General features: G+C 37.8%; 3 protein-coding genes and 2 pseudogenes across 4 annotated transcripts; 2 read left to right on the forward strand and 3 right to left on the reverse strand.

Moving 5' to 3' along the window:
- Positions 1-16,352: 16,352 nt before the first annotated feature.
- Positions 16,353-40,428, reverse strand: SELENOT (selenoprotein T). Its single transcript, XM_025880496.2, has 6 exons — positions 40,188-40,428; positions 22,940-23,050; positions 22,254-22,380; positions 19,890-19,977; positions 17,613-17,766; positions 16,353-17,115 (listed from the first exon to the last, which is right to left on the reverse strand). Exons 1-5 carry the CDS (start codon positions 40,322-40,324, stop codon positions 17,642-17,644), a joined length of 588 nt encoding a protein of 195 aa, XP_025736281.1. The 5' UTR covers positions 40,325-40,428; the 3' UTR covers positions 16,353-17,115; positions 17,613-17,641.
- Positions 40,429-61,042: 20,614 nt separating this feature from the next.
- EIF2A (eukaryotic translation initiation factor 2A) lies at positions 61,043-96,592 on the reverse strand. Of its 2 annotated transcripts, XM_025880506.2 has the most exons (14): positions 96,453-96,592; positions 86,394-86,463; positions 82,713-82,787; positions 79,488-79,606; positions 78,545-78,644; positions 78,115-78,197; positions 76,532-76,605; positions 76,250-76,394; positions 75,954-76,070; positions 72,770-73,341; positions 69,324-69,437; positions 62,889-63,017; positions 62,044-62,109; positions 61,043-61,439 (listed from the first exon to the last, which is right to left on the reverse strand). In XM_025880506.2, exons 1-14 carry the CDS (start codon positions 96,502-96,504, stop codon positions 61,374-61,376), a joined length of 1,782 nt encoding a protein of 593 aa, XP_025736291.1. In that variant the 5' UTR covers positions 96,505-96,592; the 3' UTR covers positions 61,043-61,373. The 2 variants fall into 2 exon arrangements, with proteins under 2 accessions (XP_025736291.1, XP_025736300.1); XM_025880515.2 differs by lacking the exon at positions 82,713-82,787.
- LOC141371779 (glycine cleavage system H protein, mitochondrial-like) lies at positions 63,529-65,010 on the forward strand (annotated as a pseudogene).
- Positions 96,593-96,766: 174 nt separating the features above from the next.
- SERP1 (stress associated endoplasmic reticulum protein 1) lies at positions 96,767-99,123 on the forward strand. The gene is made up of 3 exons (XM_025880536.2): positions 96,767-97,247; positions 97,552-97,627; positions 98,839-99,123. The coding sequence occupies exons 1-3, from the start codon at positions 97,164-97,166 to the stop codon at positions 98,877-98,879; spliced, it is 201 nt and encodes a 66-aa protein (XP_025736321.1). The 5' UTR covers positions 96,767-97,163; the 3' UTR covers positions 98,880-99,123.
- A 21,588-nt stretch (positions 99,124-120,711) lies between these two features.
- Positions 120,712-120,870, reverse strand: LOC112834784 (U2 spliceosomal RNA; annotated as a pseudogene).
- Between the last annotated feature and the right edge of the window lie 3,394 nt (positions 120,871-124,264).

The following is a 124,264-nucleotide window of genomic DNA, read 5'->3' on the forward strand; positions in this document are numbered from 1 at the left end:
TCTGAGTCAAAATAACCCTCAAAAACATTCCCATTTTGAAGGGAAAAATCAAAAGGGAAGAGGAATACCTTCAGTATTATTCTATTTATGTAAAGTCTTAAAACATGCAAAGCAATCCCACATACCATTTAGGTAGACACACCCATGTAGGAAAATTATGAAGAAAGGCATGGGAGTGATAGATGTCAGGTTTCAGGCTAGTGCTTCCCACTGGAGGCTTACATGATGGGGAGAGGGATGCAGGGGCTTTGACTATCTCTCAAACAAGATGGTAAGTTCTTGGGCCTTCATTAATTATTCTTTATATGTATTTTTAATATCCAAAATTGGTCTTTTGTTCTCTTTTAAAAGGCTAGCCAGAAGCAAGCAAGCAAACATAGAAGGCACTTGAAGAATTTTTTAGGAGAAGCAACAATCTTTGAGTCAGCAGAAGCTTTAACTGGATTCTTGAAATTAGAGGAGGGAATCAGACCAGGTAACCAGAACTTAGAAATTTCTTCTTTCCTCAGCCAAAAAATAAGTGATGTTCCTTTAATACATGACATTCTTGTTTTTTAACTCTACCCTTACATAATTCACCAGAGACAGAGACCAGATTCAGAGCTTAACATGAACCATTTAGACATTCTTTACTCAGGTTCATTCAATTCACGGATTATCTGGAATGCTCACAGGTGATATTTTTCTATCTAAAAAGATGTGCTACATTTTCCTGTGTCCACACTGCCTGACCCCTTTCCCCAGTGCCAGAATTATGCAGGGATACTACACACTTCCATACACTTCCAAGCACTTGACAATCCATTCACTGCAGCATTCAACAGAGATGGGGAAAAAATCTCATTCCTAATTCCATAAAATCAAATGATGTTTTATGAACTCCTCTGTGGTCAAAAGGTAGATATGATGGTTTTTGACTAATTCTACAACAAAATAAGAGTGGGAGACAGGGTAAACTAATCCTCTGTCATACACCTCCATTGATTATAGTTTAAATCTCACATAATCCTGCAAATTTCCAACACCACCACAGACTGAAAGATGCTAAGTGACTTATTTAGGTCTCACAGCTGACCAGACAGTGGAACTAGAAAGTGAGCCCTGGTCTTCAGATCTGATCCAATGTTCTTCCTGTTCCTCACCTGGATGCTCTTTGCCCAGAGCCAGAGCCCTGAGAGCCATGGGCTGACGTGGAAATCATCAGTTAGACCCTCCAGGGGCGAGTCCCACTTCTCCAACTAGCTTTGTGCCCTTGGGCTGGTTACTGAACCTCTGTGAGCCTCAGTTCTCTCAGCTGTAAAATGAAAAAGATAAAATCAACGTCCCATAGCTATAGTGGCCATGAGAGAGAATAGGGTGCCCAGCCAGTGGCAAGCTGCGCTCAGCCTTTGGAACCACTGTGATTGCTACGGAGACCCGGCAAAGCCCGTGCGAGGACCGCAGCAGCCCATTCACACAGTCCTTCCCAAACCAGGAAAGGACCTCACCTCTCTTCTGAGGACCAACAGAATTAGAAATCCATCACAGAATAGTTTAAAAGTACTAATGGGAATGGAAAGCTGATTTCAGAAGAGAATGATTTCATTATTACTATTAAGTTACATTAATAAGTATTAAAAATAGTGAAAGTAACTTTGTGTCATACAAGCACATTGGCTTCTCTGTTACCCACAGATTAGATAGAAAGTGCTAGATTAAACATACACACACAATTCTGTAAGGGCGTATTTAAGTTTCTGCCGCACTTATTGTTTATCAGTCCTAAAACAGATGAAATTGTAGGGTATGGATCCATTTCTGCTTCATTGAACTAAAGGTTTAAACCTTTGAACTAGACAAGGTTTAAAATAAATTATATCCTAGTGAATGGCCACAGGCCCTCCAGAAGGAAAAAAGCGATCCATCCAGACCAGTGATGTCAAACTTTTCCCTTCTCGTGCCCTTAAAAAAATGTTTTTAATGCATGTTTTCCCTTGCATATCTTTCATTTGATGTCTATAAGGAAGGATTCATAATAAGTTTAAGAGGTTGTGAGGAACGTAATTTCTAATGTACTGTGAATCTTGACATTTTGAAATAAAACATTACTTTCTAAGATGAATTCAGTGGAATCTAAATGCCACCAACCTTAATGTAATATGACACCTTAATGTAATATGACACCCACCCTTATCCATTTAAACAATATACAAACTAGCTCTTCTTCAATATACCACCAGTTTGAAGATCACTATTCTTTCTACTTTGGTATATATTTTAAAAGTTCCACATAATATAAATAAACGAACAAACACCACACAACATACAAATATATATACATACATTTTATATTATATATATGTATATTTTTATACTTATACACATACACATATATACACGCACAAAATCAGATGGCCTGGGTTCTAAATTTAAATTGGTCTGGTATGTAGATGGGCCTCATTATTTTTTTTTAAAGCTTCCCAGCGGATTCTCCAGAGCAGCCAAGGTTGATGATGACTGGATTAGGGCTAACACCAGGGAGAAAAACCGTTTCCCTAAAAGCATCCTAATCAGCACAGACTCCTGCCGACACTGGGACCAGCACAGTAGGTAGGGGCAGCAGGGCCCTACTCCTTGTGCTCTTTCCCTTTGTGCTGGAAAGAAAAATCACCACCTCTACTCTGAAGAACTCTGGGACACAGTGGTTGTCCAGGAATTCAGGGGCAGCGAAGGGTTCTGTCTCATAAAGCATACTGCCTCATGCAGAGATCAAGCTGAGAACCTCAGACTCAAAGGAAATGTGCTTTTTTTGTTTAATCTGCTTCTCTAAAGAATCACTGCATCCGTTTCAAGTGTAGGGCTATTCCATCATCTGCTGTATTGCAGGGCTTCATCTGCCTCTATAAGCAATGTGTCTGGGGTTCTACCGGCTGCTTTAAAGATTTTTCTCTTTATTATTGGTTTCCAGAAGGTAGAAAAGCAATAGAAAAAAAAATCAATGACACCAAAATTTGGTTCTTTGAAAATATCAACAGAATTGACAAACCTTTAGCTAGACCAGTCAAAGGAAGAGAGAAGACTCAAATTACTTCAAAGAGGAATAAAAGAGGGAACATTTACCAAACTTATAGAAATAAAAAGGATTATAAGGGAAAACTAGGAGCAGCTGTATGCTAACACATCAGATAATTTAAATGAAATGGAAAAATTGCCAGGATACACAAAATACTGAAACTGACATAAAATGAAATGGAAAATGTGACTTGGTCTATAATAATAAGTAAAGAGATTAAATTAGTAATTTTTAAATTTCCACAAAGAAAAGCTCAGGCCCAAAGAAAAGACAGTGTCATTGGTGAATTTTGCCAAATAGTCAGAGAAGAATTAAGATGAGTTCTTCACAAGTTCCAGAAAACAGAAGAGGAATAGACACTTCCTAACCCATTCATTGTATGAGGCCAGTATTACCCTGATAGCAAATCAGACAAAAATTGCCCAAGAAACTAAAGATCTACATTGCTTGTGAAAAGAGATGTAAAAATTCTCAACAAACACTAGTAAACCAAATCCAGCAACATATGAAAAAGATTATACACTGTGACCAAGTGAAATTTATCCCAGAAATACAAGGCTGGTTTAACATCTGAAAATTAATGAATGTAACAGACAATAATACAGCGTAAAAGGGAGAAAATACGATCATTTCAATAAATGCAGAAAAAGCAGGGGACTTCCTCACCCTGACAGAGGACATCTCTGGAAACTTCACAGCTAGCATCAGGCTTAAAGGTGAAAGACTGGATGCTTTCCACCAAGATCAGAAAAGGCAAGGATGTCTGCTCTAGTTACTTCTAATTATCATTGTACTGGAGGTTCTGGTCAGGGCAAGAAAAAGAAATAAAAAGCATCCAGATCAAAAAAGAAAAAAGTAAAACTATCTCTATTTGCAGATGGAATGATCTTATATATAAAAAAGCCTAAGTAATCCACACATACACACAAATATTAGAACAAATACACAACTTCAGCCAAGTTACAGAACACAGGATTACTATACAAAAATAAATTGTATTTCTACACACTAGCAATGAACATTCTGAAATGAAATTAAGAAAACAGTTCCATTTATGATACATCAAAAAATAAAATACCTAGTTATAATTTTAACAAAAGAATCCAAGACTTATACACTGAAATTTACAAAATATTGTTTAAAGAAATTAAAACCTAAGTAAATGGAATAACACCCAGGTTCATGGATCAGAAGACTTAATATTGTTAGGATGGCAATACTCTCCAAACTGATCTACAGATTAACATAATTTCTACCCAAATCCTGGCTTTTGTGCAGAAATTGACAAGCTAATCCTAAAATTCATGTGGAAATGCAAGGGACCCAGAATACCCCAAACAATTTTGAAAAGGCAGAAGAAAGTTGAAGGACTCATACACCCCTAATTTAAAACTCACTACAGGGGTGCCTGGGTGGCTCAGTCGGTTAAGCATCCAACTCTTGATTTCAGCTCAGGTCATGATCTCAGGGTTGTGAGATCAAGCCCTGCATTGAGCCCTGCGTTGGACTCCACGTTCAGTGCAGAGTCTGCTAAGATTCTCTCTCTCTCTCACTCTCTCCCTCTGCCCCTCCCCTTGCTCTTTCTCTCTCAAAATAAAAAAATAAATCTTAAAAAAAAACCTACTACAAAACTACAGTGATCAAGATAGTGTCATCCTGGCATAAGGCTAGACATGCAGATCAATGGAACAGAATTGAGAATCCATATATAAACTCTTGCATTTATAATCAATTGATTTTTTACAAGGTGACAGCACAATTCAACAAGAAAACAATAGTCTTTTCAACAAATGGTCTGGGATAACTGGATATTCATATGCAAATAACAAAATTGGGCCCCCCCTTCATACAATATACAAAAATTAATGCAAAATGGATCAGAGACCTAACTTTAAGAACTAAGACTATAAAACATTAAAAGAAAACATAAGCATAAATCTCAATGACCTTGAATTAGGCAATGGTTTTCAGACATGACACCAAAAGAAAATACATCAGTTCATCAATATTAAAATTTTTTGTGCTTCAAAAGACACAATTAAGAAAGCAAAAAGACAACCTGCAGAATGGGAGAAAATATTTGTAAATCATATATCTAATAAAAATCTAGTATGCAGAATATATAAAGAACTCTTACAACTCATAAATAAGACAAATAACCCGATTAAAAATGGGCAAAAGATCTCAATAGACATTTCTCCAAGGAAGATATACAAATGGCCAATAACACATGAGAAGATCAACATCATCTGCTATCAAGAAAAAAATGCAAATAAAACCTCAGTGAAATATTACATCATAACCACAAGGATGGCTGTAATCAAATAGTGAGATAAGATTTCAAGTGTTGGCCAAGGATGTAGAGAAATTATAATACTCATACAATACTGGTGGAAATGTAAAACAGTACAGCCACTTTGGAAAGCCATTCTGTTCATTCCTAAAAGTACTAAACATAAAGTTACCAAATGACCTGGTAACTCCACTCCTAGGTATGTACCCAAGAGAACTGAAAACATATTTCCATACAAAAATTTTCACATAAATGTTTATAGCAGCATTATTCTTACCAGGCAAAAGAAACAACCCAAATGTCCATCAACTGATGCAATAGAAAGTGGTATATCCATACAAGGGAATATTATTCAGCAATAAAAAATACTGACCACATGCCACAACATGGATGAAACTTGAAAATATTATGCTAAGTGAAAGAAACTAGTCACGCAAGATCACAAATTATATGATGACTTCATTCATATGAATTGTCCAGAATTAGCATTCTGTAGAGACAGAACATAGATTAGGGTTGCCTAGGGCTGGAGGGTTCCAGAACAGGGGGAGGATGCCTAACAGGCATAGGCTTTTTCTTTGAGGTGATTAAAATACTCTAAAACTGACTGTGATTGCAGGGGTTTGTTTTAGGGAGGACAAAAATGATCTAAAATTAGGTTGTAGTGATAGTTGCACAAGCCTATAAATATCCTAAACCTCAAATTGTATAGTTTAAATGAGTGAATTGTATGGCATGTGAATTATATTTCAATCAAACTTTAAAATTTTTTGGAACATTTTTCACCATTATTTTTCAAATATTTTCTTCTCCCTGCCCCTTTGAGATTCTAATTACTCAAAAACTGTATCTCATCATATTGTCCCACAGGTCACTGATGCTCTGTTAATTTTTTCAGTCTTTGGTCTCTTCCTTTAGTTTAGTTTCTTTTGCCATGTCTTCAAGTTCACCAATCTTTTCATCAGGGTTTAATCTTCTTTTAAGCTCCTCCAGTGAATTATTCATACAAGATATTGCATTGTTTCACTGCTAGAAATTCCATTTGGTTTTTTTATACATCCAATTTCTCTCATCATTGTATTCATGTTTTTAAATATTTGAACATATGTAGAAAAATTATATTAAAATCTTTGCTAATTCCATCATTTTAGTCATTTCTGGGTGGTTTCTACTTATTGGTTTTTCAACTGGCTATGATTCACATTTTCCTACTTCTTTCCATGTGCGGTAATTTCTTATTAAATCAACATTGAAAACTCTATACTGGGGAGTGTTAAATTTTGTTCTTTCTTTTAGGGGTGTAAGAATGTCCTGTGAGGCCGTTAGTTTAATTTTGAATCATGCTGAGCCTTTCAAGGCTTGTTATTAAGCTCAAGGCTTGTTATTAAGCTCAGAGGTGTGAGTTGAGGGCAGTCTTTACTCTGGACTAGTTTAGCCCTATTGCCAAGGTGTGACCCTTCCAGAATCTCATTTGAATGCCCTATATGTATAACTCCATCCTGGCAGCTCAGAACATGAATGTTTCCCAGTCCTTTTGAGCTCTGGGAATTGTTCGGCCTACAACTCCCTGTTCTTTTTGCAGCCTCCTGGAGTTTCAGCAATACTAAGGAAACTCCTACAGAGACTTCTGGGGGTCTTTCTTCACATAGCTTCCACCTCTTTCTGCCCTAAAATTCTAGCCACCACCTTGAACTCCAATCTGCATCCTCAGCTTGGTAAAATTACTGTGTTCTGCTTGGGATCTCTGCACCTTGGACTGAAAAGTGCCCCTGTTATGGACTGAATTGTGTTCCCTTCAATATCTTGGAGCCCTAACCCTCAATGTGACTGTATTCAGAGACAGGGCCTTTAGTAAGGTAATTAAAGTAAATAAGCTCATAAGAATGGGGCCCTAATCCTATAGGACTGGTGTCCTTCTAAGAAGAGACACCAGGGTTCTCTTTCTCGCTCTCCATGTAGGCACAGAAGAATAGCGAGGACACAGTGAGAAGACAGTCATCCATAAGCTAGAAGGGAGGCCTTACCAGGAACCAACCCTGATCTCACCTTGACTTTGGCCTTCTAGTTTTCAGAACTGTGAGAACATAAATTTCTGTTGTTTAAGCCACCCACTCTATGGTATTTTGTTACAGCACTCTGAGCCAATACAGCCTCCAAGAGAAAGCCTGGACTATATGTGTTTCCTTGCTATTTTCCTCTTAGGGATCAAGGTCCTGCACTGCCTGCTGTCCAATTTCTGAAAACAGTCATTTTACATATTTCATCTACTTAAAGGCTAGTTCAGTCCCAGTTAATCCATCATGGCTAGAAGTATGAGTCTCTTTGTAACATGTTTTGTATCTTTTAACTAAATGATTTTCAGAAATTACTGAGAAGAGGAAAAGATGGAGAGTCACAACCCCACATTGAGGGACACTTGAGAAATCTTCAGTCACCACCCACTATTCTCCAGGAAAAAAACAAGTACGTTATGCCATCTTGACTGGGGTGGGAGTGAGGATCCTATATATATATATATATATATATATATATATATATATATAGGCAGCCCAGCATAGTCCTAGCAAGATTTCAGATTTCAGCACGGTAACCCTTCCAGTCCTATTCATACTTGTACTGACATGGAGTTCTCATTCAGTCCAAGAGGGTAATCAATTTACTTTCCATCATACAATTTTCCTTGGAATGAATAAGAAAAATTAATCCCACAAGTGAATGTCTAGGCTCAGTGTCCTTCCTGAAATCAGTACTCACAGGACATGTATTGTCCCTGGAGATTAAAGCCAAGATTATATCCTGTGCTGGGCCACAAAGGGCAAGGATGACTTCTCAGAAAAACAAGAAAGAACAATCACCCTAAACCACAGGCACTTTAATTACAGTGAATTTCATGCTCTCAGGGCAAGAAGGGAAGCTCCTTAGCCATGGAGCAGAAAATAGATACCAAGAGGAATGTAAATGATACCCAAGGGTTAAAAACTAGACCGTAAACACGAAACTTTAGATTTAAGGAGGAGAATTCTGAGGGAGTCTAGTTTCAGCATGACACTGAACCCTAAAGTAAAAGAAAACTCTGGAATACAAAGGGACTATGACCACAAAAGTTGACAGTGATTTTTTTAATTGAATAAATTATTGTATATATTTCCAAGGTCAAAGATGTCTAAAGGGATACTAAGAGAATGCCAGAATAATGTTTTTGTTAGAGCCTCTGGTTATTTCTTTTCCCTCTGCTGCCTCCCCTTTATTTCCACCCCCATATAGGCAGAATCACTTAAAACCCAGATATAATCGTAATGCTAATCTGCACAAAAACCTTCTGTGGCTATCATCCATAGAATGCAGCCCAGTTCCTCAGCTCTTAATGCCCTCAATCATCTTTCCCCAACCTCCCTTTCCAGTGTATTTCCCACCGTATCACCCATTCCTCCTCCCTTGCCCCTCCCCCATATGCTATGCCCCAGCCACATTCCCCTACAGGAATTAACCACAAAGATCCTGTGCCTCTGTGCTTTCTTATCTCTAAAATGCTGTTCCTTCTGTGCCTTCCCCCCTCACACCCATTTACTGAAAATTCTATCTTCAAGGTTTAAATCCACTGCCGCATCCCTCTCTGTTCTCGTAGCCCTCTTGTGAGGATTTAACATGTTTTGCTGTGTTTGGTATTTTTGTGTGGTTGGCTCTTCTGCTATAAGCTCCTCGCATGCAGAAATTGTGTTACACATTTTCACAACTTTTATCTTCCACGTTACCAAACACATAGGAACCCCTCCAAAAAAAGCTTTTAAGGAACCAAATGGAAATGTTATTCTGAAGGTGGAAAATTCCAAAAATAGGGTTGACTTACAAGTGTGGATTTGCTTGGCTCTCAGTGCAGATTCCAAAGCTAGTTTTCCCCCCTCAGTCAGCCTAAGGAAAGGCAGAAGCCCAGAGGATTAAAATACAGGTTATTTTATTTGTTGGAAAACATTTCTGCACTCCAGTGGTCCAGAATGTTATCACTTCTTATCATCCAACTCATTAATACAAAAGCTGGGGGGGTGGGAGGTGGAGAGGGGCTCTACACCAAAGTCAGTCTTTTCTTCCCCCTTAAGTTATATATTTCAAAGCTGCTGCTGATCACAGGTTCACTTTCCCACACGTTCCAAGGAAAGAGGAACTTCCTTAGAAAGCACTGTGAACCCTCTTCTTTCTGTTCTGTCCTCTAGGTGGCCCACTACCAACTTTAAGCCCTCAAAGTTCTCTGGCATCTTCCCCTATTCAAAAACAAAAAGGATTTAATCAGAGCCATTTCTCTTTGTTGGCTTGTTACATTTGACAGTCTTCCCCACGAAAATGTTTGTCCCCTTCAATTTAGCCTTTATTTCATTATTGGAATGAAAGACGTCCTCTGTTAAGGTAATTTTAAACATAAACACAGAAAAACTTCTCAAAGAGGCGAAGGAGCAGCTTTGAAAGCACACTAGGACTCTCTGATGGCAAATCCCTTTCAGGCTTGGCCAAAAGAGAAGGGCTGCCTTCTCCCACCCCAAGGGGCAGATCCGGCTAAGGCATCTCCCCACCTAGGTTCCAACTAGAGGCTGTGGTTGTGAGGCTCCATTCCAGGACCCCAAGAGGCCACTCTGCACAAGCATGTCTCTGAGCACGTGTCCCCTGACTGGTCTCTCTTTTTCTTCTCCTTTCCCAGCCCCTTCCAACTCTCCTAACCTTAACCCAGAGTTCTCAACACCAGCCCTATTGACATTTTAGACCAGATTATTCGTTGTGGTGAGTTGTCTCGGACATTGTAGTTATTTTGCAGCATCTCTGGCTCTACTCACAGCTGCCAGGAACAGCGCACCCCTGCCTCCCAGTCATGACAATCAGAAGTATCCCATCACCAGTGTCCCCTAGAGAGTAAAACTCCCACTTGAGAACCAATGCCTTAACAAAACCCATTCCTTCATCTACCCTTTCACTCACAGGTGGCATTTATTGGACTACCATTTCTGCCCTCAAGACTTTCAGAGGCTTATGTTCTCAGCATGTTTGTCACTACTTTACTCTTTTAGCTTTTCGGTATTTTAACTGTCTTTATGTAACATTTTATAACTCATAGTTGTGCTTCTCTATGATCTTTCCACATGCATCTTCTGGAAACAAATTGCCTGGAACATTTCCTTCAGCTACTATAGTAATTCTTAAGCATAGTCCTTCACTGCAGATTATACAGAAAGTTCATGTAAGTTTAAAGAAAGTGAGTCTATAATGTAGATCACTTGGTTTCCTAGGATGATGTGTACACACAAGCACACTCCCCCAATACCCCAAGAGAAATAAGATGCAATGGAACAGAAGTTACACACAGCCTCAGGAGAAACACAATTTTTTAAGAGTATGAATTTTGCTTGAAGCTTTAGAAAGTTATTAAGAATAAAACAAAATTTTTGTTAAAACCAGTATAAACAATTTGGAGTGAAATGAATTTTTTTTTTTTTTTGCATGGATCTTAAACTAAAGGAGGTCAACGAAGTTTTTTTGCAATGGGTCACATCGAGCCACGGTTTTAGGCAGACCTGTGCTTCAGGAGGAACACTGAGAAACCCTAGTTTGGGGGCATGAAGAATCTTCATTGCATTAAAAATCCAAGAACCTAAAGAGAACATATGATCCAAACTCCAGCTCAGAGGCAATGGTGAGCACAGCACCGCTGTGGTGTTCACCTGAAACTCATGGACACTGTGTGTCAACCACACTCACATCACTTCTTCATCTGCCTCTTCCCTGTGGCAGTGACACAGTCTGGTAGAAATCAGATGTGCATTAACCTGTCGACTCTTGCCAATGTCTGCATGGCTAACTAGCAAAATAAAGGAACATACTACATGGTAATCTGTATTATCATTAAAGTCTTTTTTTTCTTAGCAGGATATACATTACTTAGAAATTAAAAACTATAATGCTATTCTTTCCATAACTAAAAAAAAATTTTCTAGAGATGGAATCTAGAGATGAGACACTTTTTTTTAAAGCATTAAAATATATGTTTAAACAATTTTAAACTCATCTTACGGATGTTTTTAAACTCATCTTATGGATGAGGTAACTTCCCTGCCTAGGACAAGAAAATGGAAATCTCTCCATAGGCTTTGCAATTGTCACACAAGCAGTGAAGAGGATAAGTGGTCAGGAAAACCGCAATTCGTAAATCCGATTTTAGGGCTTTCTGGGGGGGGAAACAGGCTGAGTCCATCTGTAGCTTGCATTTGCTTGTGTTGGGTAAGAATTTGTCCTGTCAACTTGCCTTCTCTCCGGGTGTCTCCTGCACTCCCTTGCTTTTTTAGTTTGGTTGATTTGGAAAATTCCAGTCCACCTTAGCTAAAGTAAAAGTAAACAGTTGTACAGTGAAGCTGAGATTAAAATTTTAAGTCTGCTTTGTTACTGTCTCTTCTCTTCCTACCCCGAGTAATTTCTAACAAAGCCCTCTTTACTGTTACTCCTTCTTCCCCAAGCCGCACGGAGGATAGAGTTGTTTTTTTGTTGTAGCACTGCACAGACTATAGAAACATGGCAAGATACTTAACCTCTCCCGCCCTTTCCTTCAAGTATTGAAGTAGATCTCAAAATCTTTTACAACACCAAATTTCTATATATTATAGAATTTTACTGGGAGAATCACATTTATAGGTAACCTATTGTTTAAACATATATTTTAATGCTTAAAAAAAAGTGTCTCATCTCTAGATTCCATCTCTAGAAAATGTCATCAGCACACTTACCTGCAAGCATATGTGCTCCTAGCAACTCAAAAGTAACAATAAACAAAGGAGCAGTAATTGTTTTTTTCTTTAGTAAGAGTTGCTAGTACACAAAGTAAAGGAGCATAGCCAGTGGCCCGAGGGAATCTGGGAACCCGCTGCCCAGATTCTAATGCCTGTGTTAACCAGGCCAAGCGACCCAGTGCTGGCTCTATCCATTCCAGATTAATTCTCCAATAGCTAAGTACTTAATCTGAGCAGCTTATAACCACAAAGCCATAAACTTGTCTTAAAGAATTATAATCCTCAATAGGAAGGAGGTTGGGTGAGGGAGTAAAGTCACTAATTAGAGGAAAGGAAGGGTTAACAGAGCACAGTATTTGCAGAGTGGCTATCAAATGAGAAATAGGATTCAAAGATAGGAACGTGACCCAAGTTGCACCAGAACAGTTTTCTGAGATTTTATCCATGCTCATTCCTCCCCCATCCTCCCCAGCCCCATGCAGTCTTCTCCCACTTTGGTGAAGGCGCATGGAGAAGTGAGACCAACTCAGATGGAGAGTTCGGACAATCACATTTGAATCCCTGAGGACAACTCTACAATTTTTCAGTTACATTAACTAATAAGTCCTTTGCTTTGGTGGGGGGACTGAATTAAGTTCAGACTGGGTTTCCCTACTGATTTTATGGGTTCTATTATGGTTACTACAATGAAACTAAAAGTATGCATTTTCCCGACTCAGAATTATAAGCATTTAAAAAGATTTGTTTTGGGGCGCCTGCGTAACTCACTCAGTTAAGCGTCTGCCTTTGGCTCAGGTCATGATCCCAGGACCCAGGGATGGAGTCCCACAACCAGCCCCACAACAGGCTCTCTGCTCAGCAGACAGCCTACTTCTCCCTTTCCCTCTGCCTGTCGCTCCCCCTGCTTGTGCTCTGTCAAATAAATAAAAAATCTTAAAAGAAAATAAAAATAGATTTGTTTTACATAAAAATCAAGATTGGTTTTGACTATTAAATATAAGCATAATGTAGCCTCTGGAAAAATCTACAATTAAAATCAATTTGATATCCAAAGATTTAACATTTCCTTTTAAAACATCCATCTAAAAAGTTTCAAAATATAAACTCAACAAAGTTTAATAGGCCGCACTGATAAAACAGATTACTTGGGACAAATCCTCAATGTTTTCTAGAAACACAATCTCCCTCTCACTGTTTCTCTCCTCTTTGAGTTCCCACCTTACTGAATTCTTACTAAGTCATTCTTCTTTTTAAAGATTTTATTTATTTATTTGAGAGAGAGAGCAAACGCAGAAGCAGGGGCAGAGGCAGAGGGAGAGGGAGAAGCAGGCTCCCTGCTGAGCAGGGAGCCCAATGCGGGGCTCGATCCCAGGACCCTGGGATCATGACCTGAGCCGGAGGCAGACGCTTAACGACTGAGCCACCCAGGCGCCCCTCTTACTAAGTCATTCTATAAATGTGAAGCAAATAGACAAAATTTTCTTCTGTTCCATGAATTACATTTTCTTCCAGGATGAGTCATTAAGTCTTTTGCATTGTGCTGTAGGTATAGCGCTCCTCAGGACCACAGACTGACATGACAGCGTCGGCGTTACCTGGAAGCTTGTTTGAAATGCAAATTATTTGGTCCCATCTCAGACCAACTGAATCAGAATCTCTATGGATGGAATCCCGGATTTTGTCCCAGTGATTCCTAGGCACACGGAAGTTTTAAAACTAATGCTGCTGTATGTTTACATAGTTATGTTTCTTTTTATTTTGCTCAAGCTTAACATAGGCAGCAGAAGACATTCCATAAGCTCTGATAGCGTAGGTGACTTAACAGTTCCCACTCTGAGACCAGTTTATTTTCTTCTTCAAGATACAGTTCGGAGCTGAGTCTATATCTATTCGCTTTTCTGAAGCCTAGTGAAAAAGAGCCAAGGACTGTGAAGGGAAAGGCTCACCTGGATTATCAAAAAATATTTGAACTTTGTTTTCTCTTCTGAGATTAAGCTGTCTCTATTAGTCAAGAGGGAAGTTCCTCATACTATTTGGGAATGTCAGTATTACTTCCTCAGGAATTCTGGAGGTTGGGAGTAATGATGGACAATGACGTAAACTGCTGCTTTCTGCTCCAAGCCAGCACAGAATTACACCACAGGGTTGTTGTTAGTTCGGCAACATCGCAACACAAGTGGACCATAAGGCTTGAGAAGTAGTTTAAGGTCCAAGAGCTGTAAGACTTCAGTGCCAGACTGAGAGGGAGGGGTGAAGTGTTAGCACTGGTTGGGTTAAGAAGTCATTAGAAAGTGAACATACTATTTGATACCAACAGTTTTTACAAAACAAAATTTCCTAAATACAGTTATCATGTGAAATGTTCTAGCACAGATTTAATTCCACAAAAGAGGGGTTCCTTTTACATCAGCTTAATAGAAGTTTATTTTCACGATGCTATGGTAGTAAGCCCCTGAACTTTACAATCCCTCATGTTTCTCTCAAGAGATATTTTTAAAGCCTTAGTGTTGAATATCATCAAATCATGCTTAAAAATTCTACAGGCTGGTTTTAAAATCTGAATTAACTAAAATTATGACAATGATAAAATGCCAACCAATCAAGGTCCCAAACTAACAACATTCAAAATAAGAAAGAATTATTATTGGAATCCTGTTGTATTTTGACAATGGTAAAGGCTGACCAACTGTTGTCATTAATGTTGCCATAAAAAAAATGTATTTATATTCTGAAAGCATATTTGTCTTGCACATCTTGACACTGAGGTATAAAGCCATGTTTTGTCAACATTTTTTATTAATCTAACAAGTAATTTCTTCCACAACAGCAACTGTGGTAAAAAACCCCAATAACATTAGCCAATCTGCTATAATGTTCTATAGTCTTCTACTTAATATAGTACATAAACATTTATAAACTACACAGCCACACCAATTTGTAAGCAACTAATAAATTCTGAAATGTCAGAAATATAATAAAACTAATTCTAAATAGTTTCTAACTTTCCCCTTTTCCTTGTTTATATTCATGCTTCCCACTAATTTTTCACTAGACTCTATTAAATCCTAGATTTAAATAGGGTCAAAGGTAAAACAGTATTGAGATGCGTGTCAAAAGAACACACTGAGTTTTATCAGTGTCTAAGCCACTTTAAAGCTATTCTCCAAAAGACAAGTTATTCACCCAAGACAAACAGGAAAAAAGTTAGAATTTAATCTTAAGTTTTTCAGGGTTGACCTGTCACATACATGGGAACATCCAAAGGCTCGAGTTTGGAAGGTCTAAATGCCAAAACGTTAATTTGTCACTAGTGGAATGGCCATCCGCTGAAGAAGGGCCCTACACACACTCAGCACTGTGTTCAACGTACAGAAGACAGACATTTGGGCTGCTACAAATGAAGGTAATGAGGCTTTAAGCCTTTACTGTAAGGTAAAATATTACACCTGAATAATAACCTCTAAGTCACTTCCAGATTAATCTCTATTGACTCTTGCCACTGTATCTACTTAGGTTAATAGTTCTGCAGTTTTAACTAAAAGGAGAAGTCATTAAATCAATTTTCTGCAGTGAATTATCAGACTACCTTCCTGTTAGCTAGAAATTACAGTATGTTCCACCTTGAGGCTATAAAATGATGATGATTACCAGACATTAATTCAACAAATATTCAGTGATAAATGAAGTATATGGTTGTGCTAAGTGTTTGGTAGACCAAATGTTGAATTATCTCATAATTTTTCCTCAAATCCCTTTATTTCTAGCAACAAATCTAGACCTACCCCTTCTATTCCCATATGGAAGCTAAAATATGTTAAGACTGCTGATATATGACTATTTTCCTACATTATGATCCTATTTCTGCTAAATTACCTTTACAGTCCAGCAGTTTTAAGTTTTTTGCTTAAAAAAACTATTTTTAGAACTCTGAAAAGATATTAAATTCACTGAATAAAAAACTTTTTGATTTTGTTCCTTAAATATAATAAAATTCTGATATATGATGTTAAACAAGTTAAATTATTAGACAAGTAATCTCTATTCACCTAAAATTAATGGTGTAAAGAGGTTTAACTGAACTTTCAAGGGAACTAAGTTTCAATTACCCTAAAAATGGTAAATGACTTATTTGTGTGTGAAACTAAAGTATGTTCCTTATGAAATTATCTGTAAGTCAAAAACAAAAATTGAGGAAGACAACTTTTAAATATAATGTTAATAGGTACGCTGGGTAATAAATTCAAACTTTTTATTTGAATTTATCTGCTTAGTTTTTTATTGAGTTAAGTATAAAGGCCCAGTTAATCAACTCATTAGATTGGTCAAGGCAAGACACTTGAACTACATAACAATATTTAAAAAGCAGTTGGTCTTTTAGTAATTCTCTGGTAATCACACAAACACACACACACACACACACACACACACACACACGCAAGCACATACACACAAATTGGTAGAGTACTCTGGATATAGGATTTCCCCCCATAATCTCGTCTAATACACGGTTCACAATCTGCAGTATTTTGAAAACTGTGTAAACTGGACATGACCAAATTAAAGATGCCTGATAACCTCTTATAAAGTATTGGGGAACTTCAGCTGTATTCCCAAAAGATCAATTTTAAACTATGAAAAAGGAAAATTCATATAAAATCACAACAGATTTAACAGACATCTTCGAAAAGAAAGTCAAATTGTAACTCAATTTTCTACTTTTCCAAATATGACTAAGGAAAAAAGGTACAAGTGGTAATGTCTACATTTTTTAAAAACTGTTAACTGAGTGGATTTGGGGAAGAAAAAAAAGCTATACAGTATTATTGCACTCCACGAATGTGCAGAATTCCAAAATGTGCCAGCACTGAAAAACTGTCTTGCATTGAGGTTTTTCAAGAGGTACAACGAGCCTGCCAAGAAAGCATCTGGTCTGTACTAACAGCTTGCTGTCTTCAGTACAGGCCTTCATAATGTCAGTCACGCTGCTCTTGCAAAAAATCCCTTAATGTCTGAAAGAGAAAAAAGAATATTTTATTTCAAAATTCCCTCTTATAAAATCAACCCATTGATAAGAACTGAGAACATCTCTGCTATGCAAAAGTTAACTAACATTCAACTGTGTTCACACACGTCTGCTTACAAATTTTCTATCTCGAGCATGTTAAAAGAATCTGCATACTCTGAGGAACTAGTTATTTGCAGGTAAAGAGAAGACATGTATATAAACATTCTAGCATAATATATCAACTCTATTAGGAGTTCCAGTCAAAAAAGTGATGTTACATAAAGGCCCAGTTATCAACCCTTGAAGATAAAATTAGTAGCACAACCTTACCTTGTTTTGGCAGGTCCAAACGCTCTTGATCACTTAATAAATTTTAATAAAGAAAACATCCATCTATTAAATCTTAAATTGGGAACTCAAGTGGTAATATATGGAATATCTGGTATCTTTTGTGATGAGAATGATATCTATAAATGGTTACTGTATTCTTAAACTACTTACAAAAGAGTTTTCAGTGCTGATAGGTGGGGCTATGATCGATGATGTGGGATTGAATCCATATGCACATTGAGCTTCATTTCATTGTCAAGAATTTGAACAAGCTGTTGCATGGATGGGAGGTGACCAGATTCCAGCTTAGACCACACAGGCACATCTATAATAAAAATAAACAGTACCACCTCTTAAAATTAAACATGAGTCTAAAATTAAAGATGAGTTCCACAAATATTTACTGTCTATATATACAGCTGGGGGTACAGTAGTGAACCAGAGAATTACCCTTCTTGCTGGTATGGAGTTTACATTCCAGTAGGGGAGATACGAAAAGCACTACACAAATAGCTACAAATCACAATTGTGTGCTAAGAATTAAAACCAGAAGATGCTGAGGGACATAGGAGGCTAGAAAGGAGCTTTGTACTTATTAAGTGAGAGGTATCACTAAAATTGAAAAATACTGTCATTAAAAGTGAGAGGTGAAATACAGGAGAAGAGGAGTACAAGGGAAACTGGAGAGGCAAGCAGGGTCTTAGATCAGGGTCAGCAAACTATAAAGCACCAGACAGCAAGCATTTTCAGCTTGGGAAGACATACAGTCCATCACAGCTACTCAACTCTTAATTGTAGTCTGAAAGAAACAACAGGCAATACATAAATGAGTAGGCACGGTTGTGTTCCAATAAAATTTTATTTACAAAAAAAGGCAGGTGGACATAGGGGTCCACGTGGCCATGGTTTGCCAATCCTGAGGCTACATCAAGCAGGGCCTTTTGGGTGTTATTAAATGTTCTGGTCTTTATCGTGAAGACAAAGTAAAGCTACTTAATAAACTTGAGGCAGTGAAGCAACGAGATGAAAATGATGTGCATTAAAAAAAAAAAATCACTCTACTGTTTGGAGCTGGTATCAGATTTTGTAAGAAGCCAGGTAATAAATATTTTAGGCTTTATGGCTCAAGGGAAAATCAAAAATATCTCATAGGTAATTACATAACCAGAGAAATAAATTTCCACAAATTTTTCATTGATGAAACTCAAAACTTTAGGTATAAACACTAAAATTTGAGTTTTATGTAATTTCCATGTGCCATAAAATAGTCTTGATTTTTTTGTAACCATTAAAAAATTTAAAAAAATACTGTTAACTCATAGGCTATATCTGACAACCTCTAGTTTAGAGAATGTATTAGAGGGTAACAAAATAATCGTGATAAAGATAATCAGAAGTAGAACTCTGAGAAATGTAGAAGGTAGAATTAAGAATCAGACTTGGTAATCCATTAGATATGGAGACTAAGGGAGAAACTGAGGTTATCCTAGCTTTCTGACATGGGAAACTCTGGGTAGAATGATAATGGTGCCATTATAAATAAAGGAGCAATGCCAGGGAAGGAGCAAATTGGAGTACCCAAGAATTGCAGGAAGCAGAGATAATCAACAGTTTGGGAGGAGTTTAAGATTCCCGGGTATACCAATGTTTATAGCAGCAATGTCCACAATAGCCAAACTATGGACAGGGCCTAGATGTTCATCAACAGATGAATGGATAAAGAAGATGTGGTATATATTAAAAAAAAAAAAAAAAAAGGAAGATGTGGTGTGTGTATATATATATACGTGTGTGTGTGTGTGTGTGTATATATATACACACACACACACAATGTAATATTATGCAGTCATCAAAAAAATGAAATCTTGCCATTTGCAATGACATGGATGGAACTAGAGGGTATTATGCTAAGCAAAGTAAGTCAATCAGAGAAACACAATTATCATACAATCTCACTGATAGGAGGAATTTGAGAAACAAGACAGAGGACCATAAGGGAAGGGAGGGAAAAGTGAAACAAGATGAAACCAGAGAGGGAGACAAACCATAAGAGACTCTTAATCTTAGTAAACAAACTGAGGGTTGCTGGAGGGGAGGTGGTGGGAGGGATGAGGTGGCTGGGTGATGGACATTGGGGAGGGTATGTGCTGAGTGCTGTGAATTGTGTAAGACTGATGAATCACAGATCTGTACCCCTGAAACAAATAATACATTATGTGTTTAAAAAAAAAAAAAAAAAAAGATTCCCAGGTATAGCATCTAAAAGAGAGATCTAGAGCTCTCTAGAGTTATACATTCAGGGGTCATCATATGGACATAATTCTCAAGCTAGGGGAGTTGAGGACCATATAAAGTGATAGTTTTGCATATTATGAAAAACAGAAAAGCCCAATGGTCATTATAAATCATTTAAAATGTGTTACAGAATGCAAACTATTCAGAACCCACCATTCAAAGTTATCTCAAATGCACCTGTTGACATACACTGGTTCTCAATCATGTTGCTCAAGAAGAAAACCATCATACATGCATAGACCTAAAAGAAAATATAATTAAGTACAGCAGACAAAGTTATTTTAAAGGCAAAACATTACAACTGAAGACAGTAATCTTTTAAATACAGAGTCTCATTTTTATTTGGTAACGGCTGTTTTTAAATCTACTTTAAAAGTTTCTATCCAGGGGCAGGGATGCCTGGGTGGCTCAGTCAGTCAACCGTCCAAGTCTTGGTTTCGGCTCAGGTCATGATCTCAGGGTTCTGGGTTGTGGTATCGAGCCTCATGTTGGGCTCTGCGCTCAGCGCAGAACCTGTCTGAGATTCTTTCCCCTCCCTCTTCCTCCCACTCTGCTCCTCCCCCTGCTCTTTCACTCTCTCTCTAAAATAAATAAATAAAATCTTAAAAAAGTTTCTATACAGATTATTATTGCTATTCTGTATATTAAGATAACATACATGGAATAAGGAAAATGAAACATTAACTCATAGCTTTATACACACTGAAGAATATATATTCATAATATACAGAAATTCTAGAGATTTCATAATAGCCTTAATAAGTTAAACAAAAGAATACCAGCATAAGAAGGGTTTATTTCACTATTTTTATAATATAAGGTATGAATTCACAAGAGACTAGTGACGCAATAATCAGCAACTCCATGTATTCAATACAACCTGTCCATGTTCCAAACAAATCGTTTTAAGTCAAATAAGAAAAAAGTAGATTAGAAAGCGCTAGCATATTAAATTATATTCGTTCCCCTTTTGAAGGCAAATCTATACCCTTTCAAAAGAGGCTAAAAGTTCCTTGGTGGACAGAAGGTTTTAATTTAACAAAATCACCTGACTAAAAACAGGATGTAATGAGGATGTAAATTCACAGCAAGTTACTTCAAAAAAGTAAATAAAAATGCCCACAGCGAGTGAGAAAAAGCTCTCCTCCCATCCCACTTGAACTAGGTGGGCTTTGATTTCATAGAGGTTACCCTCGCATTTGGAAACAGTATGTCTATTTTCATGGGAACAATACACAAGGAAGTGTCAGGAAAGCTAGAGCTTTCAAGTACATTCCTCTTCCCCAGCCGATTAACAATGTTACATGTCTTCAGAAGTAAAATGCACTAAAGTTGGAATCAATAGAATTAATAAATATAACACAAAACATCATCAGTACTTAACTTTCAATTCTTAATTTTATGCATGTCAATCTTACTAATACTAGGTAGAGACACAGTTCAATAAGAGGAAGCACCTGAGGATGTTTACGTTAAGAAGCCTTGCCTGTTACTGGAAATAAATGGTTCCCTAAGAAAAAGAAGCGTAGATATGTAGGAGTCCACTAAAGGTAGTTTCAGCCTAGAACTAAAGAACAAGACCAGAGAGAGGACTCCAAAGCAGAATACTCCTTAGAAGGAAACCTAAGCAATCCCATCCAAGAGAGAAATATAATTAGTCCCATTCCTCACAGCCGAAAGATAAACCCTCTAGAAAAGATGATTTTAAGTAAAACAAATGAAAGAAATCTAAAAAGAATGTATGCCACAGCAAGACCCTACAAAGGAAAAAAGAAATAGCACAAGATTCATATCTATCTCTCTCTCTCTATATAAGGACAAATAAAAACACAAAATTTTAGTAAGAACAAATCCGTAATGGATTTATTCTTGGAAATGTCATTTTTAATGTGAATAAACCCATTAATACCCATAAAGTTAGTATAAAAGGCCTACATTATGTGTATATATTATGTTTTGTTGGACATGATTTGACCGAATCTATATAATCAATATCAGGTATTAAATTATTTTGTGCCCAGTTTCTACTAAAGTCACACCTGCCTATCTGTCAAATAGTAAAAAGATAAAACCCATTTTTTTTAATATTTTATTTATTTATTTAATTGACAGAGAGAGAGAGAGAGAGGGAACACAAGCAGGGGGAGTGGGAGAGGGAGAAGCAGGCTTCCCACCAAGCAGGGAGCCCGATGTGGGGGCTTGATCCCAGGACCCTGGAACCATGACCTGAGCCGAAGGCAGTCACTTAACCAACTGAGCCACCCAGGTGCCCCAAAACCCAATCATTCTTAATACATAATTATAAAAACTAAGGCCAAGAAAAAAAATCACAAACAAAAAACTAAGGCCAAGAAAGGTTAAGTGCCATGCCCAAAGATTAAAAAGTGATTAAAGCTGAAATAATACAAGTGAACAGGTGAATCAGCAACAAGTACTTAAAAAAACCAAACAATCCTTTAAAATATTTTCATTTACAACCTAAAAACCTACAACTATCAAAACTATTAGGTTACATACCTTATTTTCTTGACCCCACTGCCAGATGCTAGGAGCTTGCATGCCAAAGAAAGCAAAAGGATCCTTGCCAACAATTATTAAGCCTATTAATACTAGTTTGAAGACTGACAGGAAAGACGCTATGTGTCTATCGAAAGAAAAAAAAAATTCATCAGAAGCCACAATTTCTCACCTAATTCAAAACTTCATAACTCAAGTATATGTGTATAGACAATTTATAGACACCAAATCTAAAGGTTACTAATTACAAGTAGTGAAAAAGATAGTGACTAAAGCTTATTGTGGAGTTTTAAAACAAAAATGTTTAGTATCTTTTAAATCAATCAAAAATCAACTTGTAAAAATATACAGTATTAGCCGTTAAAAATATTATTTTAACAGTACAGACTTTGTATAAAAATTTGGGAGTTCTTGATCTATTTCCACAGTAAAAATTATATAAGAAAACACATCCTTAGAAGGTTACCATCTCTGAAATAATCCTCTTTTCCTTCTTACAGAAAAATTCTTCCATATTTGGATCAAATAAACTTGCTATTTATAAAACAGTGTTCTCTGTTTATTGTAACCAACTAAAAAATTGTAATAACCAAGAAAAGTTAATTGAACTAGTCCACAAAAGTTTACTCACAAAAGTGAAAAAATTCACTTTAAAAATTCCTTTTAAGTTACTGAAATTTACTTACCTATATATGGGTTGAGGGAGGTAATTTTCTCCTTCAATGCGGATGTCTGGGTACCGCTGGCTTATAACCCGCATGTACTCCTCAAACACCCGCCTATAACCTCAGGAAACACTGCAGAAAAATAAAAGTGCTTCTGTTAAGCGACTTAGAATATGCCTACACTTACTTTGCATTTAGACAAAGCCTAAAAATTGCCAAGATTAAAAAAGTGTTTCTCACAAACAGTGACAAAGTAGTAACAACTGATGCTCCCCACCATGTATATCCATCTATTAGAACATTAAACTTTATAGATTTGGGTTATTGTTGGGCAGCAGCAAATACCTATTCATATATGTCAGCATATTTTGAGTTCTCAAATCAAGTTGCTTTTTGTGGGGGTATCAATGAGAATAAATGCTGAAATGACAATTCTTATACATCTGAAATAGGCACTTTCAAAACTGGGCACAGAAAGCTTAAAAAATACCAAGGCATGAGACATGAAAACTTTGGTTCTTATTCCTACTCTGCCCGTAACTGGGCAAACATGCCTGCTCAATCGCAATAAAAGGAAATTAAAGAACTCTTAAATCCCTTCTGACTCTAAAATTTGCTTCTACTTTGCAAAGGAAAACAAAGATTGGGAAGGTAATTTTCAGCAGTATGACAGCAATCCATAACATTACTCCAGAAATTATGTCAACGGCATCAAATATCTCCATTAAAATTTCTGAACAACCAAACTGTGGATATATATTTCCCCAACAAGAAAGGGGGAAAAGGCCACCAGAGAGCATCTATAAGGGGAGGATACACTGAAAACTTTAAGACACTGATGAAAAAAATTGAAGACACAAATGAATGAAAAGATATCTTGTGCTCATGGATCAGAATTTATATTGTAAAAATGTCCACACTACCAAAAGCAATTTACAGATTCAATGCAATCCCTATCAAAATTCCAATGGCATTTTTCACAGAAATAGAACAAACAATCCTACAATTTGTATGGAACCACAAAAAAACCAGAATAGCCAAAGCAATCTTGAGAAGGAAGAACAAAGCTGGAGGCACCATGCTTCCTTATGTCAAAGCTATATTACAATGCTACACCAATCAAAATTGTATAGTAGCAGCACAAAACAGACACATAGATCAATGGGACAGAATCAAGAGCCCAGTAATAAACCCACAGAAATATGGCCAATTAATTTACAACAAAGGAGCCAAGACCGCAGAAAGGATAGTCTCTTTAACAAATGGTGTTGGGAAACTGTCAGCAACGTGAAAAGAATGAAAATGGACCAACTATCTCCCATCAGACACAAAAATCAACTCAAAATGGATTAAAGACTTAAACATAAGACCTGAAACCATAAGCATCCTAGAAGAAAACACAGTGGGTAAACACATTGACATTAGTCTTGGCAACGATTTTGTGGATTTGACCATAAAAGCAAAGGTATCAAAAGCAAAATAAACAAGTGGGACTATATCAAACTAAAAAGCTTCTGCAGGGCAAAGGAAGCCATCAACAGAATGAACAGGCAACCTACAGAACGGGAGAAAATATCTGCAAATCAGATATCTGATAAAGGGAGTTAATATCCAAAATGTATAAGGAACTCATACAACTCAATAGCCAAAAGTCAATAATCTGACTAAAAATGGGCAAAAAGACCTGAACAGACACTTTTCCAACGATGACATAAAGATGGCCAACAAATACATGAAAAGGTGCTCCATATCACTAATCAATAGGGAAATGCAAATCAAAATCAGAGAGAGATATATCCCCATACCTGTTAGGATGCCTATCATCCAAAGGAGAAGAGATAATAAGTGTTGGCAAGGATGTAGACAAAAGAGAATACTTGTGCACTGTTGGTGGGAATGTAAATGGTACAGCCACTATGAAAACATTTCGGAAGTTCCACAAAAAATTAAACATAGAACTATCATATGATCTCGCAATCCCATTTCTAGATACACCTGAAGGAAATGAAATCACTCTAAGAGGTATCTGCACCCCCATGTTCATTTTAGCATTACTTAAAATAGTCAAGACATGGAAACAACTTAAATGTCCATCGACAGATGAATGGATAAAGAAAATGTGGTATAGGGCGCCTGGGTGGCTCAGCTGGTTAAGCGACTGCCTTTGGCTCAGGTCATGATCCTGGAGTCCCCGGATCGAGTCCCACATCGGGCTCCCTGCTCAGCAGGGAGTCTGCTTCTCCCTCTGACCTCTTCCCTCTCGTTCTCTCTATCTCTCATTCTCTCTCTCAAATAAATGAATAAAATCTTAAAAAAAAAAAAGAAAATGTGGTATAAATACACACAGGAATATTATTCAGCAAAAAAAAAAATCCTACCATTTGCAACAATATGGATGAAACTTAAAGGCATTATGCTAAGTGAAATAAGTCAGACAGAGAAACACAAATTGTATAATTTCATTTTACATGGAATCTAAGAAAGCCAAGCTCAAAGACATGGAGAGCAGACTGGTGGTTGCCAGGGGCTGTGGAATAGGCAAAATGGGGAGATGGTGGAAGGATACAAACCTCCAGATGCAAAACAAATTTTAGGGATCTAATTTACAGCAAGGTGACTGTAGCTAACTATACTGTATTGTATACTTGAAAGTTGTTAAGAGAATAAATATTAAATGTTCTCACCCGATTAAAAAGGTAATTATATGAGGTGATGGATGTGTTAACTAACCTTACTGTGGTAATCATTTCACAATATACATGTAAATGAAATCATCACCTTAACTCTACATAATTTCTATTTGTCAATCATAATTCAATAATATTGAGAGAAAAAAGGAGGTGGTACCACCAAATCAACAGAAGAGCTTACAAATTCAGGTAAGATTGTTAAACACTTAACCACATTAAGTTCTAAGTTAAGGAACATATAAAGCAAGGAAAGTACAGAGGAAGCAGAATCAGTAACTAAGGTGCCAACTTTGTCAATCACACTGTCATCAAGGAAAAACAAACCAACCACCAGCATCAGGTTTATATCTGGCAGGGTATAACAGTCCAAATATTAGTAGATCTCAATTTAAGAAAACTCACTTGGGGGGGGGAGTAAGAGAGAGAGTGAGTCACCAGTTTTCTTTACAATTAATACCTCCTCTACATTTAGAATAAAAATTTCACAAGAGATTAAGTCCCTAAAAAGCATGAAATTTTTGCAAAAAGAGACAAATTTCTACAGCTAAATACTTAACTCACGAATCTCCACATACTTTGTTTAGTAAACATTCACCTTAGCTAATATTTTATTATTACTCTGTTAGTCACCAAATTATAGTATTTTGTCAATTGCTTTCTCTATAAGAAAATTTTTAATGTTGCTTTTGTTTTGAGGATATTACAAAAAATACCTATATGCCTAACTACCTTGAAACCAAGAAATGGCAACTGATTTCAATGCCCTCAAGTGTGCACCAGTGTTTACAATGGAGTTAATTATCTAAAATGATATTCTCTAACTTTTAATGAAACATTGTGAGAGCTAGAGACAGTTAATTGAGTTGAAATTTGTTTTTTTTTATAGATGGAGAAAATATGAAGCCCAAAGAGATGAAGTGACTTTCCATGGTTATACATCCATATATACTATTTATTTATTCACTCACTCAAATACTTATTGAATGTCTACTACATGTCAAGCACTATATTAGACACTGGGCATGTAGTAATGAGTGACACAGATGTGGTCCCTGCCTTAGTAAGGGGCTGAGAGACCAGAACATGGACTTTGTGATTTGAGATCCTAGCCCTTTCCACTAGACCCCAATAAAACAGTTAGATGGTGCAAGGGCTATTCTTCCCTTTGTCCAGGAAATAAGTTCCCTTTGGCCAAAATGCCACAAGCAAGTACCTATATAGTTGACTTTCTTGATGGCAGAGATCTCTGAAGTTTTTCCATTATGAAGACCTAGAGATTCTCCCTCTGGGAGAACTAAAAACCTGTGGGCCCCCATAAGTCCCTCATATTTGTTCTGGGAGTTCCGATCCTTTGCCAAGGGGAGCCCTAAGAGGCCCAGCTACAGAGGTATTTATGTGCAGGCAACACTTCTGGTCAGATTCCTCCTAGTCACCTACTTTTCTGGCCACTGTGCTCAGAAGCCTAGCTCTATCCTCCGTTCTCCCAGTCCCAAGTCTTCAGTATGGTCTCAGACCTTTGGATCAAACTCCAAATGGAATTAGTCCGTAATCTTGAAATCCATAAAGGACTTTAAAACTGTACCTTTTTTCAAATTTTCAGTTATAAAACGTTAAGTCATGAGGATAGAATGTACAGCATAGTGACTATAGTTAGTAATAGTGTATGGCATATTTGAAAGTAGCTAGGAGAGTGGATCTTAAACGTTCTTATCACAAGAAAAAAAAAATTGTGACTGGTGATTGCTGTTAACTGGACTTACGGTAGTAATCATTTTGTACTACATACAAATATTGAAATCTTTATGTTATACAACTGAAACTAATATGTCAATTATACCTCAACAAAAAAACAAAAACAAAACAAAACAACTGTACCTATTTTATTTCTGAAAGATGAAGTTTACAAAACTGACACAACATATTTTTAGACAAGTTTACTTACATATAAGTAAACTTTCCTCCTTATCATTGCCTCCAGAATTGTGAAGAAAACCTAAGGAACTTTTTTCCTAAATAACTGTTTTCGCAAAATCAATTTTCCTGTTTTGAAACAGCAATCTCTACTGCTTACAGATGTTTTCCAAAACAAAACATACCTGGGGTTTACTGAGGTGGACAAAATGCGAAATTCAAGGCACACATGATGAGGAGCCAGTCATTTCCAGTTCTACTACCACACCCAGCTCTTCCAACTTACTTCATTCTTTCTGGGTCCATGAGTAAAACTATGACTTCCAGTATACCCCAACACATAAATATGGAAACATGCTAAAAATATGCTGCAGCAGCTGCCTCTTCCTCCTGTAGTAGTACCAAAGGTCCTTAAGAAGTAGATTTAAACTCTGAAATCTTAACGTTAAGTCCTAATCACTTTGCAAATCCCTAGTAATATAGAAATATCTTACTATATGGAGTCAACTTTTGCAATTGCTCACTTTAAAATATATTTCACAGTACTTTTCTAAAAGAAAAAACCTGGATACAAATTAGATGATCTATGTGAAAGGAAATTTAAGAAATAAAGAAAATGCCTTGTCTGTGCTATTTCAAATAGATTCTGTGCTTTTTTGAGTCCATCATGTATTCAGTGTCCTGATTCACGATGCCAACCACTCTCCCTTTCCCCTTTCTATATTATGTCTGCCCCTAATTGTAGTCAAATACTTATATCAAACTTGAGCCCATCACAAACCCCAATCTCTCAGATCTTCTTACTAAAACAAAACAGTGCATGAAACAAATTGAGAAAGACACAAAGAAATGGAAAGACGTTCCATGCTCATGAATTGGAAGAATAAATATTGTGAAAATGTCTATGCTACCTAGAGCAATCTAAACATTTAATGCAATCCCTATCAAAATACCATCAACTTTTTTCAAAGAAATGGAACAAATAATCCTAAAATTGATATGGAACCAGAAAAGACCCCGAATCGCCAGGGGAATGTTGAAAAAGAAAATCAAAGCTGGTGGCATCACAATTCCAGACTTCAAGCTCTATTACAAAGCTGTAATCATCAAGACAGTATGGTACTGGCACAAAAACAGACACACAGATCAATGGAACAGAACAGAGAGCCCAGAAATGGACTCTCAACTCTATGGTCAACTAATCTTCAACAAAGCAGGAAAGAATATCCAATGGAAAAAAGACAGTCTCTTCTACAAATGCTGTTGGGAAAATTGGACAGCTACATGCAGAAGAATGAAACTAGACCATGTCCTTACACCATCTGCAAAAACAGACTCAAAATGGATGAAAGACCTAAATGTGAGACAGGGATCCATCAAAATCCTTCAGAACACAAGCAGCAACCTCTTTGACCTCAGCTGCAGCAACTTCTTGCTAGACACATCTCCAAAGGCAAGGGAAGCAAGGGCAAAAATGAACTATTGGGACTTCATCAAGGTAAAAAGCTTCTGCACAGCAAAGAAAACAGTCAACAAAACCAAAAGACAACCGACAGAATGGGAGAAGATATTTGCAAATGACATATCAGATAAAGGGCTAGTATCCAAAATCTATAAAGAACTTATTAAACTCAACACCCAAAGAACAAATAATCCAATCAAGAAATAGGCAGAAGACATGAACAGACATTTCTGCAAAGACATCCAAATGGCCAACAGACACATGAAAAAGTGCTCAACATCACTTGGCATCAGGGAAATACAAATCAAAACCATAATGAGATACCACCTCACACCAGTCAGAATGGCTAAAATTAACAAGTCAGGAAAGGACAGATGTTGGCAAGGATGAAGAGAAAGGGGAACCCTCCTACACTGTTGGTGGGAATGCAAGCTGGTGCAGCCACTCTGGAAAACAGTATGGAGGTTCCTCAAAAAGTTGAAAATAGAGTTACCCTATGACCCAGCAATTGCACTACTGGTTATTTACCCCAAAGATACAAATGTAGTAATCCAAAGGGGCACCTGAACCCCAATATTTATACAGCAATGTCCACAATAGCCAAACTATGGAAAGAGCCCAGATGTCCACCAACAAATGAATGGATAAAGAAGATGTGGTATTATATACACAATGGAATATTACGCAGCCATCAAAAAATTGAAATCTTGACATTTGCAACTATGTGGACAAACTAGAAAGTATTATGTTAAGCGAAATAAGTCAATCAGAGAAAGACAATTAATTATCATATGACCTCACTGATATGTGGAATTTAAGAAACAAGGCAGAGGATCACAGGGGAAGAGAGGAAAAAATGAAACAAGATGAAACCTGAGAGGGAGACAAACCGTAAGAGACTCTTAATTTTAGGAAACAAACTGAAGGTTGCTGGAGCAGAGGGGGGCCGGGGGATGGGGTGGCTGGGTGATGGGCACTGGGGAGGGTACATGCCATGGTGAGCGCTGTGTGTTGTGTAAGACTGATGAATCACAGACCTGTACCCCTGAAACAAATAATACATTATATGTTAATAATAATTAAAAAAAAGAGAAAGAAAACAGGGCAAAAATCTCAGGCATTTATGAAGGCCTGAGTTCCCTCTCTAAAAGGGAAGAAATGGGATTTTAAAACGTGGCTCTATCTCCACAAAGGTGAATGTTTAACATGTTTAATTTTTCAAAGGACTGAGAAGATAACTGAATCTTCAGAGAAACAGAAAGATAAAGTACCTTTTACTGAGAAAAAAGTACAGATGTGAACCAGGGAACAGTGAATGACGTCTTCTCCGACTTCCCAGTTTTCTATTTTAGCTCGTCTTAAGGCCCGGCTGCATCCCTGCCTTTGGGTTCTAAGACTATTCTTTCAACAATTTTAAAATGCATTTCCCAATGTATTGTTCAAACCAGTTCAAAAAGGTTTCTGCTACTTGCATCCCAAGAATTTCAACTAATATTTCTCCCACACTGTACCAAGAAAATCAGGAAGGTATTTGGTAAATACTGTGCTTTCTAATTGTCTACAGCATTGCTCAGTTCAACAGCTCACTGATCACTGAAAGCTGTGTTTTTAGATATAATCTTTACTTTTCCTTGTTCTGTTTAGTAGATGAAGTACAATAATAAACATTTGTCTGGTGCATCACCTGCTCTAAGTGCTTTAAGGAATGAAATCTGCAAGACGTTCTCTAAGTCACATAAGAAACAAGGTATTCAGGGAGTGAAAAATAGACTAAATTGATAAATGTTTTTAAAAATTGCAAACAGGAGTGCTCACACACTTTGAAGATCGAAATGTAGCCCAGAATTTGCTCAGTTTTTTAAGAAGTTGCAAGAGCAGCACTAAAAAGCTTGTCAGATTAAGGAACAGTATTATACGAAATCAAGTGACTTCCATTCTAGCAACCTCAAATCTTGAAACACTACAGTGGCCACCGCAGTAAAAACACATACACGAAATATGCCTAAAGTGGCTTCTAAGATTCCTGGCTTCTTTACTAAGTGTATTCCAAAGATGTGACAAACCTAAAATTTGATTAGTAATCTGTTTTTATTCTCTTCATACTTTTGTCTTCTTCTGGAGGCCACTAGCTTCTAGTTTCTCTGTACCTTTGGCATAACATTTCAGGAATTCTTTCGCTAAAGACTATTCCACCACGAATTTATAAATTACTTAGTTCCTTCAACTCTTCCTGGGGAAGGAATTTTATCTGTTACTCTGGAAAACACTTATTAACAGATTTATAAGGTATACAGTCGCTCAATAAATGGTGACAACTCCATTTTGTAGAATTCTTTGTTTCATCTTAAAATACTTCATATACGACGCCAAGCTTTTCTTTTCAATACATTTTTTAATTACATGCCACAGAACTCACCCTCAGTGCATTTTTATAAGTTGTTAAAGAGTCTGATAAAAAAATATATTGTGTTCCATGCTAAATCAATGGCCAAACTGAAGAAGTCTCTGGGTTGCTTTATTGCTTTCCTATTTGACCTGTATATTTATTTACCTGTTGGTTGTAGACTGATTTCACATGACATTAGAATAAACTCAATAAAGAAGCCAGGAATTGTAGAGAGAAAACCACCAACAGGATAATGCAGTTATAATAATAACTAAGGGTATGTCTGATATCACAGCAGCAGAAAGAAGACTGGCAGTAGCATAGTGAATTCTGGAAGCTTAGCCCCACCAGTAGAGGCACGGAGGCCAGGCCAAGAATGTTACTGATAAGAGTTATGTTCAAAATGGAAGTTTTACATGTATTACATTCTATGCCTAACAGCTACCAAACTGGAACAGAAGCCAACCAGGTAAAAACCTACCAGAAATGAACAGTATTAAGTGATATCTATCTATACTCCAGTTAGGAATATAAAGGGGGGGGCAGGGAGGGCAGTTAGGTTATTTCAGGACAAACCACAGTGGACTACAACAGGTTGTACTCACTTATTCAAAAATATTGACTGATGACAGTCAAAAGAGATAGAACCTAGAACAAGAGGAAGCCAAACAGACAAAAATCTATGCCTTTTTGGTGCTGGCAATATTCTAATGAAGAAGAGAGAGTAGTAAACTGGTAATAATCTACTGAAGAGGATACAGTTCATCAACTGATAATATCTGAAGCTGTTTCTCTTGTTTTGAGAAAAAGGGAGGAGAAACAGAAAACAAAAACAAAAATAAAAACACCTGAGGGACTATGGAAAAATGTCGTAAAACAAAAATGCAGAAACAGCAAATAGAAGTCAAAATAAGAGCCTACATCCAAAAATATTCTACAAGCAGAAGGATAATAAGAGGTAAGGAAGCACTACAAGAATCTTAAAACCAAAAAGCAGAATCAAAAAATATTTTGAGGCAAAAAAATATATATATATATATTTTGAGGCCCTAAAAAAATTGATGGTTAGAAAATGGAATAAGTGATAGAAGATAAATAATAAAAATTGCAGAAGATCTGAATACTATCATTAGCAGATTTCATAGATCCATCAGGTTTTATTTTAATAAGAGAAACCCCTGATAGCCCAAAGAACATTTGCAACAATTGACCATGTTACATCACAAAGAAAGCCCAGTAAGTAAAAATAGCCAATGTTGCATTCTGATTACAGTGCAATAAACTAGTAGTCTTTAAAAACCCAACCTATTTCTCTTAAGATCTTCCAGTTGGAGTATTAACTAATTGAACAATATCAAAATTTTAAATGTAATACCCTTTGACATAATCATAATATTGTGCTTCTGTGGATTTAGTTTACAGAAATTATTGGACAAATATACAACATATTTGAGGATATTCACCTTCAAAGTAATTTTGTGAAAAATCAGGATCAACCTAAGAGTTAACCAATAAGGCACTGGTTAGATAAATTAAGGAACACTCATCTTATGTAATTCTATGCCTGCTGATGCATATCTGTAATTAGACACTGAACAGTAAGTGATGGAGGGGAAGGAGAATTTAAAAAAAAAAAAAGCATACAACTATGAACATGATCACTTCTGTAAAATTACATAATACAGTATGTGTGGTAGAGTTGTCCTGAAGGATGTTCTTCAAAATATTAATAGAGGGATACAGGATTTTTTACTTTCTTGTGTATACTTCTGAGGGGAGAGCAAAATATGTGACCCCAAAATACGCCACTTTGGCAGGTGGCTTATTTTGAGCTGAAGGCAATTTAGACCAAACGGACTCCAAACAAAAACAAAAACAAAAAAACTCACTGCTCCCTTAACTACTTAAAAGAATTTAGATAGGCCCAAATAGAAAGCTATTATCAGGGGTAACTTTTTATCTGAAAGACTTGTGTGGCAGGGCAAACATCTATTTAACCAAACATCTGCTCTTCTTATTGTCCTGTGAATTACCCTCCTCCCCTTTGAAGCCCCAGGCCCCTATCCTATTCTTTAGCTCAGGATATTACATTAGCCTCAATTGCCCAACTTGTTCTTGCCTCTCATATTTTTTACAGGGCTCTCATAAGTACGTAATTAAATGTTTTTCTCCTGTTCATCTGTCTTATGTCATTTTGATTAACAGACCAGGCTAAAGAACCTAGAAGGGTAGCAAAAAAATGTTTCCTCCCCTACACTTTTTTATTATTTTTACAAGAAACCTGTATTATTTTTATAGCCAGAAAACTAATTTAATTTTTTTAAAAGATGAAAGTCTCAGGGTAAAGTTTTCGAAAGTTTATTTACCAAAGTTCTCATCACAACAAAAAATAACACATTACAATAAAACTTGATAAATGACAGCATTTATGCTGTGCTAGTTTTTTAATCGATTATCTACCTCCAGCTTTATTTCCTGTCCCCTCTCCCTTCTCTGTGCTGAGTCAGGCTTCATTTACATATGATCTTCCCTTATTTATAAAGTTCTTTCTCTACATCTCCTGGTGCTTTCCCCATACCCTTCAAGATTTAATTTCCTCCTCTCAAAGCCTTCCAACCCTCCCTGAATAACCTTTCTTTCCACTAGGTTTTTAAAGCCCTCCATTATGACCTCTTTTAGAACACTCTGAACAGAATGCTTTACTATAATATTGTTTAACATGTTTGTTTCTCCCACCAGACAATCGGTTTTCAAACATTACTATAAAAAACTAGTATCTATCTTCCTAAATATTGGACAAAAGGGGAAAACAAATAACATGTAAAAAAGGGCATAAGAAACAAGGACTTGATTTCATCAGCAGTTCTTGCTAAAACCCACATGGCAAGATTTCTTCCTCACCAATCCTAGGCTGCATCCCAAACAAGAAAGATATGTAAAAACATGACTTGATTTCCCTTTTTGGAAAGCAGAAAAGGTGACAGAAATGAAACACATATGCATGCTTTCATTTTTTGCCTTGAAGCTTCCTAACAGTATAAAACAGTAACAGAATATTAGAGGTAATTGGAATGCAACCAACATCATCATGTTACAGATGAACAAGTTGAGAGCTAAAGAGATTCAATAATTTCCAGAAAGTCATTCAGAAGAGGCAGATCAAATAAGGTGGTGGGCCCCAGGTGGGCCTCTGAACTGTTAGTCCAGCAAATGCAGTTTTTCCAGTAACTATACTATTCAAAATTTATGAGGTTATCTTGGGATTTCCAAATGATACATTCAATTTGATTTCCACCACTTACCTTAATGGCAAATGGTAAAGAAAGAATGTTTCAATTTTTCTGTAAGAGGAGATAAAACCTTTAAAACCATTCATATGGGCGCCTGGGTGGCTCAGATGGTTACGCCTCTGCCTTCGGCTCAGGTCATGATCCCAGGGTCCTGGGATTGAGTCCCACATCGGGCTCCTTGCTCAGCGGGGAGTCTGCTTCTCCCTCTCCCTCTGCCTCTCCCCCTGCTTGTTCTCTGTCTGTCTCTCTCGGAAATGAATAAATAAAAAAAAAATCTTTAAAACCATTCATATTTTACCTACCTCTAAAAGTTTTGGACTAAAGTACTTTGTTCATTATGAAGTACAAACCACTATTATGTGTACATTATTCAGTTAGATACTGCAGTTTTTTGTTTAAATAGTAAAAAACAAAACAAAATGGTGACTAAGTTCTACATAATTACAGAAAACTTTAAAAATCTAACATAGTGGTTGGTGTAGCAGCCAGCATTTTATTTGTTCTCTAGTTAACACTCCATTAGTACTCTTCTACCTAGATCAACTTACTACTCCTTTATTTCAATGATTCTAAGAAGTACATTTCTCCTATTTAGCATCATTTTGAAAATTTGAAAATTTATCTTATAATCATTTCTGTGTCACAGTTTAAACGGCAGTATTTTTCTCCCTCTGAGGTATATAAAATCATGGTGTATCTTATAATCCATCATATCTTAGGTTTGGTGAAATACAGTAACTGGTATTTAAGTTTTTAGTTTTAGGGACGCCTGGGTGGCTTAGCGGGTCAGGTGTGTCTGCCTTTGGCTCAGGTCATGATCCCAGGGTCCTGGGATCGAGTCAGCATCAGACTCCTTGCTCAGCAGAGAGCCTGCTTCTCCCTCTGCCTAACACTCCCCCTGCTTTGCTCTCTTTCTTTCCCTGACAAATAAACAAAAACTTTAAATTAAATAAATAAGTTTTTAGTTTTAGTTATTATGGCTATTTTGGGGAGATGAAAATTTCTTTGTAGGATATTCCCGTTATCGTTTTAAAAACTCAGGATTCCTCCCACTCCTTCCCACCAAAAAGGAAAAAAAAAATCCACAGGGGCACCTGAGTGGCTCAGTCGGTTAAGCATCTGCCTTCGGGTCAGGTCATAATCCCAGAGTCCTGGGATAGAGTCCCACATTGGGCTCTCTGCTCAGAGAGGAGCCTCCTTCTCCCTCTCCCTGCCGCTCTGCCTACTTGTACTCTCCCTATCAAATAAATAAAATCTTTTAAAAAAAAACCCAACCCTCTACTAAAAAAAAGAAAGAAAGAAAGAAAAATCCATAAAATTTGTCTCCTTATCATTCCAGTGAATGGCATAGCACCACTCCAGAACTCAGGAGCCATCTTTGACACCTCTCACTCCATACCTCCTCTCCTTCCCCACAAAGATGTAACCCATCACCAAAACCACAAAATTTATCTCCCAAAAATCTGTTAAATCTGTCCCTTTACATTCTACTTCTACCACCACCACTGTATTCCAAGCTCCATCATCTTTCACCTGGGCAGCTCCCAACAGTCCCCCTAAATGGTTTCCCCCTATCTATTCTTTGTCCCTTCTAATGTCTTTTCCACAGTGAGGAGGCTAACTGATCTTTCCTTATAGTCTGCCAGACCTTCTAGGATCTGCGCCACCTTCTCTTTGGTCTTTGAGGTCAGTAGCCCTGGCCTTCTTAAGCAATTATGTTCTTTACTACAAGGCCACTGACCATGTTATTCCCATAGCTTGAAAGCTCTCTAGCAATTAAATCTCATCCTTTAAATTTCAGTTCAAAGTTGATTTCCTCATGGAAACCCTCTCTAATCCCCTGACTAGGTCTCTCTCATACCATGTAACCTTTCCTTTTTAGCACTTAACACAACTGTAATTTTATATGTTGTCCATGGATTAATGCCTGCCTTCCACTCTTGCCTATGATGTCTATGAGAAAATTGAACTGAATTCCAAGCACCAAAGTGCCTGCAAAGAGTAGGGCTCAGATATTTGAATATGCAAATATAAGTCTACAGTAACTAACATGATCTTTAGGACTCACAATTTCTCAGATTTCTTCAATTCAGCCTTTTACTAATCTCAGTAAGTATCAACATCCAAATAAGCCTTAGGTCTTTATTTTCTTGCCTCCATTATCATGAAAGCAATGGCTGAGTTTGTATAAATTTAAATAAAAATCTGTTCTTGGAGCAGTTGTTTCATTTACCTCTTAAAAATACTTTTAGAAGTTGGTGCCCTAAAATTATAGCAGTGGATTCTTAAATTAACAAAAATTGGAAAATTCTGTATTCTGATTATGTTTTGAAATCTTAACTTTAATCTACTATTCTTAGTGAATCAATTGTTAAATATCCAAATAAGGATTAACTGTAAAGAGCTGTAGCCAGTAAGCTCCTTATTTTTATTTTTAATTATTTTATTATTTTTTATTTTTGCCAGTAAGCTCTTTAAACTACAACAACTGATTAAATGCTGTAGGTCTGACTAAATGTTAAATCTCATATATGGGGAAAATAAAACATGAATACAAACATCATGCCAAACAGTATCTGTCAGTATACATTTACACATAAAATGCATTTATTCATAAAAATCACAAGGAAGGAAAATGTTATAAGGAAACTTTATTTTAAGCTCTGATTAGAAAACTTCCTTTTTTTTTATGTTCAATGTTTAGACATCCAAATAAGCAGGATAAGTTTTTCCCCCAAATATGAAATCAGTGTCATCAAATTCATCTAATTCTATTGCTCCATCAATTGACATAAACCAAAGACTTAGGGAGGCGCCTGGGTGGCTCAGTCGGTTAACTGCCTGCCTTCGGCTCAGGCCCTGATCCCAGGGTGCTGGGATCGAGCCCCGCATCGGGCTCCCTGCTTGGCCGGGAGCCTGATTCTCCCTCTCCCTCTGCCACTCCCCCTGCTTGTGACCTCTCTCTCTGTGTCAAAGAAATAAATAAAATCTTAAAAAAAAAACAAAAACAAAGACTTAGGTGTATAATGCAGTATTGTGCACCTCTGGAAGCTTCATGGGGAACCATATCTATATTGTTCACCATGGTATCTTTAGTCCCTGGCACAAGCAGGTACTGAATGAATATTTATTGAAAAGATACATCAATATAGAAAAGGAAGTTTGTTTTAAGTTGTTTTGCACTCTCTCTCCCTTTAATTCCATCTGTGTGTTGTGCTCCTGTCTTGTTCTATTGGCAATTATAAAAGTGGTACAATTAATAGATGATATATTAGGCTACAGTTAAAGAAAGAGCACTCATAAAATAATAAAGGACAAAAGTGATTGAAAAGAAGGTAAAAATAGTTCTCTCCTTTGTTCACAGTGGTAATTAATGAAAACCTGCATTTTATAGCACTCAGATTTCAAATAGAATTAAAAGCATTTTCACGTATTTATCCTCAATTGTTTTAGCTTCCTCTTCTTTCCCAAACTTGCAAATGAATGTCCAAGAGATTCTACCAAAACCAGAAACCCAGTATCCAATTTACTATGTACAGATTAATCTCTGGGGGAAAAAGTAACAAACAAGCTAAATTTACTTGTATATGGAGGGCATACTAATAAAATTATTTCCCATCTACAATTAAAAAACAAAACAAAACTGAGTAACTTTTGTATGTACTACGCTCCAGGTACTACAAAAGAAAACTCTCATTAGACTTTTGGGACAAGTTTGTACTTAAGGGGGGAAAAAAAAAGAAGAAAAGGAAAAATGAAAGAGAAACTACGTACCAGAAACTCAACTGAAGTTCTTAAGACTTTTTAAAAAGTTTAATTGATTGAAGAACTAAATGCCCTTCCCTGTATCTGTTATGAACAACCTCAGTGGAAGGTATACTTTTTAAATTATTGTGACAAGTATTCCAATAGAAGCAATTGTAAAAGAAGAGTATTTTGGAAAAGTACAAGTGAAACCAAGAGGCGCAAAAGTAGGAAACAAAAATTACATAACTTGGAAAATGCAGTCTTTTTTTTTTAACTACTTACATCCAAAGTATCACAATCCTTACCAATAACTATAGGTTGAAAAAAATGACAGCCACTTTCTAATTAAAAAAAAAAATTATGGAAAAAATAGAAATGGTCAAGTCATAACTCCCATTTAACAGTATTATATGAAAATGATATTTGCTGGCCACATAGTAAACAGTACAGGGAGTTGTTCTGTTGTTTTTTTTTAATCAGGAGGAAAGTGCAAAGTTTTTATAGTTTTCACTCCAAAAATAAAGCCTCACCATCTCACTTCCTGACTCTAAGGGTAACTTAAATTGATTTTTTAAATTTTAAATATTTGCTTACTCTTTAAAGGATAAGCAAAAAAATAGCTGGGCACATAGGAAATCTAACCTTTAGAACACTTAACACATCAAGTTTTAAAAAGCCGATTTTAACTGCATTACGGCCAACATTGATACTCCAAAGTATCAGGACTCTGAAAAATTTACTAACCTGACCATCCGATCTTGAAAAAACGTCATCTCTTGCAATACAGGATTCTAACTTCTACAATTTTGCAATTTTAGTTTGCCTTACAAATCTTCCCCCAACCCCACCTACCTTATTACATGCATCACTGCTCAGGTTCTAATACTTAACCAGGTAACGACAAAATCACTTACAGAATAACGTCGAAAACTGCTGGGATTTTTTCTGGTTTGGGGTTTTTTCTGGTTTAGGGTTTTTTCTTTTTTTCTGTTTCTCTGAATGCACAAGAGATTCGAAAGGTAGAAAGAAAGACATGCCAGTACAGGCAACTTCTGGGAGGCGGGTGTAATGGGGGTTGGGGGAAAAGATAAAAGAATTGTCTGGGAGTGAGCCACTGTCAGAAGAGCAACGTGCTCCTTTGTAAAGACATTTTGGAAACTGCAAACTGAGGATCAGCCTCCCTGGACCTCTCCTCGCCCTCCAGCTGTCAGAATCCCCACTCCCTCACTCAACAGTCACCCCGGCAGGTCCTGGAGAAAAGGCGTCTGTCACTCGCGGGTCTCCTCTAACGACCCGAATTAACCTTCGCCCAGGGGGGCAGCGAGGGCGCCTGGCATAACCCTGGGAAAGGAGACAGGAAAGGGGCACTGGGTGGCAAACGCTCCAGCTTCTCCGCCGACGCTGCGCCAACTCATGCCCACCTCCGCAGGCAGCCGGGGTGGCCATGGCGTAACGCCGCCGACCGGTCCTCCGTACTGACAAGTGTCCCCACGTCTTCGCCTTTCAGTATTTAACCTTCTCGTGCCCTCCTTCCCCACTCCCACCATTCGAGGAGGCAAAAAAAAGAACTGAGCCAAGTGAACGGTTCTGCTTGGAGGAAAGAAGGGAGGCCTGGCAGTCCCGGGAAGGACCCCAGAGAAGGCAAGCTGCGCAGGGCTGCTGGCGCCGTTCTTCCGGGCCAGGGGAGGTTCAGCTCGCTAGGCCGCGGAGCCGGGGCCTCACGTAGCGACAGACGCCTCACAGAGGCGCGGCGGCGCTGCCGGGGCCCGGCACACATACTCACCAAATCTGGAACTTGAGCAGCGGCCCCGTGGCGTACTGCATCTTTAATCTTTTGCTAGGCACGCCGCCCAGGTTGGCCGAGGCATCGCTCCGGATCACCGCCGACGCCGCCACCAGGAGAACTAGCAGAAACCTCATCTTAATCAAGCCAGCCACTTTCGGCCGCCCTCAAACGGAGACTGCAGCCAGCCCAAGGCCGAGCGGGAGCCGCGAGCAGCTCCCCACCGCGCAGGCGCGCTCCGCCAAGGTCGCGCAGGGAAGCAAAAATGCGCCTGCGCGGGCCGGCGCCAACGCACGCTCTGGGAGGCAAAGCTGACCTGTTTCGCTGTCCTGACCCACCATCTTGGATGTGTGCGGAGGCTGGGATGGAGTGAGTTAAGCAGGGAGGCAACGAAGTAGCTGGTGGGATGTCAGAAGATCCTTAATCGTAGCACATGTGGGTTCATATAAAATTTTACTTAAATCAGACATTGCTCTGCCTGAAACACTTAGGAGCACCCATTTAGCAGCCTTGATGCAGGTGTGGGAGGTAAAAGAGAAAGCCCCAACCTTCTGAACGGTAAATGCTTAACTCTTTGAGTGCCACACTATGGCTTTTTCTTTGATCTTACAATATTGCTCTCTCCTAAAAGAATGGATTTTTTTAAAAAAGACTTTTGGAAAATTTTGATCATGTAGAGGAGTAGAATAATTACCTTACTCATTAACAATCTTTAACCATTACTGGCATTTTGACAGTCTTGATTGCCTAGCTCTAACCTGTTCTTCCCCCGGGGATGCAAATATCAGACATCCTGTCATTTCACTTGTAGGTATTTAAACATGTATCTCTAGAAAATAACTAGTCTTTGGGGAAGAAAAGAAAAATCTGACCACAAGACCGTTATCCCACCTTTAAAAAAAAACAACACTGTAATTCTTTAATACCACATATCCAGTGTTCAAATATCTTGTCTTAATAGATATTTTTCTAAAATTAGGACCAAAATAAAATCCATTGCCATTGGTTGATAGGTCTTTTAGTTTCTGTCAGAGCGTTTGAAACCAAGAATATGCCAGGAATTGAGAAGTTTCATTTATCATTTATTGCAGCAAAGGGGAACACACACCACTGGGAACCAAGGGGAGTCTCAGAAAGATGGTATTAGAAAGACCCTTATAGTATATGGGCTTCAATTGGATGATTTGGGGAAGAATGTTGGGGGTAGCAATGGAAAATTTGATCATACTTTTTTAAAGTCTCAGTATTAATAAATATAGGTCATTCTGGATCATTTTTCCCAGGTATTTCAATTATGAAATACATCAAATATGAGTTTGAGAAACAGTGGAATAGGAAATTCTCAGTAATGTGTGCCCATAGTTTCTTATGTCTAATAGCTCAAATGTAGCCCATGATCAAATATTTTTTCTAATTTAAGGATGCAGTGAGAGTCTGAAAACATTCTACACAGCTGTTAATTTCAGTTCACTTAGATGTTAAGTGATTAATATAAGTTCGATATATCTTAGGACAAAAGGAACTGCAAAACCAAAATCAAACTTTTTTCAGTAATCACACTGATGGTGATACTATTTCGTTTGTATTATTATTCTAAGACTGCTGCATGTAATGTGGGATAAAGCAAGTGAGTGATTATATTGGTGTCAGTCAGAATGGAACCTTGCAGTAGGAGAAAGGAAATAGATTTAAATTAATGTGTTAGGAAATACATCATGAGAAAGTGGATGAGAATACAAGAATTTTTTCAATTAAGAAATCTATTGGAGGGGCGCCTGGGTGGTTCAGTCGTTAAGCGTCTGCCTTCGGCTCAAGTCATGATCCCGGAGTCCTGGGATCCAGCCCCACATTGGGCTCCCTGCTCCGCGGGAAGCCTGCTTCTCCCTCTCCCACTCCCTCTGCTTGTGTTCCCTCTGTCGCTGTGTCTCTCTGTCAAACAAATAAAATCTTTTAAAAAAAATCTATTGGAATCTTGCAATAATGGATTAGAGAAGACACATCATATGATCATTTCCATAGAATTTGCTAAAATTAAACTCATTTATTATAAAAATTCTCAATGACTTAGAAGGAAATTTCCTTAACCTGATAAAAGTTATCTAACAAAAAATGCAGATATCATACTTAATTTGAGAATTAGAATCCCAAGAAATTCCCAGTTCAGTCAGAAACAGGTCAAGTATACCCACATTCACTGCTCCTGTTCAGCATTGTGCTGAATTGTACAATTGTGTACTACCTAGCAAATCTATTAAGAAAAAGAATTAGAAAATGTAAGGATTGAAAAGAAAGAAACAAAACTGCCAATGTTTGTAAACAATATAATTATATACATAGAAAACCAAAAAGAACCTACAAACTTGGTGTCCAGAAAGGTTGCTGGATACAAGTTCAATTCACAAAAATCAATAGTTAGCTTTCATCAATAGTTAGAAAATGTGGTTTTTAAAAAAGGGCATCTCTTAACAATATTTTCTAGAATAAATCTACATGAAATGTGCAAACCTCTACAAAGAAAAGTATAAACCTTTCTACTAATTCTTCAAGGCAAATTTACTCAGCCTTCCCTGCACTCTGGCCCTTAAGCACTGAGAAATCACCTCCCTACTTAGTCATCATATTTCATTGTAATCAGTTATTACTGTGTTGGTTGCTTCTGCTATTAGCTGAGTTAGGTAAGGTCAGGGACTGTCATTTATCCTTGTAGCCCAGGTGACCATGGAGTTTTTGTAATAGTAACAATGAGAATAAAATGAAAACAAACACTATCAAGCTACTGTTTATCAAGTGTCTACTATATACAAGGTGTTGTTAAGGGCTTTACCTATAGTATTTTTATTTATATCCTTTAAGAAATGAATGGGAAGCCAGAATAGGAATGTAGGTAGGGCAGATTGTGGAAGGTCTTAAATGCCAGGCTAAGCAGTTTGAATTTTTTTTCCTATAAAAAATGGGAGCCATTCGAGATTGTTGGCATTATCAAAGCACTATTTTCAGAAGACGGATGTGGTAACTGTATGGGTAAAGATTGAAGTAACAAATATCTAAAGGAAAGGAGTCCTATACAACAGGGAGAAAGTTAGCACAGAACAGTTATTGTAAACCACCAGGCATAGTGCAAAACTAGGGAACAAGGAATAATTAGACTTGGTGGGTTCTTGGTCTTAAAGGTCATGATTGGGTAAGGAAATATTTCAAGTGAGACCAATAAGATACACAAAAGTAGGGGCACCTGGCTGGTTCAGTGAGTAGAACATGTAACTCTTGATCTCAGGATTATAAATTCAAGCCCTACATTGGGTGTAGAGATTACTTAAAAATAAAATCTTAGGGCGCCTGGATGGTGAAGTCAATTGAGTGTCCAACTCTTGGTTTTGATTCAGGTCATGCTCTCAGTGTGGTGAGATTGAGCCCCACATTGGGCTCTGTGTTCAGTGTGGAGTCTGCTTGAGACTTCTCCCTCTCCCTCTGTCCCTCCCCCCATGCTCCCCCCCCCTAAATAAATAAAAAAATCTTAAAAAAAAAAGATGTACGAAAGTAGGTAAGTGGGGAATCTCATTAAGCCTGGAAGGTTTCCACAGCTGGTACTCAGATTGTGTGGTATGTGGCTGGCAAACAGACAGATGTTTACTTAGGTGGGGTTTGGGGGAACCCTTATTAGATTTGCTAGGTAGCAACATGGAATTAATGCTCCTGGGAAATAATGCATTTTAAGACAAGAGGCCAAAGAACAAGAGCCCAGTCAGCAACAGAGCACTAGTCTCTGGAGGAAAGATGATGCCAACCCTAGCACAGTGACTGGCACTCAAATTCCTCCTCATCTCAACTAGATTCCAAAAATTGACAGATCTAAAGTCCAAAAATGAGGCACAACATTGGAACCCCAGAAGCGCAGCTTTCAAAAACGGTCCTCCAGCAAAATGCAAAGAGAAGAGAGACATTCTCCATCTTATCCAGAGACACAAACTATGGCACCTTAAGGGCTCTATCATATTAGGGTTGTGATATGCTAAATGTGCCCAGATATTGACAGAGACCCCAGTGTTCAGTGAAGTAGCAGAGGTGTGCCAGCAGAGGGCGTGGTGTCCAGCAGAGCAGAGGTAGCATTCGTCAGAAATCCTGTGGTATGCGTGGGGGGAGGGGAGGTAATGGCGACACCTGGTAAGAGTGAATTCATTTACCAAACATAAGTCGGACATCGTTTGGAGCCTCCCAGGCCATACATGAAATGGGAGGCAGGCATTAAATGGATCTTCATGTAGGACTGAGTCAGTACCTATTAGTTGGTAATAATAATAATTATTATACAATAATAGTTGTATAAATTAATAATCCAAAATAATAATAAAAATAGTAATGTACTCCATTTATTCTCAGAGGCTGGTATTTTGGCCCAAAATTCAAGTTCTGAATTTTCTTAATCTTCTAATTCCAAGAAATAGCCTACATCCATAATAAGGTCAGCAGAGCTGGCCTGAGGGAGTTTCCTTGAAGAATAAAATTAATACAATTAGCAGTATGAGGAAGGGTCTGAAGATTGATGGCCTTGAAAGCCACACTGAAAAACAACAAATTCAGCAGATGGTCATAGGTACTACAGATTCTTGAGCAGAGAAGAAAAGCCGTACAGGTTTCTGAGGTCATTTGGGGGATTTAGTGCAAGATGCACTGGAAAAAAGAAAGAATGGACAAAGTAGAGCACAGGGGTGATGATCACTGGTTTTGAAGTCTGATCCTCCTCTCTCTTGCTAGCTGTGTGGCCATGAGTTTCCCTGCAGTTTTAATAAGGATTAGAGCAAATAAAATGATGTATGTAAAATCTGCAGCCTAGTTCCTCAGGTAGTGATAGTTATTATTGCTTGTTTAAAGTAGTAAGAGCTTTGAATAGGGAATAATAAATGTAAAGAAAAAGGAAGAAATTTTTCCAGAGGAAATACTGGCTAATTTGGTGATTGCCAATGGGTGCTCTGGAGAGTGAATATTATGGGCTGAATATTTGTGTTCCTCCCCAAATTTATATACGGAAGCCCTAACTCCCAATATAATGGTATTTGGAGGTGAGGTCTTTCGAGGTAACTGGGTTTAGATTTGCTCATCAGAGTGGGACTCCCCACATGCACACACAAAAAGAGGTCAGTGAGCACACAGTAGAATGGCTGCTGTCTGCTAGCCCAGAAGAGGGTCCTCACCAAGAACCAAGTCTGTGGGCACCTCGATCTTAGACTTCCCATCTTCTAGAACTGTGAGAAATAAATGTCAGTTGTTTAACCTAGTCTATGGTATTTTGTTATAGGAACCCAAGTTGACTAAGACAGTGAGGATTCAGTAATCACATCTCTAGCTCAGATGTTCTTCTGATTTAGTTGGTCTAGGATGGGGCCCGGGCTTCCGTATAATCAAGTTTCTTCAGGCAATTCTACTATGCAGCCAAGTCTAGTGAATTAGACTTGAGGTCTCTTAGGATTTCAGACTGTGGTCTTATATGTCTTCAAATCTCCAGAGAACCCAGCAAATTTCTCTGAGCATAGAAGTTACTTGAACTTTTATTGCAGTGAATAGTAATGGGGAAATTGGCAAACAGTAAAAGGAGATCATTTAATTGTCAACATGTTAAATTTCAACTTTTGACTGGGGATCCACGTAAACTTATGCTGGAGATGACTGGTAATATGGGACTAGAAAGAGAGAATGTACACATATGTATTTGGGAATCATTTAAATGCATGTGGTAGCTAAAATTACGAAGGAACATCCAAATATGGTTAATACATCAAATTCTTGAGGCCTCAATTAAAAGCATTAGATGGAAGGTAAATTAATATAACCAGGTAAAATTGAATTTAAAAACAATTTTTAGAGAGTGCCTGGGTGGCTCAGTTGGTTAAGCATCTGCCTTCGGCTCAGGTCATGATCCCAGGGTCCTGGGATCGAGTCCCACATCAGGCTCCCTGCTCAGTGGAGAGTCTGCTTCTCCCTCTGCCCTTCCCTCCCCCCACTCATGCTCTCTCTCTCTCTCTCTCTCTCTCTCGCAAAACTAAATAAAATCTTTTTATTTTTTTAAATTTTTATTTATTTATTTATTAAGATTTTATTTATTTGAGAGAGAGAGAGAGAGAGCACACGAGAGGGGGGAGGGTCAGAGGGAGAAGCAGACTCCCTGCTGAACAGGGAGCCCGATGCAGGACTCGATCCCGGGACTCCAGGATCATGACCTGAGCCGAAGGCAGTCGCTTAAACGACTAAGCCACCCAGGCACCCTAAAATCTTTTTAAAAATTAAAAAGAAAACAATATCTAGAGAACATAGCTTGTATAAAAAAACTATATTTGAACAAAATGTATCCATTTCAAGATCTAAAGTAAGAAAGAAAGAACCCTGTACAAAATTTAATTGATCAACAAGTTATCTGGTGGGAGCTTCTTCATAATATTAACAAAGTAGATATATGTTGTTGAAATGCTCCCCAACATTGACTCCTCTTCTTCTGGCAAAAGTACTTCAGTTTCTCTTCGGGGGACTAGCTTCACCCCACTGCACACAGTCTTGTCAATTAAAATGCCCCAAAGCCTTCCCAGCCAGAGCTGTGCCAATGTCCAAAGCCAAAAATTACTGAAGTTGAGTAATTCTGACAAAAGAACCCCGAAGACACTTCTAGACCCCAAACTACTCAGGTTCCTCTCATCTCCAGGGCCTCGTTCTGTGTCTTTTCATTTCAATCTGTGAGTTGTAACATATTTTGCCTCTAGAGGGTCCATTTCTCTTGCTTTCAAAGCAAGCACTCTTCAAGCCATGTATTTTTTCTTTCCTTAAGCCTGGCTTAGATTTTTCTAACTGCTGTCATTCCCACCTTCAAGTCTTAAACCTAGAAATATAGACAGACATTATGTGGAAGTTCAGATGGTAGACTATCAATGTCTGGGAGGCCATTTGAAAGATGGAATAACCCTGGCCAGCAAGCTCGGAATCAAGGCCAGACCTCAGACTTCCTGAAGGGGTGACATCAAGAGGCCTAGGATGAAAGGCCTAGGCTCAAACTTATGTCCATGCGAAAACCTGCACATTAATGTTTATAGCAACTTTATTCACAATTGCCAAAACTTGGAGACAACCAAGATGTCCTTCAGGAGGCGAATGGATAAATAAACTGTGGTACATCCAGACAGCAGAATATTATTCAGCACTATCAAGTCATGAAAGACATGGAGGAATTTTTTTTTTTAAAGATTTTATTTATTTATTTCACAGAGAGAGACACAGCGAGAGAGGGAACACAAGCAGGGGGAGTGGGAGAGGGAGAAGCAGGCTTCCTGCGGAGCAGGGAGCCCGATGCGGGGCTCGATCCCAGGACCCTGGGATCATGACCTGAGCCGAAGGCAGATGCTTAACGACTGAGCCACCCAGGCGCCCCATGGAGGAATGTTAAATGCATATTACTGAGGGAATGAAGCCAATCTGAAAAGACTGCATACTGTATGATTCCAACTATATGACATTCTGGAAAAGGCAAAAGTATGGAGACAGTAAGATCAGCAATTGTCAGTGGTGGGAGTGGGGAGATGAATAGGTAGAGCAGAGGACTTTTAGGAAAGTGAAATTGCTCTGTATCATACTATGTTGGATACCTGTCATTAAGCATTTGTCCAAACCCGTAGAATGTATGTCAAGAGTGTTGTACATGATGAAGCCTCATGTAAACTATGGACTTTGGGGGGTGATGTGTCAATGTATTCATCAACTGTAACAAATGTACCACTCTGGTGGGGATGTTGACAATGGGAGAGGCTCTGCATGTGAGGGGGCAGGGGTTATAGGGGAAATCTCTGTACCTTCAGCTCAATTTTGCTGTGAACCTAAAACGGCTCTAATAAAGTTAAAAAAATATATTCCTTTCCCCAGCAGCTGCCAACCCAAATACCGTAACAGTCTTGTTAGGGTCAGACACTACCTCTTCCTCCATCCGGGGAGCAGGAGGATGTCTATAAACAAAGTAGACCTTTAGATCAGATGGAATTCCAGTAGCTTCTATGCAAGGCTGGCTTCATGGGTGTGAGTCCATTTCACAGGACTCAGTGCTTAGAAGGGCCTGCCCATGGGGCACCTGGCTGCCTCAGCCGGTAGAGCACGTGACTCTTGATCTTGGGGTCATGAGTTTGTCCCACCGTGGTGATAGAGTTTACTTCAAAAACAGGGAAGGGGTCTGTACTCTGCTTATTAACACTTTGCTGTCACCATCTTGAAACTCTTCTTTTTGAACAAGGAACTCCACATTTTTGTTTTGCACTGAGGCCATTCTTCTATGCCCAGGGCGTATCACTTCTCTACCATCATCATTACCAAACTCTATCTAAATTCCTTGAGAAAGTCTTTCATTGCCAGTGTTTAAAATGCAACATCTGCTTGGGTTTTATGGTCCAAACATATGATTTCAATCAATTGGGGGTTTGGGGGAGGAAGCACAAGCCAGGGACTTTAGGTTCCTTAAGTGGGTGCCAGATGTCCAAGGAGGTGGGGAGGGATGCAAAAACAAAACCGGCTGGTCACAATAAAAGATTCTCTCTGGTGATATCACAATTCTAGGATTTGACCTGTTTAGCTTCAATTGAACATAGAAAAATAAACAAAACTGTACGTAGGAGTAATTTTGCCTCAGGGTGGAAATGGAAGCAGCTCTGCTTTGCTAAGTCTTTTAGGACTCTAAAAATACAGCTCCCTTTTCTTCCAAAAGGAACTAAATTACTAAGAGATTTCTGAAGGTATTCCCAAGTCACATAGTGCCTGATCTGCAACTATCTCGGGGTTACATAGTACCTATTTCCTCTTTCAAGTGTGCTCACCATCCTTCCAACCCTCCCCAGCTCAAATAAGCAACTGAGGGGTTGCCTGGGTGTGATACCTCTGACCCAATTCCAATGTCTTTCCTTCACTTCCTCTGTGCATCTCCTGTATACCTTTTTGTCTGTAACAACTTTTTCTTTCTCTACTGCTTCCATTTTTTGCTTAGTGATCTATCTTAGGAAATCTCTCTTCTTTCTTTCCTTCATTTCATTTGTAAACACCAAATTACTTCAGTTGTAATTAAATTCAAGAATAGTGAAAATTTGTATCAAGGGGGCGCCTGGGTGGCTCAGTCATTAAGCGGCTGCCTTCGGCTCGGGTCATGATCCCGGGGTCCTGGGATCGAGCCCCGTATCAGGCTCCCTGCTCTGGGAAGCCTGCTTCTCCCTCTCCCACTCTCCCTGCTTGTGTTCCCTCTCTCGCTGTGTCTATGTCAAATAAATAAATAAAATCTTAAAAAAAAAAAAAAGAATATCATTTCCTTCCTTTAAAAAAAAAAGGAAATTTGTATCAAGGAAAAGAGAAGATATGTTTGTATGTATATAGTAAAGAATAAGTATCTAAAGCACACAAAAATGACCAAAATCATACTTAGTAATATCCTAAAAATTATTTTTTTTCTTCATTTAAATCCGTTTTTAAAAAAGTAGCATTCAAACTTTCTAAAGGAATTCTCATTCTATTTTTATATATTTCTTATTCTGGCACTAGTTTTTAAAAATTAATTTTCAAACTGCATTAAATGTAGGGTGCCTGGGTGGCTCAGTCAGTTAAGCATCTGCCTTCGGCTCAGGTCATGATCTCAGGGTCCTGGGACTGAGTCCCACATTGGGCCCCCTGCTCAGCAGGGGAGTCTGCTTCTCCCTCTCACTCTGCTCCTCCCCCCAGCTTGTTCTCTCTCTCTAATAAATAAATAAAATCTTTAAAAAAATGTATACACAGTTCTTCCATTGAATTCTTCATCGGCTCACCTCAGCACCAATAATTAGTTACATTATTACCTCTCTGGGAAAACACATTCTATTTTGTAAACATTTGACCTACAAGTAAACTCTTAGGACATGATTCATTTGCAGCCAATAGATAACTGACAGAATCAGGAGAAAGGTAAAAATAAGTCTGATGGCAAGGGGCTAAAGAAGGTTAGTTCAAGGAACCTGGCAATGAAAAAAAGAAAGAACGACAAACCAGCCTATTAGACTGGCAACTTTTAAGTGAGTAAACGTATTTTCTGGATTATGTTGTAAAATTTCTGTTAATTTCCATCTACAATGCTCTGATTTTTGGAACCCTCTAGTGGCCATATCAGGAATTGTTTAGGCAAAACAAAAGGCTTTTAATTTTCAAATTCACTTAAAATATGATTATATATATTATAAATACTTTTCGAAGTGCACTTTTCTGACTCCTAATTTAAGACAGCAAAATAAGCACATGCATTTGGCTCTCTCCTGTCTAAGGATCTCAGAAAAATGCCAGGAAAGTGGTGGTACATCAATGGTAACACTGGCATGAAGGCAGTGGTCTAGAAGCTGTAAGAACTCTAGAAGACAGAAAGTAGATTGAATCATCCTAGGTGGCTCACCTAACATCCCCACAATATACCAAGAAAAAGATGAAGTAAAGATAGGAGCTGGTCAAGCCCCAGAGACGTTCCATTAATAAGCCTTCCCTGTAAACAAGTCCCCACAACTGCAGCAGCGTTTCCATGCCTGACACCCAACCTCACCAACTCCACAGTTGCCCCTGAGTGGTCCCAGTAGACGGATAACATTGCGGGGGCCTGTGGCTGAGCCTTCATGGCGGGGCTACACACAGTCTCAGCCGACCGTGGCTGTCAATGGATTGTCTTTAGGGAAACAGCTAAGGAGCCAAGATTAAAATGCTTACCTTACGATTTACTTTTGGAAAACTCAACAGCCTACTTTTTTCACATTTCACAGACTTTCTGATATGAAATTTCTTTTGGAATTTAAGCATAGTAACTTTTACTTGCCAAGGGGTATAAATTCTGGAAGTATTTAGTTCAAAAAAGGAATGTAACAGTTTATCTGAAGCAGGTTGGTGGCTCATTAATCTTTTGAATACAGATTTAAATAGTTCAATCCTCATCAAAATCAATCTGGCCCATTGCCTTATTTCTTAAAAAAAAAAAGTTTAGGTGTTAAGATGCCAATTTGCAGTCATTCATGAGATTCACTCAAGTAACTCGATCATACTTCCATTAAGTAAACACAATGGTCTCAGAGTGATAGCAGTACCCAATATCAAAAAAAATTGATTAAAAACCCCAAACAGGTGAGGTTGGTGATGGAAAACACAATAAAGGGAACACTTAAATCTTTAAAAAGATTTTATTTATTTGAGAGAGTGCGAAAGTGAGGGAGAGAGAGAGCAGAGAGAGGAGAAGCAGACTCCCTGCTGAGTAGGGAGCTTGACACAGGGCTTGATCCCAGGATTCTGGGATCATGACCGGAGCCGAAGGCAGATGCTTAATGACTGCGCCACCCAGGTGCCCCAGGAACATTTAAATTTTTAAATATGATGTGACCCAGCAATTCCACTTCTGGACATTTATATAGTGGAGAATATAAGAAGCAAAATAACTATATACTGTATTATGATTATTTTCATGTTATTTTGTATTCTTGTGGAGTAGAAGTTAGCAAACTTTTTCATTTTTCTTTTTTGGCAAACTTTTTCTGTAAAGGGCCAGAGAAGAAATGTTATTTAGACTTTGCCAGCCACATAGTCTGTTGCAACTACTCAACTGCAGCTGTAGCATGAAAGCAGGTATGGCTGTATTCCAATAAAACTTTAAAGACACAGAAAGCTGAATTTCATATAATTTTCATGTGTCATCAAATAATCTTTTGATTACTCAAACATTTAAAAATGCAAAAACTAGGGCCCCCTGGGTGGCTCAGTTGGTTAAGCGTCTGCCTTCATCTCAGGTCATGATCCCGGGGTCCTGGGACCGAGTCCCGCATCGGGCTCCCTGCTCAGCGGGAAGCCTGCTTCTCCCTCTCCCTCTGTCCCTGCTTGTGTTCTTTCTCTGACAAATAAATAAGTAAAATCTTTTTTAAAAAAATGCAAAAACTACACTGTGCTGCACAGGATTCAGCCCAAGGGCTGTCGCTGCTAAGCCATGGTCTACAACATCATTTTTTTTTTAAGGCTGCACAGTATTCCATCCTATTATTAAAATTTTTCAGTTATAATCACACATTTTTGCAGACATTTACTTCCCTTTCATGCTACCTCAAACATCAAGAGATACACTCTGAAGAGTAAATGAATTCCACCCAATCTCCATAACACTGAGTCCTTATCTTAGAAATGAAAGGTGTATGGTAGTCATATATTGAACTGCAAGAAGACAATTTCTTATTCTGAAGTCTAGTCTCAGTTGATTATGATTTTTAAACTTTACAAAACTATAATCTACCTTATATAAAAAATTAAACATAACAAATAAGGCTAATGTTGCTTTTGATCACCCTCCACCCTAGTCAATGTCATCCATTTAGTATATACCCTCACCAAACTTTTTCTATTAAGTTTGCACACTTAAATGTACCCATAGAGGGGCACCTGGGTGGCTCAGTTGGTTAAGTGACTGCCTTCAGCTCAGGTCATGATCCCGGGGTCCTGGGATCGAACCCCGCATCAGGCTCCCTGCTCGGCTGGAAGCCTGCTTCTCCCTCTCCCACTCCCCTTGCTTGTGTTCAATAAATATATAAAATAAATAAAATCTTTTAAAAAAATGTACCCATAGAAACTATAGTGTTAGTTTGAAAATATTCAGTATTTTATATTTTTGGCAACATACATAGCATTTTTTGACACAAATGATCTCTTTATTTCTTTTCCAAGAAAAGAATTCCTTTTTTTCAAATGATAGAATTGGGTTTTGGTCTTTTTCTCTTCCCTCACTGGGAAACTTGCTTAACTCATGAAAGGAGAGCCTTTGTGTCTACTGAAGTGCCTCTCCTCAAGACTATAATGCCCTTCAGAGATGCTTATGGTAAATACCAAAAACATTTCTGGGATAGTTGAGCAAGGGAGATTTTTATGAAAATCCAGGATTTATAGATTTTCCTTTATAATGAATACAGCAATGTATTTAAAATTTCATCCTCAAGCACACTTTCATCACCTTACCCTCTTTCTTCTATCACCTTACTCTCAGAGGATAATATGCTTAAAATAAAAATCAAACAAAATATGTAGTCAAAGAACACATCAGTGATTTTTATATTGACATGTGCTCAGAAATGAGACATTTTTTTTAAGAGTTGAATGGATTAAATGATTACAGAAATAAAGACAATTCTGAAAATATGAGCCCAAGAATTTTGGTAGGAACAGTTAGCCTGGAACAATTTAAATGCATCTGACTAAAACAAAAGTCAATGATAGGGCACCTGGGTGGCTCAGATGGTTAAGCATCTGCCTTCGGCTCAGGTCATGATCCCAGCATCCTGGGATCAAGTCCCGCATCGGGCTCCCTGCTCCTTGGGAGCCTGCTTCTCCCTCTGCTTCTCTCTCTCTCCCTCTCTCTCTGTCTCTCATGAAAAAATAAATAAAATCTTTTAAAAAAAAGTCAATGATACTCTCTTTGAGATAAACATTTTGAAGATAATTAATGTTTACTGTAAACTCTGCTATAAATGAGTAATTTTTAAAAAATTGTTAGGCTGCCAGGCCAAAAAACATTACACTATCTTAGGATGCATTATTTAATATTTTATTTAAAAAAACTTTTTAAAAAGATTTTATTTATTTGAGAGAGAGAGTGAGAGAGCCCAAGTCAGGGGGAGAGACAGAGGGAGAAGCAGACTCCCCGCTGAGCAGGGAGCTGGATGCCAGGCTTGATCCCAGGACCCTGGGATCATGACCTCAGCTGAAGGCAGACGCTTAACCAACTGAGCCATCCAGGTTCCCCAGAAAAACAATTTTTAAGGTAATACATTGTAAAAGTAATCTAAGTTTCTATTATCAGAAATGAATATTGAAAGCAATTATATGTGTGCAAGCACACACACACACACACACACACACACACTCCCACCCACTCCCACCCTCTACACAAAAAACATTTAAAATATAATTGTTTTTTTTAATTTTTTTTTAATTTAAATTCAATTAGTTAACATATAATATATTATTGGTTCCAGAGGTAGAGGTCAGTGACTCATCAGTCCTATATAATACCCAGTGCTCCTTACATCACATGTCCTCCTTAATGTCCATCACCCAGTTACCCCATCCCCAACTCCCTCCCCTCCAGCAATCCTCAGTATGTTTCCTATGATTAAGAGTCTCTTATGGTTTGTCTCCCTCTCTGATTTTGCTTTGTTTTCTTTTTTTCTCTCGTCCCCTATGATTCCGTTTTGTTTCTTAAATTCCACATGAGTGAGATCATATGATAATTGTCTTTCTCTGATTGACTTATTTTGCTTACCATAATACACTCTAGTTCCATCCATGTAGTTACAAGTGGCAAGATTTTTTTTTTAATGTCTCAGTAGTATTCCACTGTGTGTATATATATTTATACCACATCTTCTTTATCCATTCATCTGTCGGTGGACATCTAGGCTCTTTCCATAGTTGGGCTATTGTGGACACTGCTGCTACAAACATTGGGGTGCAGGTGCCCCTTTGGATCACTACGTTTATATCTTTGGGGTAAATCCCTACTAGTGCAATTGCTGGGTCATAGGGTAACTCTATTTTCAACTTTTTGAGGAACCTCCATACTGTTTTCCAGAGTGGCTGCACCAGCTTGCATTCCCACCAACAGTGTAGGAGGGTTCCCCTTTCTCTTCATCCTTGCCAACATCTGTCCTTTCCTGACTTGTTAATTTTAGCCATTCTGACTGGTGTGAGGTGGCATCTCATTGTGGTTTTGATTTGTATTTTCCTGAAGCCAAGTGATGTTGAGCACTTTTTCATGTGTCTGTTGGCCATTGGCATGTCTTCTTTGGAGAAATGTCTGTTCATGTCTTCTGCCAATTTCTTGATTGGCTTATTCTTTGGTTGTTTGGTTTGATAAGTTCTTTACAGATTTTGGATATTAACCCTTTATCTGATAAGACATTTGCATATATCTTTTCCCATTCTATTGGTTGTCTCTTGGTTTTGTCGACTGTTTTCTTTGCTGTGCAAAAGCTTTTTATCCTGACGAAGTTCCAATAGTTCATTTTTGCCTTTGTTTCCCTTGCCTTTGGAGATGTGTCTAGCAAGAAGTTGCTGCAAACAAGGTCACAGAGGTTGTTCTCTAGGATTTAATGGATTCCTATCTCACATTTAGGTCTTTCATCCATTTTGAGTCTATTTTTATATATGGTGTAAGGAAATGGTCCAGTTTCATTCTTCTGCATGTGGCTATCCAATTTTCCCAACAGCATTTGTAGAAGAGACTGTCTTTTTTCCATTGGATATTCTTTCCTGCTTTGTCGAAGAATGGTTGACCACAAGGTTGAGGGTTCATTTCTGGGCTCTCTATTCTGTTCCATTGATCTATGTGTCTGTTTTTGTGCCAGTACCATACTGTCTTGATGATTACAGCTTTGTAATAGAGCTTGAAGTTCGGAATTGTGATGCCACCAGCTTTGGTTTTCTTTTTCAACATTCCTTTGGCTATTTGGAGTCTTTTCTGGTTCCATACAAATTTTAGGATTATTTGTTCCAGCTGTGAAGAAAGTTGATAGTATTTTGATAAGTATTGCATTTGAATGTGTAGATTGCTTTGGGTAGCATAGATATTTAAACAAGATTTGTTCGGCACATCCACGAGCATGGGACGTTTTTCCATTTCTTTGTGTCTTCCTCAAATTCTTTCATGAGTGTTCTATAGTTTTCTGAGTACAGATTCTTTGCCTCTTTGGTTAGATTTATTCCTAAGTATCTTATGGTTTTGGGTGCAATTGTAAATGGGATGGACTCCTTAATTTCTCTTTCTTCTGTCTTGTAGGTGTATATAAACACAACCGATTTCTGTGCATTGATTTTATATCCTGCCACTTTACTGAATTCCTGTGAGTTCTAGCAATTTTGGGGTGGAGTCTTTTGGGTTTTCCACATAGAGTATCATATCATCTGAGAAGAGTGAGAGTTTGACTTCTTTGCCAATTTGGATGCCTTTTATTTCTTTTTGTTGTCTGATTGCTGAGGCTAGGACTTCTAGTACTATGTTGAACAACAGTGGCGATAGTGGACATCCCTGCCATGTTCCTGACCTTGAGGAAAAGCTCTGTTTTTCCCCATTGAGAATGATATTCACTGTGGGCTTTTTGTGTATGGTTTTTATGATATTGAGGCATGTTCCCTCTATCCCTACACTGAGAAGGGTTTTAGTCAAGAAAGGATGCCATACTTTGCCAAATGCTTTTTCTGCATCTATTGAGAGGAACATATGGTTCTTGTCCCTTATTAATGTAGTGTACCACATTGATTTGTGGATGTTGAACCACCCTTGCAGGCCAGGAATAAATCCCACTTGGTTGTGGTGAATAATCCTTTTAATGTACTGTTGGATCCTATTGGCTAGTATCTTGGTGAGAATTTTTGTATCCACATTCATCAGGGATGTTGGTCTGCGATTCTTTTTTGGTCAGGTCTTTGTCTGGTTTTGGGATCAAGGTAATGCTGGCCTCATAGAAAGAGTTTGGAAGTTTTCTTTCCATTTCTATTCTTTGAAAGTTTCACAAGAATAGGTATTAATTCTTCTTTAAATGTTTGGTAGAATTCCCCTGGGAAGCCATCCAGCCCCGGACTCTAGTTTTTTGGGAGATTTTTGATTACTCCATCAATTTCCTTGCTAGTTATGTGTTTGTTCAGGTTTTCTATTTCTTTCTGGTTCAGTTTTGGTAGCTTATACGTCTCTAGGAATGCATCCATTTCTTCCAGATTGCCTAATTTGTTGGCATATAGTTGCTCATAATATGTTCTTATAATTCTATTTCTTCAGTGTTGGGTTGTGATCTCTCCTCTGTCATTCCTGATTTTATTTATTTGGGTCCTTTCTCTTTTCTGTTAAGCCTGACCGGGGGTTTATCAATCTTATTAGTTCTTTCAAAGAACCAGCTCCTAGTTTCATTCATCTGTTCTACTGTTTTTTGGTTTCTATTTCATTGATTTCTGCTCTAATCTTTATTAATGCTCTTCTCCTGCTGGGTTTTGGCTTTATTTGCTGTTCTTTCTCCAGCTCCTTTAGGTGTAAGGTTAGATTGTGTATTTGAGACCTTTCTTGTTTCTTGAGAAAGGCTTGTATTGCTGTATACTTCCCTCTTAGGACTGCCTTTGGTGCATCCCAAAGGTTTTGAACAGTTATGTTTTCATTTTCATTTGTTTCCGAATTTTTTTTAAATTCATCTTTAATTTCCTGGTTGACCCATTCATTTAGTAGGATGTTCCTTTGCCTCCATATATTTGAGTTTTTTCCAAATTTCCTCTTATGAATGAGTTCAATTTTCAGAGCATTGTGGTCTGAAAATATGCAGGGAATGATCCCAATCTTTTGGTACCAGTTGAGATCTGATTTATGACCCAGGATGTGATCTATTCTGGAGAATGTTCCAGGTGCACTCGAGAATGTGTATTCTGTTGCTTTAGGTTGGAATGCTCTGAATATATTTTGAAGTCCATATTGTCCAGTGTGTCATTCAAAGCCCTTCCTTGCTGATCTTCTGTTTAGATGATTTGTCCATTGTAGTGAGTGGGGTGTTCAAGTCCCCTACTATTTTTGTATTATTATCAATGTGTTTCTTTAATTTTGTTATTAATTGGTTTCTATAATTGGCTGCTCCCATGTTAGGGGCATATTTATAATTGTTAGATCTTCTTGTTGGACAGACCCTTCAACTTTGATATACTGTCCTTTCTTATATTTTATTACAGTTTTTGGTTTAAAATCTAATTTGTCTGATGTAAGGATGGCTACCCCAGCTTTCTTTTGATGTCCATTAGCATGACAAATGGTTTTCCACCCCTTCACTTTAAATCTGGAGGTGTCTTTGGGTCTGAGTCTCTTGCAGACAGCAAGCAGATTGATGGGTCTTGCTTTTTTATCCAATCTGATACCCTGTGTCTTTTCATTAGGGGCATTTAGCCCATTTACATGCAGAGTAACTATTGAAAGATATGAATTAGTGCCATATTATTACCTATAAAGTGACTATTTCTGTATATTGTCTCTATTCCTTTCTGATCTATGTTACTTTTGGGTTCTCTCTTCGCTTAAAGGATCCCTTTTAATATTTCTTGTACGGCTGGTTTGGTGATCAAATTCTTTTAGTTTCTGTTTGTGCTGGAAGCTTTTTTATCTCTCCTTCTATTTTGAGCGACATCCTAGTTGGATAAAGTATTCTTGGCTGCATATTTTTCTGATTTAGCACCCTGAATACATCATGCCAGTCCTTTCTGGCCTGCCAGGTTTCTGTGGATAAGTCTGCTGCCAGTCTAATGTTTTTATCCTTGTAGGTTACAGACTTCTTGTCCTGGGCTGCTTTCAGGATTTTCTGTCTCTGAGATTTCTAAGTTTCACTATTATAGGTTGGGGTGTGACCTGTTTTTATTGATTTTGAGAGGGATTCTCTGGACTTGGATGCTTGTTTCCTTCCCCAGATTAGGTTAGTTCTCTGCTATAATTCACTCTGATATACCTTCTGCCCACCCACTCTTTCCTCTTCTTCTGGGATCTCAATTATTCTAATACTGTTTCACTTTATGGATCACTTCTCTCTCAAATTCTCCTCTTGTGGTCCAGTAGTTATCTTTTTCTCAGCTTTATTCTCCATCATTTTGTCTTCTATATCACTAATTCTCTCTTCTGCCTCATTTATCCTAGGAGTTAGAGCCTCCATTTTTTATTGCATCTCATTAATAGCCTTTATTTCAACTTGATTAGATTTTAGTTCATTTCTCCAGAAAGGGATTCTCGTGTCTTCTATGCCTTTTTCAAGCCCAGCTGGTATTTTTAAAATCGTTATTCTGAACTCTAGTTCTGACATCTTACTTATATCCATACTGATTAGGTCCCATACTGTCTCTTGTTCTCTTTTTTGAGGTGAGGTTTTCCACCTCGTCATTCTGTCCAGAGAAGAACAGATGAACAAGAGAACAAAACAACAACCCCAGAGAAATATACACTAAACAAATCAGAAGGGACCTGAATCCAGGGGGGAAAAAAAGGAATATGATCAGACAGGTGAACAGAAGAGAGCAATAGACTGGATCCTGTGTGTATTTTGGTCTGTTAGAAAACTAGATCCCAAAATTCTAAAGAAAAACTTCTCCCTGGTCTCCATCCACAGTGTGCTCACCCAGCCTGTGACCAAGAGTTTCTATCTCAGGCACATGACCATGTTCCAAACCCCGTAGACTCCTATGGTGCGCACCCATGCAGCTCCTCCCAGGGGAGGAAGAGCGATGGTTTCGCCATGATTCTGTGGCTTGCTGGGCCCCTGCTTGGAGAGTGGTCGCCCGACTGTGCCACAGTTCCTGGTTTATGGCAACCCTGAGCTGAGAACCCACTTCTGGGATCACTGATCGCAGCCGGCTTCCCTGCTCCAATGCCTGGGAACTTTGCCATCTGCAGGCAATGCCCCTCTTCCTGTGACCCCAAGGATCCTGAGACCACAATGTCCCACCTAGGATTCCGCCCCACTCCACCACCTGAGCACCTTTCAGGCAGGGACGTTCCTCACTGGAGCAGACTTTTTATTTTATTTGACAGAGAAAGAGAGAGAGAGAGAGAGAGAGAGAGAGAGAGCACGAGCGGGGGTGGGGGGGACATGACGGGCAGAAGAAGCAGACTCCCTGCTGAGCAGAGAGCCCAATGTGGGGCTTGATCCCAGGACCCTGGATCATGACCTGAGCCGAAGGCAGATGCTTAACCAACTGTGCCACCCGTGCCCCTGGAGCAGACTTTTAAAAAGTTCTGATTTTGCACTCTGCTATATCACTTTCTGGGGCTGCTGACAGAGGCTCCCTCCTCCCATGGTTTATCTTCCCATTTATTGCCTCAGATTCACTTCTCTGCACCTTCTACCTTGTAGAAAGTGGTCACTTTTCTATTTGTAGAGTTGCAGCTATTCTTTTAGATCTTTGGTTGTATTCGCAGGTATTCAGAATGATTTGATAGCTCTGTAGCTGAATTCCTGGGACCAGATGAAACTAAGGTCTCCTATTCCTCCGCCATCTCGGACTATCCCTCCGTGTCAAAATACCACTCAACTGTAATGAATTACCAAATCTTAGTAGAAGCTCTGGGGTGTCAATAAACTCAGTTATCTATTTTTGTCTCTCAAGCTGTTTCTGTATTCTTTTACCTATCAGTTTAAAGATTACCTCTGGAAAATGAAAACCTGTATTAATGCAAATGAAATAAAAGCAGTTTCAAATGTTAGGGTGCCTGGCTGGCACAGTCAGGACAGAGTGTGACTCTTGATCTCAGGGTTGTGATTTCAAGCCCCAAGCTGGGTGTAGAGATTGCTTAAATTAATCAAACTTTTAAAGTGACTTTAAATGTAAACCTGATAAAAAAAAATAACTGTAACAGACTCTAAAACTATATATAAATTTGTTTTCATAGGTGTCTTGCATTATCACTACATCTTTTTTTCATCATATGAATAAACAATCAAAATAATCAAGACTCAACTATAGCAAAATAATCATAGTTCATGTTTCGAAAATATTTACTTCATCCTTAATCACTAGATTATTTGAAATATCAAAATAAAATGTTTTACTATTTTCTATTTTTAAAGTATATTTACTTTAGAACTAAGCAGAAAAACTATTTCAAATACTTCAAAAAAATATAATCAATTTAATATATTTAGTACCTTCAGATTTTTAAGACTTTTCTTTAAAATTTGGACAATATAATAATTCTTTAGGATAAAAAAAAGCCATATTACATATTCAAAGGAAAAATTTCCCAAGCTTGTCTGATTAATTAATAGCGGACATGTTAACTTAGGAACTTATAACAAAGCAAACAATGATTAAATTTAAATGCTTTTATTCACATGTATGGTAAATACTGTCCCCTAATAAAAAAACCAATGACACTGTCTTTCAATCTGTCAAACTTACTAAAAAATTCATGTGTTTCTTTTCTTTATCACGTGTTGACATGGTATAGGATGCAGGATGTAAAAATCAATTTAACAGACATTATTAAATAACTTCACACATATGCAGAATCTTGGATAAATGGTTAAAATTATAGATGAACATTAAATGTGGGCACATGGATATTTCATGTCCACCAATGGGTTTAACAGAAAATGTGTTTGCACTGATTTCTGGTAACAACTTGCTCTCTGTGAATCTTTAAATACCCAATTCCAAATCTTCCAGCTCCTGGAGAAGGGCTTTCTCTTTTTGAATTTTCTCCAACTAGAAATAAGTTTAAAACAACAAAGTTATTAAATAGGAAATGAAATAAAATAATTATTGGATCTACAGCCAAAACAGCAAAGGAGAAAAAACTTATAAAAAGAGTATTTACACTTTAACAGATCTACTGGAAAATACAGATTTAAAAATACAAAGAAACAAGCTCTAATTTGTTTCTTGGTATGAATCAAGGGGGCAAAGGACAGGTGCTGTCTTATTGCAACACTGAGGGTCCAAGAAATTTCCCATTCTACACTTGGGCTTCCCTCAGAAGGAGAGAAAGGAGCAAACAGGGCAGTGCAACCTGAAATATAGGAAGGAAGAGAATCTTATGTTTATTTTAATAAATTGCCTTTATTTTTAATAGCAATGGCTTCAGTATGCCTCTCAGGAATAGTGATTCTCTCATTCACCATGATCTACATCTTATCTTCCTCTATCCCTTCTGTTTAAGTGTAAAAACATTTTACCAAATATATGGCATATGTTTTCAAAATAAGTTTTTAAATTTATATGTGCTCCCACTTGATTAAAAAATTGTTTATAATAAAAAGGGGGAAGAGTGGTAGTGACTACATGCACAAATGAAACATGTAAAAATGACCTGATTTTTTTCCAGCTGTTTTCCAGCTGCTGCTTGTTCTTTCAGTTGTTCGATTGCTTTCAGTTTCTGCGAACATCAAATATAATGAGTCAAGAGAAGGAAGAATAAGTAATTTCAGTATTTCAGAATGCAAATTTTCTTAGTAACAACTCAATCACATGAATGGGAAAAATGAATAAGGAGAAACAGTTATCTTACCTTTGGATCAAGGATAGTCTATTAAAATGCCAAGGTAAAATTTTTTTTTTTAACTTAGATGTAAAATTAAAGTATGTTAAGAACATGGGATTTGGCAAAAAAAATTTTCAAGCTTTCAAGTAATGGTATTTGTGTACATGTATAAGTATGTAAATAGATCACCAACTTTACCATTTATTCTAGCACTTCATTGTACCCCGACAATGTCTTTGGCCTTAAGAGATACTTTGTCAAGCAGCCTGGGAAGACTCTAGAAACCTGGTTTTACCCCAGGGCCATCATCACAAACTGGTGGCAATACAACAAATTAATAAATTTCTTTTTCTCTCTGTTTCTTCATCTTCAAAACTGGGATAAATATCTGTTCCTACCTATCTCACAAATTGTCTGATGAAATACTGAGTATAAAAGTGTTCAGCATATTTCTGTACAAAGGTACATTTCTTATTACTCCAAAAATCAATAATAAAGCCTAATAGCCATTAGATATCTAGGAATAGAACTAAAATCAGTGCCATTCCCAAATTATAGTATTTCATAGTGAGAAAGCGATAAGCAGAACTGACACAAACTTCTTAGATGCCATCTTTATACATTTCTCATGGATTTCTTTCAATAAACACATCTAGCTTTTATTTGTGTCTCACCTTCTTTAGGTTCTTGATTTTTTTGTCTATTTCAGGGTCTCCAGAGGTTGACTGCGGGATAGTATTTCGTGGTGTGCTCTGTGGGGCAGGAGTAGGTGCCAAATCTGGACTCTTCTCATTCCTTGCTTCCTGCAGGAAATATTTTCAAAAATTCAATTTTCTCAAATGAAAACACTAAAGTATTTCAACCAACATAGCCTTGGTATATAAAATGCAGAAACCAAAACATGATTTTATCTTTTATACTACATTTTATATAAATGATCTGAATTGAAGGTCTCATGAAGTAGCCACATTGTCCCATAACAAAGATACAATACAACTTAAAAAAAAAAAAAAAAAGAAAATCACAGTATAAGGAGACACCCAAAAGGTTTTTCCTCTGTCATCGTCAGAGGGAACACTTTGCTAGATCTAAAATTTAAAGTAGCATAATAATAAAATAAAAAATACTATATTAAGTAATAAAAGGACAAATGAAAAGAAATGAAACGACCTTAGCAGAAAAAACCAGAAGGTTTCTCTATCAGCCAACAAGCATTCCAAATTTTCGGATATTTTGGGATGTACCACTATATGAATGGTTTAGAAATGTGAGAGGGCTCTTCTAATTTAAGGTGTCTGAAGTTTCACTTTCGTGATGTCGTCCAAAACTCTAATGAGTTTGTGTGATCAAGTACATGTAATGGATAATGTTACCGGATTAAGTCCTACAGAGATTTATTTATAATCAGATCAGTTCAGCTCTTCCAAGGAAAACTCAAAGCGAGGTTGCTCTCAGTGTGATCAGACCTCTGATTCTGAACCACTTCAATTCCCTCTCAGGTGACGTATACTTGTTTCCTGGCCTTTGTGTGTGCTAAAACAACTTCAGGTTACCTGGCTGACCCTGCTTATCCTTTAGGCCTTTTGGAAAATTCTCTCCCAACCCAGAAGACTGGATTAGTTGCACAATACATGGTATGTATTCCTACTGTAACAGTGTATTGTACTATCCCCCATTAGACTGTACCAGAGGTTTCTTTGTTCATTGTTCTGTTTGTGCCCCCAGCATAAGACCTGCTTTACTGCACATGCTAAATAAATAAAGTAGTCAAAGAACTACTCTCCTTTTGTAATTATGACAAGACATACATTTTGACAAGGGGGGGGGAAGTTATGTAAGGCTTTATTGGCCCTAAGATAGGATTTCTATTTCTTCCTTATAGAGTTCCCAGTGGAATACATAAAGCCCCAAGGCCAAAACTCTTACTCAGAGTTCTGGGTAAAATGCTTTGAATACCAAAGCATCCCAGGGGGACATGAAACACAGTATCACTCCTATATCTTCATATCTAGGAATGTCTGCCTGAGAGTTTTTGGAAAGTACAGAATTGGAGTCACTTTTTCTTTTTAAAGTCATGTTAGTTGTACTTTTTGTACATTCCAATTCAACAAATACTGATTTCTAACCCTCTATGTAAAAACGCATTACTGAGCAAGCACTTAACAAAGTAGTCAGAAAGAAACTGTTTAGATTCTACTCTTAAGAAGTGTACAAGTTCTGGCTCCGTCCCCACCCCGCCCCTGCTGGCTGGGATTCCCGAGCCGCTTACACACCGACCCCCGCACCTCTGTGAACAGGGCGCTGCGAGTGGTGCGGAGCGTGCGGGCTGCGGCCTGTAGTCCGTGCGTCGCCTCCGCGCCCGCCGCGGCTCTGGGGGCTAAAAGCGGGCGCCGTCCGGACACTGCGCACGGGCTCCGCTCTGCTCTCCGTGCGTAAATTCACAGACACATGAATGGTTAACAGAAAATGGTATTGGAACAGTGGGAATCAGCAGTTTTGCACAGGAAGCTTTGGGAGATGTTTACAGTGGTCTGCCTGAAGTTGGGACAAAACTGAACAAACAAGATGAGTTTGGTGCTTTGGAAAGTGTGAAAGCTGCTAGTGAACTCTATTCTCCTCTATCAGGAGAAGTAATTGAAATTAATGAAGCTCTTGCAGAAAATCCAGGACTTGTCAACAAATGTTGTTAGGAAGATGGTTGGCTGATCAAGACAGCACTCAGTAATCCTTCAGAACTGGATGAATTAATGAGTGAAGAATTAATATGAGAAATACATAAAATCTACTGAGGAGTGAAAATGGAAACCCTAAATAAACTAGTATGAAACAACTTAAAAAAAAAAGCCTACAAGTTCTAATAATATGTAGTTCGGTATTTTCATAATAGAAAACTAAAGGAGAAGAGTGGGTAAAAGGAGAAGAGAGATACTTTGCCTATCAAAATTCACTTTGCAAACAGTTGAGAAAATTTTCTTCTAGGAAAGGTTAATGTCAATACATTTGAAAATCTATTAAAGTTAAGTGAAATATGAAATTTAACTTTCTACCACATTTTAAATAACCAAGAGTAAGTTAAAATGTCTGTATTATTATACTTAAAATTCTGGTCATTCTCTGAAAATGATGTATATATGGTAAGATTAAGTTCTTAGTTTCAGTTCCTTTTGGTAAAGTTCATAAACTTATAGTCATCACCAGTTTATAAAAGTACTTGTTTAGATCATGTACCTCTGACTCCTTCATCTTTGATTACTTAACTCAGAGGGCTGAGAAAGTGGATCTTGTCATGGACCACTTTCCTTTGTTCTATCAACGACCATAACTAACTCCAACCAGTCATCTCAATAGACATTTTTTCAAAGACACAAAGATGGTCAACAGACACATGAAAAGATGCTCAACATCACTCATCATCAGGGAAACAAATCAAAACCACAATGAGGTATCACCTCACACCTGTTAGAATGGTTAAAATCAACAACACAGGAAACAACAGGTGTTGGTGAGGACGTGGATAAAGGGGAACACTCTTGCATTATTGGTGGGAGTGTAAACTAATGTAGCCACTCTGGAAAACAGTATGGAGGTTCCTCAAAAAGTTAAAAATAGAACTACCCTACGAGCCAGCAATCACACTACTAGGTATTTACCCAAAGTATATTAATATAAAAATACTAATACAAAGGGATACATACACCCCGATGCTTATAGCACCATTATCTACAAGAGCCAAATTATGGCAATAGACGGTGTCCATCGACTGATGAATGGATAAAGAAGATGTGGTATATACATACAATGGAATTATTAGCCATAAAAAAGAATGAATCTTGCCATTTGCAATGACATGGATGGAGCCAGAGAGCATTATGCTAAGCAAGATAAGTCAGAGAGAGACAAATACCGTATGATTTCACTCAGATGTGGAATTTAAGAAACAAAACAAACAAGCAAAGGGAAAAAGAGAGAGAGAGAGAGAGGCAAACCAAGAAACGGACTCTTAACTATAGAGAACAAACTGATGGTTACCAGAGGGAAGGTGGGTGGTGGAGGATGGGTTAAATAGGTGATGGGGGTTAAGGAGTGCACTTGTTGTGATGAGCACTGGGTATTGTATGGAAGTGTTGAATCACTGTACTGTACACCTGAAACTAATATTACACTGTATGTTAACTAACTGGAATTCAAATAAAAACTTTTAAAAAAATCTTCTAAAATAAATAAATAATCTTCTAATAAAGAGGAAGAAACAGCACTTATAAAGATAATATTCTTATGCTGAGTGGGTTTCAAAGGCCCTTAAATCTCAATGAGAAGGAATCTTATACTGCCACTATGGAAAACAGTATGGAGGTTCCTCAGAAAACTAAAAAGAGAGCTACCATATGATCCAATAATCCCACTTCTGGAGATATACCAAAGGAAACAAAATCATTATCTCAAAGAGATACCATATTCTTGTGTTCATTGCAGCATTACTCACAATAGCCAAGGTGGAAATAACCTAAAGTATTCATCAATGGATGAATGGATAAAGAAAATGTGGACTATATATATAAAAAGGACTATTATTCAGGGGCGCCTGGGTGGCTCAGTTGGTTAAGCATCTGCCTTCAGCTCAGGTCATGATCCTGGGTCCTGGGACCCAGCGCCACATTGGGCTCCTTGCTTAGTGGGGAGCCTGCTTCTCCCTCTCCCTCTGCTACTCCCCCTGCTTGTATTCTCTCGAGTGCACTCTCTCTCTCTCAAATAAATAATAAATGAAATATTTGAGGAAAAAAAAAGGGAAATCTTACCATTTGCAACAACATGAATGAACCTGGAGGGATTATGCTAAGTGAAATAAGCCAGACTATGAAAGAAAATACTGGATGGTATCACTTATATGTGGAATCTATTAAAAATAAAGTCAAACTCTTAGAAACAAAGAGTAGAATGGTGGTTGCCAGGGGCTACGGAGTGGGGGGAATGGGGACAGACTGGTAAAAGGATACAAACTTCCAGTTATAAGATGAATAAAGTCTGAGGACCTAATACATAACATGGTGACCACAGCTGATAATACTGTACTGTATAACTGAAGTTTGCTAAAGAGTAGAACTTTCAGTGTCCCCACCTCTCAAAAAGTAAATGTGTAAAGTGATGGATGTGTTAATTAACTCAACTGTGGGCATCTTTTCACAATGTTTACCTATAACAACTTAACACGTTGTACACTTAACAATTTTTGTCAATTATGCCCAAAAATATTATAGCTAGGAAAAAAAAAAAGAAGAAATCTTATCTACCAGTTTAAAAGGATACTACTAACTTGTAATATTCAGGGCCAGTAAGAGATCTCTACTCACACTCATGAAAGGACAATTCCTGCTTTTATACAAATCAAATACATGGAATAGATCATTATGCTTAGAATGATCTAAACCTGACCTATTTAAAGATATTTCTGGAGGGGCGCCTGGGTGGCTCAGTCGTTAAGCGTCTGCCTTCGGCTCAGGTCATGATCCCAGGGTCCTGGGATCAAGTCCCGCATCGGGCTCCCTGCTCTGCGGGAAGCCTGCTTCTCCCTCTCGCCCTGCTTGTGTTCCCTCTCTCGCTGTGTTTCTGTGAAATAAATAAATAAAATCTTAATAAAAAAAAGATATTTCTGGAGATGAAATATATTAACTACAAAAGAGCACACTGGGGCGCCTGGGTGGCTCAGATGGTTAAGCATCTGCCTTCGGCTTGGGTCATGATCCCAGAGTCCTGGGATCGAGTCCCGCATCAGGCTCCCTGCTCCTTGGGAACCTACTTCTCCCTCTGCCTCTCTCTCTCTTGTCTCTCATGAATAAAAAAAAAAAAAAAAAAAAAAAAAAAGAGCACACTGATTTTTTTTTTTAAAGCTCAGATTTCAGCAGACTATGGTTGCATAATGCAATTCTATGCCTTAAAATAGTAATTGCCTACCAAAACACATAAACAACCTAGAATTGTCAAAATTCAAGCATTACCAGCAAGTCTGCATTATCTGAATCTTAAAAATGTGATCATAATAACTTCACTAACCAGATACTCCTAGCCTCGCTGATTGCACTATCACCATAAGCCATACACAATCATAATTTCTCACTTATTACACTGGTATGGTTTTTCAACTATAAAATCCCATAAAAATTATTTTAGAACAATTCCATTGTTTTGGGTATTTCTGGTGTTTAGCTCCCAGTTGAACAATTTCCTATAGTAATGTAATACTGAGTAACAAAATGGCTTTATGGTCATGTAATTTCTGATCTCTCTTAACAAACATATGCTTTCAGAGAGCAAACCATACCACTTCACACTAGCTTCAAAAGAAGGGTCTATAACAAGTAACACACTACACAATCCCATTAGGGTTTCAGGTTTTAAGGCCAGATCCACTTTCCTCACTTCCTCATTATACAAAGAGAACTACTCAGAAATGCATAGGCAAACACAAAAGAAAGGCATTCTGGCTATTTTAAGTCTAACTCCAACTACATTTTATAACACAGTAGTCAAGTCTTGGGGTGCCTGGGTGGTTCAGCTGGTTAAGCGGCTGGCCGACTCCTGATTTGGGCTCAGATCGTGATCTCAGGGTCCTGGGATTAAGCTCCACGTTGTCTGCATTGTCGAGCTCTGTGCTCAGCATGGGAGTCTGCTTGAGGATTCTCTCTCTCCCTCTCCCTCTGCCCTTGCCCCTACTCGTGTGCACATGCATGCACTCTCTTTCAAATAAATAAATCTTTTTTTAAACAATTTTTTTTAAGGATTTTATTTATTTATTTCAGACCAAGAGATACAGAGAGAGAGACCATGAGCAGGGGGAGAGGCAGGGGGAGTGGGAGAAGCAGACTCCCCACTGAGCCAGGAGCCTGATGTGGAGCTTGATCCCAGGACACTGGGATCATCACCTGGGCCGAAGGCTTAACCATCTGAGCCACCCAGGTGCCCCTAAATAAATAAATCTTAAAAAAAAAAAAAAAACGAAAAAACCCATAATAGTCAAATCTTTAGGACAACAATCTTTAAACTCTGAGGCTTAAATTAAGCTAATTTAACCAATTTTGCGTATTTTGTTTCGAAAAGATTAGTGTCCCAAATACCTGTTTTGCAGCTTTCTTAGCCTCATGCTTCCTTTGATTTTTAAGGGCTGTTTTTGATAATGGCTTATCATTTCCTGCTTGTGGTTTCATATTCTGAGGTGGTTCCTCTTCATGCTGTGGAAAATGTGAAACAAACGATTGTGAAATGGAATCTATGCTTTTAAAAACATGTATCACAAATTATACAATTTTGTTGGTGTGGGATAAACATTTTATTAAATTTAAGATCACTGGCAAAGAATATTTCAAAACTCCTATCAGTAGTAGACACACTCCAAACTGTCAAGGATGGATTTAATGAGTATCTTCCTATTAGTTGATATATGATGTCTTTCAGTTATACAAGTGCTGGCAAAATACTGTATGGCTGTGTTAAATAATGGAACTTTTCTTAGTACTATTACTGACACATGCTTCATATGAAATTAGATACTAACAACAGCTTCTTCCCAGATCTTTTGGGATCTGACTACTGCCAACAGAAACCCAATTGCCTCATCTGCTTTCTTTGCACAAAGAATTACTTCTAGGTCTTTACATGCAAAATCAGAGATTAGAAGCTTAAAAATAAAAGCAAATTAAAAACTAAAACAGACCAGAAGAAAAAATACCAAATAGGAAGTGGTAACTGCATATCTGTAAATCCAGGATTAACATAATGAAGAGGCCCACAAAAAATTTCAGACTATAATAATAAAAACAGATAATCATTTCCATCATGAGATATTTATATAACCACCCATCAACTACATTCCACAACAGAAAGGGTGAATTAAGGATAGGATCAAGGAGGAGGTGGTATAAAACATGGTGACTATGGTGAATAACACTATCGTATAATTGAAATTTGCTGAGAACTCAAATATTTTTGCCACAAAAAAAAAAAGGCGAGGTGATAGATTCATTAACTAACTAGATGGGAGGAATCCTCTCATAATGTAAACCTATATCAAAACACCATAATGTACACTTTAAATAACTTGCAATTTTACATATCAGTTATATTTCAATAAAAAAAATACACATACACAGGTTTAAGTCATCTCCACAGGTTGCCTGAGGCAACAGGGAGCACGTGTGATGGAAGTACAGCTTCTTAACAGGTTCATGTTTACTTACTGATTTCCCTCCAAACTGCTGCTATCTCAGTGTTAACTCTCTCTTAGACTCTATCATACTCAGCACATCAAAAGAACCAGATCTCCATGAAGCTTCCTAAGTACTAGACCTCAGATGCACGGGGTACTTATAAGTGCTATGAGGAAATGGGCAGGGCTCAAACACTGAAGATACAGAGGAAGAAATAAGAAACCATACTGTGACTATCTTAGCCGCATCAACTACTTCAGGTCATCAAAGTTCTGTGTGTGTGTACATGCTCTACCTGAAGTAATTGAGTATTTGAGAACCCACACTTGTACAACAGACAACTTGATGGCAAGTCTCTTTCACTTCTTTGTTATCCACATTGCATACAACGTTAGTTAAGACATAGCAGTATTTGCTGAACATTTGTTTTATACATCAAAATTCTTTCCATAGTGGGCTCTCCTACAGTACCTTGCTTTGGGTGAGAAGTTTCTAGTCAAAAGAACTTCAAAAAAATGACAAAGCAATTAAAAATGAAGTAAGGAAGGATGCATTATAAGGTCTTCTACACCGTGAACATGATGTAGTCACTGACAGACTTTCATTTCAGACACACACAAAAAATCCACATGCCTACTAGGGATCATGAGCTTTTCTGGCTTTAGTACTGTGCCCACTGTACATAATTTCATCCCTATTAATAAAATTTGTTTTTTCATTTATGTCAATTATTATGGGACTGTTCTGATGAATACATTATAAAAGTGAAGGGGTTTTTTTTGAAAGCCAAGAAATACTTCAGTGTAATTCATATGTGAATTTTTATTTGTAAAAAAAGTAAGTTTTTTCTTGAGAGAGAATCCCATCTTTTTTTTTTTTTCCCTTTTACTATATAACCCTCCTCCTTTGTGAGGTTATTTACTAGAATGCCTTTGTTTCTGGTAATTTCTTGACAGTATTTTTTTGCCACTTAGCTCATTTCTGGAATTTGACACAAACAAAAATTTCTCACTGGGCATGTGATTCCTTCAACTAAAATGATTTGATAGGATCACATAATCACCGGGTCACATACAAAAACAAAAATTTAGTGGAAATCTTAAAACAATGTTGGCTTTAAGACTTTCTTACCAAGTTTTATCACTATTTTCAAAGTATATTTCTCTTCCTCTCCCTATCAAAACAAATTAGTTTTATGAATCAGAGAATAAAAATATATACTGATTCAGAATTTATTCCTCTTGTGCTACCTTATATTTAGAAAGCAGGATATGTTGAGGTTACTTCTGTTTTTATCTTAGGTAAGGAAAATTTTAATATAGAGAGAAGACAAATTTTAATCATCTAAATGCCAAGTATCATAAATGGGGCTTAATTTGTTCATAACTTTTATGTGTTTTTAGTAAATAATACAACAAAAATGTTTAAACAGAACATTTCAGTGAAGTTAAGAAGTTGCAGACCACTGCTAGATTTTGTGGAGGAAGAAGGGTTATTCTTTTGTTTTTGTTTTTGAGAAGGCTAGGAGTGGCATGAGGGAGGCATAGGAATATTTATCCTCTGAAAAAGTATCTACTTCCCTGAGTGCCTAATATTTAAGTGACTATATATCCCTGTTTACTTGGTTCCAGTTTACACCTATTGTATGGCCACCTTTATGACACCAATAATATTGTTGTTCATTCTTACAGAGCAACTTTATTCCTTATCATCCCAGAGACTCAGGTCATTAATAAATGCTTCCCCTGAGCTCCGAAATGCTAACATTTTAAAGCGGATGAGAATTTGACCAATGCTCTGGTCCTAACTTTACGATACAGATGGGAACTGACAGCCTAAGGAAAACAAGCATGTTTTGTTTGACCAACAGTGTTTTAAAAATTGAGAAATTTTACGTAAGCATCCAGACTTGTTTTGTCTTGGAAAATCAAACATTTTGGCAAACTGGGCCTAAATCTCCTATGGAAACAATCGGCTGCTGCTGTGCAGTTACTATGGCCTTTAAAGAGGGCATGGTGTCTCCCTTTCACCATTCTCTCCCAGTCACCAAAGCCTTGCATTACCAGCCTGGCCTGACAGGCATCTGAATTTGAGTCCGTGATCTCTATAAAACCAGTATGTCATACTCTGTTCTCTTTCCCACAGATGTAAAATGTAAACTGTTTTAAATTGACTACTTTGTCAACTTGACAATGTGAGGTGTTCACCATCTTCTGCAGTAGGTCCTCCATGGTTTCTACTCTAGAGTTTATATTCTTATCAGGTGCTAAGTAATGCAAGAACATGCATGAGAAAAAGGTCTAGAGAACTCCATACACTGAAGTCTTTTCCCACCAAAGTAGTAAAACTTTACTTACCAGTTTGGAATTGGTGATTGGCTTATTTCTTAAAGCTGGGGGTCTATAAGCTGTTGCAACCTTAGGTTCTTCACTGGGTACATCACTTGGAACCGCTTGGTAAGTTATTGTTTTTACTGGAAATATTCCATCTAAAAATGGCTGCCAAGAAACCTGCCATAATTCTCCATTTGACGGCACATCATACTTGTGTAAGACAGAGCCAGTATAATGCCAAATCTTGTACCCATTATTAACACGTAACCTGGGAGCACACGTGGCTGTTAAAATATGCTCACCGTCAGGGCACCAAGCAAAATAGGTAGAATCAGAGGCCACTGGTTTAGAAATAAGTTTGTAGTTTTTAACATCCCACACTTCCATTTGTCCCCTCAGATTTCCAAATCCAGCTAGTACTAATATATGTCCATGTGGGCTATAGTAGGCTGCATTACGAGGACCAGTTCCAAAGTCAAACACAGGATCACATTTCAAGTTGAAAATCGTCGCTTTGGCAGGCATAAAACCATAAACAGCACAAAACTCAGTAGAACTAGAATTCCAAGCGACATCATAAATGGGACCATTTTTTGCTAGAAAAAGAATACAAAACCCAAATTAGGAATAAATTATTACATGAATACAATAGTAGCCAAGTTATAAGTGTATAATACTCATAAACATGTCAAACAGTTAAAAAAAAATCCAAAAATTAGAAGATATGTTACAATTACAATATTTTTATATGATATACTATGGAGATAAATGCTTTATCTTAATTTCTTTTAAACATTTTGGCAATGTAGGCTCATAGAAACATACATTATTAGTCCTATTAATAAACTAGTTTTCATTAGAAGAGGTAATGTAGGCACATAGTAATAAAATGATATACCACAAATTAAGACCCTCTACAAAAAGGCAACCCTCTATTTTATTCCTTGTATGTGTTTTCAGAATATTTTTGTTGAAATTAAGCATCTCTCTTAAACACACATACACACTCACACTAAAGTTCTTTGCTGTTTCATTTAGTACCCTATCTTCAAGATTTTTCCACATAAACACATTAAGATCTGCCTCGCTCTTCCACTGGTACTGTATTCTTGTATATTCTCAATGGTGAGTGTACACAAACACATCTGTAGGAGTGAACCTGGCTGCTCAAAGGTGTGTACATTTACTCGATAAGGCCAAAATGCCCCTCAGAGAAGTTATACCATTTTATACTATCAAAAGGTTTTTTTTTTAAAGATTCTTTTTTTGTTGTTTTTTTTTTTAAGCAATCTCTACCCCCAGCATGGGGTTTGAACTCACAACCGAAGATTGAGTCACATGCTCCTCTGCTGAGCCACCCAGGTGCCCCATCAGCAGTTCTTGAGTACGTATTTTCCCCTCACTCTCCCTCATGCTTTATCTGTGCCAAGCTACTAAGAAAAACTGTTCACTTGTCTTCCTATTTCTAACTAAGCACCTTTTAATATATTTATACATAATCTTGTTTCTGTTTCTGTGAACTCTTACTGTCCTATGCTTATTTTTCTCTGGTCTTACTGATTTACTTGATAGATTAACAAAATTCACCTTTCTCATATTCATCCCTTGTCCATCTAAAAAATTTATTCCCCAATTTTTTGTTTGTCTTGCTTAATTCATGGGCTTTTCTTCCCACCAATGTAAAAATCTATATATTTTTCTTAAGATTTATTTGAGAGAGAGAGAGAGAGAGAGCAAGTGCACGCAAGCAGGGGGAGAGGGAGAAGCAGACTCCTCACTGAGCAGGGAGCCCGATGCGGGACTCGATCCCAAGACCCTGGGATCATGACCTGAGCCAAAGGCAGAGGCTTAACTGACTGAGCCACCCAGGTGCCCCTAGAAATCTATATTTTATATATTCACTTTTCCTTTATTATTCTGCCTTGTTAGAAAATCTTTTTTTCACTTTTAAGATTAGAAAAAAAGGTTGGGGTAGGGAGTGGCTCAGTCAGTTAAGCATCTGACTTTAGCTCACGTCATGATCTCAGGGTCCTGGGATTGAGCCCTGTGTTTGGACTCCCCGCTTAGCGGGGCGTCTGCTTGTCCCTCTCCCTCTGCCCCTCCCCCTACTCATGCTTGCTCATTCTCTCGCTCTCTCTCAAATGAATTAAAGAAAAAAGATTAGAAAAAAAGGAAAAAAATCAATTTTAGAACCAGTTTATCTAGTTCAAAAAAAAAACACCTACCAGCTAAATTTTAATTTTTAGGTTAATTTGGAGAGAAATGACATCTTTATAAAAGTCTTTTTTTTTTTTTAAGATTTTACTTATTTACTTGATAGAGAGAGAGTACAAACAGAGGGAGTGGCAGAGGGAGAAGCAGACTCCCCGCTGAGCAGGGAGCCTGATGTGGGACTCGATTCCAGGACCCTGGGATCACAACCTGACCTGAAGGCAGATGCTTAACCAACTGAGCCACTCAGGCGCCCCTATAAAACTCTTAATAAAGGTCACATTCTGTCCCTTAGAAGTTTTGAAGTTTTCTTCCCATTAGTCCTATTTACTTCTCGCCTTTTTGTTAGTCTATATGGGATCCTTCCTTCCATTATGTTTTTTAAGTGGCTGTTTATACTGTGACTTCATGTACGTGCACAGATATGATTCTGTTTTCTCCTTTCAAAATTGTATATTTATTCTTTTGATCAGTTACACTGACTAGGTCTTTCAGAATGTTAAATTATAGTAGAAAGAGGAGTCATCTTTGTTTCCTTTCTGACTTCAAAGGGAATACATAGTTTTTTTATAATGAAGTTTATCTTACTTTTACATGTTCAATTCAAAATGAAAAATCAAGAAGTTGCCAGAATTTTAGAACTGTATTATTCTATAGCAATTTAGCTCATCAAAACAAAAGATGAAATGGTAACATTTCTCAGTTCTGAAGACAATGCTAACTAAACCCACTAGACCAACTTACTGTCATAAGTAAGTCCCCAAAGAGTTGCTACAATGAAATTATTTCATTTATCAAGTTCCCCAGAACTAAATTAACTGGATTTTGTCAAAATAATCTATGTGTGGGGATGACTGTAAGTTTATTAACTAAGAGAAATTTTACCTTAAAGGCTATTAAAATATTTGAGCTTTATCATGTGATCAAGAATTTGGATTAGATCCTCTTTATGGCATAGTGCTCTATTGTTTTATCACAAGATGAATGGAATACTCACGCAATTGCACAACAGCACTTTCTCCATTTGCTGCAATGTAGTGCAGTGTTTGTTCTCCATAGTAGGATGCTCCTGTCTTGTCAACATCTGTGCTAGCTATTACTAACACAGCAGTAGCTGTAACAGTAAAAACTTTAGTTAAGAATTAAAACACAAATTAACCTAATGTTGATAAGAAAAAAAAATTAAAAAATATAACAGCACATTTTCATTAAATAAGCATTGATACTTTTTTTCTAAACATACAGGAGTATGTCTCAATACTTGCTAAATGAGATAAAATATAATTATCATACCTTTTTTATTCCATAGCATTGTAACCTTATCAGCTTTAAAGAAACTTTTATTAGCTAAAGCTGCATGAGGTCCATCAAAATTGGGGTACTGATACAATCTAACAAATGAAGGTGCACCCTTACTTCCTGGAACATAGACAGCCACCTGAAATACACACATATAAATCATCACTTCGTTTTTTGAGGCATATAAACTAGGATGGACATGCATTTACAGTCACTAAGAAGCAGGAAAAGGTTTAATCTAATAACATTCCACATGAACAAAAACATAGAAATTACCTTGTATGGTTGGGGTCCAGGTGATAACACAAAATCATTAATTTTTTGCAAATGCAATTTATTTGCAATTGTGTCTAAAAAAAACAAAATAGTGTTAGATGGAAGAGAGAAGCTAATAGGAACATGATCAATTCTGAATGCATTATAAAAGATTAATGTAAATATACATGGATACTACTCATTGTAGTCTCATGTAGGTAAGGCAGCATGGTGGAGAGAAGGTGGAGTGGGGACAACACAGCCCTACACTTGAATTCCTACCCAGTCACTTACAAGCAGGGAGACCTTGGTAAGTAACGAGACTGCACATCTAACTCCCACTGACTGATTTTAAGAGAACAGTGCTCTTTCCTATATAAACAGTACCACTAGGTAACCAAGTAGTAGGTGGGGGAATTTCTCTATAGAAGTAATATAGCTTATAAATGATAGGGGAGGTGGGGAGACTTGGAAAATCACCGATTTGCAACTACTCATGAAATAATGGATCTAGGCATTGAACATTAATGTCAGCTAATCCTATGAAATTAAAGACCATAAGATGTTATGTGCTTCTTGATAAAAGAATTGAGCACCGCTTATGAGGTAGACTTGCCCTCATCTCTCCAAAAAAGAAGAATCTGAAGCTGAGCAGTTCTAGATCCAAGAAGCTATTTAGGGGACAGATGAACATGTTAAACTATAGGATAGGTTAGAGTAGCACAATTTAACTATGAGAAGGTATATGAAAAATAACCTTGTTTCTTTAATAATAAATCTCAAGGAGGGGGCACTCCCACTGATAAAAATCAATGAGAGTTAGCTGGCAGTCCCATTACTTACCAAGGTCACCCAGCTAGTAAGTGACTGGGTAGGAATTCAAGTGTAGGTCTGTGTTGTTCCCACACAGAGTGTGGAAGAGATGGAAAGGGAACCTATAGCTTAAAAGAAGCTTAAAAGATATATATATATCAATTTGCAATGTGAGGAACCTTATTTGGAGGCCACGTTTAAAAAAATTATAATATTTGCAATTATCAGAATTTGAACACTGACCAGATATTTTATAATCTGTGATAATGGTATTGTGGCTAAGTTTTAAAAAATTAAAGAGCCCTAATCTTCAAAGATACATACTGGATATTTATAGGAAAAATCATGCTATGTCTAGGATCTGCTTAGCAGAGTAAGAGAGCTGTTAGGTAGAGAGATGTATGGATGAGGTACGACTGGCAATGGGTTGAAGGTTATTGGGACTAGGTGTCTACTTTTATGTTTCAAATTCTATATAATAAAACATTTAAAAAAAATTTGTATCACAGAATTTCAATAGCAACTAATCTCAGAAAGAGTTAATGCAATGTTTTTATGCAATATCTCAATTTAATAGCAATTATTAGATAATAAAAGCTTATTTTAAAAGAAAATCTGTTATAGAATTTTAGTTAGCACTTAGACTTACAAAAGTTATTCAAATGAATTAATGTAACAGCAATTATTAAAATATTAACAGTATTTAGGAGAACCCTATGATACCATATAAGGCAATAAAACTATATACATTTATAGTACATAATAAATTTATTTCATATATCTTTTCATACTAAAATTGTTGTTTTCAAAGAAGTGAACTTCATTGTTAACATTTCGGGCACAGATAGTTTCATCTTCTGACCAAGATGGACACCTATGTTGAAAAGAAAGAATGTGAACAAAATTTAGACAGGTGTAACCTCACATTAACGTGTTGAAGTTTGTGATATTGCTTACTATTTAAGGAAAAATACTTATAAATATGATGTCAAGTCAGATCCTAATAGAATTTGTACTAGAAAGATATTCTTTTTCATTCAAATACTAAACAAAAGAAAGGTCAAGTTTTTCCTCTATTACATTCCCACATACAAAATCCCTAAAGATCTAGATTTTGGTCTGACAAGTTATTTTCTATATGAGTACCTGAGAAAAAATATTATACAATGAAGATATTTAAAATATTTTGTAAAGAATTAGTATTTTAAAACATTTGTTTACCAATTTTGCATTTTTTTCTGGATGAAAGACTTAAAACATGTACCAGTTTTCACATCATAAAGTTGTAGGTTGGGTATTCCAGCTGTGCCATCTTTAGAAGCTAAAATAAAAACAAATTTTTTTGCAGTAATTGTCTCCTAACACTAGTAAAAAGAATTCATTCTTAGAACAACTTTGAACAAGATTATAAAGATCAAGTAAAAGAGTTGCTTTAAATCAACTTTCCCTTTTAGCTTTAATTATGGATTTAATCATCCATTCCTAAAGCCATGACAACATGACAGCTGTTTGAGCAAGTTCAGCATTCTGAAATGAGTTAATTACTATAGATTTTAAGAATACTTAAGAGACTTGTTTACTAAGTTTGACATGGTTTGCAGTTAAATGGATTAAATTCTCTTATTATGAAATCTCACGTCTGTAAGTCAAACACACAAACACACGAAGTTATATAAACTACTCATGATTCTCAATTTCCCTTTTATTTACTTGGAAGTGAAGATTCATTCAAGTCTATGCCTCTTGGAAGAACAAACCTAGAGGGTTTGTAACCCAACAATGGACTATTATATATTTAACTCAACAATGCCCACATTATTAAAACATGTTTAAAAAGCCCATATACCAGTTCTAAATTATTACTCATCTACGAAGCACAGCCATATAACATACTATCTCATCTTTAAATGTGTTAAAAAAATGGCACACTTATTCACTTGAGCTTTTTCTTTTTCTCTATCCCATGATGGATCTTTTCACTAACTTGAAATTACTTAAAGTACATTATATTGGGGCAATACAAGAGTCACTGTTCAGTAAAGATATTCACAAACACTACTATCTAATGATTAATTACTTTCATATAAGGTTATAAGGCTTCTCTTTTTTTCCCCACTGAATTGAATTGGTCCTGTCAATATTTTTACAATTGGAAAATACTTACTAGTATAAGGCTGCCACGTTGCCAGGACAGTGTTTTTTGGTGAGAACTCAAGGCAAACTGCCTTTGGGAGGTCGAAGGAGTGCAGCAATCCCTTGTTAGTGACATTGATAACATTTATTCTGGTTTCAAAAGAAATTACTTCAGCAATGAAATACTATTTTAAAATAGCCAGCACTATCCAAAACATTCATGCCTCTTTTCAAATACAGATTGCTATAAAGTGGTCATTTTCATAAAAATCAATTTTCAGTTAATTCTAGAAAATATCCAATAAACACCTTAACAACAACAAAAACCAAGTGTACATTTTACCAAAATGCCCCTATATAAAGTTGGTATTGGGAAATACAGACTTAGCAGAAGTATATAATAGATGATTCCATTTTTAGCTGAAAAGAAAACAACAGGCCTTTAAGTGGACACAGAACTAACCTAGAGATAAGCTGAGGTATATCAAACCAAGGGAAAATAGAGGTGCTAAACCAAAAATATATTTTTTAATTTGACTAAATGGAAGTTGTAGCAGCCGTGAAATCAAGGAGACTTTTGCTGTCTATTAAAACCTCAGAAGCAATTTCCAAAAGATAAGACTAAGAATTACTATGATATGATAATGATAAAAATTATAATAATTGTATAATAAAAGCAGTTCCATTTTGTGGATGCTTTCTGTGAACCAGGTTCTGATCTAACCACTTTATGTACAAACGTTTTCACATTTAATCCTCACAAGAGACTTATAAGATAGGTATTGTCATCCCCATTTTACAAATGGTAAAAGTGAGGCTTAGAAAAATAAATGATTTGATGATTTCTCCAAGATTATTCTACTGATAAATACCAGAGTCAAGTTTTAAAACCAGTTTGGCTTGACTTATCTTATGTACTCTTTGGGGTAAAAAAAAAAAAAAAAAAAAAAAGACACTCCATCTTACTTTAGAAATTGCTTAAAGTTACTTTGGCCTACTCAAGTTTGTGCCACTGGTTTAGGATAAGCAGAAATTGGTAAAAGATTTCCATTACAGAAAGATTACTGTGTACTGTTTAAACACACACACACACACACACACACACACACACACACACACACAAATACACAGGATTCTTTACAAGTTATTATAAATTACAAATTTTAGAATTACATGAAACTTTTGTTGTTGTTGTTGAGAGCTTTTAAGAGCTATTCTTAGTTTAATAAAGAGTATTTATTTACACTAAAAAACCCCAGATATTGAAGGAAAAATCAGCTAATAGTTTCTGATTAATTAACTATGACCTCAGCAGAGACCACAATCAATACACTACATCTGTTTCTCTTGCCCCCAGGAACATTATATGTTGTTGTGGCCACAGCACTTTAAGGAAGTAAATGCTAGAACCAGGGACAGAAAACATCTATTAAAAAGATGGACAGAACAAATGGGCACATATTAAAAGGGTTCAAAGTTGAATCCAACAGAAAGCCAATGGGGATATGAAATATATAAAATAATAATTGTGAAGGTGAAAACAGACTTATTCAACCAACTCTAAGCTAGTAGAATAAGGGATACCTCAAAAAGATAATAGACAATGAGAGGAAGTATGGTATGTCCCATTAGAGTTGAGAGTAAATTTCTATTAACTCATTACTCATAAACTAAAATACAGATTTTAAAAATTAAAACTCAAACACCAACAATAGGTTATACCAAAAATAAGAAAATTTGAGAGTACATTCTTCGAGACTGAGGTTAAGACTATCTGTTAACATTGTGGATAAGGCCCAATATGATTATATTCTTTTTTTTTTTTAAAGACTGCATTCATTCTTTGAGAGAGGGAGAGCGAACGGGGGAGGGAGGAGTAGAGGGAGAGGAACAAGCACACTCTGCATCACGTGCAGACCCCAACGCGGGGCTCGATCCCAGGACCCTGAGATCATGACTTGAGTCGAAATCAAGAGCCAAATGCTCAACTGACTGACCCACCCAGGCACCCCCAATATGATTATATTCTTAATAATTTATGAGTAGTGGTGTACTGGCTGGATTCAGTAACTTAAAAAAATTATAAGTGATTAACATTTTTAATTACAAAAACGAATTTTGCCAGCTACTCATAGTCATAAAAAGTGAATCATCTAAAAAAAAGTGAATCATCTAATGCAACACAATCTTTTTAGCATTAATTTTTAAAAATCGTGTGTTTAATCCAATCTGACTTCAGAATCCATCACCACTGTGTAACAAACAACATTTAAAATGTACTTCTCATACAAATGCATACATTTTCTCCTTTTTAAAAAACCTGAGGTAGGGGCACCTGGGTGGCTTAGTCGGTTAAGCGTCTGCCTTCGGCTCAGGTCACGGTCCCAGGGTCCTGGGATCGAGCCCCACATCGGGCTCTCTGCTCCGCAGGAAGCCTGCTTCCCCCTCTCCTACTCCCCCTGCTTGTGTTCCCTCTCTTGCTGTCTCTGTCAAATAAATAAATAAATAAATAAAATCTTTTCTAAAAATCTAAAAAAAAAAACCAAAACACCCTAAGGTATTACATCTGGTTAACAACAACAAAAATAACTTAAATCAAGCAACAAATATTTAGGCATTTTCCTGGTTCTTTGAACTGAAATGCTGTAGTGACTATGGAAAAATTAAGAGTGATTTTCTTAGCAAAATTATGAGTATTTAATCAGAATTTTTTTTTGCAAAACCAATTTTGTAATCTGATTATTTTATATAATACAGACTATACTAATATACTTTTGAATAATTTATAAAATACTAAAATGACATACTTTTATATATAATAAAACTCACTGAAATAACTGTAGACAGTTGTTACTAATTTAATAGCAAATCTTTGTTATTATACGTATCTTAGTCTAAGGTAAACAAGCAAAGAGAGTTACTCTCTAAGTGTTAGTACAGAGCTTAAGAAACCCTAACCAATAACTAGAGCACTATTTAAAACAACTTCTCAGCTTCTCCGCATTAAATTAATTGCCCCTTTTCATATATTACTTTTTAATCCTAAGAAACTAGGTAAGTCAAGTCATGGCACATAAATGAAGCTAATAACTTTACAGTTCTGTGGGAGTTGCGTTGGAGATAATACCTAAGTACATCATGACATTAAAAGATGGACTTTATTAATGACACCCAAACACATGTAATTCAAATAATGCCACTTATGTTTTATACTGATGATACACACATAAAATATGTTATATAAAGAAACACTAACTTTTCTCCGTTTCCCCAGGCAAACAAGGTGCCATCCTTACTAAAGGTATAGACTTTGCAATTTTTCCCAGATTCCCTGAAAATGACAAGAAAGAAAGTTTAATAAGCATTAATACTTTTCAAAAAACTGTGAATAAAAATTTACACTCTTACTACTAATTTAATGATTATGAACTTACATAAATTTAAGAAGTAATTCCAAAATGCTTAAGTCTACCAAATGCCTTATCTCTTACAATGCAGTGCCAACAACCACTGTAAAGTAAGGTGGAAATTGATGTTACATCAACAGATCAGAAAACGGAGCCCTTTTGGGTGAATAACCAGTTTGTATGAAAACTCAAAAATGTAAGTGAACGTGGAAGTCACTAGCTGTCAGGACTAACCTTGAGGGCTCAAGGATTTCAATATGGAGACTTTGTGAAGAATTCTCCAGATCACCTACATAACAACATAACTATGGGTAGAATATTCTCAAGTCGCCAAGAAGTGCCCCCGGATTTGAAGGACAAAGATCTTCCATCAGTTTCTGATGTATAGAGACAGGAAGTGTAACAACAGTAAGAGGATCCTCACACTAAATAAGTGTGGATGCCAGATTCTCTATAAAAACAGACCTAGGAAATCAGACTTCTTGGCAATATTCTATCCAGTGATCAAAACCTGGGGCGCCTGGGTGGCTCAGTCATTATGCGTCTGCCTTCGGCTCAGGTCATGATCCCAGGGTCCTGGGACTGAGCCCGCATCAGGCTCCCTGCTACGTGGGAAGCCTGCTTCTCCCTCTCCCTCTCCCCCTGCTTGTGTTCCCTCTCTCACTGTGTCTCTCTCTGTCAAATAAATAAATAAAATCTTAAGTACTCTAGCTCTCAACTGGAGATGGCTACTAGGAGGACATCTCCCAGTGCTAAGGAACACACAAACAAAAATGTGTATGTGGGCACATGTAGAAGTCCGCAGCCATTTGAATTACTAAATAACAAGCACTGAGAACTGAGCAGTACATCCCTCTTAAACTGGATACTATCTTTACATTATTAATTCATCTGAAGATGACACTCGTGTTTCTGCAATCACATAATAATGGTAGTTTAGCCTCAGCTTGTAGTTACTGACACATTTTTTGTCCTCTTCTCACTAAACAACTATCACCAAGAGGTCCTCCATTCCACACTTGTGCTGCGACCTATTTCATATAATATCCAGTCCTTGGATACCCAGGTTTTTAAAAGCTCCCCATGTCATTCTAGCGTGCAGCCAAATTTGAGAACCACTCATCTAAAAGCTTGACTAGAATCAGGCTGTTTTTTATTTCAACCTGCATAGAAGGTAAGTGTCATGGAGTTCCCATTACTACCCACCAGGAGACACATACTGTCTCCTCGTTCTACTCTTAGTGATGCTGAGACTGTCCTGGACTCATTATATATGTGCCTCCTCAGATTCACCTTACCTTTCCTGCTTCCAGGACTCAGTTATTCAATGAAGAGACCTGGCCACCTCATCTCCTAACACCACTGGTTGTCTCAGACTCTCTAGGAGTGAGGGCCACATTTTAGCATGGCTTCCACTATGCCTATTGCAGCAGCAGGAAGAGGAGTTCTGACACTCAAACTCAACGTGAATAGACCAAAAGAGGCTCTGGCTGCAGATAACATTTCTTATGCTTCCTCTCCACAACTGAATGTTCTGAGGCACCATGGTGCCTTATAGCCTCTCCAGAGACATTTTGCATCACCAAGCAGCCTGGCTATATTTTGTGCATTTGTGGTCAGCTCAGTGCACCTCACATTATATTTGCTTTCACTTCTTCCTTGACTTATTTCCTTCTCTTCATTCCACATTACCCTCCCCCGCCCACATTCCTGCTGCCTTGGGATTATACACCCCAGTGAAGTGCATGCAGCCCAAAAGCTTTGACACAGACTTGTTTACTAGAGCAGTGCTTTTCAAATATCAATATGCATACAAATCACCTGAGGATCTGGTTAAAACACAGATTCTGACTCAGTAAGCTGGATCAGGGACTGAGATGTTGTATTTCTGCACTGGCTCAAGGTGAAGCCAATATAATATAGCTGTTCTTGAGCCCACACTTCCTGTATCATGGTTCTAGAGAACTGGGGTCTAGTAAAAAACTGGGCAATAGATTCAGGTGATGTCAGCCTGATTATAAAGTTCCCCATCGATACTTCATCTAACAGTTTCAGCATCTTTTGATGATCATTTGCCCAGATCAATAGTTCTGAAAGCAGGCTCCCCAGACTTACAGCTTTGGCATTACTGGAGAACTTGTTAAAAATTCCAATTCTTGGGCCCCACCCCAGATCCAATGAATCAGGAAATCTGGGGAGGGAGCAGCAATCTGTGTTTTAACAAGCTCTTCAGAGAATTCTGATGCATGTTAAAGTTTGAGAACCACTGACACATGATTTCTTTAAGATTACAATGATTATCTAATCCCATCATTCCTTTTGTATTAACTGGAATTCTCCTATAAATAAGTTTTCCTCATCAATAATTTGTTTACTCTGAAAAACTGTACGGGAAAGGCAAAATAAATGCTTGACTCCTTCTCTTGATTTATCAGTTTTCAAAATAATGAGCGAGGACCCACCCCATCAACCTCCAATGCTGACCAATAAGATCTGGAGAGAGGAGTTTTGGGGAGAGTGTTTATATCCTTGAATGTCTTAATCCTTTCAGTCATGATTCTTCCCAATTCTCAAACTGCCCCATCTTAAGTTAGTGAGAACCCCCTAAAGTTGACTCCTGTGACCCTTTAACAAAGCCCTGTTAGTCTTTTATAGCTTCCTTGCTTTCTGGCCCAAGATGTCTCTAGCTCAATTCTTATATCTTCTGTTGTAGATCTGAAGTCAGTCACTTCTGCAAGGAACTAGTTCCTATTAGTAAAGAATGGTGTTTAAAGATCACAATCTGTGAGGCAGGGGTATTCACTACTACTAGCTTATCACTGCTTCTCAACCTTTTTCAGCGGACAGAACTAGAAAATACAAATGTTTTTATGAAAAGAAATCATGAGTTCATATCAATATATGCGTCTATCCTTTCAATCTTATGCTGAAAAATCCTGGTTTCTAATGATGTTAATTATTTGTTTTATCATACAATGGATTTAAAATGACAATATCAATTTTCTGTTCCAATAAAATGACTGAATGCATTTCAGAATTTTGCATGTCATCATAAGGTTATGCCACCAACTTAATACTTTTATTATAATTTTCTGTTTACCCATTGTTTCTTTTTAGAAAAAATATATCTGTATCTATCTAGTTAAATATATATTTTCTATTTCCTTCCTTTCCTATATCTTTTTCATTGTCCGATTTCATGAAGACTATAGGCAGTGGTTTGGCTATCACATTTGCAAGTTTTTCTTCATCCCCCAAGATAAGATTCTTCGAATCTTAAGGCTTGAACTCAAATATACTAAGGTCTACGCTTTTTCTTTTAAAAATGCTGAAGCTATTATTTTCAAATCTAAAGATCAATCATTTTTCTTGATAAAGAATATGCATTCTTTCCGTCTTCTGTTAATATTATATAACACACCCCAAGAAACCAGCCTATCTGTTCTTTCTTGTTCAGAATATAACAACAAAAATAATTTAGGATGTATTGTATAGTTCCCTATAACATCAGTCAACAATATAAACCATACCTTGAAAACAAAGTGCTTTCTGTAAAATGTGGTGGTCCATTTACCATGTACAGTCCTTCTGATCCTCGGACTAAAGAAACAAAGTGGAAAGAACCACCTTTAGTTTGTTAATGAATACTAAGTAATCACAAATATTTTAAAAAACAAAAAGCTTTCAGGGGTGCCTAGGTGGCTCAGTTGGTTAAGTGTCTGCCTTTGGTTCAGGTCATGATCCCAGGGACCTGGGATCAAGCGCTGCATCGGGCTCCCTGCTCAGCGAGGAGCCTGCTTCTCCTACCCCTACCCCCACCTGCTTGTGCACTATCATTATCTCTCTCTCTAATAAATAAAATCCTAAAAAGAAAAAGGTTTCAAAGTATCAATGAAATTATTAAACATTTCATAGCTACAGAATGTTAGCATTAAATGAGTACATTTTTCATTAAATATACAAAAGGGTGCATTTTTCTTAACCCTATTGCATGAAATCATGCAACTGCTGGGAAATCAATACATAATGCAATGGAACGAATGTTTATATCCCCCCCTCCCCCCAATTCTCATGTTGAAACCCTAATCCCAATGTGATGGTATTTGGAATTGGGGCCTTTTGGAAGTAATTTGATCATAAGGGTAGAGACCTTATGAATGGGATTAGTGCCCTTCTAAGAAGAGCCCCAGAGAGCTAGCTAGCTCTCTTTCTGCTACATAAGGATACAATAAAAAGTTGGCAGTCTGCAACCTGGAAGAAGAGGAGATATTAGAAAACAGGGTGGCTGTGTGCTTTATACAAAAAAAATAACAGGAAAATACAGAATACATCCAAAGTTCTTAAAAAATGTAAGGCATTAGTAATATATTTACAATTTCTCAAACTAAGAGAACAAGTGGGATGAGACACATTCATTTACTAAGTTCCCAATAACAGTAATATCCTAAAAAATAAAGTGGGAACAGAGTTCAAGATTAAGCAAAACCATCGAAAGAATTAATTATATATATTTATATATTTTTTAAAGATTATTTATTTGACAGAGAGTGAGCACAAGCAGGGAGAGCGGCAGGCAGAGAGAGAGGGAGAAGCAGGCTCCTCACTGAGCAGGGAGCCTGATGTGGGGCTACATCCCAGAACCCTGGGATCATGACCTGGGCCGAAGGCAGATGCTTAATGACTGAGCCACTCAGGCGCTCTAGATTAATTATATATTTTTAAATGGCTCAATTAGAAGTTTCTAAAGCTGAATCAAGGAAATTGATTCGTTCATTTGAAAAAAGCTTACTGAGTAAAAAATAAAAACTACCTCCCAGACCCTATGTTGAGTACTGGAGATACAATAGGGAGGAAAATCAGTCTTGTCCCTGACCTCATTAATCACATAATTAGTCAAATACATGGAATTCTGTAAGTGTGCTTAGTGCTACAAACTAAAGATCTATGGGGCCAATCCACTGAATAGGGAGTTTTGATCTAAAAATGAAAGATTAGGGAAAGTGCCCTTGAGTACAGGATTTGTGTGCTGAGATCTGGAGGACGGGTACAGTTAACAAGCAAAGAGAACAGGAACAAGCGCAAAAATTCCATGGCAAGAGAGATGACAGAGCATCAGAGGCCTTTATGGAAGTAACTGGAGGTGGAGAAGAAAACAGGGCTCACACCAAGCACGATCTTGTGGCCGAAGTCAGGCAACGTTGGTCTGTGGCCTAAAGTGGGAAACTTCGAAAGGGTTTTAGGTGAAGTTCTAGAACCAGATTTGCATTTTGAAAAGGTCAATCTGGTCCAGTGTAGAGAATAAACTGGAAGAGAGTAAGAGTGGATAAGACTATTCAAGACAGTTCTGCAGTGGTCCCACAGGAGAGTATGGAAACTTGGACTAATGGGGGGCAGGGGAAATGGTGAATAAATGTTCAATATTTAGGAGATAAAACTGGCAGAACTTGTTGATGAGTTACTATTTTATCAGCTAAAATTCTTGCTAGCAGCAAAAGTTTAAGTGCTGAATAGAAGAAAAACTTATACTGAGGTTCATGGTTATATTTCGATCTGCTTCCTTTTCTGCCAACTGTTCACAAATCTACTCTTCCCTTTACTGAGAAAGCAGCAGAACTGACAAACAGGGGGCCGCTCTTGGCTCCATTTCCCTTCTCAAGGGACAGTTCTCATAATACTGATTTTCTACCTGAGAATTAACTAGCTCAATTTTCAGATATTGAAAGTAATATAACTTACAGTCCCAAAGTAAGTAATTTAAAGTTATAAAGTTACTAAGGAAAGGAACCACTGATGAACAAGACAAAAATCTATGCCCTCATGGAGCTTCCATTCTAGTGGAGGGATGGAAGATAAATAAACACATAAGTAAATGATGAGTTTCTTGTTAGATATCCACAAGTACCCAAGTCAATACCATGTTTCCTCACATGCAGAGCACTAAACTGAATTGTCAAACTGTTACAGGTCATTTGGCCTTGAAAAGAATGAAGCCTAGCAAAGTGTTCTGCATATATCAAGATCTAAACTCGTAACACTACATGGCTTACAAGGCTCTATTTGATCTGGTCACTGCACAGCTCTATGTCTTAGGCATTAGGGATTTAAAAAAATGAATCCAGGGGCATCTGGGTGGCTCAGTTGGTTGAGCGACTGCCTTTGGCTCGGGTCATGATCTCAGGGTCCTGGGATCGAGCCCCGCATCGGGCTCCCTGCTTGGTGGGAAGCCTGCTTCTCTCTTTCCCACTCCCCCTGCTTGTGTTCCCTCTCTCGCTGTCTCTCTCTCTCTGTCAAATAAATAAATAAAATCTTAAAAAATAATAATAAAAAAATGAATCCATAACTGCACTCAAGGCAATAATTTCAAAGGAGCTCAGTCTATTGCTACGTCTTGAATGAAACACTGAAGTTATCTATTTTAAGAATCTCTAATGACATTAGAAAACATTTTGTGCCAAAAAATGTTTTCCTACAATATTTTAAAACTATGAACTATAATTCTCTAGCATCAAAATTCTCAACTGCTTTTCAGTTTTTTGGCTAAGATCAAGTGTAGCATCAAAATTCTCTTACTACACAGGCAAAACAGTGCTATTTCTCATCACCAAATCATTTGCTGTAATATCATGTACAACACATTAGCATTTAGAATAGGCCATTCATTTCTTAATACTATAATAATGGTTTTAACAAACATTTATTTGAGAGATTCATAAAAAGTGAATTTACCAAAGTAAGGATTTTAGCTACCAGATTATACTTTATTACTAGGTTACATAAAATTGTGTCAGCCTAATGAGGTCCCTCCCACAAGCTGCTATAGCAATTTAACACATGAAAGGCTCTCTTACAAAATTTACATACAGGCCTAGGAAAATAAAACAGCGTATTGTCAGTGAAGCCCCAATGAAGCTGCAGTGTAATTAGAAAATGTGCCATAAGATGATGCAATCAAACCACATTCTGTTGTCTTAACTGATGGCCCTGAGAACATATGCCTAAAGTGACTGGCAAAAAAGAAAAAACAAGCTTGGGCGCTTGGGTGGCTCAGTTGGTTAAGCAACTGGCTTCAGCTCAGGTCATGATCCTGGAGTCCCAGGATCCAGTCAGCATCAGGCTCCCTTCTCCCTCTGACCCTCCCCTTCTCATGCTCTCTCTCTCATTTTCTCTCAAATAAATAAAATCTTTAAAAAACAAAGTAAAACAAGCTTTATCGACCTGATCTCAGCTTGTGTTCTGATGAACTTGTAACTAGTGACCTTGGTCCTCTATGTTTGTTCATTTTGCTGTTATCACTAACCACAATGTTTACTTGAGGTGAAATTCAAAGTTTTTGTACATTATACAGCTGACTCTTGAACACAGGAGTTAGGGGTGCTGAATCGTACAACCAAAAATGCGTGACTAACTTGACTCCCCCAAACATTTAACTACTAATAGCCTACAGCTGACCACCTGTATCGGTAACATAAATGGTCAATTAATACATATTTTGTACATGTATTATATATTATATTCTTACAATAAAATAAGCTACAGAAAAGAGTTATTAAGGAAATCACAAGGAAAACACATTTACAGTGTTGTACTGTATTTTAAAAAAATATGTAAGTGGACCTGCATATTTCAAACCCATGTTGTTGTTCAAGGGTCAACTGGACTAAAGTGGCAGCTATACTGCAGAACCCATGAAGCCTTCTGACCACAGCAGTGGGAACTTTCAGACTATTCAGGGCAACCAGTACAAGGTTTTCCTTTTCCAAAATTTCTATTTGACTACATACCAAACTAAGACAGGTGGAAAACTCCAAAGGATCTACTATAGACTGTTTACCACCCCCCTCATTCATACGTTGAAACTTAATCCCTAATGTGATGGTATTTGAAGATAGGCCTTTGGGAAGTAATTAGATGAGGAAAGCAGAGCCCTCAGGAATGGGATTAGCACCTTTATGAAAGAGATTCCAGGAAGCTCCCTTGCCCCTCTGCCCTATGAAGACACAGCAAACAATGGCTGTCTTTGAACAGGAAGTAGGCTCTCACCAGACACCAAATCTGCCAGTACCTTGAAGTAGACTTTCCCAGACTCCAGAAGTATGGGAAATAAATGTTGTTTAAGCCACCCACTCAACGATATTTTTGTTACTGGAGACTCAATGGACTAAAACAGAACAGGAGTGAGGAACAAAAACTACTTAACCCACACTCTCTCATACAGATTGTTAACTCAAAATCTTAAAAGGCAACACTTGACAGAAAAGTTAGTGTGAAAAGTATCACTCTTGAGTGTCACTCAAGTAGCATTCAGTCTCATGTGGTTTTCACTTCCTGGTTTTAGTATGTTTCTGGAGAAGCAAAATCTTGAGTCAAATTGATCAACTGCTTTTCAACATGCGTATGTTCACATTCTAAATAAAGAACAGTTTTAAAACAAAAATCCAAAAGTTGTATGTTCTGATTCCATTTATAGAACACTCTAGAAATGACAAAATTATTGAGGACAGATCAGTGGCTGCCCATGGTTAGAGTTGGAAGGAGGGTCTAACTATAAAAGGGCAGCATCTTTTTCTTCTTTTTTTAGAGAGAGAAAAAGCGCGCATATACAGTGGGGGGTGGGGTGGGGTGGGTGCAGAGAGAGAATCTTAAGGAGGCTCCACACCCAGGGCAGAGCCCGACACGGGGCTTGACCTCACCACCCCTGAGATCATGACCTGAGCCGAAATCAAGAGTTGGATGCTTAACTGGATGAGCCCCCCAGGCGCCCCAGGGTAGCATCTTCTTTGTGATGATGGAGCAGTTCTATATTCTGACAATGGTGGCTACATGAATCTACATGTGATAAAATTTCATAGTACCCTATACACACACAAACTGGTGAAATCCAAACAAGGATTATAGTTTAGTAAATACTACAGTACAAGTATCAATTTCCTAGTTTTAATAATGTACTATGGTTATATATTATCATTGGAGAAAGCTAGGTGAAGGGTACATAGGAAACTCCCTTTATTGTTTTTGCAACTTCTTGTAAGTATTAAATTATATCAAAATATAAGGCTTTTTTCTTTTTCTTTTTAAAGACTTTATTTATTTGACAGAGAGAGAGAGACAGCGAGAGCAGGAACACAAGCGGGGGGGGGGGGGGGGAGAGGGAGAAGCAGGCCTCCTGCCAAGCAGAGAGCCCAATGAGGGGCTCGATCCCAGGACCCTGGGATCATGACCTGAGCCAAAGGCAGATGCTTAACAACTGAGCCACCCAGGCGCCCCTATAAGGCTTTTTTAAAAGACCATCACTGGGACGCCTAGGTGGCTCAGTCAGTTAAACCTCTGTCTTTGGCTGAGGTCATGATCCCAGGATCCTGGGATTGAGTCCCGCATGGGGGAGCCTGCTTCTCCCTTTGCCTGCCACTTCCCCTGCTTGTGCTACTCACTCCTGCTCCCTTGCTCTCTCTGACAAATAAATAAATAAAACCTTAAAAAAAAACAAAAACATTTTTGATAATGATTGTTCACAATATGGCAAGAAATTAAATCAATCAAAAGTTTGGGGAAAAGTTGTTGTTTTTTTTTTTTAAGGTTTTATTTTTTTGAGAGAGACACACAGAGGGAGAGGGAGAGGGAAAAGGAGACTGCCCTCTGAGCAGGGAGCCCGACATGGGGCTCGATCCTAGGACCCTGAGATTATGACCCGAGCCGAAAGCAGATGCTTAACCAACTGGGCCACCCAGGTGTCCCTGGAAAAAATTTTTTTCAACATTTCTCAAGAATAGATTTGCTTGGGAATACCGAACAAAGTGCTTCATTAAAATAAAAAATTGAATAGATCAAGATTTTTGTACTAAGGTAAAAACAAAGTCAATGAGACAAAAGTGTAAACCAGAGCTACTTTAAAACTGGTGATACTGTTGGTTATATTCTTTATAACAGATATGTCTACTTTAGGGGAACTAATTATCAATTGAATTCATCATAAAAATCATACTGAGTCACTACAGTCTCCTTCATACATATAAATCACTATTTAAAGCAAATATTTTACTTCACATCTCCTTACACAGAAGCATATCTATGAAAAAGTGCTGTAAGACATTTTGGAACCACTAAGATACTTTACTGGATTTAATCAGTTTGAGTAACTTATACAAAAATAAATGGATATACAAAGTGCATTCGAAAACACACAAAATCAGATTCATAACAGAACATAAACCATATTACAAGTTAATAAAAGCAAAAATAAATATGGATTCAAAAGTTCTTTTCAATAACGAAAACAACTTTTCTATATATGACTTTCTAATGAGGAATTCATTTTAATTATAAGTATGACTGAATGTGAAACACTGAATAGAATGTAGACAGTTTAATATAGTGTACTGAGAGTTGATATGATCCCTTGTTTTTAATGATTTTCTCCTTTAATTAAAGGGGATCTGGAAACATGCTCTATTAGGAAGAAAAACCTAGAATGTGAACGGCTCTTTTCAGTAAAGCAACAAATGCATGCCAGAGTTTCACACAGAAAAACTGTTTAAAAACAAGAATAGTAAATACTGTACTTAAATAATATCTTTCTAAAAATTAGGAGCCTTTCTGGATACTCATATACCATCTATTGCTCTAAGCCTGAGTTAGTATGAGAAAACTATTAGGCTTCAACAAACGAGTGTTCTATGCCAGGGATATGGTGATCATTATAATGGGATACTTTTTCCAACCCTTACATCCAGTGCAGTACCTATCAATGTAGGACAATGACTCCATTTTGAATAAATTATCTCAGTGGCCTCAACCAGGCAAGTTAATTAGAAATATGGGTTTCACGTAGGGCCACTGTTTTACATGCCTGGAATCTAGGCCTCACCTTTTAGAAGACTCTAATTTTCCAAGGGAAACTATCCAAGGGTTAGAATTGGTGATTTGATTAAAAATTGACGGATTCAAAGATAAGCAAGATCCAGCCAAGCCAAGTCAAGCCAAAGACAGCTAGCATTGAGACTGGCAAAAAATGTGCTTTCCTTTGGGGCTGCTAAGCTGGTTGAATGTAAACATGGAGAACGTTAGCCTGAGAATGAATTTTGTTTTAAACATTTATTTATTTTAGAGAGAGAGGGCACACACGCAAGCAGGAGGAGGGGCAGAGGGAGAGAGAGATGGAAAGAATCCCAAGCAGATCCCCCCCAGAGTGCAGAGCACAACTCGAGAGGCTTAATCTTGCGACCCTGACCCCGAGACCATGACCTGAGCTGAAATCGAGTCGGATGCTCAATGGATTGAGCCACCCAGGCGTGCTTTGGCTTTTTGTAATTTCCAATTAAAAGTTGTGACTAACAAAATTTACTGGGCAATGTGCAAATTATTTTAAACTCCAAAATTCCATGAGTCTAAGTTTTAAAAAAAGATTTTGGAAGTAAAAGAATCTATTATTGGCTGAAATATCTATACTAACAATGTTTAAAAAATTAATCAATGTGTTCAAGTAAAAGAAAAATGGACATTGAATGACTAATAATCCTGATTCTGCCAACTTGCAATGTGAATCTCTCTAGGCCTCTATGAATATGAGAAATAGAATGATTATCTAACCCTGAAGCTCTTACAAAGTCCTGGATTTTAAGCATTGTAAGAAAATTATCATTCTTAGTTAATTTGACTATAAATGATTACCCTTTATTAATTTACTCCTCCATCAAACATTTAGAGTGTCTATTGTTTACCATGCACCGTAACTGGTACTGAGAAGACAGGGATGAGTAAAACTCTGCCCCCGCCACCAAGGAGTTCACAGTCTAACAAGGCAGAAAGGCATCTAAATAACCAGATATTTAACCTGCGTGAGAAAGGGAAAAAAAAAATTTCAAGTATATATGAAGTACAAAAATAGCCTGGGACTGACTGATCATCTGGGAAGAGTAAAGAAAAGCTTCAAAGAGCAATGATGTTTGAAATGAATTTTAAACGATGAAAAGAAGTAAGCCAAATCAAGAGGAACAGGATAGTGCTAGACTGAAGAAGTAGATTTTTCAAGGGTTTTATAAGCAGTTCAATATTGACGGAGCACAAAATGGGGGGGGGCAGCCAAGGAAATGCAAAGAGCTTTTCACGGATTATGAAGGATTCCACATGCTATGCTAAACAAGATGGAATTTATTCTGTAAGCATTGAGACGACCCTGTAAGGATTTTTTTTTAACGTGAGAAAATTTATCAGATAATTTTAATGTACTGTTTTTTATTAGAGTTCAAATAAGCATTGTGAATAACATACTAGTTATCTTTACGAAACCAGAGAAAAAAATTCATTTAATTATGTAATTATGCCTTTTAAACAGTAATGTGCCTGGCATAATCATTTAACAAGTTATAGTCAGTATTTGATAAATATCTGATGAAGGAACTGCAGTGGCCAGATTAATATGAGAGGATGTCGTGCTTAACAATAAAGATTTTAAAATGCAGAACAGGAAAAAGTGCAAAAGTTTTTTAAGGTTCAAGTCTCCGGGGACATAACCCCCTTCCTCAAAAGTAGACAACCTTGGGGCGCCTGGGTGGCTCAGTCGTTAAGCATCTGCCTTCGGCTCAGGTCATGATCCCAGGGTCCTGGGATCGGGCCCCACATCGGGCTCCCTGCTCAGCGGGAAGCCTGCTTCTCCCTCTCCCGCTCCCGCTGCTTGTGTTCCCTCTCTCACTGTGTCTCTTTCTGTGTCAAATAAATAAATAAAATCTTAAAAAAAAAGACAACCTTTTTATTAATGACTTTTTCCTTTCTATATAAACTATTCGTGACTTTCAAAAGGCCTCTATTCTTTTCTCTCCCAATTCCCCTCTCTTTATTTGATACTCATATGAGAATCCCAGTCGTTACCGTAGTCCAGTCTTCCCAGACACAGTCCAAGGCTAATTATCGTTTCCAAAATTATAAACTCTGCCTCCGCTTCAAAATCCAGGAATCCTCTCATGTTCAAATTCGAAAATGCTCATAACCATTTCAACATCAAACGTTGCTAGATCATTTCTGTAATGCTCACTGCTACAATCCCAGAGCATACTTTCATCACTTTAAATCTACACTACCACAGCTCTACTCTCTCTATTCGGCGCTACAAATCTCATTAAAGCAAGGAACACAGAATTTGGTATTACTTAAGTTCAGGTGTATTTAATATGTGTGCTCATTCTAGGGACTTAGTTATTTGTTTATGTTTGTTCCTTATTAAAGAAATAAATGATTTCTCACTGTCAACAAGGTAGGTCACCAGATAAGGGTTCCTATAAAACCAGTGTTGTACACCCGGGGTAACAAATTCAACTTGCACTTCCTGATCTTATCTCCCTTCCTCAATTCCAGTGGAACCTAAAGCGACAGGGAGGAATGATGTATGGGCCAAAAGGGAGGGGAATGCAGGAGCCCACAGGCGGGGGCCTCACTTCCGATTGCCACGCGACACCAAGAAACACAAAAGGCCCTCTAGCTCTTCCACAACCCACAAAGAAAGATGGATAAGACACCAGTGCTTCTCGGGTTATCCCCAAGAGCAAAGACACAAAAAGAAACTGCTCTGAAAAACAATCCCTTGCTCGTTCAGGACTCACCTGTCAAGAGCGGCGTGGACGGCGCCATCTTGTCCCGGAAAGAGAAACCCATGCGCTTGGGTCAGAGTTCACGAGGGCCAAACCCGGCCCCTACACGTCTCCTCAGGCGTGGAAACCGCGCAGAGCTGTTTCCGGTATCACAAACCTCGGGGCCAATTCACTTCCGGTTGGAGACAGCGGCGGAAAAGGAGCCCGAACGCGCACGCGCAGCTCCGGGGCAACACTTTAAAGAGCGTCGGGGGGCTGGGCTAGGGCCCGTGCGCCCGCCTTCGTCCTCTTTCTCCGTCGGCTTCAGCAGGCGGAGCCCGCACTTCCGCGGGGCGGAGCCCGTCCAGTGCTGACGTTGGCAGCCGAACCCGAAGTAGTTCGAGGCTACGGACAGCGCTACACGGTTGTTGCGTTGCATTTCCTTCCTCTTTCACTCCACGCTCCCGGCGGCGGCCAGAGCGGCGGCGCAAGACCATCTCGGCGGCCTGCTGTCGTCCCGCGCGCCCACCTCTCCGCCGGCCAGTCCGGCGTCGTCAGTCAGTCGGCGGCCCGCGCCCGGCTAGCGCTTGTCTAGCCCAGGCCCAGCGGCCGGAGCTAGCGCCCCGCCTGAGAGCCTCCAAGCTCCGGCGGCGCAGGCACCAGGAGCAGAGCGTCGCGGCGGCCCAAGGGGAGGCGAGCGAGCGCGTCCAAGGGGTGGCTGGGGCAGGTGGTGGCGCCGCGAAGATGGTCGCCAAGCAGCGAATCCGTATGGCCAACGAGAAGCACAGCAAGAACATCACCCAGCGCGGCAACGTCGCCAAGACCTCGGTAAGGAATGAGCAGGCGCCCCTCGGTCCGGCAGCCCGGGCTCAGGCCTGGGTCGTAGGGCCGCGTCGAGCTGTCCACGAGACCCGAGGCTAGCGGACCGAGGCTGCGAGCTGGACGCTAAGTTGGCGGGGGCAGGCTGGGGGGAGGGCGTTCGGGAAGGTGGGTGCTGGAGCTTGGCGGTTCGGGAACAGAGAGGAAACCTGTGAGGTGAGAGGACCCGGCCACCTGGGCCAAGGTGTAGGCTGCAGGAGTCCGGGGTCGGAGCGGGGTTTTGCATTTGAAAAGGGAATTTTCATTTTTGCAGAGAAATGCTCCCGAAGAGAAGGCGTCTGTAGGACCCTGGTTATTGGCTCTCTTCATTTTTGTTGTTTGTGGTTCTGGTAAGTGTTTTGGGGCTACCATTGGGTAAGGGCGTTGGATGTAGGGTTTGGGATGACGTGATGACCCATCAGTGGTGAATCCTACCAGCGTAGTTCTCAACTCACCTGCCGGGAGCCCCACAAAAGTCACTTTCATCTGAACCGAATTGCTTGTCCCACATATGCACAGAGAGTGGTGCTCCAGAAACTTCTCACAGCTTGATTTGTGCTCACAGGAGATCAGAAAAGGAGGTCAGGTCCTTAGTAATGATCAAGTTGGAAGAAATTTAGACCAAAACAACCCTTATGGAATGAGAATTCAGAATGTTTTGCAGCCTCATTATCGATACATTTTTAAAAAAAGCTTAGGAACATGATGTATGTATATGGACGTTGAACTTAATTTAACGTGTCCCAGAATGTAATGCCTTTATGTCAAAATTGGGTATATTTTATAGAGTAAAGCTCTTGAAAAGAATTGATTCTTTATAAAGGAAACGGACCTGATTGGCAACTTAATGTATGAGATAAATGTTTTTAGATTAATTAAAGAAACGTTTGACATATGGTAGGAAAAATAAGTTAGCAGATAAACCTGCTGTTAAATTATACATTGTTGCCTCTGCAAATTACAGAATACCTTTCGTCTCTTCATTTATTATCTTAATATACAAGTTGTTGATATTGAAGTACATGTTTCTGTTTTTTACATTCTGACATTCTAAAATTACTGAGGTTTTTCTTAAACATTTCACTTTGCCTGCCTCCTAAACTTACTAGTTAGAAGCTTTCTTGATAAATGGCCAAGAGCCAAGCAATTTATTTAACCTAAAGATGATCAAATTTCAGCTTTGTGAGAATGAGGAAACCTGGTTATATTACAGGCCAGGCCTTAGAAGGACACTTAATATTTTGGGGATAAATCAAAATAATTCTATGCTAGAAAAACCTGTTTGCTTTGGCGCTTTAAGTTCTTTCTAAAATGATTGCGTATTGCAAAATCTCTTGGACATTTAGAAATAAAATTCAGAGAAACAAATTTAAAAATAAAATTTAGACATTCAATTGTTAGAGTAGGCTTGTCTTTTTTTATTTCGGCGAAGTTACATAGCATTTGCAAGTAATTTTAAGGGTGCGTTTGGATTCTTGTGAACTACCTTAATAAGTATCAGTTGCCAGACCTATTTTATTCAAAGCATGCATACTAAAACATTTGCTCTTTCTCTTTACAGCAATTTTCCAGATTATTCAAAGTATCAGGATGGGCATGTGAAGTGACTGACCTTAAGATGTTTCCATTCTCCTGTGAATTTTAACTTGAACTCATTCCTGATGTTTGATACCCTGGTTAAAAACAATTCAGTAAAGCATCCTGCCTCAGAATGACTTTCCATATCATCCTTCATTTGTCATTCCAAGGTTTCTTCACGAGTCATTCCAAGTTTTCTAGTCCATACCACAGTGCCTTGCAAAAGCACCACATGAATAAAGCAATAAAATTTGATTGTTAAGCTACAGTAGTGGACCCTACTTATTCAGTCAGTAAAGAGTAAATTTTTTTAATGTGGTTATTAAAACAGTATCCAGTATAGATAATTAGATTAAGTCTATGTAGACAGGGTCTAGATTTTGTTAACCCTAATGTGTAAATGCAATTAGCTTAATTTAAAGTTTGGAGTTTGGTTTTTATATAGCTAGGCACTTTATTACTGTATCTTGAATTGAAAGCACACTCCCATATAGGGTCATGTAACTGTCATGTAATAAAGTGCTTATAATGGAACCCAACTACACAGCCTAGTTTTCCCATAATCTTTAGCACCTAAATTTTTTAAAAGCTAAATGCTTAATATAAAGGGAGATGCTTACAGCTACAACATCTATTTTAACAATATTTCTGTTACACTACCTTGGATTTTGCATGAGTAATTATACTAACCTGAAATGCCATAAGAAAACAACTTGATTGAGCATTTTGTAACTTAATGAGTCAATTCATTTTCACTAAAAGCTACCATGGTGGAGTAAAATCAGGGACAGTTTATGTCACCATTGATTTCACCAGAATTACTTTAATATATCAAAGGGGTCTACTGTGCTAGACAACATTTTAGGGAAAAATACTACTAAAACTGGGTGTCTCATCAGGACATACTGATGAGTCCAATGTGCCGTAAGACATCTGAGCACATTAATAGCACTTTTGATACCAAAAAAGGCACATCAATTAAAAAGTTACTTAGTGTTTGGAAATAATTTTCTAGATTTATGATTAAAATTTTGTTAGGGTACTAGATACGTCAGACTAAAGTGCCCTCTGGAAGTAAATGGATTTACTGATAAGGATCAGTCTTTATAGTCTTCCCTTTGTTGTATAATTTTATAGGTTATGATTGATCAAAGTTTCTTTTTACTAATGGTAAGGGTGAGAAGGCAGGTTTTGGGTTCTCTGGTACTGTTGAAAATTTTAAGTTTTGGCTATTTAAATACTTAGTCATAACTTGATTAAAAAAAAAAAAAAGCCTGAGAGGTGTCTCTGTATCAATGAATTGGAATGAAAGCTGCTCGTTTGCTTTGTTAATTGCCTCAGGATATCTTTTAAAATAAGCTCTTTTAAGAGGAACAGAAGGGAAGTCTGCTACCTAATACACAGTGTGAACCTCAGAGCTTCTGATACCCCTAAATGTAGGAGGAGAATGAGGGAGAGGAGCAGTTAAGAAGGTTTAGGAATTTACTCAAGAATAGGGAAGGCATCAGCCGACCTTGGACCAGCAGGTTTTTATCTGCATTGTTACCTGCCTTTCTCACCCAGGAAATCAGCGCTGTACTTGTTTCCCTCTTTGAAGCCAGTGTCTTGGTTGACTAATTCTATTTTATTGTAACTCTAAAAATGAAAGTTACTGTTCTAAATTTATATAGCAGGTGCCTTATTCTTTGCTTTGAGTCAAACCATTCCATATTAGAATTTCCCCTGGTTTACTATAGATAATTGGCTTTAAGATGTTCGGGTTTTGTTTTTTTTTTTTTTGATTGTACAGTGTATTAATTTGACTGTTAAATTGCTATAGCTAGCAATCATTTTACATATGTAAAGTTGCATTCCCTTTGTATTTCATGTGTAATTTCCTAATTGAGAACATTTTATATTAAGGATGGATTATGCATGTTTGGGTCAATGAAAGCTATGTCTTATTTGATTTATCCTTTAAAAATAAAGTTCCCTGAATATTTGATGCCTTCTAAAAGGAAATGATTTTACAGATGTCTTATCGGAGTGTACTTTTTGTAGTTAATAGAAAATTATTTTAAAGAATGCCTAGTGTTATGTTGTACTTGAGTTAAAAGAAATAGTACCCAGAGACAGATGAAAAGTTCATAACTGGGAATAAATAGTAAGAAATAGATTAAAAGCACAGTGAATTGGGCGCCTGGGTGGCTCAGTTGGTTAAGCGACTGCCTTCGGCTCAGGTCATGATCCTGGAGTCCCAGGATCGAGTCCCACATTGGGCTCCCTGCTCAGCAGGGAGTCTGCTTCTCCGTCTGACCCTCTTCCCTCTCGTGCTCTCTCTCTCTCATTCTCTCTCTCTCAAATAAATAAATAACATCTTTAAAAAAAAAAAGCACAGTGAATTAAATACTTCCTTTCCTAGGATTTACCCTCATCTCATTATCCAAGTTTCATTCACGGAAAAATAGTTCTTTCGGGTCTCCCTTTCCCAGTTGAATTTTATGTCATCCAATGTTGAACACAGTATGATAATATTGAGGGGTTGTCTACATTATCCAATTACTCTTTGTCATTTACCTTTAACATTTCAAGGAGTTGTCAATGATTTCATTGTATCTGTTAGGTTGTATATAATGTTACTCAAAATAATTGGGCTTCCAAAATAAGGAAAGCTTTTCATTGTAAGAGGATGTATTGTGATGGGCTTTGACTTACATCAAAGAAGTGTGTATCTTCAGCTGTGGGGCCACAGCTGTTCTCACTGAGGTTACTGGGGTTTTGCTGGCACAAAGGAATATGGAGATCTGGCTTGTGTTCTTGGGAGGTTCATCATCAACAAAATTTTATTGCTTATACAGCATCTGTAAAATTGAGAGCATCAAATTTTCCACGAGAAATTGTTTTGACATTTGATTTGTCTTTACCTACCTTTTTAGTTTTTTAACTTACTGTTTTAGGTGCAAACCAGAACTTCAAGAAGCAGGAGTTGGGTTCAACAGCAAATTCTATGTCACTCCCATAGAGAATCATTTCCTGTCAGAACTTCATCCCACTCTAGCTACTTGTACTGCTTTATCTTCAAGTTGAATTAGGACAGAAATGTCCTAATTTGAAGAGAGTACTAATGAGCAATAAAAGGCTAGAAGCCAAGCTGAAGGGGAAAACTCAACCGTCTGGGCTTAGTTAATTCAAAGTAAATTCATGTATATTACAGAATCCTAAAGATAGACAGGACATGGGCAGTTTAGTCTAACTGCCCCAATTTACAGATAAAAAATTCATTTATTCAGTGGATATTGAGTTATGTGCCAGATATGGAGTTACAGCTGTGAATAGAGTCCCAGCACTCAAGTATCTCTCAGTCCAGTGGTGGGGGAAAAGACCATAAAATGACGATAATTGTGGTCCGTTATTTCAAAAGGAAAGTAAAACCAGATAAATGGTGTCCACTCTCACAGAGCTAGTTGAGGTAGAGCAGAAACTAGAACCAAGATTTCCAGACTCAACTGTACCCTAGAGAAACCATAGGAATGATTGCAGAACGTCCACACAGAACACTTCTGTTATCATGAGCTTGTTACTTCTGCTTTTAGAAAAACTCGTAATTTTCAAAATTTTTGCATGTTGCCAATTAAAAAAAAACTTGTCCTTTTATAGATGCAATTAAGTTTGAAAAGAATTTAAGTGACAAATTTACTAGTGATATTTCCTGTACAGCACAAAAATAGATCAAATCAGTAATGTCCACTGTAACATATTCAAGAGTACATTTTTAAAAAGTATTTTGTTATATAATCTTACTGTATTTTGTTTTAAAACTTTTCATCTGTGATGTTGAAAAATCTTATAGTCTGGTAGCCAAAAAAAAAAAATGCAGTCATGTGCCCTCCATAATTTCTTTTTATTACAAAATTTCAGTGAATAAATCATGTGTGACTTTTATTCGCAGTGTGAACTACTTTGGGATGCAGATAGAACAAATCTGCAAATTTAAATAAAACTATTATTTCAGTGTCATTAAAGGCATTAGTAACAGGTTTTCTTTTCTCATTGTTTTGAAGAAGTTTGAACCAGGGGAATGAAAATAATTGATTTTAGAGTCAGAAGGAACTTTAGAAATTATCTTGATTGGCCCCTTTATTTTACATCTGAGGAAATTATAGCCTAGAGATGTGATCTTTCCCATCGCCAATGAACCAGTAGCAGAACAAGGATTAGAAAACTAGTTTTGTGGTGATCAAACTGGCTCTTTAATATGTCGAGTGCCAAGGAATTCTGATTCTTTTTTTTTTTTAAGATTTTATTTATTTTTCAACAGAGAGACAGCGAGAGAGGGAACATAAGCAGGGGGAGTGGGAGAGGGAGAAGCTGGCTTCCCGCTGAGCAGGGAGCCTGATGTGGGACTCGATTCCAGGACCCTGGGATCATGACCTGAGCTGAAGGCAGATGCTTAACGACTGAGCCACCCAGGCGCCCAGGAATTCTGATTCTTTTGGAATGTCTCCCCTCCCCTTTTTTTTAGATTATATATTAATCTCATGAAACCCCATAAGAGTTCTGTGAAGGTAAAATCTGAATATTTACTAAACTTCAGTCGGCTTCCTGCTGCCATGGGGATGAAATACCTCTTTAGCTTTGATTTTTCAGGGGACTTCACAGCATGGCCCAACCTACCTTTTCAGCTTTGTCCCCCACTGCTTCTCTTTGCAGCCAAGTTAGCCCAAAAAAGTTTACTTTCACTTTTCAAATACCTTGTGCTCTAAGTGTTTTTGCTCATTTTCCCTACATTACAATACTAATCCTTCAAAGCCTAGCTTCAATTTCACCTCTGTGAAGTCTTACCATATCATGGGAATTAGAAACGCTCTCTTTGGGATTGATGACTCTGGACCAGTTAGCATTTATTATGTTGCCATGTTTATCAGTTTTGTTTCTCAGTTTCTCAGCGAGAATATGGAATACTTAAGAACAAATGCCATATTTTTCATTATTTTTTCATCTACTTTCACCACCCTTGAGGCTAGTATGAAACTTTTTTTTAAAGATTTTATTTATGTATTAGCACAAGCAGGGCGGGAGGAGAGGGAGAAGCAGTCTCCCCATTGAGCAGGGAGCCTGATAACGGGGCTTGATCCCAGGACCCCAAGATCATGACCCAAGCTGAAGGCAGGTACTTAACCAACTGAGCCATCCAAGGGCCTTGAGGCTAGCATGAAACTTCACACATAAGGGGAGCTCAACATTTTAGATGAGTGATAAAGAGAGCACCAAATGCGCTATCATATCAGAATAATCTTTAAAGTAAGAACATGTCTTGTAAAATAATCCATCCCTGATACAACAGCCATCCAAACTACTTCCAGTCTTGGCAACCTCTGCTTGATGGCTGGGCTCAGCACCATAACCCAAGTCTACCCTTGAAATGAACTCTCTCAGGATAGGCTTGATAGTTTGAAATATATCAACAGTGGTATTTGTCCTTCAGGCATATTTGAGAACCGTTCATTATAAGTGTCATTGAGAAAACTATAAAAAGTGCTTTATAAAGAAAGCTGACACCTCACCACACCAGTCTGTCCAGTTATAAGGAGAGTCTGACAACCACACTGTTAGAGCAGGTGCCTGTGGGCTGTTAGCTGCCCTCTGTCCCAGGTCCCATCCTAGAGCATAGGAAGGGACAAGGATGTCACAGGGGTGCTCCTTTCTCCAAACCAGACCGCAAACCCAGATGGCTCTGTTCCTCCCAAACCAGATCCAGTCCCTGAAAGGGACAGCTTGTTTTTTTCACAAAGAAATTCCCTACAGCAAGGCTACACCACACTGACTAGCATTTATCATGTCATGTGGTTACCAAACCAGATCTCATACTTTGGGCAAAGGAAACTCTCAGGGCCCACCTGGGAAAATGCCATCCAGGCAGCCATGTGGAGCTCTGGAAAATCACTTAACTCCTGACACCCAGGAGCGCCATGAGACTAAGATGAATCACCAAGGTTTACGAGTTTGTGTTCTGACGCTTGAGGCACCAATTAACGAACAACTGTAGATGCCAAGGTCCAAATGCATCTGGGATTGAGACAGATCTGACAAAGCCCAAATCATAAAGATAAATAAACACTGGCAATATCCAAGCATATTTCTGCCTAGCTCCACCCTCTACTTGTGCACAACTTCCTGTTAATTACAGATGGATTACATGAAGAAGGAAGGTCTAACAGTCATTTCTGCTTGATTGAGAACAGCATCAGAATGCTTTTCAAGGGGCGCCTGGCTGGCTCAGTCAGTGTAGCATGCGACTTGATCACAGGGTCGTGGGTTCCAGCCCCATATTGGGTGTAGAGCTTACTTAAAACCTTTAGGGGCGCTGGGTGGTTCAGTCCATTAAGCGTCTGCCTTTGGCTCAGGTTATGATCCCGGGGTCCTGGCATCAAGTCCCGCATCGGGCTCCTTGCTCAGCAGGGAGCCTGCTTCTCCCTCTCCCTCTCTGCTGCTCCCCCTGCTTGTGCTTGCTCTCTCTCTCTCTCTGTCAAATAAATAAATAAATAAAACAAAATAAAGTAAAAACTTAAAAAAAAAAGAATGCTTTCCAAGGCCAGATCCCTTTCTTTGCTAAACATTATATGAAAGCCCATCTTCACTGACAAGTACACCCAGGGAATGTGGTCCAACAGAGTTTAATACTCAACCTATGTCAATGGTCTTATCCTTTACTCAGAGTGTGGCCAGGGGACCCACAGTTAACCTGGAAGCCTGTTAGGAATACAGAATCTTGGGCCTCACCCAAGGCCCACTGAATCAGAATTTTGATTTTTACAGAGTCCTTAGGTAATTCATATACAAATTAAACTTTCAGAAGTGTTGAAGAGGTCTCAGAGTTCTGGTTCCTAAACAAATACCTAACCTCCTTGGGCCTTGTTCTCTTTGTCTACAGAAAAGAAAGCACTTGCCCTCCTGTTTCATGCAACTGTTATGAAATCTTGAGAGCAAAAGCACTTTGAAAAGCTAAAATGCTCTACATAAATAAGATCCACTAACTTTATGAACTGCAAAAACAAGACATCTCTGGTAGGGTGAGGGGCTTTCCTCATTGAAAACAGAAAGTAACAGTAGCCTCTGTATTTGACTTGGCAGGAAGTCACTCACATATTTCTTAGGGTCTCTTGCTATTCATATATCTTGAACTATAATTTTGCTTTCCCAAAGTTCTGCCTTCTGAATAGCTTTTCAAAACTTATAGGACGGGGAATCCTATCCAGCTAATTAGGATTGCAATAAGAAGATGTATTGCATTTAGAAAGCTAAAGAGAAACCAGGGGATACACTGGTCTCAAAGACTGCTTGTACACAGTTATCCCTGCTTTAGAGGCTCTTGTGACATCCCTTTTATTACCTAACTTCAAAATTGCCATTGCTCGGAAAGTGCCGCGGTCACAACTATAGGTAATGCTACCTCAGACCTGAAAAGGGCACTTGGTAAATATACAGGCTCATGAAATTTGTCCTTAGAAAACACCCAAATCCCTGTTAAAAGAAAACAGAAAACACATTTAGAGAAAATATGTGGAATTGGATTTGATACCTTCACTTGTTTTTAAAATAAACTCAGGTGATGGGCATTAAGGAGGGCACATGATGTGATGAGCACTGGTGTTATACGAAACGGATGAATTATTGAACACTACATCTGAAACTAATGATGTACTAGATGTTGGCTAATTGAATTTAAACTAAAAAAAATAAACCTAGATTTACAGAAAAGTTGCAAAGATAGTACAGAAAGTGCTTTTGTACCTTCACTCAGCTTCCCCTAATATAAACGTCTTATGTAACCACGGTACACTTGTCAAAATTAAGACTTTAACACTGGAGTGATACTATTTACTAGATTAGGACTCTATTTGGATTTCACCAGTTTTTCCACTAATGTCTTTTCTCTGTTTTAGAATCCAGTCCAAGCTACCACATTGCAATTTAGCTTTCACTCCTTTTTTTTATGAGCAAACTGTGCCTAATATAGAATATTGTGCTTTGGATTTTTAAATATTATAATTATAAAAAATGTCAAATATACACAAAGTAACATGAGATGTCTACATGCCATCAATAATGCCACAGTTGTTAAAATTTTGCCATATTTGCTTTAAATCTCTTTTTTTAAGTATAAATAAAATGTTAAAGATATGACAAAAACACCCCTTCTTTGCCTTATGAAGTCAGTGTAGGCCATTCATGTGCATTTTTGTACTTTCACTACACATATATAAATTCATAAACAATACATACTCTTGTGAACTTTTAAGATTTACATAGGCAGGGGCGCCTGGGTGGCTCAGTCGTTAAGCATCTGCCTTCAGCTTAGGTCAGGATCCCAGGGTCCCGGGATCAAGCCCCGCATCAGGCTCCCTGCTCGGCGAGAAGCCTGCTTCTCCCTCTCCCACTCCCCCTGCTTGTGTTCCCTCTCTCGCTGTGTCTCTGTCAAAAAAAAAAAAAAAAAAAAAGATTCACATAGGCAGTGTCAAACTGTACATTTTATATGCAATTTTACTTTTTACTTAACATAATTTTGAGGTTTCTCCAGTGGATCTGATTCATTCATTTTAATTGCCACATAGAGTATACCTATTATGAATAAGCCACACTTATGTATCCAGACTCCTGAGAGATGCTGAGGCTGTTTCTACTTGTTCACTGTTGTACTCTGGGCTGCAATGAATGTGAAGGTTTATACATTGTTTCCTTGTATAAAATATATAGAGAATTTCTCTAGTCTAGAAATGGAACTTTTTTAAAAAAAGATTTTATTTATTTATTTATTTGAGAGAGAGAGAGAGAGAGAGAGAGAGAGAAGGGGGAGGGGCAGAGGGAGAGAAAGAATTCCAAGCAGACTCCCCATTGAGTGTGGAGCTGAATGCAGGGCTCTATCCCACAACCCTGAGATCATGACCTGAGCCAAAATCCAGAGTCAGATGCTCAACTGACCAAGCCACCTTGGGGCCCCTAGAAGAGGAATTTCTGAGCACGAGGTATGTGCATCTTCAAATGTATTAGGTATGGTAAATTAACTACCCAAAAAAGATTCTGAAAAATTAAGTTTGCATCAACAATATGTAAGAGTTTTTATTTCCTTGAGAGCTCACTAAAATTTTATTTCAACAGACATTAACTTTTGCCTTTCTAATAAGAGGGTAAATTTGGCTCAGAACTGTTTTAATATGCATTTCTCTAATTACTAGCAAGGTTGAGCAACTTTTCAAGTGCCGGCTCGGAAGCCTGATTTTTATCTCTTTTTCTTTCTTTTTTTTTTCCCCTTTGTTCCTTTGGGAACCTTGGGCAATCTTTTTAATTCTATTTTTTCAATTACAAATGAATTAAATGAGCAAATACAGGTAAAGCACATAGAAAAGAGACTGGCATAACAAGATGCCCCAAACTCACCTGAGATATTTCCTTCCCTAGACGTGGAACCATCAGCCATGGTTCTTTTTACCATGATATGGTATTTAGAGATTACAATCTAAACTCTAGGGGAGCTTATTGCAACTGTGTTCTCACTGTTACTAAGACTTTTAGTGAACGAAACTAAAAAATTGGTATTTTTAAGGGAAAGTACATCATGATTTTATATTGATATTTCCAATTCAAATTTAAGATGACATGTTTTCACTTATTTCTTGAATTTTATATTTTATTCTTTTTTTTCTTAATTTGAAAATTAAGAAAAAAATTGTTTTTTTTCCCTTGGTTTCTAACAACAATAACGCGATTACTTAGTTGCTTTATCTCACTAAATATGCAATAGTTTCAAAATGTAACAATTTTATTAACAATATGACTATTGAAAGCAGTTTTCTTAAAAAAAAAGTCTTTGAAGTTCTTTTTGTCCTTAGGCAATATTTTGTGAGGGATATAGAGCCAAATTATTAGGTTTTAAATCATCTGAAATTTCTCTGTGTGATTATGTCACTAACTTGTTATCCAGTTAAGTTCATTTGTTCCATTTGACTTTGCTTTTCAGGATTTTTCTTTTTAAACAGCTTTATTGAGATATAATTCACATATTATACAATTCACCCATTTAAAGTATGCACTTAAATGATTTTTAACTGTGCAATGATCACCATGGTCAGATTTTCATAACCTCAAAAGGAAATCTTCTATGTCAATTATATCTCAATAAAAGTGGGGGAGAAAAAGGAAATTCACCAATGAAATCATCCTGGTCTGGACCTTTCTTTGTGGATAGTTTTAAAATGACAAATTCAATCTATTTTCTATTCAAATTTTCTTATTTCTTCTTGACTCAGTTTTTGTCTTCTTAGGAATTTGTTCATTTTATCTAAGTTATCTAATTTATTAGCATACAAGTGTTCATAATATTCCTTTCTAATCCTTTTTATTTCTGGAAGGTGAGTTGTAATGTTCCCTCTTTTATCGGAGCCTTTTCTCTCCTTTTCTTGATCAATCTGGCTAAAGGTTTGTCAACTTTGTTGAGCTTTTAAAAGAACCAACTTTTTGGTTTATTAATTTTTCTCTATTATTTCTCTATTCTCTACTTATTTCATTTCTGCTCTGTAGCCACTGGTATTCTTGGCTTGCTTGCCTGTGCATGGAAATTCTGCTTTTTTGAAATGAGCTGGGGCAAGGGGAATCAGACCCAAACCCAACTTTCGGGGTGCCAAACCCAACATAGAGTCTCTGTCTTGTGAGTGGGGCCTGGGGGGGAAGAAGAGAACCCTGTGTTTTTGGCTGTATCCATCTAGACTGGAGTTTACATTCTGAGTTGTGAAGGAGAGGGAGAAGGTCATAGTTCAAGATTCTTACTGTTCTTACTAAGCTTTAGTAGGTTTTCTTGAATAAATGTTTCTTCATTTGCTAAGTGGCCTCAAGACCATTTCTAGAGAATGAATTTTCAAAAGTGATTTCCACCAATTTCACTGTGGAGAGGGACCACAGAGGTCTTAATATTGTCAGGCCAGGAGTACACCCTTAATGGTTGCTTTTTAATTTTTAAATTTAATATGATTGTACAACTATGTAACATATTTACACAATTCTAAACTTAAATCTATTGAACAAGATATATTCAGAGAAATCCATTCCTATTCCTGCCCTTTCCACTCTGTTGCCTCTGCCTACTGATAAAGTAAAACAAATTTTTTTGAGATATAATTAATATATTTTAACATTCACCCTTTTAAAGAGTACAAATTCAGTGGGTTTTAGTATATTTTTAAAAGTTGTGCAGCAGTCACTATCTAATTTCAGAATACTTCATTTCCCCCAAAAGAAACCCCTTTTAGCAGTCACCCCAAATCACCATCTGCCCCCAGTCACTGGCAACCACTAATCTACTTTGTTTCTTTGTGATTTTGTCTATTCTGGACCTTTCATATCAGTGGAATAATACAGTATGTGGCCTTTTGTGACTTACTTATTTCAGTTAGCATAATGTAGTCAGAGTTCCCTTTTCATGGCTGAGTAATATTCCATTGCATGGCTATAACACAATTTGTTTACTCTTTCAAAAATTGATGGACATTTGGGTTGTTTCCCTTTTTTGGCTATTACGAATAATTCTGCTATGAACATTCATATTCAAGTTTCCGTGTCAACATATGTGTGTTCTTTTCTCTTGGGTATATGTCTGGAAGTGGGAATTGCTGGTTATAAACAACTTTTTAAAAAGAGTTTTTGTTTTATTCCATTAATTCTACCTACCTATCTTTCTGTCTGTCTATTTACCATCTACCTATCTAGATATGTATCACATCCACTTCCCCAGGTAAATGGTAGCATTGTAGACAGACACTTTTCTTCACTTTCTTTTTTTCATTTAAAATATACCCAGGAATGTGGCACCTGGGTGGCTCAGTCAGTTCAGCATCTGCCTTCAGGTCATGATTCCAGGGTCCTGGGATTGAGTTCCACATTGGCTCCCTGCTCATCAGGGGAGTCTTCTTCTCCCTCTCCCTCTGCCCCTGTTTGCATGTTTTCTCTCTCACTCACTCTCTCTCTCTCAAATTAATAAATAAAGTCTTACAAAAATAAATAAAATATATCCAGGAAAACAAAATTAAAAGTACATATGCTGGACATCAGGCCATATCAGTATATAGAGATATTCTTCAGGATGTGCCATGATTCATTCAATTTCAACCAATAACTTATTCATAGATATTTGTTTTATAGTCTCTTACTATTAAAAATTGAACTGGAATAAATTGCCTTATAGTGTATGCCTTTTGCAAATATATATTTTTATTCAGTTTTTAAATTCCAGTATAGTTAACATACAGTGTTATATTAGTTTCAGGTGTACAACAGTTCTATACATTACCCGATGCTCATCATGCTGAGTGTACTCTTTAATCTCCACCCCTATTTCACCCATCCCCCCCCCCCACCTCACCTCTGGCAACCATCAGTTTGTTCTGTATAGTTAAGAGTCTGGTTCTTGGTTTGCCTCTCTCTTTTTCCCTTTGCTTATTTGTTTTGTTTCTTAAATTCTACATATGAATGACATCCTATGGTATTTGTCTTTCACTGACTGACTTATTTTGCTTAGCATTATACTTTCTAGCTCTATCTGTGTTGTTGCAAATGGGGATATTTCATTCTTTTTTATGACTGAATAATATTTCATTGTATCTATATACCACATTTTCTTTATCCATTCATCTATCAATGGACACTTGGGCTGCTTCCATAATTTGGCTATTGTAGATAATGCTGCTAACAACATCGGGGTGCATGTATCCCCTTGAATTAGTATTTTTGTATTCTTTAGAAAAATACGTAGTAGTGCAAATGCTGGATCGTAAGGTAGTTCTATTTTTAGCTTTTTGAGGAACCGCCATACTGTTTTCCACAGTGGCTTTATCAGTTTGCATTCCTCCCAACAGTGTAAGAAGATTCCTTTTTCTCCATATCCTTGCCAACACTTGTTGTTTCTTGTGTCTTTGATTTTAGCCCCCTTCTCACAGGTATGAGGTTATATCTCATTGTATTTTTGATTTGCATTTCCCTGATGATGGATGATGTCAAGCATCTTTTCATGTGTTGGTTGGACATGTCTTCTTTGGAGAAATGTCTTCTTTGGAGAAATGCCTATTCATGGCTTCTGCCCATTTTTTAATTGGATCATTCATATTTTGGGTGTTGAATTTTGTAAGTTCTTTATATATTTTGGGTACTAACCCTTTATTGGATATGTTATTTGCAAATATCTTCTCCCATTTAGTAGGTTGCCTTAAAGTTTTGTTGATTGTTTCCTTCATTGCTCAGAAGCTTTTTATTTTGATGTTTATTTTTGCTTTTATTTCCCTTGCCTCAGGAGACATATCTAGAAAAATGTTGCTATAGCTGATGTCAGAGAAATTACTGCCTGTGCTCTCTTCTAGGATTTTTATGGTTTCAGGTCTGATATTTAGGTCTTTAATCCATTTTGAGTTTATTTTTGTGTACGGTGTAAGAAAGTGGTCCAGTTTCATTCTTCTGCATGTGGCTGTCCAGTTTCCCAACACCATTTGTTGAAGAGACTTTTTCCCATCATATATTCTTTCCTCCTTTGTTGAAGATTAATTGACCATACAATTGTGCGTTTATTTCTGGGATTTATTTATTTTTTATAATTTTATTTATTTTTTTATTTTAAAGATTTTATTTATTTATTTGACAGAGAGAGACACAGTGAGAGAGGGAACACAGGGGGAGCGGCAGACAGAGGGAGAAGCAGGCTCCCTGCTGAGCAGGGAGCCCGATGCAGGGCTCAATCCCAGGACCCTGGGATCATGACCTGAGCCAAAGGCAGACGCTTAACTGACTGAGCCACCCAGGCACCCCGTTAGGTGTATTTTAGTTTGGGAATATCTTTTTTGATAGTTGTTTTTCATTATGTAGTATCCATCCTAATAATGCTTCTTGACTTAGTGCATTATATTTTATTTTATATATTCACCTTTCTTTTGGATGTTGTTTCTGTGGTATCTTTCTCTATCCCTTTAAGTTCAATCTTTCTATGGCATTTATGTTTCGTGTCTAGTTTTAAATAGCATATGCTTGGATTTTGATTATGTTTTAACTTTTGTTATCACCATCATCGTTGTCTTATTTTGCTTACTTTTAATGTCCGCTCCTACCTTCTGTTGGATTGATTGGGACTTCAGATTTCTGGGGCTTTTTAAGGGTAAAATATACCTTAGCAGCATGACATTTTCTTTATTATAATTTTTACCTGTGACTTTTTTATTTTTGAAATTGGAGACCATTAAGCTTTCCATTAAGCTCTAGTTCCTTCTTCCTCCTCCAGCTTAGGGAAATTTGAGAAAAACTTACTTTGTAGAAGTTAATTTGAAATTATTTTCCTTTCCAAGTCATAATTTAAGTGTACATAAAGCACACAAACCTACATCTTACAGTGTATGAGGCTTTTGGAAAAAAATAACATTTTTATTTTAGTCTTTTATACTCTATAAATATTCTATAACTACCATCAAAACAGACTCTTTTGAGTATTCCTGTTATAGGAAATACACACCAAAATACTTATGGGTAAGATTCAGGACGTATGTAACATATCTGCAAATGGTTCAAGAAAATAACTACACGTACATAGATTTATTAGAAAGAAAGGGAGAGAGGGAATGATAAAAGTGAATGGTATACAAGAAACAACAAATGTTGGCGAGAATGTGGAGAGAAAGGAACCCTCTTGTACTGTTGGTGGGAATGCAAAACTTGTGCAGCCACTGTGGAAAACAGTATGGAGGTTCCTCAAAAAGTTAAAAATAGAACTACCTACCTTACAATCCAGAACTAACTACCTTACAATGTACAATACAATTTGCACTACTACATATTTCCCTAAAGAATACAAAAATACTAATTCAAAGGGATACATGCACCCCGATGTTGTTAGCAGCATTATCTACAATAGCCAAATTATGGAAGCAGCCCAAGTGTCCATTGATAGATGAATGGATAAAGAAAATGTGGTATATAGATACAATGAAATTGTTTTTATTTATTTATTGAATTTTTTATTCAGTCATAAAAAAGAATGAAATATCCCCATTTGCAACAACACAGATAGAGCTAGAAAGTATAATGCTAAGCAAAATAAGTCAGTCAGTGAAAGACAAATACCATAGGATGTCATTCATATGTAGAATTTAAGAAACAAAACAAATAAGCAAAGGGAAAAAGAGAGAGGCAAACCAAGAACCAGACTCTTAACTATACAGAACAAACTGATGGTTGCCAAAGGGGATGTGGGGGATGGGTGGGTGAAATAGGGGTGGAGTTTAAAGAGTACACTCAGCATGATGAGCATCGGGTAATGTATAGAATTGTTGAATCACTATATTGTACACCTGAAACTAATATAACACTGTATGTTAACTATACTGGAATTAAAATAATAATGATTTTTTTCATTTAAAAAAATTTTAAAGTGTTTCTTTAAAAAGAAACAAAAGGGAATGGTATAAAATGCTAACAATAGGTAAATCAGGGTAAAGGATGTACGTATGTTTTGGGTACTATTTTTATTTTTGCAATATTTTATAGCTTTGACATTATTTCTAAATGAGGAGTTTTAAAACTTTATATTTAATAAAAGGTTAAAAAGGTAGTTCCTTTTGTGAAATTTTTCATTCATAACAAGTAAAAAAAAAAAAACAAAACTAATACATTAACACTTTTGATGATTTGGTTCCACCCAGTGTTCAATTTCTGCAACTACAAAACTAACAAATTGAAACCCAATTTCTTAAAACTGTTTTTGGAAATAGCTTTTGTTGATTTCTTTACGATGGCAACATAAGATTATGCAAAGAATTTGTGTGATATCAAAATTATTAGAAAAAAGAAAAAGCTCAAAGTACTAAACTATGAAGGAAAGAGCCATGGATTGTGATATCAAATGCAGATTTCTGCCTCCTTTAAATTTTAACAAAGTCTCAAGAAGACATCAAAGTAAATATTCAGAAGGACTCTGATCAGTGCACAGACTAGTCAAAACTAGAGGTTTACACATAATCCATGATAATTACATGGCATAGAATTTCTTCAAAACATCCATATACTCGAGGTGAAGTGGCCACAGCAGGGAAACTGGTAATATATGTTCTCTTCTTTTTCTAAATGACAGATGTTGTGGGGTTTTGGCCCAAGTAAATTCCATTATAATAAAAGAACAAAGTAGGTTTCACGTTCGATTGAAGTTAATTTAGTATCAATTTTTAAAGACACAGAATACTTCAAAACAAACATCGAAAATCAATCTGTTGAACAAACTTCACTCACGCTAGCAATGTTTTAGGCTTCCTCATGGATTGTGGCTATGATCCAAATTCTGACTCTCAGAAAGACCAGAATATAAAATGTTGAGTTCAGTTTGCATATGGCTCAGTGTCTTCATCATCATCCCCGTTGGATCTTGACACCATCTCCAGGAACAAATGTAACATGCTTTGATTGTAGCTTGTCCTGGAAGTTCATCTCTCCAGCTTTATTAGCAATACAATGTAACATATGTAACTTTGCTGTCTAGGAATCTTGTAAACTCCCCAATAACATGTCTGAAGTTCTTTTTTTTTTTAAAGATTTTATTTATTTATTTTACAGGGAGAGACACAGTGAGAGAGGGAACACAAGCAGGGGAGTGGGAGAGGGAGAAGCAGGCTCCCCACCGAGCAGGGAGCCGGATGTGGGGCTTGATCCCAGGACCCTGGGATCATGACCTGAGCCGAAGGCAGACGCTCAACGACTGAGCCACCCAGGCGCCCCAACATGTCTGAAGTTCTTATCCTAACCTTTCTTTCTCAATTTCTTCTCACTGTCAAAACGTATTGCTTCCAACTGCCCATTTCCCAACATTTAGGTCACGTGGGCCTACTGGTCCACTATCCTTAAACACTAGTTATCTTATTTCAGGTTCATTCTCATCCTTACCGCGGCACTTCTTTGTACCTTTATTCTTGGGCATGGTTGCAATGGAGGTCTGGATCTCTGTCTCTCTCCCTGGTGCATGAGGAACCCTCATGTGGGAGAGCATCTGATTAGGGGTTCCTATTTCCCTTTTGCGCCACTCCACGTTTCTCAGAATTAAACATTCCTTTTCTATTGTCTAAGCGAACCCTTTAAAAACCTAACTGGTATATTTGATGAAGTCTAAAATTCATCTTTAATTCATCTTCCTTCTTGAAGGAAGACCTTAAAATGCTTTGATTTCAATCATCTCCCTCTTCCATATTGTATGCTAATGTTGTATAGTGGATTTTTCCCCCCAAATTAGCCATTATTGTTTTTTTATGAGCATGTTTTTACATTGCTCCATGTTTATCAATTTCTTTGCTCACCGTTCTTTCTCGTATCTCATTCCTTCTGAGTTCCATTTCCTTCTTCCTGAAGTACATCCCTCAGTAATTCTTTCAGCAAATAATGGTGAGTGATAAATTCTCTTTTTGTTTATATGAAAATGTTTTTAATTTTTTCTTCTCTCTTGAATGAGTTGGGTATTGATTGTCCACAGTGGCAATCAGAGGACAGTATTCTGTCATCTCCTGGCCATTCTAGTATTGCTGTTGTAAAGACAGCTATCAGTTTATTGCTTTTTCTTTGTGAGTTACAGGTATTTTCTCTCAGGGATCTTAAGTCTCAAAAGACTTTCTTTGTGTGTTTGGTGTTTTTCAGTTTCACTAAGATGTTTGCGACAGTGGGTCTATTTTTATTTTTCCCGATTTCCACATCATAGTGATCCTTGAATCTGGACTCATGTCTTTTACCAAAGCTAGACATTTTTCTGCCATCTATTTCTTCACATTTCTCTCTCTTCATTCTTTCTTCCTAGAATTCCTATCCCAACTATGTTTAGACTTCTCACACTGTCTTCTATGTCTCCTCATTTTTTGGTCATAATCTCTTCTCTTTATCTCTCTGTATTTATCTTTATCTCTCTGTAGTATTTTGGATCATTTTTTCCACATCTGTCTTTTAGCTTGATAATTATCTGTTTAGTTTTGTTTAATGGTTTTTTTCACTTATCAGTTGTGTGAATTATTTTAATTTCAATAACTTTTTCACTTCTAAAATTTCTATTTAATTCTTTCTCAAATTTTCTCAATCTCCCTGTTTTTTAAAAATAGGGTCTTGTTTTATTTAGTTTTGGACTATTTAATAATATTTTAAATAATTTCGAAGATAATTATTTTCCTCTGCTTCAGTTTGTCTTTTTAGTTATTTCAACTTCTGGTACTTGTGTTCACTGACTGTCACTTATGGTGGAATGATTTCTCATGCTTTAACAATTTTTTACATTAAACTCATCTTTAGCTGGGACTGCATTTTCTGAGTCCAGAACAGAGACAAACTTCCTTGACATCTTCCTGACTTGGCGGACACATTTCATTCTGATCCACTCTTTAACTGAGGGTGTAGACCTTTAAAGGGCTCAATTTACTTACCTCCACCTCCTTAACCCGTGTGGGACCAGGTCCCTTTTGGCTGTGAATTTATTCTCTTGAGGGGATTATTTTTATATTTTATTTAGCAATTCTTTGAATGGGAGTGTAGATTTTTCTAGTCCTCTTAATTGGAATTGGGAGGCCTGACCTTGTTACAGGGTGATTTTTTTTTGACAAGGTTAAAATCAGAACTTTCATGCTGATATAATATGAATGTGTATTAAAGATTTATTCAACTCATTGTTAATAAAAGAGTCGGTAGGATGTTAACTAGTTCAAAGGAGAAGTCAAAGGAGCACAAATTTATACGGAATAAAGAAATGCTGAAATGAATTTACAAATGAACAGGAAAACTGGCTTTTTCCATGGGCGGGAAGTCAATCGCAAACATCCACCAACAGAATACATTTGCACATCTATAGACAAGACACACTTTGGTTATCACTCCTCCACAAATTTACAGAATTGTAACATAGCTGACAGGCAGTGAAAGGCTGGAATCAGAGTACCTGCAAAAGTGGGCTCTAAATAGGGCTAGTTTTGCCTTGAAGAATCCCAAGAATCTTTTCTGCTATTTCCAAATAGTCTTAAAACTGCCAGTCTCTCTTTGACCAAGCTTTAATCAGCCTCCTCTCAAGTCTCTCGTTGTGAGCTAAATGTTGTGTCCGCTGCAATTCATATGTTGAAATTCCACCCCCCAGGGTGATGATATTAGGAGGTGGGTCCTTTGGGAGGTGATTAGGGAAAAGAGGGTAGAGCTCTTGTGAATGGGATTAGTGCCCTTATAAAAGAGGCCCCAGAGAGTCCCCTCACCTCTTCCACCGTGTGAGGCCATCTATGAACCAGAAAATGAGCTCTCATCAGACACCAAATACGTTGGCACCTTTATCTTGGACTTTCCAGACTCCAGAACCTAGTCTGTGATACTGATGAAGGATAACTGGAAGACAAGTAGGCAGGAACAAGGGGCCCCCCACCCTAAGAGGAAACCACCGCTAAAAGGATTTTACATGGTGCTGGAAGGAGTCCTCCACCCTTTCCCCTGCAGTAGATAGATGACAAGAACCTGATGGGATGACAGGCGCAGGGAGGGTTAATCAGATTAAAAACAACCTGTCAACAAGCCCATAAAACTCCCTAGATTTAGAAACTCCGGGGGCAAGCCTCTCGAGTCCCCTCCCTCACTTTGCTGTCGCTCAATAAACCTTGCTTTGCTATTTATCACTCTGCTGGTCTACCTCTTCATTCTTCTAAGTTGACTGACCAAGAACCTCAGGCACCAACAGAGAAAACATCCTGTAACAATATTTTTGTTGTAGTAGCTCAGACTAAGGCATCTCTTTTCAACTAGGACCTGACTTTTGGGCTTCTTTGGGCTTCTATGTTTGCCTTTTCATTGTTCAATTTTAGCAAGAATCCTGCTGAGTTAGTTTGGCCAGAGTCCCCTGTTCTTTTTTTTTTTTTTTTTTTAAGATTTTATTTATTTATTTGAGAGAGAGAATGAGATAGAGAGCATGAGAGGGGGGAGGGTCAGAGGGAGAAGCAGACTCCCTGCTGAGCAGGGAGCCCAATGCGGGATTCGATCCCGGGACTCCAGGATCATGACCTGAGCCGAAGGCAGTCGCTTAACCAACTGAGCCACCCAGGCGCCCAGAGAGTCCCCTGTTCTTGATGTGGGGTTGGGTTCCTCAGCTTCCACCATCCCCTAGGTAATGTCTGATTCCCCTGCCGGTCAAGTCAGCTTAGCCAGAGTCCCCCTGACCACTGATGTTTCCTCTTAGTAATTTTCCATTCACTGACTCCCGCCCCCCACCCCGCCCCATCCTTGGCTATAAATTCCCACTTTTCCTTATTGTATTTGGAATTGAGCCTGATCTCTCTCCCCCACTGCAAAACCCCATTTCAGTGGTCCCTACATCTATAGATATGGTCCTGAATGAAGTGTGCCTTATTGTTCTTTAACGAGTGTCATGAATACATTTTGTAAACACAACCTTGGATTTTAAAGTAATTTTGCAGAGAAGACCCTGCCTTCACAATGATTTCTTTATCTTCATAATAAAAAACCCAGCATTTTCTCTTCAATCTCTTGCTCAGTTGATGGAGCCTAACTTGGGGGTGGGAGTCAGGAAGAAAGAAAGAAAAGAAATTAATATTTCCTCCATGTTCTCTCCTGAAGTTTCAGAGCAGATATAAGGGGCCATAAATAAACACTGGTTTGTAGTCACCCTTGGGACCTTAATGTATCGAGTTCTTTATTTATAGAAGAGTGGGTGATAGGTAGCAGGGGGGCAGTTGTTGATTTATAGAATATGCACAGGGTACAAATACTTTAGGATTACAAGCCATTCTCCATCTACCTACTACTCTAAACCATTCCTTGTGGAGCATATTTTGAAAACCACAACAAGAGTTTGAGAGATGAAATCACATTCAGGATTTTCCTTTGGATTCCAGGGCTGGCTTCTGGTTTCTGGTTTCTGTTTCTAGGAAAGAAGATTAAGCAGATTTGGCTCATGGATGATTATCAGAGGGCTGAGAGCACTCTGGGGGCAACCCTTCCTGCCCAGCGCTGGGAACGCTAAAAGAGTTGGAGGGATTAAAAGTCTTTGTGGGCTGGGATAAAAGTTGGGAAAGATGACCTCTTCCTCCAGCAATGGCAGGCAACTGGTACTGCTTTGCTCTGACTTTATGCCTTTGTCCGTGAGGCAACAGCCATGTCCTGCACAGAGAGGCGCTTGGCAGAGGCAGTTGGGGTTTCAGGTAGAAGAGATTAAGGGGATGGGGGGAAGGGCGGAAGCAGCCTGTTTTCTTAAATGTGGGGAGCGATGGAAAACTTACAAGGAAGGAAAGACCGTTACGTTTGCTTTGAACACTTGTGTGAAGTAGAATTCCGAGGAACGGAATTAAGAGGTTGAAGGATCTGTGTAGAATTTCATCAGTTTCACGCAGACCATATAAATGTAACAACATTTATATGGTAACATGGAAATCGTAAGTGCGAAGAGCAGGATGTAAAATAACACGTGGACTGATATATCCATACTAAAATGGGAAAGAAATATGGATACTATTTATTCATTTGAGAGAGAGAGAGAGTGCGCATGACTGATGGGGAAGGGGCAGAGGGAGAAGCAGGTTCCCCGAGGAACAGCGAACCTGATGCGGGGCTCCATCCCAGGACCCTGGGATCGTGACCTGAGCCGAAAGCAGACGCTTAACCGACTGAGCCACCCATGTACCCCCTTGTTTGTTTGTTTTTTTAACCAGAATAGGGTCATCTGTGTATTTTAAAAAATTGTTTATATTTTGATCAATGTGACCATAATAATAACTGGATAATTTTTTTTAAAAAGCAAAGGTAAAGCATGAGAAAAAAATATGCATTTGCTTATTGTTATTGTAATTAGGACTTAGAGTGCAATCTTTCACATTTTGCCCTTATAATGAATAATAAATATCAGGTTATTCAAGGGAGAGTGAGCAATACCTATGGCAAGATAACTTACGGAATTTTAAACTGATAAGAACAGATACTACACTTGATCTTAGCCAAAAGGCCGAGAAGCGATTACTTACGGAATTTTAAAGTTGTGTTTGTTCTCTCTAAATTTTGGGTCTTTAGGGCTTTGAGGCTTCAGGGACCTCTTCAGGATAATGCAGAAGCAACCAGAAGTCGAACGTTCTTCTGTTCTTTTGTAAAAGCCTAGAGAAGCAATAGAGCCAGGGGTTAAAGAGGGTGGGAGAGGCCAGAGGCACAGCTCTCTGGGTTCCCTGGGGCTGGAAGGGACCCTCTGGAGGAGATTGCCCAACGCCTTGCAAGGGGTGGAGGCTGAGACTGCCCCCCCCACCCCACCCAGGCCCACTGAGAGTGACAGTCTGAGAGTCTGTGTCCAGTGTTTTCGAGCTGAAACCAGATGTTTGAAATGTTGGGTCATCTATAAAGGCCTTGCCTACACAAAGAGGTAACTGGGTACAGCAGTGGTTTTAACTGACAATTTCCCTGATGGCTAATAATATTGAGCATCCTTTCATGTGCTGGTTTGTCATTACTGTATCTTCCTTGGAGAAGTGTCTATTCAGAGCCTTTGCCTATTTAAAAAAATTAGTGGTTTGCCTTTTTATCATAGAGCTGTAATAGTTTCTTGTATGTTCTGCATAGAAGTCTCTTATCAGATAGGTGATTTGCCAAAATTCTGTCCCACTCTGTGGTTTTTCTTTTCACTTTCTTGATAATATCCTTTGAAGCACAAAAGTTTTTCATTTTAATGGTGTCCACCTTGTTTATTTTTTCCCTTTGCTACTTATGCTTTTGGGGTCATGTCTAAGAAACCAGCCGGAAAGATTTATGCCTATGTTTCATTTGAGGCGTTTTACAGTTTCAGCTCTTACATTTAGATCTTTGACCCATTTTTGAGTTAAGTTTCGTTGATGTTGTGTGGTAGTGGGTGAGACTTCACTCTTTTGTATGTGGGTACCAACATGCCCTGGCATCATTTACTGAAGATTATCCTTTTCCTACTTAGACTTTTTGGCACCCTTGTCCAACGCCAATTGACTATGACCGTGAGGGTTTATTTCTGGACTCCAACTCTGTTCCGTCGATCCAACATGTCTCATTTATGCCAGGACCCCGCTGTCTTGATTACTGTCGCTTCATTGTAAGCTTTGAAATCTAGAAGTTTGACTTGTCCAACTTTGTTCATTTTAAAGATTGCTTTGGCTATTGTTGGTCCCTTGCAATTCCATATGAATTTTTAAATATTTGAAAAGAAGTCACTTAATATTTTGAATTTTTTGCATTGAATCTGTAGATCAATTTGGAGAACACTGCCATTTTAACAATATTAAGTCTTCTGATCCACGAAAACATGACGTCTTTAGGTAGGTTTAATGAGGTTTTCTTTCATTTCTTTCTATAGTGTTTTGCAGCTTTCAGAGTATAAGTCTTGCATTTTTGTTAAATTTATTCATAAGCATTTTATTCTTTTTGATGCTATTGTAAATAAAATTGTTCATTTTCTGTTGGCTCATTGCAGCTGTATGGAAATATAATTACTTTTTATATATTGATTTTTGTATCTTGTACCTTATTGAACTCATTTATTAATTCTTACAGTTTAGTAGAGTCCCTAGGATTTTCCACATACAAGATCATGTCATCTGCAAATAGAGATAATTCTACTTCTTTCCAACCTGTATCCCTTTTATTTCATTTTCTTGCTTAACTGCTCTGGCTAGAGCGGTCCAGTCAATAAAGCATTGAATGGAAGTGTTGAGAGTGGACATCCTTGTCCTCTTCTTGGTCTTAGGAGAAAAGCATTCAGTTTTTCACCTTAAGAATACAGTTGTGCATTTTCTGTAGATGTCCTTAATCAGGTAGAGGAAGTTGCCTTCCATTCCTAGAGCGAGTGTTTCTATCATGAAGAGCTGTTGAAACTATGAACATTCTTGCACATTACTTGTGCTGAACCTGGGTACACATTAAGCGCTCACTTCTGTGGTGTACATACCAAGAAGTGGAAATGCTGAGTCATAGGGTATGCATAAGCTTAGCTTTCATAGACACTGTCAAACAGTTTTTGAAAGTGCTTCTATTAATAAACACTTCCACCAACATTATATGAGGATTCCAACTGCTCTGTGGGATGGTGCTTCATTAAACCACTGGCTGAGAGAACCACTTCTTCACTTTTGCCATCAAAACCCGCTGCTTACTGGTCTCCCTGCATGCCCATCCGTGGGCAATGGCGGTGGGCAATGGTAACCAGTGACAAATGCAGAAATTGCCCTGATTCACCACTCCCATGTCGGCTTTGGTGGGAATTCAATTCATAGGATGGAAGAAAAGGATTTAATATCTGCCAACACAAGGTGTGAAAAATGTTATCATAATTTTCTGGTTTTTACTAGTACTAATGTTAAGACAAATTTTCATAGTTTTGTCATTTGTATTGTGTGATTTTTCTGTTCAGTTCCTTTTACTTTTTAATTTTTTTCAAACAAAAATTTGGTTTTTAAATTCGTTTTAAGCCCTCTTTTTTCATAAAGACATTGTCCCATTATCTGTTTTTAAATAATATTTTTCCAGAATCACCTTCTATCTTGGTAGCTTTTCATTTTTACGAGAATAGATGTGTCAGTCATTTCCTTACGACTTTTGACATTGGTGCCATGTTAAAAAAAGGCCTTTCTCATCCACAGTTACACAAATATTACAATAGTTTCCCCAGTGTTCTTTACTTGTGTTTTTAAACATTTGTTCTATAATGTAACTGAAATTTATTTTCAGGCATGGTGTGAAGTAGAGATTTAGTTTTATGTTTCTTTAATATGGTGTCAAAACTTTGACAATGGAAAGAATCCACAACAGTCCATGACTTTTCATCACCTTTGACAGGGGCCAGATGACTCTCTGCTCACTTATTAATTATAAGAGAGCATTGCTGCAGATCAGGAAGAAGGTCTTTTTTCCTGAGCAGAGTGATCATTTGGAATCATGGATGTACCTAAAACCTAAGTCAAAATGGGGAAATTACACTCACCTTTACTCTGGCCTCATCTCAGGCCTGGCTCCACTCCTGTGTGTCACACACATACACACTGCAGTTGTGTTCCGTCACCCTGATTTCAACTCTTCTTCCCTGGTCTCAGGCGGATTGGTAACCGCAGTGGCTCCTGCTGACCTCAGCTTAAGTCCCTGAGGATGCGAATCATCTTAGTTAACAGAAGAATTAAGGAGTTAAAATTTGAGACCTGATGAGAACTTTTTCCCTTTTGACCTGGCAGAGGATTGCACGAACACTGCAGAAAATCTCTGTTCCAGAGAATTCCACCACCTCCCACCAGAACCCTTCACTGGTTAATTCTGGAGACAGAAGTTTCTTGCAAACACTCACCCCGAAGCTGTCCATGAAATTCAAGCTCACCCCTTCTAGTTCCTGTCTCAGATCAAACAGGCAGCGG

This window comes from Callorhinus ursinus, unplaced genomic scaffold (genome assembly GCF_003265705.2).
Source record: "Callorhinus ursinus isolate GAN/ISIS: 27379988/994484 unplaced genomic scaffold, GSC_fseal_2.0 scaffold1, whole genome shotgun sequence".
Classification (NCBI taxonomy): Eukaryota; Metazoa; Chordata; class Mammalia; order Carnivora; family Otariidae; genus Callorhinus; species Callorhinus ursinus.

What these genes read in the sequence shown, in the direction of transcription:
- EIF2A (XM_025880506.2), bottom strand. Translation starts at nt 96,504, where the DNA reads ATGGGTTTCTCTTTCCGGGACAAGATGGCGCCGTCCACGCCGCTCTTG. An exon ending in CTTTGAAAACAACAATTTTA is followed by an intron (nt 76,606 to 78,114) that starts GTATGAAAAGAT and finishes TGTTTTTTTTAG; the next exon opens with ACACAATTGCAAATAAATTG. An exon ending in CTAAGAAAGCTGCAAAACAG is followed by an intron (nt 63,018 to 69,323) that starts GTATTTGGGACA and finishes TATTTCCTGCAG; the next exon opens with GAAGCAAGGAATGAGAAGAG.
- SERP1 (XM_025880536.2), top strand. Translation starts at nt 97,164, where the DNA reads ATGGTCGCCAAGCAGCGAATCCGTATGGCCAACGAGAAGCACAGCAAG. An exon ending in GCAACGTCGCCAAGACCTCG is followed by an intron (nt 97,248 to 97,551) that starts GTAAGGAATGAG and finishes TCATTTTTGCAG; the next exon opens with AGAAATGCTCCCGAAGAGAA. An exon ending in TTTTGTTGTTTGTGGTTCTG is followed by an intron (nt 97,628 to 98,838) that starts GTAAGTGTTTTG and finishes TTCTCTTTACAG; the next exon opens with CAATTTTCCAGATTATTCAA.